Genomic DNA, 144,179 nt, shown 5'->3' on the forward strand with positions numbered 1-144,179 from the left:
TGCCTTTCTAAGGTCTTTGAAAGCCAAGTTAACAAACAGATCACCGACAATTTAGAATCCAACCGTACCTTCTCCGCTATGCAATCTGGTTTCCGAGCTGGTCATGGGTGCACCTCAGCCACGCTCAAGGTCCTAAACAATATCATAACCGCCATCAATAAGAGACAATACTGTGCAGCTGTATTCATCGATCTGGCCAAGGCTTTCGACTCAATCACCATATTCTTATTGGCAGACTCAACAGCCTTGGTTTCTCAAATGACTGCCTCGCCTGGTTCACCAACTACTTACCAGAGTTCAGTATGTCAAATCGGGGGGCCTGTTGTCCGGACCTCTGGCAGTCTCTATGGGGGTGCCACAGGGTTCAATTCTCGGGCCGACTCTTTTCTCTGTATACATTCTCTGTATACATCAATGACGTTGCTCTTGCTGCTGGTGATTCTCTGATCCACCTCTACGCAGACGACACCATTCTGTATACTTCTGGCCCTTCTTTGGACACTGTGCTAACTAACGGTTCTGACTTAGAATATGTGGACAACTACAAATACCTAGGTGTCTGGTTAGACTGTAAACTCTCCTTCCAGACTCACATTAAGCATCTCCAATCCAAAATTAAATCTAGAATTGGCTTCCTATTTCGCAACAAAGCATCCTTCACTCATGCTGCCAAACATAACCTCGTAAAACTGACTATCCTGCCGATCCTCGACTTTGGCAATGTCATTTACAAAAAAGCCTCCAACACTCTACTCAGCAAATTGGATGCAGTCTATCACAGTGCCACCCGTTTTGTCACCAAAACCCCATATACTACCCACCACTGCGACCTGTATGCTGTCGTTGGTTGGCCCTCGCATCATATTCATCGCCAAACCCACCAGGTCATCTGTAAGTCTTTGCTAGGTAAAGCCCCACTTTATGGCCACACCTCATAGTCTGTGTCCTCTCTAGGTTTCTTCCTAGGTTTTGGCCTTTCTAGGGAGTTTTTCCTACCCACCGTGCTTCTTCATCTGCATTGCTTGCTGTTTGGGGTTTTAAGCTGGGTTTCTGTACAGCACTTTGAGATATCAGCTGATGTAAGAAGGGCTATATAAATACATTTGATTTAATTTGATTTATCTCAGCTCACTGGTCACCATAGCAGCACCCACCCGTAGCACACGCTCCAGCAGGTATATTTCACTGGTCACCCCCAAAGCCAATTCCTCCTTCGGCCACCTTTCCTTCCAGTTCTCTGCTGCCAATGACTGGAACGAACTGCAAAAATCCCTGAATCTGGAGACTCATATCTCCCTCACTAGCTTTAAGCACCAGCTGTCAGAGCAGCTCACAGATCACTGCACCTGTACATTGATCATCTGTAAATAGCCCATCCAACTACCTCATCCCCATACTGTTATTTTTTTTAATTTTGCTCCTTTGCACCCCAGTATCTCTACTTGCACACTCATCTTCTGCACATCTATCACTCCAGTGTTTAATTGCTATATTTGTAATTATTTCACCACTATAGCCTTACCTCCCTTTTCCTACCTCATTTGCACACATTGTATATTTACTTTTTTCTTCTATTGTATTTTTGACTGTATGTTTGTTTATTCCATGTGTAACTCTGTGTTGTTGTTTGTGTCGCACTGCTTTGCTTTATCTTGGCCAGGTCGCAGTTGTAAATGAGAACTTGTTCTCAACTAGCCTACCTGGTTAAATAAAGGTGAAATAAAAATAAAAAGACTGCATCAGAGAACAAGCACACATAAACACCACAACTGCTACCTGTTTTCTAAAAGGCAGAGGCTGTGGATCCAACTTTTCTGGACCCCGCTTCTCGGATTTGCAACTACCTATGAGAACTTTTTAAAATATCTACCACTTCTTTCTGAGTGGACCCTCTCCCATTCGTCATGAGTCAACGTAAACACCCTAATTGCCTCATCTGACTAAACACACTTCAGTGTATCCTTGCAAATGTTCAACCTCTCTAGTTACATGTTGTTCATCTGATTCAGTTTTTATAGAGATTGCGAATTCCTCATCTGATAAACCTCTACCACAACTTTCTGTCTCTAAGTGGTAGTATTCATTCCCAATATCTTGGGTGTCTGAGATTTGATTGGGCTGCACCACCGACACTCCATCATATGAACTCTTGGCTACATCAGGATGAAGATCAGAAGCAGGTTCTTTATCCTCAAAGCTTTGGAAGTTTATCAAATTAAGTTGGCAGTCTAAAGGTCTTCTCTGAGCAGTTGACATTCCCTCATTTAAACACTCCACAGGCAATAGGTTTTGTACCTGTGCCTCATTTACATTCTCTGTTTGTACCATTTTGTTTAATTTAACCATGTTGTCACTAGCAGTAGAATGTACTGTATCAATGTGTCAAAGTCCCCTTTAAGACTAAATCAGTTTTGCAATGGCTGTACTTGAACTCAACATAATTCCGCGTTGCATAGAAACGTAGCATATTCTACATCATTTTGACTATCTGGAGATAGGCCAATACAATCAAAGTGATAACATTTTGCACAGATATCACATGCTAGCATTGCTTGTTCAATGTTATTTGGTAATTTACAGAAACAAAACAGTGTTTCGGGTTTCTTAGGCTGTGTGACCCATTCCTCACCATTTATGTTTCACTGCATTTCCCCTACCCACTCTGTCTGTTGATGAATTTGTTTAAATTTGTTTATTGACTGTGTTGCACTGATTTAAGTTTGTGCTGTCATCCTCATCTCCTATCCCATTGCATATGGGTTAGGGGCTGGTCAACTCAACCTATTCCTAAAGCTGATTAACAAGACTTTGAATGTTATCTCTATTCTTGTCCCTCATATTCCTAAGATTCTGGACACTACGTTTAGTGACAATGGGTTTTCCAATTGGCCATTGCAAAGTTTTGGCAACTTCCTCCCAAAATTGGAAATAAAAATGTTCATTATGCTGCATAACGGAATGTATTGTCATTAAAATAGCATGATTATCCCCAACATTCCCGCCACTACCATCCAATTTATGTTTCAGATTTGGTTGTTCAGCAGCATTATTTTCATTTATCAGCAGTTGTGTCAAATTATTGTGATCTATGCATTTATTAGTAGGTCAACACCACAGTTAACTCTATCACCACAGACAACTCCTACCATAGCACTAGGTCCACCCTTTACAAGTTTCTCCACCAACACCAGACCTCTGTGACCAGCTCCCTTCCCTAATTGATTCTATTTTATTCCATTATATTGTTGTTAAATCATTATTATATAGGCTATAATGAAATAACACCATATATAGATTCTATAGACCGTAGTGAGTAATCCCAACCCCACTTTTACTTCGACACCTAGAATAGTTTTCTCTCTGTAAACCAATATGTACACTGAGTATACAAAACATTAAGAACACCTGCTCTTTCCATGACATTGCTACACGGACTGAGTTGACCTTGTATCTTTATTGACCTTTTATTTCAGTATTGCACTGTGTCTATGCACACTCACACACACACTGTCACTCCAACACACACACTCACTCCATAATTTGCTCACTCACACTGTCACGTCCTGACCAGTATAAGGGTTATTTGTTATTGTAGTTTGGTCAGGACGTGGCAGAGGGTATTTGTTTTATGTGGTTCGGGGTGGTGTTTTTGTAGAAGGGTATTTGATTTATGTATTCCGGGGTTTTTGGGCACTGTTCCTTGTTAACGGATTTCTATGTTTAGTCTAGTTAGTTGTAGTTCTATGTTTAGGTTAATGGGGGGTTGGACTCTCAATTGGAGGCAGGTGCTTTCTCGTTGCCTCTGATTGAGAGTCCTATATATGGGTATGTGTTTGGTTTAGTGTTTGTGGGAGATTGTCTCTTGTTTTGCCTGTGTGAGCCTTACAAGACTGTTTCGTTGTTCGTGAGTTCTTCGTCGTTTATTATTTTGGTGTTAATTTATAAATAAATATCAAGATGAGCATCCACATCCCTGCTGCGTTTTGGTCCTCCTTTCCCGACGACAACCATGACACACACATAATATGCACATACATTTACACTGACTCTACACACCCACGCACATGCAAGCTGCTGCTTATATCCTGTTGCCTAGTCACCTTACCCCTATACATATCTTCCTTCATTACTCCAGTATCCCTGCACATGTACAAATGGTATTGGAACTGAGTTTTTCCATATTTGCTGTATATAGTATGCTTACTTACTGTGTCACGTCCTGACCAGCAGAGGGAGTAATTGTATTAGTATTTGGTCAGGACGTGGCAGAAGGGTATTTGTTTTGTATGGTTTAGGTTGAGTGTGAATATTGTAGGGGTGTTTGATTTTATTTCCGGGTTTTGTATTTCTAGGTTAATTCTAGTTCTTTGTATTTCTATGTCTAGGTAATTGGGTGTTGGACTCTCAATTGGAGGCAGGTGTTTAGTTGCCTCTGAGTCCTATATATATGTAGTTTGTGGATAGTTGTATTTTGCACTGCTGTGAGTATTAGCCTGAAACTGTCGTTTTTTTTCTTGGTGTTCACATTTAAATAAAAAATGATGAACATGCAACCCACTGCGCCTTGGTCTCATCAATACGACAGGCGTTACATACTGTAAATACTTTATTTCTTATTCTTTTTTCCCTAGTTGTCACACTCTGACCTCGGAGAGCTGTGTTTTCTCTGTTTAGTTAGGTCGGGGTGTGATAGGTGGGTGGGCATTCTGTTTTTTGTGTCTGTTTAGTTCTTGTTTTTCTGTCTGAGTTTTGGGATGATCTCCAATTAGAGGCAGCTGGTTTGTGTTGTCTCTAATTGGAGATCATATTTAAGTTGGGGTTTGTCTATGGGGTTTTGTGGGTAGTTTTCTGTTTTGTTCCTTGTAACCTGATAAGTGTTGACGGTTGTTTTTGGTTTGATTTAGTGTTTTCATTAAAGTAATATAAGCACTTTACACGCCGTGCCTTGGTCCCCTTTGTACGACCCACGTTACACTAGTAATACATTGTTATTGATTATTGCATTGTTGGGCTTTGAGTTTGCAAGAAAGGCATTTCGCTGTGCATGTGACATGAATGGAAACGTTAAATACAGACTATCTAGGTGAAAAAACTATCCACTTCAATCAGTGTAGATGAAGGGGAGGAGACATGTTAAATAAGGACTTTTAAGCCTTGAGACATAGTTTGTGTGCCATTCAGAAGGTGAAAGGGCAAGTCAAAAGATTTAAGAGCCTTTGAACAGGGTATGGCACCGGTTTGTGTCAAGAACTCCAATGCTGCTGGGTTTTTCACGCTCAACAGTTTCCTGTGTGTATCAAGAATATGGCAAGTGCTTGGCATCAGACCGCAAGGTGCTACAGAGGGTAGTGCGTACGGCCCAGTACACGGTAAAGTCTACATTTGTTGTATTCAGTGCATGTCAAAATCAAATTTTATTAGTCACATGCGCCGAATACAACAGGTGTAGACCTTACAGTGAAATTCTTACTTACGAGCCCCTAATCGACAGTGCAGTTTCAAAAATTACGGATTAGAATAAGAGATAAAAGTAACAAGTAATTAAAGAGGGGCAGTAAAAAACAATATATACAGGGGGGTGCCGGTACAGAGTGTGCGGGGGCACCGGTTAGTTGAGGTAGTAAAATCAGCAAAAAAAGAAACGTCCTCTCCCTGTCAACTGCGTTTATTTTCAGCAAACTTAACGTGTAAATATTTGAACATAAGATTCAACAACTGAGACACAAACTGAACAAGTTCCACAGACATGTGACTAACAGAAATGGAATAATGTGTCCCTGAACAAAGGGGGTCAAAATCAAAAGTAACAGTCAGTATCTGGTGTGGCCACCAGCTGCATTAAGTACTGCAGTGCATCTCCTCCTCATGGACTGCACCAGATTTGCCAGTTCTTGCTGTGAGATTTTACTCTTCCACCAAGGCACCTGCAAGTTTCCGGACAGTTCTGGGGCCCTAGCCCTCACCCCCCGATCCAACAGGTCCCAGACGTGCTCAATGGGATTGAGATCCGGGCTCTTCGCTGGCCATGGCAGAATACTGACATTCCTGTCTTGCAGGAAATCACACACAGAACGAGCAATATGGCTGGTGGCATTGTCATGCTGGAGGGCCATGTCAGGATGAGCCTGCAGGAAGGGTACCACATGAGGGAGGAGGATGTCTTCCCTGTAATGCACAGTGTTGAGATTGCCTGCAATGGCAACAAGCTCAGTCTGATGATGCTGTGACACACCGCCCCAGACCATGACGGACCCTCCACCTCCAAATCGATCCCGCTCCAGAGTACAGCCATGGCCAGCCTTTCAAAGCACTTCATGGCTACAGACGTGAGTGCTACGGGTCGGTAGTCATTTAGGCAGGTTACCTTAGTGTTCTTGGGCACAGGCACTATGGTGGTCTGCTTAAAACATGTTGGAATTACAGACTCGGGCAGGGAGAGGTTAAAAATGTCAGTGAAGACACTTGCTAGTTTGTCAGAGAGTGCACACAGTACACGTCCTGGTAATCTGTCTGGCCCTGCGGCCTTGTGAATGTTGACCTGTCTCACCTGTCTCAAGGTCTTACATCGGCTGCGGAGAGCGTGATCACACAGTCTTCCGGTACAGCTGGTGCTCTCATGCATGTTTCCGTGTTATTTGCCTCGAAGCCAGCATAGAAGTCATTTAGCTAATTCGGTAGGCTCGTGTCACTGGGCAGCTCTCGGCTGTGCTTCCCTTTGTAGTCTGTAATGGTTTGTAGGCCCTGCCACATGTGACGAGCATCAGTGCCAGTGTAGTACAACTCGATCTTAGTCCTGAATTGACATTTTGCCTGTTTGATCGTTCGTCGGAGGGCATAGCAGGATTTCTTATAAGCTTGAGTCCCGCTCCTTGAAAGCGGAAGCTCTAGCCTTTAGCTCAGTGCGGATGCTGCCTGTAATCCATGGTTTTTGGTTGGGGTATGTTCGTACGTTCACTGTTAGGACGACGTCATCGATGCACTTATTGATGAAGCCAATGACAGATGTGGTGTACTCCTCAATGCCATTGGAAGAATCCCGGAACATATTCCAGTATGTGCTAGCAAAACAGTCCTGTAGCTTACCATCTACTTCATCTGACCACTTTTTTATTGATCCAGTCACTGGCGCTTCCTGCTTTCATTTTAGCTTGTAAGCAGGAATCAGGTTGATAGAATTATGGTCAGATTTGCCAAATGGAGGGCAAGGGAGAGCTTTGAATGTATCTCTGTGTGTGGAGTATAGGTGGTCCAGAGTTATTTTCCCTCTGGTTGCATATTTAACATGTTGATAGAAATTAGGTAAAACTGATTTAAGTTTCCCTGCATTAAGGTCCCCGGCTACTAGGAGTTTTTGTTTGCTTATGGTGGAATACAGCTCATTTAATGCTATCTTAGTGCCAGCCTCTGACTGTGGTGGTATGTAAACATCTACAACGAATATAGATGAAAACTCTCTCGGTAGGTAATGTGGTCTGCAGCTCATCATGAGAAACTCTACCTCAGGCGAGCAATAGCTCGAGACTTCCTTAGATATCGTTCACCAGCTGCTGTTCACAAAAATACGTAGACCACCGCCCCTTGTCTTACCAGACGCCACTGTTCTATCTTGACGGTACATCGTATAACCAGCCAGCTGTATGTTGATATTGTCGTCGTTCAGCCACAACTCCGTGAAGCATAAGATGTTACAGTTTTTATTGTCCCGTTGGTAGTTTAATCTTCCCAATAACTTGGCCATTTTATTGTCCAAAGATTGCATGTTTGCGAGCAGAATTGAGGGGAGTGGGGGTTTATTTGATCGCCTCCTACTCTCAGAAGGTAGCCTGCTCTCCGGCCTCTCTTTCTCTGCCTCCTCTTCACGCAGATCACTGGGGTCTGGGCCTGGGCCTGTTCCCGAGGGAGTCGTATATCCTCCACGACAGGCTCGTCAGAGTTGTGAAAGAAGAAAAAGGATTCTGCTAGTCCGTGGTGAATCAAATAAAATGTGATTTCAATGGTCCATCACCCCAAGGACATCCAACCAACTTGACACAGCTGTAGGAAGCATAGAGCAACTCAATATTATGAAGGTGTTCATAATGTTTGGTATATCCAGTGTTTTTCATATAGTGTATTGTATTGGGGGCATATATTTTACCTTGGAACATGTTTTAAAACCCACATTTAATGTAAATGTCAATTAAATATGAACAAATATGAATCATTGTTAATGTTTACACAATTTTCCATATCATGAATAAATACAGGTAATGACACTTCTACTATTAAGTGGGAAACCTTTATTTTTAACATTTTCGAAATCCGTGGTCTGTTTTAGTGTTGCTGACGAGACGATGGTTCAAAAAGCGCGACAGCTATTTCATTCCGGGAGGTTGGCCCCGTTTTCGATCCAGTTCTAGAAAGCTACCCAAGCTCACTGCACAGTAGAGGTAAGCGTGCTATTTAGAACAGTTATTTTGCACATGGTGGGTTTGAATAAAAACGGCTTTACTAACTTGCACTTTCTGCTTTTAAAGTATCTTGTGTAGGCTCTACAAGCTAGCTATCTAGCATTTCGTCACTCACAGCTAGCCTCACCATCCCCCTGCTAACTAGCAAGCTACTTGCATCGTTTTCTTAGAAGATGCAAGCCGAACAACATAACTGTCAGGGCACCGTCATCTCCTCCCCGGTTGAAAACAAGCTTGCTTATCGTATTGAGCCAAAATCTTATTATTGGAGGAGTCTAGTTAACTAGCTACGTTAGCTGAGCCATAAACCATCTCTGGCTATGTCAACAAGCTTCTTTGCGCTGACTTTGACAGCGTGAGATCACACAACCACCCATTCAATAGCAAAATGTGCAGCTATTAAATCTTTATAAATCAATGGCCCATTTTAATACATGGTAGTATATTCTGTCGACGTCGGCCATAGCCGAAGGACCCGCCCGGCATCACGGCAATATGATAGTGGAATCACAGACAGAACTGGTAAGAAGGGTTAGTTATTGAATCAATAAGGCCCCCCGAGGGGGTGAATATGGCCAATAAACCACGGCTAAGGGCTTTTCTTAGGCATGAGGCAACGGTGAGTATATTGGCCATTTACCCCTCCCAGGTCCCGTATTGATATTATAAACTGGATACCAACTTAATTAGAGCAGTAAAAATACATGTTTTGTCATACCGTGATATACCACAACTGTCAGCCAATCAGCATTCAGGGCTTGAACCACCATTATAAACTGGGAGGGTCGAGCCCTGAATGCTGATTGGCTGCCAGCTGTGGTATATCAGACCATATACCATGGGTATGCCAATATCAGACCATATATGGTTTGCCTTCAAAATAAAAGTCCCCATTGAAACTGATGCTAATGGAAAACTGAAAACGTGCCACAATTGGACTAGATAATGTTTAGGGCTGACTCCATTTAGTCAACTGGTCGATTGTTTGGTCGATAGGCTGTTGGTCGGCCAAGTTTTTTTTAGTCGAGCAGCCGTATTTATTCATTTTTCATGGTGTACAAGACACCTGTCTGTTTCGCGACAGTCTCACTGGACTAATCCATTGCGTAGGCCACGGGGATGGCACAGTCCACATGTGATACTGAAATTGTATATGGTTATATTATGGGAAAATAATTGTGCAACACTAATAAATCGAATATTATTTTATAACAAATGCGCTTTCTCCCGCGTTGGATATGGTTGCTATCCATGGTTTTGAAACAATCTTCGGTGCCCTGTAGAATTGGCGCCTTTCCCTATGTTGCAATGTGCATAATAGCAAAATTAACCAGCATATTGGGATTGAGAACAATGCGGCGGATGTAGTGGCAGCAAGGACAAGGAAAAGGGTCGTCGGATAATGCACAAAACACCATCTGTAATTTTAGTCCCGTCCGAATCAGCCATGTCAGTAATTTGTACGTGGCAGGAGAGTAACAATTCCAGCCAGAGTAACCTACTGTATTTTTGCGAACTCCAAGGTCCTCTGATAATACTAGCCCCGTGTGAATCGACATCCTTGTGTTTTCAGAGAAATGTCTGAGTTTGACAGGTGTTGCTCACGGTTTGAGCAAGAGAACAATAACTGATTTGATAAATTGAACGAAGTGCTGCGCATAGCTTATATATGGAGGGCCTACATGTATTAACTTACAGTGAATGCTTTTGTTCATATGTTTTGTGTGTATGAATTGAATATTGCCAAATGCATCAGTAAAAAATATTATGGCTATTTAATGTAACCCTTGCTGTTAATAGATTGGAAAGCAGCATCCAACAGACATAAACATTTGGAAATGACACATCCAAAGCCTACAAATGCAGTGCAAGTACACTGTTTAGCTCACACCTGAAGGCTGCGGGGCATTTAGGACGTCTACTGCAGATCGCTAAAATATCCTAAAGATTATGATCACACATTTTCAATTTAAATATTATGGCGACACTATACAAAAAGATGGATTAGAAACTTGGGAACCAAGCTAGAGGTCGACCGATTATGATTTTTCAACGCCGATACCGATTATTGGAGGACCCAAAAAAAGCAGATACCGATTAATTTGCCAATTTATTATAATAATTTTTTAAAATATATATATATATATATATATATATATACACACTGCTCAAAAAAATAAAGGGAACACTTAAACAACACAATGTAACTCCAAGTCAATCACACTTCTGTGATATCAAACTGTCCACTTAGGAAGCAACACTGATTGACAATACATTTCACATGCTGTTGTGCAAATGGAATAGACAACAGGTGGAAATTAGGCAATTAGCAAGACACCCCAATAAAGCAGTGGTTCTGCAGGTGGTGACCACAGACCACTTCTCAGTTCCTATGCTTCCTGGCTGATGTTTTGGTCACTTTTGAATGCTGGCGGTGCTTTCACTCTAGTGGTAGCATGAGATGGAGTCTACAACCCACACAAGTGGCTCAGGTAGTGCAGCTCATCCAGGATGGCACATCAATGCGAGCTGTGGTAAGGTTTGCTGTGTCTGTCAGCATAGTGTCCAGAGCATGGAGGCGCTACCAGGAGACAGGCCAGTACATCAGGAGACGTGGAGGAGGCCGTAGGAGGGCAACAACCCAGCAGCAGGACCGCTACCTCCGCCTTTGTGCAAGGAGGAGCAGGAGGAGCACTGCCAGAGCCCTGCAAAATGACCTCCAGCAGGCCACAAATGTGCATGTGTCTGCTCAAACGGTCAGAAACAGACTCCATGAGGGTGGTATGAGGGCCCGACGTCCACAGGTGGGGGTTGTGCTTACAGCCCAACACCGTGCAGGACGTTTGGCATTTGCCAGAGAACACCAAGATTGGCAAATTCGCCACTGGCGCCCTGTGCTCTTCACAAATGAAAGCAGGTTCACACTGAGCACATGTGACAGACGTGACAGAGTCTGGAGACGCCGTGGAGAACGTTCTGCTGCCTGCAACATCCTCCAGCATGACCGGTTTGGCGGTGGGTCAGTCATGGTGTGTGGTGGCATTTCTTTGGGGGGCCGCACAGCCCTCCATGTGCTCGCCAGAGGTAGCCTGACTGCCATTAGGTACCGAGATGAGATCCTCAGACCCCTTGTGAGACCATATGCTGGTGCGGTTGGCCCTGGGTTCCTCCTAATGCAAGACAATACTAGACCTCATGTGGCTGGAGTGTTTCAGCCATTCCTGCAAGTGGAAGGCATTGATGCTATGGACTGGCCCGCCCGTTCCCCAGACCTGAATCCAATTGAGCATATCTGGGACATCATGTCTCGCTCCATCCACCAACGCCACGTTGCACCACAGACTGTCCAGGAGTTGACGGATGCTTTAGTTCAGGTCTGGGAGGAGATCCCTCAGGAGACCATCCGCCACCTCACCAGGAGCATGCCCAGGCATTGTAGGGAGGTCATACAGGCACGTGGAGGCCACACACACTACTGAGCCTCATTTTGACTTGTTTTAAGGACATTACATCAAAGTTGGATTAGCCTGTAGTGTGGTTTTCCACTTTAATTTTGAGTGTGACTCCAAATCCAGACCTCCATGGGTTGATAAATTGGATTTCCATTGATTATTTTTGTGTGATTTTGTTGTCAGCACATTCGACTATGTAAAGAAAAAAGTATTTAAGATTATTTCATTCATTCAGATCTAGGATGTGTTATTTTGGTGTTCCCTTTATTTTTTTGAGCAGTGTGTGTGTGTGTATATATATTTGTAGTAATGACAATTACAATGAACACTTTTAACTAAATATAATACATAAATAGAATCTATTTAGTCTTAAATAAATAATGACACATGTTCAATTTGGTTTAAATAATGCAAAAACACAGTGTTGGAGAAGAAAGTAATAGTGCAATATGTGCCATGTAAAAAAGCCAAATTTAACCTCTCTAGGGTAGGAGGCAGTATTTGCACGGCCGAATAAAAAAACGTACCCGATTTAATCTGGTTATTACTACTGCCCAGAAACTAGAATATGCATATAATTGTTTGATTTGGATAGAAAACACCCTAAAGTTTCTAAAACTGTTTGAATGGTGTCTGTGAGTATAACAGAACTCATATGGCAGGCCGAAACCTGAGAAGATTCCAAACAGGAAGTGCCCTCTCTGACCATTTCTTGGCCTTCTATACCCTCTTGTCTAGCCCGGCTGATTTGTAGGGGGTCCAGATTTTGCAGCTCTTTCAAAACATCAGCTGAATGGATTTGGGAGAAGGAGAAATGGGGAAGGCTTGGGCGAGTAGCTATGGGGGGTGCAGTGCTGTTGACTGCAGTAGGGGTAGCCAGGTGGAAAGCATGGCCAGCTGTAGAAAAATGCTTATTGAAATTCTCAATTATAGTGGGTTTATCGGTGGTGACAGAGTTTCCTATCCTCAGTGCAGTTGGGAGGAGGCGTTCTTATTCTCCATGGACTTTACAATGTCCCAGAACTTTTTGGGATTTGTGTTGCAGGAAGCAAATTTCTGCTTGAAAAAGCTAGCCTTAGCTTTTCTAACTGCCTGTGTATATTGGTTTCTAACTTCCCTGAAAAGTTGCATATCTCGGGGGCTGTTTGATGCTAATGCAGAACGCCATAGGATGTTTTGTGTTGGATAAGGGCAGTCAGGTCTGGGGAGAACCAAGGGCTATATCTGTTCCTGGTTCAAAATTTCTTGAATGGGGCATGCTTATTTAAGATGGTGAGGAAGGCATTTAAAAAAAATAACCAGGCATCCTCTACTGACGGGATGAGGTCAATATCCTTCCAGGATACCAGGGCCAGGTCGATTAGAAAGGCTTGCTCGCTGAAATGTTTCAGGGAGCGTTTGACAGTGATGAGTGGGGGTCGTTTGACCGCTGACCCATTACGGATGCAGGCAATGAGGCAGAGATTGCTGAGATCTTGGTTGAAAACAGCAGAGGTGTATTTAGAGGGCAAATTGGTTAGGATGATATCTATGAGGGTGCCAGTGTTTACGGCTTTGGGGTGGTACCTGGTGGATTCATTAATAATTTGTGTGAGATTGAGTGCGTCAAGCTTGGATGTAGGATGGCTGGGGTGTTAAGCATGTCCCAGTTTAGGTCACCTAGTAGCACGAGCTCTGAAGATAGAATGGGGGGGCAATCAGTTCACATATGGTGTCCAGAGCACAGCTGGGGGCCGAGGGTGGTCTATAGCAGGCGGCAACGGTGAGAAACTTGTTTTTAGAGAGATGGATTTTTAAAAGTAGAAGTTCAAATTGTTTGGGTACAGACCTGGATAGTAGCCTGCAGAGTTCTGTCCTATCTCTGCAGTAGATTGCAACACCGCCCCCTTTGGCCGTTCTATCTTGTCTGAAAACGTTGTAGTTAGGGATGAAGATTTCATTGTTTTTGGTGGACTTCCTAAGCCAGGATTCAGACACGGCTAGGACATCCGGGTTGGCAGAGTGTGCTAAAGCAGTGAATAAAACAAACTTAGGGAGGAGGCTTCTAACGTTAACATGCATGAAACCAAGACTATTACGGTTACAGAAGTCATCAAAAGAGAGCTAGGTAGGCACTGCAGGGCCTGGATTCACCTCTACATCACCAGAGGAACAGAGAAGTATGAGGATAAGGGTACGGCTAAAAGCTATAAGAATTGGTCATCTGTGACGTCCGGAATAGAGAGAAAAAGGAGCAGGTTTCTGGGGGCGATAAAATAGCTTCATGGTATAATGTACAGACAAAGGTATGGTAGGATGTAAATACAGTGGAGGTAAACCTAGGCATTTAGTGATGATGAGAGAGATATTGTCTCTAGAAACATCATTGAAACCAGAAGATGTCATAGGATGTGTGGGTGGAGTAACTGGGAGGTTGGATAAGGCTAGAGCAAGGCTAGAGGCTCTACAGTGAAATAAGCCAATAGTCACTAACCAGAACAGCAATGGACAAGGTATATTGACATTAAGGAGAGTCATGCTTAGCCGAGTGATCAAAGGGTCCAGTGAGAGTTAGATAGCTAGCCGGGCCATGGGTAGCAAGATGGAGGGAGGTCTGTTTTTAGCCACCTCGTGCGATTCCATTTGTAGATTAGTGGGGTTCCATGTGGTAGGGGGGACCAGTCCAATTGGCAAAATAGTTAGTTATAGTGGCCCAAGAAAATTGTCCGATAGACCTATTCAGATAGCAGCCGATGAGACAGCTAACGATTAGCGGGCCGCAGATGGGCATTCGGGTTAAGTCGCGACGGAGGTGCCAGTTGGATAACTCCCTCGGGCAGATAACGTCGGTGGTCCAGTCGTGAAGGCCCGATGGGGCTCCGCATCGGCAGTAAAATGGGTCCGGATAGGTGATTGTAGCCCAGGAGAGGCTGATGGAACTCTTCAGCTGGCTAGCTCCGGAATAGCCCAGGAGTGGCTATATGAAAGTTGGTGGTTCAATATCCCCAGTTCTTCAATATTCCCAGTTAAGAAGTTTAAGGTTGTAGTTATTATAGGACTATTTCTCTCTATACCATTTGCATTTCATATACCTTTGACTATTGGATGTTCTTATACGCACTTTAGTATTGCCAGCCTAATCTCGGGAGTTGATAGGCTTGAAGTCATAAACAGAGCTGTGCTTCAAGAGCTGCTGGCAAACGCAGTAAAGTGCTGTTTGAATGAATGCTTACGAGCCTGCTGCTGCCTACCACCGCTCAGTCAGACTGCTCTATCAAATCAAAGACTTAATTATAATATAATAAACACAGAAATACGAGTCTTTGGTCATTAATATGGTCAAATCTGGAAACTATAATTTCGAAAACAGACCATTTATTCTTTCAGTGAAATACGGAACCGTTCCCTTTTTCATTGAACGTGTGGCAACCCTAAGTCTAAATATTGCTGTTACATTGCACAACCTTCAATGTTATGTCATAATTATATAAAATTCAGGCAAATTAGTTCAGTTCGCAACGAGCCAGGCGGCCCAAACTGACTCTGCTTGCACTGAACGCAAGAGAAGTGACACAATTACCCTAGTTAATATTGCCTGCTATCATGAATTTCTTTTAACTAAATATGCAGCTTTAAAAAATATATACTTCTGTGTATTGAATTTAAGAAAGGCATTAATGGTTAGGTACATTTGTGCAAAGATTGTGCTTTTTTTCGGCGATGCGCTTTTGTTAAATCATCACCCGTTTGGCAAAGTTGAAGTAGGATGTGATTCGATGATAAGCAAAATTGTCAATTTGTCACATCCCTTACTGTATAGCCTAACCTATGGATTGTGCACCCATGAAATGGGGTATCAGCCTACTCAGTGACACTCACAGAACACAACTGAATAGTTTACACGAATATTAGTGTCTTATAATGTGTACACAGAATCCATAGGTTAGGCTGTACATTGCAATATGAATGTTCAATACACAGGTTGACTGGTGAGCTTAATGTTGCAACTCTTTGCTTTATGAATGTGCAATAACCATAAAACACAATTTATATAAGGAATTGGCAACTCGTTCTCATTCTGAGAAATAAGCTAGTCCACTTGATTTCAACATGTGGACAGGCTAGCATGTTGTTCAAACAGTTGGAGACTAGAGTTAGGCGGTATCCAGATTTTCAGATAATCATCCTGGGATTTACAGTATTACCTGCTTAGTACACAAGGGGTCGCCAAAAATGCAAAAAAGCCCATTGGGCATCTAGTACAGGAATGCGAACAAAGTCAGCACAAGTAATAGTGAATTTCCATGGAGGCTGCTAGGTAAATACGATAACGAGCGCAAACGAAAATAAAGAAATTGCAAAGACAGGCAATTCAGCTCATAAAATTATACATATATAGGTAGAAGCTCCCGAATGTCATTTTTGATGAGTTTGGACAGTCACAAGCGAATGTGAATCAGACACGTTCAAATGAACAAAGTTTTGTCACATTCTTCTGAAGGAAGAACAGTACAGGCTCTGAAGCACGCCGTGTCTGTGGAGTCTGGAGGGTTCTCCAACCTTTTCTAGCATGAGAGATACTTTTTTTTTAATTAAACATGTCGTGAGCTACTCATTTTTTCCCTAGCTTTCAAATAGGCACATTCTTTTCTTCTCCTGCAACTCTTCCCCTGGTCCTTCGTGCACTAATTTCTCTTTTACACAATGTTTCTGCCAATATACCTGGTAAAATAATGCTTAATAAACAACTCTAAGGGGAGCCTTATAAAATCAGATTTTTTTCTCTCCAAAATTACATGTGTTTTTCAGTTAACATTTTCCTGGTTTTAGATTATTAAAAAAATTAAAAATTAAAAAAAATTACTATTGTTCATAGAGAAACAACGGCATTAGATGTTCTGAGTCCATGTCAATGCTTAAATTACATCAGAATAATTACTTTTTTGGGGTCTAGAAGAAAACTAACACATCTGGATTTTTGAGTTTAATTGCACATCTAGCAAGTGAGGAATGTGCCATCTAATGTGCCGGTCTAGCGTTCTGTACTGCTGCTGCTCATTTCATGGCAAAGTTTGCAAATAATACATACTCATGACATACTTCTGCCAGGTAAGTCTACTTTGCAGTTAACATTTTAATTGATAAGCTTTTGGGGAAAGTATTTCTGTCAACAACACAAAAAGGTTATCACATGAACTGGCTACACACAGAGCGATAGACAAATGCACTCACCACAGAGACAGACTGGCAATATTGCTAGAAATTAATTGGCAGATATTGTGTTAAATTTGGATTTTAAAGCCAGTAGTGGCTAACCAGGGGTGGGATAATGTGAATGTTGTGTTGATTAGATAGTAGCTCGGAGCGTCTGATACTTGTGAGATTTGTTAATGACAGTTTGTGGATCACGTGAAATGTTGGCGAGCTACTCGTACGTGGGCTTGCGATCGACCTGTTGGAGACCCCTGCGTTAGGGCAACGGGCCTGCCTACTGTGCTTGGAGAAGAGGGGGAGGGGGGGTGTTCTCGGCCTGGAGCAGAGGTCTTGGTAAAACATTTTTACGAAAAGGGCATTTTCATAGACAAAAAACAAGATCAGTGATTGTTGCAAAAAAGCAAATTTAAACTATTTTGATCAAATAATCACATTATTAGTGGGTCTTATGGTTGTGGAAGGCTTATATGTAGCTAATGTCAGGGCTGGGCAATATGGCCAAAATGTGTCACAGTATGCAACAAAAAAAAGTTATTTGACGGTATTTTATGTTTTTGAATAATAAATGTTGTAAATTTGCTTTATCCATTCTGTTTTATACTGTTCTATTCAACTTCAATGGGCAAACAATCTAGGCCTTATTTTTAACTAAATGTTGCAATTGCGATTTTGACTTGCGATTTAGAGCAAAACACTTGTGTGAATTGTTGGAATCATGGAAATGGAATGATTATTCAAATTCTATAGTTAGAATATGATAGTGGGCACTTTGAATACAGTGTTTGACATGACAACGAATTAAAAATGTCAGGGAGGAGTTATTGTGAGAGGGTAGGAAACGAGGCCACATTAGCGGCTAATAAGATTTAGGACCAACTTGCTAATAAAATACCAACTAGCTGTTTGCAGATGTAAGAAACACAAACTAATAGTTTAATTATAGAACGCTAGTGGATTTATATTAAGAAGCAAAGTGAAAATCAACATTGTTGCATGTGCATTGTTGCATTTGGGCTCCTGAGTGGCGCAGTGGTCTAAGGCACTGCATCTCAGTGCTAGAGGCATCACTACAGACCCTATGCACAGATCTGAAAGGATTGTAGAAGAGCAACATGGCGGAAGGAAGCTCCACATATCGGTGGAGCAATCCCAATGCTTCTGTCTGTCCCTATCCCTTCAATCATGTAGTCACTGGACAGATAGCTATTGGAAGGGGTCAGGAAGGAACCAAAATTAACTCATTTCATTAGCACCTTGTGCATATGTCAAGGTAGTTCATCCACCATCCTTAGTGGAGTCTGACCCATATGGGATTTTTGGATCCGATTTTAGAGTGGAAATATTCACCAATAACCAATATTTGCTGATCATTTTGTATTATTGTAGCTGGAATAAAACATTTAAAAAATGTATTGGTATTTAGCTATTTTTGCATCGATTGTAGGACTGTAGCCACTGAATTCTGATAGTTGTCACTTGAAAGGAAAACCATAAAAATGTTTTGCTGCTGCCTCTCGCCCGAAGCGTTGTCTCAGTTAACGGCTTTTACATTTTAAATGGTGAGGGTTAAGGTTTGGGTTAGGTTAAGGTTAGCTAGCTAGCACTCGTGATGGAAATGAGGGTGGCAAAATGTGAATTTCGACCAGTCACTGACTAGTGACAAGCCATACATCAAAATTGTTGGGCTCCAGAGTGGTGCAGCAGTCTAAGGCACTGCATCTCAGTGCTAGAGGTGTCACTACAGACCCTGGTTCGATCCCGGGCTGTATCACAACTGGCCGTGATTGGGAGTCCCATAGGGCGGTGCACAATTGCGCCAGTGTCGTCCGGGTTAGGGTTTGGCCGGGGTAGGCTGTCATTGTAAAATAAGAATTTGTTCTTAACTGACTTGCATAGTTAAATTAAGGTTAAATAAATGAATGAAAACGTAGCTACGAAGCGCTACTTTGTAACCTATCTTTTTTTATTTATTGAGGAATAGACTTCGCAAAGAGCAAATTTAACACACCATATTTCGCGGGCTTCACTAAAGGGCTGTAACGTTAACGTAACCACAGAGTTGAATGGCACTTGCTTTACATTTGGGCATAGCATCCAAGCTTTTATCTACTCAGCACTCCCCGTAGAAGCAGTAACAGTTTAGTTCACAGTAGTTTTCTCCTCTCCGACTGGTGTAGTTGCATTGGGTGATCGTGTCCAGTCTTGCTATAGCGCCAAGGCAAAATAGGCTAATAGCCATGTTTAGAGCGCCCTCTTCAGACAAATAATGAAATGCAAAAAAAAGTCTAACTCATTGAACACATTTTTTTCAGAGCGTTTTCCCCGCATCATATATCAGTCCTTTTTGGTGGATTACATTTATGAAGCAAATACATCCGTAAAAGGCTAATATCGGGCGATTTAAAAAATAAAAAATAAAATAAAATAAAAAAATAAAAAAAAAATTATAATAATAATAAAAAAATCTTGTATTTCTTTTTTAAATTATTTTTATATTTTATTTTTTTAAATGATTTTTAAATCTATTTTTTTATTATATATATATTTTTCATTATTTTTATATTTTTAAAATCGGTTGGGCTTTAATGCACAGAAATTGGTATTTTCTAAGCCCATCGACCCACCACCACCCACTTCCCTCCATATCTGATGCACATTGTGTTTACTGAAGGTTGACAGGTTGGGTGTGGCTCAACATCAAACTGTTCCAACCATAAGACTTTTAAACACTGAAGTTCCTCCTGGCATGTATGTGTTTTACATTCTTGGTGTGTGTATTTTAGTTTTGCATTCTTGATGGAATCAAAAACAAGGTTGAGGTCATCACTGGTGTCACCAGAGGGACGGCTGTTGCGGTGACTGTATTACCACCACACCGGCAGTCATGAGTCATGACCGCAGTAAAACTTCACGTGACCGTTGAGTCATGGTAATCTCCTTTTATGCACTCTGGACATGCTTTGGTAGGACCCAACTTGCTAATGACCATCAGACCCTAATGGCCTGGTACTCAGGGCTCTATTGTCCCTCTAACTACTCTAACATCAATGCAAATGAAATCAATAATTACATGAAACAATTATCATCAAAACGGTATCCTGCTTTTAAAACTCACCTCAATGTGATGATCAATTTGAAGAAAGAAGTTCAACAGCAGGTTGAAACTGATTGTAAAACATGGTCGTTGTGGATGTTTCAAAGCCTAACACAATGGACAGCGATTTCTAAGGTGGTGATTCATTCAAAACACCATACACATATTAGAGCTAATGCATACACATAGGCTCATGAGCCCAAGCCTGGGGGGGAAAAATACGTAATTATGACTATACTTTGTACAATACAGTCGTGGCCAAAAGTTTTGAGAATGACACAAATATTAATATTAAAGTTTGCTGTTTCAGTGTCTTTAGATATTCTTGTCAGATGTTACTATGGAATACTGAAGTATAATTACAAGCATTTCATACGTGTCAAAGGCTTTTATTTACAATTACTTGAAGTTGATGCAAAGAGTCATTATTTGCAGTGTTGACCCTTCTTTTTCAAGACCTCTGCAATCCGCCCTGGCATGCTGTCAATTAACTTCTGGGCCACATCCTGACTGATGGTAGCCCATTCTTGCATAATCAATGCTTGGAGTTTGTCAGAATTTGTGGGTTTTTGTTTGTCCACCCGCCTCTTGAGGATTGACCACAAGTTCTCAATGGGATTAAGGTCTGGGGAGTTTCCTGGCCATGGACCCAAAATATTGATGTTTTGTTTCCCGAGCCACTTAGTTATCACTTTCGCCTTATGGCAAGGTGCTCCATCATGCTGGAAAAGGCATTGTTCGTCACCAAACTGTTCCAGGATGGTTGGGAGAAGTTGCTCTCGGAGGATGTGTTGGTACCATTCTTTATTCATGGCTGTGTTCTTAGGCAAAATTGTGAGTGAGCCCACTCCCTTGGCTGAGAAGCAACCCCACACATGAATGCTCTCAGGATCCTTTACTGTTGGCATGACACAGGACTGATGGTAGCGCTCACCTTGTCTTCTCCGGACAAGCTTTTTTCCAGATGCCCCAAACAATCGGAAAGGGGATTCATCAGAGAAAATAACTTTACCCCAGTCCTCAGCAGTCCAATTCCTGTACCTTTTGCAGAATATCAGTCTGTCCTTCTTGACACCACGCCATCCTCCAAAAGTCTTCGCCTCACTGTGCGTGTAGATGCACTCACACCTGCCTGCTGCCATTCCTGAGCAAGCTCTGTACTGGTAGTGCCCCGATCCCGCAGCTGAATCAACTTTAGGAGACGGTCCTGGCGCTTGCTGGACTTTCTTGGGTGCCCTGAAGCCTTCTTCACAACAATTGAACCGCTCTCCTTGAAGTTCTTGATGAACTGATAAATGGTTGATTTAGGTGCAATCTTACTGGCAGCAATATCCTTGCCTGTGAAGCCCTTTTTGTGCAAGGCAATGATGACGGCACGTGTTTCCTTGCAGGTAACCATGATTGACAGAGGAAGAACAATGATTCCAAGCACCACCCTCCTTTTGAAGCTTCCAGTCTGTTATTCGAACTCAATCAGCATGACAGATTGATCTCCATCCTTGTCCTCGTCAACACTTACACCTGTGTTAACGAGAGAATCACTGACACGATGTCAGCTGGTCCTTTTGTGGCAGGGCTGAAATGCAGTGGAAATGTTTTTTGGGGATTCAGTTAATTTGCATGGCAAAGAGGGACTTTGCAATTAATTGCAATTCATCTGATCACTCTTCATAACATTCTGGAGTATATGCAAAATGCCATCATGCAAACTGAGACAGCAGACTTCGTGAAAATTAATATTTGTGTCATTCTCTAAACTTTTGGCCACAACTGTACATAGCCTATCGCATATTACGCATGGCAGAAAAACATGAAACTGATTTTCGATGTCTTTGGTACATAATTGGTCTAGCCTATAATCAAAAATGTTTACAAATTTGAGTAAACTCCCTTTTCAGTGTGGACTGTATTGTTATGCATACTGGATGGGCTGGTTACCTTATGCTATGCTCCAAAATGTATATCTGGGAGAGAACCTATTGCCCTAGGTGATGCTGTTGGTTCATTGATTGTGAAGGGAGGCTTATAGGTAGCGTAGCCTACAATTATAGTAAATTTGATTTTGAGTAGCGTAGTAATAGGGATTGAAAAAACATATTTTCATAATTAGGTGGCAATTTACCTTTAGCTAACCAGAATATCTCACCACCATGTGTTTCCATCTCCTCCTCTCTCTCCTTTATTGCTTTCTCGATCATGCAGAGGGGGTCAATAGTTTAGTGAAATGTTTCATTGCAAAAACATGTTACTATTGATGTTCCCGAACAGATTTCACTTGGTTTCCAAAATTAACCACTGGGTAGCTGCAGGAACATGGTTGGAGGGCTCATGGCATATGGAGTTAGGGCGGAATATCACCTGTCATGCAGTGAGAGCATGCTCCTCAAACAGTGGTTGATGCGTGGAGTGAAATAAGTGTATTCATATTTTAGTTCTCAGGTGGTCATATTAAGCACAGCTCCGCTATAAAACCAAAGTATCCTACCAGGCATCATTAAAAAAACGGATCGTCGGGAAAGCGTACAGCAACCATTCGCTATTCGAGTGCATACAGATGCCGTGTATTTTTTCACTGCCGCTCTTCCTGACCATTTGATAATGGGCCATTCTAAATTTAAACAAATTTGACATATTAGTAAAGACGAGATTAAATTGAGAATAGTCTGATGTGTGAAAATAGGATCACTTGATGAGAGAACAGCTGTGAGGCCTGAGGCGAGCTTTTTCTGCGACTTTCTCAACTCCTCAATAGCCTATAGTCACATCATTTAGCCCATATGTTTTGATTTCTAAGGTTTGTATCATTCACAACTAAAGTTGCCAAATAACTGTTAAATATAGTATATGGGACCTGTTTCAAATGATACATTTTATGCTCAGCATAGCCACTTCATATGCACACTCACTCCGGAATGGTAAAAATATCCTTTCTATTTCATTCAGCAAAATTCAGTTATATTCTTCTTACTGTGAAATGTATATCAAATAATGGCACAGGACTTATAAGCATATCTTGTCTGCTAAATGAACAAGCCTACAGCCTATGGCATGGAACATGGCCTACCGTATGTTATCTGGCTAACACATTCTGTTATTCGGAAATACATTTTCTTCATATCATGTTTCTTTAGACCTGACTAAAATAAATAATGGGTGTATTGTGATGTATATTAAATTTATTTATTAGACTTTGATAAATGTAGATGTTCCAAAGGAGCGCATCAGTGCTTGTATGCATGGAGGCCTGGAGATGTTAATTAACGGTCAATTACCATGAGACCGGCAGTCTTTTGCTTGACAGTGAATTCCACTCTTACTTAGTTATACTGTCAGCAGTCTATATGTTCTGTTCAGTTTGTCAATTTTGTGTAGCCGAATGCCATATGAACTGGTTTCAGGTTGCCTTCCCTTTTAATCCTATTAATTATCCCCCCCATACTCGACACACTGAGGAGTCTCCCTTTTCTGGTTGTCATGACAATGCTGTTACCCTGGCCTCTGTCCTGTCAGGCTGCTGGCTGACTGTCCTAACTCACCTTACACTTAGGGCATGCACACTCAACACAAAGCAAATAACGGACACTTTGTCATGTGACTGAATTCATATTCTTCTAATGCATCACAGTTGTCTTCATCATAATGTCAAGTTATGTTAATTGAATGATCTATTTTTGAATGATTGAAAATAACCCATTGATCTGACATGAAACTGTGGCGTATGCTCACTGTTGTTGACTTTAGCCAGCACAGACACCTGTCATCATGACCCAGTTTATTAAAACAAAACTGAAGTTAACGTGTGTCACTACTATGTGTGTTTGCGTGGTGTGTGCATGTTTGTTTTCCTATCAAAAGGGTGTGCTGGGGTGTTCATCGAAGTTTCTAGAATGCTGAGAGTAGTCAGTGGGACTGTTTGAGAGAAAGGAGGCCATGAGGAGAGAGGGCGGGAGGGAGAGGGAAAGACGCAAGGGCTGGGCGTTATCTTGGCTTGCTCCCGACACGGCCGAGCCACTGCAGGGGCAATGCGTCTGTCTGCTCTGCAGAGAGCGGAAGAGTGAGAGAGAGGAGAGAGAGAGAAAAAGAGGCGTTCAGTTTCTCATTCTTCCTTTATCAGTTGAGATTTGTATCTGGAGCCTAGACTGGAGTGACTGCTGCTGGCTTCATGGCCACCATGGAAATCCAAGACCTAGGGCAACAGCGGGAGACAACCCGTCTGCCTAGGGAGACTATGGCCACCACCTCTCCTCAGGTACTGATAGGACATAGCAAAGACGGTTGGACAGAACAAGGCTCTGGATAAGGAGCCTAGAATATCTTGACTCACTGATTATAACTAACGTTGGGTTTCAGTTTGCTGGTTAGCCTATATCCTCTCATTTTGAGAATTTCAATTGAGTAGCTGGATATGGTGGACTGTTAATCTAACTCTGGTCAGTTGATTGGTTTTAGTTTATTTTCATGGTAATTAGTCACTGAATTCCGGCATGCGTTTACTGCATGCGTTGTTTGTGTGTAAGAAAACGTTTATTTTTTTGTGTGGACAGGACTGGGTTAATTTGGTAATTTGATTGGTTTTAACTGGACTCCATGGTAATTGAATCACTGGATTCAGGCCTGTGTACTGCATGCGTTGTGCGGCATGGTAAACCTCCACAGATGTCAATTTTTTTGACACAGTCTTTCCAATGCGTCATTGACTGGATGACAGCCATTTTGATTTAGCCTAATCCAGACATGATTGTTTTGGTAATGTTCCAGAGTAGGCTTTGGGACTTGTATGACTGTTTTGGTAATGTTCCAGAGTAGGCTTTGGGACTTGTATGACGGTTTTGGTAATGTTCCAGAGTAGGCTTTGGGACTTGTATGACGGTTTTGGTAATGTTCCAGAGTAGGCTTTGGGACTTGTATGACTGTTTTGGTAATGTTCCAGAGTAGGCTTTGGGACTTGTATGACGGTTTTGGTAATGTTCCAGAGTAGGCTTTGGGACTTGTATGACTGTTTTGTGAAAAAAAGATTAACAATAGAGCTCAATATTTTGTCATGTAGCCTAATCTCAGTTTTGTAGATAGTTTTAACAGTGGATGGTTGGTTTGCGAATTAACTCAAATCCCCCCTTGGGCATGCTGTCGATCGGCCAGGACTCTGAGGGAGCTGTGAGAGGTTAAGGTTCACTCAAGAGGGAAGGGAACTGAAGCATTGTTGGGCCCATATCCTTTTCCTTTCTGCTGCGCTGCTTTTCCTCTTTGCACATGCATCTGGAATGTGTATCGTTCTATATGATATTAATCACTTTCTGACTGCACCCCTTTTGATTTGAATAACACCTTTCAGACATGTTTGCCCATGGTAAAAGTGGTCATGAAGTTACATTTCATGAAGCATTCAGGAGATAGAGGTGCTCAAAGTTGACCAATTTTGCGTACCCCACCCTTCCATGAGACTTCCAATGTGTTCATCACTGAAAAAGATCAACGGTTGAGTTTGATATCATTTCAAAGCTTACAAACATGGTTGTCAAAGTTTTAATGTCAATCAAAAAATTCAGGGTGTCATTTAAATCATAGAAATAGAATGGACTTAACCCTTCAGAACCCTGCAATGTAGCTGGTTACATAATTTTGACATTTACATTTAGTTGAATCTTCAACATACAATTACTACCAAAAATGGCCGCCGGTCCACCCACCGTCGAATGTCAACTTGACACAGTATTGACACAGCCGGATAAAAAACGTACCCGATTTAATCTGGTTACTACTCCTGCCCAGTAACTAGAATATGCATATAATTATTGGCTTTGGATAGAAAACACCCTAAAGTTTCTAAAACTATTTGAATGGTGTCTGTGAGTATAACAGAACTCATATGGCAGGCCAAAACCTGAGAAGATTCCATGCAGGAAGTGGCCTGTCTGAGAAGTAGTGTTTCATCTTGGCTCTTTTTATTGAAGACTGAGGATCTTTGCAATAACGTGACACTTCCTACGGCTCCCATAGGCTCTCAGAGCCCGGGAAAAAGCTGAACGATATCGAGGCAGGCTCTGGCTGAAACACTTTATCGCTTTTGGCAAGTGGCCGCTCAGAGTACTATGGGCTTAGGCGCGTACCCGAGTCGACCGAATGCTTTCTTTTCTTTTGTCTGTTTACCTAAACGCAGATTCCCGGTCGGAATATTATCGCTTTTTTTATGAGAAAAATTGCATAAAAATTGATTTTAAACAGCGGTTGACATGCTTCGAAGTACGGTAATGGAATATTTAGAATTTTTTTGTCACGAATTGCGCCATGCGCGTCACCCTTATTTACCCTTTCGGATAGTGTCTTGAACGCACGAACAAAACGCCGCTGTTTGGATATAATGATGGATTATTTTGGACCAAACCAACATTTGTTATTGAAGTAGAAGTCCTGGGAGTGCATTCTGATGAAGACAGCAAAGGTAATAACATTTTTCTTATAGTAAATCTGACTTTGATGAGTGCTAAACTTGCTGGGTGTCTAAATAGCTAGCCCTGTGATGCCGGGCTATCTACTGAGAATATTGCAAAATATGCTTTCACTGAAAAGCTATTTTAAAATCGGACATATCGAGTGCATAGAGGAGTTCTGTATCTATAATTCTTAAAATAATTCGTATGTTTTTTGTGAACGTTTATCGTGAGTAATTTAGGAAATTCACCGGCAGTGTTCGGTGGGAATGCTAGTCACATGCTAGTCACATGCTAATGTAAAAAGCTGGTTTTTGATATAAATATGAACTTGATTGAACAAAACATGCATGTCTTGTATAACATAATGTCCTAGGGTTGTCATCTGATGAAGATCATCAAAGGTTAGTGCTACATTTAGCTGTGGTTTGGGTTTATGTGACATTATATGCTAGCTTGAAAAATGGGTGTCTGATTATTTCTGGCTGGGTACTCTGCTGACATAATCTAATGTTTTGCTTTCGTTGTAAAGCCTTTTCGAAATCGGACAGTGTGGTTAGATTAACGAGAGTCTTGTCTTTAAAATGGTGTAAAATAGTCATATTTTAGAAAAATTGAAGGTTTTGCATTTCTAAGGTATTTGAATAACGCGCCACGGGATTACACTGGCTGTTGAGCCTAGCCCATAGAGGTTAAGAAAAAAATGCTTTTCCATGACCTGGTACTAAAGTTTTTCTCACTTGCCAGTGTAAATTTGAACATATAAGGTAGGGATGTCAAAGTGAAACTGTGAAAACAACTTTTTTCTTCTCCTCGGTAGAATCCTTATTTGTTCTCCATCAAATCTAAATTAATACATTTATGCCAGGAAGGCAGCGAGGACTTCGCAGCGCTCAAATGAATTATCTAGGTCGTGGTACTATGCGTGGCAGTAATTCTAATGGAGCAAATCGATACCCCTCGCCTCCCCTCCTTCTCATTCCCTCCCTCCCACCCACTTTTTGCATTCTCTCTCCGTAGAGCGATTTCTCTCTGCATACTTGGGCAGCGATGGGAGCCACACAGGGCTCTAAAAATATCTCTGGCCTCCTCGAATGGAATCTGTGGCATGTCTTTATGAGAAAGACCTGATTTTTAAAATGGTGAGAGGGTGGGAATAGATACGGTATTGTCAAAGCATTGCCGCCGTGGTGGGAATTTGAGACTCTATTTTTATTTTTTTTACCCCTTTTCTCCCCAATTTTGTGATATCCAATTAGTAGTTAGACTTGTCTCATCGCTGCAACTCTCGTACAGATTCGGGAGAGGCGAAGGTCGAGAGTCATGCATCATCCGAAACACTGCTTCTTGACACATTGCTCGCTTAACCCGGAAGCCAGCCGCACCAATGTCTCGGAGGAAACAACGTACATCTGGTGACCGAAGTCAGTGTGCATGCGCCCGACCCGCCACAAGGATTTGCTAGAGCGCGATGGGACAAGAACATCCCGGCCAGCCAAACCCTCCCCGGACCCGGACGATGCTGGGCCAATTGTGCGCCGCCTCATATTGTGCGCCGTCTCCTGGTCGCGGCCGGCTGCGACAAAGCCTGGGATCAAACCCGGGTCTGTAGTGACGCCTCTAGCACTGCAATGCAGTGCCTTAGACTGCTGCGCCACTCGAGAGGCCCAGACATCTCTATAATACAGAGATAATAGCCAAACCTCATTTGGAGACTTGCTCCTTCCATGTCTCCTGTCCTCCATTACTAGGAGAAAGATCATATCACTCTAGACCAGATATAGCTCATTCCACCATCTTGTCCTCACCCCAACCCCTTTTCAGCAAGCTGTTTAAGCCTGCCCGATCATATCTTTTATATAATATGCCTTCATAACATTAGCTATGTCTGAAAAGGTAGTGTGTGTGGTGGTTACTTCAGTGACGAAGAGCTATGGCAAACAGTAACTATGTGAAAATATTTGCTTTTGAGTTAATATTATCAGGAATAGCAAAACAATAGGCTATTCGTTTAGGATAATGCTGATTCCCTTCATTCAGGCACCGGAGTGAATGGCTGCCGTTTTCACGGGCTCCTAACCAATTGTGCTATTTTTATATATTTTTTTCCGTATTCTTTAACTTATTTTGTGTTTCTGGTACCGTCTCTTATGACTGAAAATAGCTTCTGGATATCAGAACAGTGATTACTCACCTCGAACTGGACAAAGATTTCTTTCTTTAATGAGTCTGACGTGAAGGATATGCTGTTGCTCCCGGACCAGGCCCAAATCACCGTCATTTGCATTAAGAAAAGACAGAGATACAGGGGCTGCAACGTGCAATCACTGGAGAATAAACTGGATGAGCTCTGTTCGAGACTATCCTACCAACGGGACATTAAAAACTGTGTTTCACCGAGTCGTGGCTGAAGGACGACACGGATAATATGCAGCAAGACAGAACGGCGACTTCTGGTAAAACTTATTCCACACACACAGACGCGAACAAAGCTCTCCCTCACCCTCCATTTGGCATATCTGACCATAATTCTATCCTCGTGATTCATACTTACAAGCAAAAACTAAAGCAGGAAGTACCAGTGACTCGCTCAATACGGAAGTGGTCAGATGACGCGGATGCTACGCTACAGAACTGTTTTGCTTGCACAGACTGGAGTATGTTCCGGGATTCATCCAATTGCATTGAGGAGTATACCACCTCAGTCACCGGCTTCATCAAGAAGTACATTGACGATGTCGTCCCCACGGTGACCATATGTACACATCCCAACCAGAAGCCATGGATTACAGGCAACATCCGCACTGAGCTAAAGGCTAGAGCTGCCTCTTTCAAGGAGTGGGAGACTAATCCGGACACTTATAAGAAATCCCGCTATGCCCTCAAATGAACCACCAAACAGGCAAAGTGTCAATACACGACTTAGATTGAATCCTACTACACCGGCTCTGATGCTCGTCGGATGTGGCAGGGCTTGCAAACTATTACTGACTACAAAGGGAAACCCAGCTGCGAGATGCCCAGTGACACGAGCCTACCAGAGAGGGTAAATGCCTTTTTTTTTAATGCTCGCTTCCAGGCAAGCAACACTAAAGCATGCATGAGAGCACCAGCTGTTCCGGACGACTGTGTGATCATGCCCTCCGTAGCCGATGTGAGCAAGACCTTTAAACAGGTCAACATTCACAAGGCAGCGGGGCCAGACGGATTACCAGGACGTGTACTCAGAGCATGCACGGACCAACTGGCAAGTGTCTTCACTGACTTTTTCAACCTTTACCTGAGCAAGTCTGTAATACCTACATGTTTCAAGCAGACCACCAAAGTCCCTGTTCCCAAGAACGCCTAACCTGCCTAAATGACTACTGCCCCGAAGCACTCAGGTCGGTAGCCATGAAGGCTGTTCATGGCTCACATCAACACCATAATGCCGGAAACCCTAGACCCACTCTAATTCGCATACTGCACCAACAGATCCACAGATGACTCAATTTCAATCGTACTCCACACTGCCCTTTCCCACCTGGATAAAAGGAACACCTACGTGAGAATGCTGTTCATTGACTACAGCTCAGTGTTCAACACCATAGTGCCCACAAAGCTCATCACTAAGCTAAGGACCCTGGGACTAAAAAACCTCCCTCTGCAACTGGATCCTGGACTTTCTGACGGGCTGCCCCCAGGTGGTAAGGGTAGGCAACAACACATCTGCCACGCTGATCCTCAAAATGGGGGCCCCTCAGGGGTGCGTGCTTAGTCCCCTCCTGTACTCACTGTTCACCCATGACTGCGTGACCAAGCACGACTACAACACCGTCAAGTTTGCTGACAACACAACGGTGGTAGGCCTGATCGATAAGACGGCCTATAGGGAGGAGGTCAGAGACCTGGCAGTGTGGTGTCAGGACAACAACCTCTCCCTCAACGTGAGCAAGACGAAGGAGTTGACCGTGAACTACAGGAAAAGGAGGGCCGAACACGCCCCCATTCACATTGACGGGGCTGTAGTGGAGCAGGTTGAGTTTCAAGTTCCATGGTCATGGTCCAAACACACCAAGACAGTCGTTTAGAGGGCACGAGGAGACGGAAAAGATTTGGCGTGGGTCCCAAGATCCTCAAAGTGCAGCTGCACCATCGAGAGCATTCTGACTGGTTGCATCACCGCTTGGAATGGCAACTGTTTGGCATCCGACCGTAAGGCGCTACATAGGGTATTGCGTACAGCCCAGTACATCACTGGGGCTAAGCTTCCTCCCAGTAAGATCTCTATACTAGGAGGTGTCAATGGAAGGCCAAAAAAATTGTCAGACTACAGTCACCCAAGTCAGACTATTCTCTCTGCTACCGCTCGGCAAGCGGTACCGGAGCGCCAAGTCTAGGTCCAAAAGGCTCCTTAACAGCTTCTACCAGCCCAAGTCATAAGACTGCTGAACAATTAATCAAATTGCCATCTGAAGTATTTGCATTGTTTTTACACTGCTGCTTCTCACTGTTAATATCTATGCATAGTCACTTTACCCCTACCTAAATGTACAAATTACCTCGACTAATCTGTACCCCTGCACATTTACTCGGTACCAGTAAGCCCTGTATATAGCCTCGTTATTGTTATTTCATTGTAACTTTTTTTAATTTTTTTAATTTTTTACTTTAGTTAATTTAGTAAATATTTTCTTAACTCTATTTTCTTAACTGCATTGTTGGTTAAGGGCTTGTAAGAATTTCACTGTAAGGTCTACCTACACCTGTTGTATTCGGCGCATGTGACAAATTAAATTTGATTTGCATTGAAAAACACAAGTTGAATGCACCTCTGCTAAATGACTGAAGGGGAGGACTGAGGGAACGAAGAGGCTTCTAGAGAACCTTGAAACAGCTAAGATTACATAACGCTTCAAGTGTGCCGGCCTGTGCTTGAGTACTGACATAATGTCTTTGTTTTTCAGAAGATGTCTTATGAACTTGGTACTGAAGTGGCAATTTAGCCTAGCTACCAGTGTCAGTATTTAACCCATACTTCTCTCCTGGTATCTAGGCCTATAGTTAGCAAGACGATCCGTCCTTCATGTGGTCTAGTACAATGTGTTTAGTGGCCTCACCACAACAGGATGTGGGTCCACCACCTCAATAAACAGCCTCTGTATGTGTACAGTAGGCCAGTCCTAAACACTGTTAGGTAGAAGTCTTAACCACCATGGAGCGTTTAAAACAAAAAAAAATAATAATTGCTGCTTGCACGGTTTAGAAATCAGGTGGTTGGACTTTGACTAACCTATTGCCATGCGGATGGAGATTGTGCATGGTGTTTCTCAGTCTCCTCCTCTTAACACTAAAATGTTATGTGCTTGTTGGAGAGAGGGCAAGGATTACATAAACAGTGAGCTTCTAGGAAGTCTTCCGCTCTGCTGTTTAGTAGTGGTGTGTGTGTGTGTGTGTGTGTGTGTGTGTGTGTGTGAGGTGGTTGAGGGAGTGAAGGAGGGAAAGTGTCAGAGAGAGGGAGGTGGTAGATGCAGGTGGTTGGAGTTGGTGTTATCTACCATTCACACCATTCGGAGTTGAGTGCTATCTGCTATTGCAGAAGCACTGTGCTAGAGGGCCTTCTGGCGGTCGAAGATAGATACAACCTCCTCCCTCCACAAGTTAATTCATGTAATTTGATAAATACTACCAAATGTATTTTGGTCTGTAATGTAACCATTTACTTGTCACCTGGAACTGCACACAGATTCAATTGGATTTTAAGCCACTCGTCAAGAGGCCAAACTCTGCAGTTTGTGTGATTTCAAGTTTACAACAAAGCAGCGAATTTTACAGATATTGTTGCGTCACTCCTTCTACAATAACTTTGGCGCATTGTGTCAAAGAGCAGCACAGTCTCTCCCAGGAGAGGCCGGTGCCCCAAAGACATGTTCGAAAGGCTGTTTTCTCAATGGTCCAGAGGGCTGTCCCTCAGCACAGTTAGCATACTATTCAAGAAGTGTGTGCATTTATACTCACAGGCAGATATCAGAGCAGAACGGGTCGGGGTCAGCTAAATTCTGGGATGATTTAAGCCGTCAGTGAATTGGGACTGGTGTTAGGGGATGTGGGGGGTATCAACTAGTCGGTTGCTTTTTACAGAAAATGGGCCAATGTAGAGAGGCTAGTAATCAGCTTAGTCAGACAGCCTGACCCTTGTTGTTTTTCACAATCTAGTCAGTTATTTCTGCCATTTCTATGTAGCTGTATTTGTTTCGATGGCAGTGGCCATGTACTCCCAAGAGCTATTCAGAACAATCACCACTTGATTGGTCCCTAAGTTTCCTATGTTAGCGCTGGTGGTGTCTCCTCCGTGGGTTAGCTTAATGGTGTGATGGATGGATAGAGGTTGTTTTGGGAGAAATGGAATCAGGCAACAAACTGGTCTGTTGCGTGTTGAGGAGAGCCAGCCAGCCCAGAAGCCCCTTTGTGGACCAGACCAGGCAGCTTTTCCTGGATCTGCTGAATGGAAAGCCACCATACTGCTGACACCACTAATCCTACTGTTAGATATGGACCATTTCACTCTTTCTCCTTCCATCTATTTCTCATCCCTCTTTTTCTCAGTCTGAATGGGAGCTGTGCTGGCTGTGCTCTAACAGTGGGCCTCTCATCTGGTCTAGCAGTCGTCCCCGTCCCCATTTGACTGATTGACTGTCAGTGATATTTTATCTCTGTCTCTCTGTGTGTGTTTTCCTTTGCTCATGGTGTTCACTGACAGATCAATGTTCTGTCCCTCCTTACTGAAAGTAATTAGGATTCATGTTTCACTGAATTCTGTTCATTTTCATCATATCACATTGTCTTATCCATGTCTGTTGTGAGACAACATATCTGTATCTTTAATTATGGAAGCACTTGAGAACAAGCTGGAAGTAAAATGGTTACGACAATTTATTTAGAGAATGTCTTAAGCCAGTGTATGAAAGCGGTATGAGATGGTCTATTGGAACTGGGTGAGAGACTCATGCTCACACAGTCCTGACCTGAGATGAAGGGGGCTGTGAGTTTTCTAGCTATGGTGTTCAGCTGGACTGGCCTCCTTCCACCATGGCCTGGTCAGGGTGTATCAGAGGTCACAGTGACCTGATAAGCCACAGTGTAGGTAACGCCGCCCTGAGAAAGACTCCAGGTTTAGGGCTGGGGCGACATAGAATTCATTTGAATTTACACTACCAGTCAAAAGTTTTAGAGACACCTACTCATTGAAGGGTTTTTCTTAAATAGTAAAAACCCTTAACTTTCTGAACTTTCGAGTTGTGTAGTCCACTTGTGTAGCTAGCAGGACTGACTTTGTGTTAGCTAGCCAACGTTTAATTACTTCTGCGTTATGAAAGGAACTAGACACGGACACGAATGATCCATTGGTAGTTTGTTGTAACCAAGTATTGGTCTTAACCGTGTGTTATTGGATGCTAGCATGCCAGTTAGCTACGGCGTCATAGGATACGGGTTGTAGGGTTTCACGGAAGCGGCGCAGGTCCTAATCCAGGCACTTGTCATCTCCCGTCTGGATTACTGCAACTCGCTGTTGGCGGGGCTCCCTGCCTGTGCCATTAAACCCCTACAACTCATCCAGAACGCCGCAGCCCGTCTGGTGTTCAACCTTCCCAAGTTCTCTCACGTCACCCTGCTCCTCCGCACACTCCACTGGCTTCCAGTTGAAGCTCGCATCTGCTACAAGACCATGGTGCTTGCCTACGGAGCTGTGAGGGGAACGGCATCTCCGTACCTTCAGGCTCTGATCAGTCCCTACACCCAAAGAAGGGCACTGCGTTCATCCACCTCTGGCCTGCTCGCCTCCCTACCTCTGCGGAAGCACAGTTCCCGCTCAGCCCAGTCAAAACTGTTCGCTGCTCTGGCACCCCAATGGTGGAACAAGCTCCCTCATGACGCCAGGACAGCGGAGTCAATCACCACCTTCCGGAGACACCTGAAACCCCACCTCTTTAAGGAATACCTGGGATAGGATTAAGTAATCCTTCTAACCCTCCCCCCCTACCCTCCCCCCCCCAAAAATATATAGATGTACTATTCTAAAGTGGTTGTTCCACTGGATATCATAAGGTGAATGCACCAATTTGTAAGTTGCTCTGGATAAGAATGTCTGCTAAATGATGGGTAAATGTACATTTTACATTGTAGAATAATAGTGATGACGTAAAAAAAATATGAAATAACAAAAAAGTTAACAAAAAAATCTAAATATACACTGCTCAAAAGAATAAAGGGAACACTAAAATAACACATCCTAGATCTGAATGAATGAAATAATCTTAGTAAATACTTTTTTCTTTACATAATTGAATGTGCTGACAACAAAATCACACAAATATAATCAATGGAAATCCAATTTATCAACCCATGGAGGTCTGGATTTGGGGTCGCACTCAAAATTAAAGTGGAAAACCACACTACAGGCTGATCCAACTTTGATGTAATGTCCTTTAAAACAAGTCAAAATGAGGCTCAGTAGTGTGTGTGGCCTCCACGTGCCTGTATGACCTCCCTACAACGCCTGGGCATGCTCCTGATAAGGTGGCGGATGGTCTCCTGAGGGATCTCCTCCCAGACCTGGACTAAAGCATCCGCCAACTCCTGGACAGTCTGTGGTGCAACGTGGCGTTGGTGGATGGAGCGAGACATGATGTCCCAGATGTGCTCAATTGGATTCAGGTCTGGGGAACGGGCGGGCCAGTACATAGCATCAATGCCTTCCTCTTGCAGGAACTGCTGACACACTCCAGCCACATGAGGTCTAGCATTGTCTTACATTAGGAGGAACCCAGGGCCAACCGCACCAGCATATGGTCTCACAAGGGGTCTGAGGATCTCATCTCGGTACCTAATGGCAGTCAGGCTACCTCTGGCGAGCACATGGAGGGCTGTGCGGCCCCCCAAAGAAATGCCACCCCACACCATGACTGACCCACCGCCAAACCGGTCATGCTGGAGGATGTTGCAGGCAGCAGAACGTTCTCCACGGCGTCTCAAGACTCTGTCACGTCTGTCACGTGCTCAGTGTGAACCTGCTTTCATCTGTGAAGAGCACAGGGCGCCAGTGGCGAATTTTCCAATCTTGGTGTTCTCTGGCAAATGCCAAACGTCCTGCACGGTGTTGGGCTGAAAGCACAACCCCCACCTGTGGACGTCGGGCCCTCATACCACCCTCATGGAGTCTGTTTCTGACCGTTTGAGCAGACACATGCACATTTGTGGCCTGCTGGAGGTCATTTTGCAGGGCTCTGGCCTCCTACTCCTCCTTGCACAAAGGCGGAGGTAGCGGTCCTGCTGCTGGGTTGTTGCCCTCCTACGGCCTCCTCCACGTCTCCTGATGTACTAGCCTGTCTCCTGGTAGCGCCTCCATGCTCTGGGCACTACGCTGACAGACACAGCAAACCTTCTTGCCACAGCTCGCATTGATGTGCCATCCTGGATGAGCTGCACTACCTGAGCCACTTGTGTGGGTTGTAGACTCCGTCTCATGCTACCACTAGAGTGAAAGCACCGCCAGCATTCAAAAGTGACCAAAACATCAGCCAGGAAGCATAGGAACTGAGAAGTGGTCTGTGGTCCCCACCTGCAGAACCACTCCTTTATTGGGGGTGTCTTGCTAATTGCCTATCATTTCCACCTGTTGTCTATTCCATTTGCACAACAGCATGTGAAATTTATTGTCACTCAGTGTTGCTTCCTAAGTGGACAGTTAATTTCACAGAAGTGTGATTGACTTGGAGTTACATTGTGTTGTTTAAGTGTTCCCTTTATTTTTTTGAGCAGTATATTTGAGATTCTTCAAAGTAGCCACTCTTTGCCTTGATGACAGCTTTGTACACTCTTGGCATTCTCTCAACCAGCTTCATGACATAGTCACCTGAAATGCATTTAAATTAACAGGTGTGCCTTCTTAAAAGTTCATTTGTGTTTTTTTCCCTTCTTAATGCGTTTGAGCCAATCAGTTGTGTTGTGACAAGATAGGGCTATCTTCTGTATACCAACCCTATTTGGTAAAAGACCAAGTCCATATTATGCAAAAAAGGCAGAAACGACTGTCCATCATTACTTTAAGACGTGAAGGTCAGACAATCCAGAAAATGTCAAGAACTTTGAAAGTTTCTTCAAGTGCAGTCGCAAAAAGCATCAAGCGCTATGATGAAATTGGCTCTCATGAGGACTGCCACAGGAAAGGAAGACCCAGAGTTACCTCTGCTGCAGAGGATAAGTTCATTAGAGTTGCCAGCCTCAGAAATTGCAGCCCAAATAAATGTTTCGCAGAGTTCAAGTAACAGACACATCTCAACGTCAACTGTTCAGAGGAGAATCAGGCCTTCATGGTTGAATTACTGCAAAGAAACCACTACTAAAGGACATCAATAAGAAGAGACTTGCTTGAGCCAAGAAACACGAGCAATGGACATTAGACCAGTGGAAATCTGTCCTTTGGTCCAAATGTAAGATTTTAGGTTCCAACCGCCGTGTCTTTGTTAGACACAGAGAAGGTGAATGGATAATCTCCGCATGTGTGGTTCCCACTGTGAAGCATGGAGGAGGAGGTGTGGGGGTGCTTTGCTGGTGACACTGTCAGTGATTTATTTAGAATTCAAGGCACACTTAACCAGCATGGCTACCACCACATTCTGCAGCAATACGCCATCCCGTCTGCTTTGGGCTTAGTGGGACTATCATTTATTTTTCACAAGACAATGACCCAACACACCTCCAGGCTGTGTAAGGGCTATTTGACCAAGAAGGAGAGTGATGTAGTGCTGCATCAGATGGCATGGCATCCACAATCACCTGACTTCAACCCAATTGAGATGGGTTGAATGAGTTGAACCGCAGAGTGAAGGAATAACAGATGCAAATGCTCAGCATATGTGGGAACTTCTTCAAGACTGTTGGAAAAGCCTTCCAGGTGACTGTCATGAAGCTGGTTGAGAGAATGCCAAGAGTGTGCAAAGCTGTCAAGGCAAAGGGTGGCTACTTAAAATAACTTTTTTGTTGTTTATTACATGATTCCATGTGTTATTTCATAGTTTTGATGTCTTCGCTATTATTCTACAATGTAGAAAAATGGTTTAAAAAAAAAAAAAAAAAAGACCTTGAATGAGAAGGTGTGTCTAAACTTTTGACTGGTACTCTATATTTTTGGGTGAAAATCCTACAGTCGTTCTCATGGTTGGAGGCCTCACGTGCTAAAACAAAATGTTGTCTATTTAAAATATTCAGTGATGGAAAATGGTCCAACTTGCCATTTTGAATGCAATGTAGCTGATACAGTTCACTGTTACATCAGCCTCAAAGGCCTAAATCGTTGGATGGTAATTCAGGAATTTGTGGTGTTACACACACTCCTTAAATAGCACCACATGTGTAGCCCACGCCCCACATTCCCATTAATGTGTGAGAGGAAGCACTTGGGGTATGCCTGCCTTGCAGTGACTGAGTAACAGCCACCCAGAGTGTGGTCCTCTAACAGCTATCCAGGCTGGGGGACAAGAATACAGGGTGGGTGACACTGACCCTGTCTGTTGACCTCACCCTACTCATCTCCCTACAGGCCTCCACCCTCCCCTGGTGTATGGTTGGATGGGTGGGGTTTGAGGGGGGTGAGGGCCACTGTGTGGGCTGACAGACGCAGTCCTATTGTGCATGGGGGCCTGGTTACTGTTTGTTCAGAGCTGTGTGGAATTTCTGCCTATTTCCCCTCCCCCCATGACATTCTTGTCATCTTAGCTGCTTGACTGGAGAGGAGCTGGCTACTTCACTGGGGAGTTTTTGTCAATTCATAGCATAGAACCTTGTCTGGTTCTCTTCCACAAAGTTACGTGGCATTTCCTCTAGATCCGTTCTTGTGTGGTGAGTAGCGATCCATAAAGTGCTGCACTGTGTTCAAATGCCCCCAGGGAAAGAGAAAAGAATGAACTGCACTGTGTGATATTTGGAACTGCTTTTGGAAGTCCTCCACAGGTATTGTATTTCTACGAGCTCTTGTGTTTTTAAAAGCCTAAACATGAGAGAAATCGGATGACGGGAAAGTAGAAATACTCAATGTGGGCCTCCTGAGTGAGATCCTGGTACGGGTCCAGGCTCTGTTGCAGCCGGCCGCGACCGGGAGACCCATGGGGCGGCGTACAATTGTCCCAGCGTCGTCCGGATTAGGGGAGGGTTTGGCTGGCAGGGATGTTCTTGTCCCATCGCGCTCTAGTGACTCCTGTGGCGGGCCGGGCATAGTGCATGCTGACACGGTCGCCAGTGTTTCCTCCGACACATTGGTGCGGCTGGCTTCCGGGTTAAGCGGGCGTTGTGTCAAGAAGCAGGCTGGGTTGAGTTTCTGAGGGCGCACGGCTCTCGACCTTCGCCTCTCCTGAGTCCGTATGAGAGTTGCAGAGATGGGACAAGACTGTAACTACCACTTGGATACCACAAAATTGGGGAGAAAAAGGGGTAAATAAAATAAGTAATACTCAATGTGATCATGCTAGCGTAACCATGGCAGGCTCAGTTGGACCATTTTATTTTTGTTCTATTCAAAGGGATGGACAAATGGTAGCAGCCATCTTGTTCATACACTCATGCATTTGCCAGCAGCCATCTTAACATTCTCATCCACTCATCCCAATTGTAGGAACTATTAATGTTGACAACTAGAAAACATAAGTTGCAGCTGAAACACTGTTGCAAATGAAAGTAGTATTAATGATTAGCCTACAACGGAAATATAATTACTACAACAGGCATAGCCAATCAGTAATTCTATTTTCTATGGGAACATTGGGCTACTCCTGTAATATTATAAAAAGTTCTAAATCCTAATTTCCCCCTGTATTTTTGTGTTATCAGAGAATGGATACCAGTGGGGTGAAAGTGCTGGAGTCTGCCGATGACATCCAGGAGCGCCGGCAGCAGGTGTTGGACCGCTACCGGCGCTTCAAGGAGCTGTCGGGTGTGCGCCGGCAGAAGCTGGAGGACTCGTACCGTTTCCAGTTCTTTCGCCGCGATGCCGATGAGCTGGAGAAGTGGATCCAGGAGAAGCTGCAGATCGCCTCCGATGAGAACTACAAGGACCCTACCAACCTCCAGGTCAGTGCAGACGGATAGGAAGCCAGTTGAGGCTAATAAAATAAATTATGACTTGGGTGGAGCTGTAAGCTGGGCATAGAAAAAAAGGGAATACTGAAGTAAAGATCCTGATTTCATTGACCTTTTATGATGCACAAGCCACTTGTTGTGAATTTACTGGCTTTAAGGCTTGCCAGTAGCCATTCAAAATGAAACAGCGTGGCCATAAAACCACACACACAGAATTATCAGTACGTCATAAAACCCTCTTTGCTGTGACCCTTGGCCAGGTATGTCTGTCCTGTCCACTAGTCTTTGTGCCACGCTAACATGCCTCCTCCCCCACAGGGCAAGCTCCAGAAACACCAGGCCTTCGAGGCAGAGGTGCAGGCCAACGCTGGGGCCATCATCAAGCTTGACGAGACTGGCAACCTCATGATCTACGAGGGTCACTTTGCCTCTGAAACCATCCGTGTAAGACACACATACACACAGTCCGCTGAGCTATATGCTTAACCAAGATGGAACTACACAATCTACCCTTTTTAACCCCGATCATGTCTGGTTCAGTCCTTCACGCCCTACCGGACTTTCTAGAGACCCATAGTCTCAAGTTTCAATATGGCGGAGTATATAAAAGTAGGTGCTTGAGTGCTGTCGACCTCCTGGCTCTTCTGTTTCTCTCACTTTTAGGTTCCACCCCACTTCTGTCAGATCCAGTGTTCTGTTTGTTGTGTGGTTATGCGATAGTTAAGAATACTTCATGAAAAGTGCATGATTTGTGTGACTAAAAGGAACATTTTGTTCCGTTGATAAGCATTTATCTTGGTCTCAAACTACAACCTCAGCAAGTACTGGGCCCATATTCATAAAGCGTCTCAAGAGTAGGAGTGCTGATTTAGGATCAGTTTGAACTTTTGGATCATATTGAACAAGATCACATGGACATGGCGGCCTGATCCTAGGTCAGCACTCCTTCCGTGAGATGCGTTATGAATACAGGCCCTGATTTCCCATAATGAATAAGGTTATATTGACAGAGGGGACCTGATCCTAGATCAGCACGCCTACTCTGAGAGGCTGATTATTGGTCTTGGATCAGCTTCCATTCGTGGTGCAAATTGTCTCCCTTTCTGCCCAACAGACTCGTCTGGAGGAGCTGCACCGTCTTTGGGACCTGCTGCTGCAGAAGACCAAGGAGAAAGGTGTTCATCTGCTGCAGGCCCAGAAGCTGGTGCAGTACCTGCGCGAGTGTGAGGATGCCCTGGACTGGATTAGTGACAAGGTCAGTGTCTCAACCTGTAGTCACACACACACACGCACACACGCGCGCGCGCGCGCACACACACACACACACACACACACACACACACACACATACACACACACACATATCTACTGGAGGCCATGGCCTTAACCATGTCTACAGGACCCTAATAGACAACATGGCCTTACCCTAAATCATGTCCAACAGGAGACCATTGCCATAGGACCCTAAAGACAACCTATCCTAAACATTAGCATCCCTAAACCATGTGTACAGGATCCTACTAGATAACCTATCCTAATCCAAAGCCGTGTTTAACAGGAGGCCATGGCCACCTCAGAGGAGCTGGGCCAGGACTTGGAGCATGTGGAGGTGCTCCAGAAGAAGTTTGAGGAGTTTCAGACGGACCTGGCAGCTCACGAGGAGCGTGTGAACGAAGTGAACCAGCTAGCGGGCAAGCTGATCCAGGAGTCTCACCCCGAGGCGGAGCTCATCGTCCGTAAGCAGGAGGAGGTGAACGCTGCCTGGCAGAGGCTCAAGGGCCTGGCGCAGCAGAGGCAGGGCAGGCTGTTTGGAGCCGCCGAGGTGCAGCGCTTCAACAGGTATGTCCAGGACGGACTGTTTTGGAGTGTGGGTGGCTGTGATAGAGAAGCCACAAAAGACCTGAGAGAATCAAGAAATTTAGACTTCTGACTGGGTGTATATGTTATGTGGCCTCCAGGGATGTGGACGAGACCATCAGCTGGATCAAGGAGAAGGAGCAGCTCATGGCGTCCGATGACTTTGGCCGGGACCTGGCCAGCGTTCAGGCCCTGCTGCGCAAGCACGAGGGCCTGGAGAGAGACCTGGCTGCCCTGGAGGACAAGGTCAACACTTTGGGGGGAGAGGCTGAACGTCTGCAGCAGACCCACCCCCAGAACGCTTCCCAGATCCACCTGAAGAGGGACGAGCTCATCACCAACTGGGAGCAGATCCGCACGCTGGCCGCTGAGCGTCACGCCCACCTCAACGACTCCTACAGGTTGTTACCACGCTGGCTGCCCTAACAGCGAACACTGTAGCTTTACTGTGTCAACACCGTAATGTTACTATGTCACTACCATACCGTTATTGTAACACCACTGTACTCAACACAGCGACCACCCAACAATAGCATGGTCAAACAACTCCTATACCAGCCATTTGGGCCCTGTTTAGTTGAAAGTATGTAGAACCCTCTCTGACTGTCTGTGTGTTTGGCCCCCTGCAGGCTGCAGCGCTACACTGCAGACTTCCGTGACCTGACCAGCTGGGTGACGGAGATGAAGGCCCTGATCAACGCTGACGAGCTGGCCAACGACGTGGCCGGAGCCGAGGCTCTCCTCGACCGCCACCAGGAGCACAAGGTACAGAAACACACTGAAATTAATTAACTTTATTTTAGCAGTTGAAAAGTACATTTTCTCAGATCTTCAATCGGTGATGCTCGTTTTTCCTCCAATGTTGCTGATGTTTACTGTGTGTGTGTGTGTGTGTGGTCCTTAGGGTGAGATTGATGCCCATGAGGACAGCTTCAAAGCCACGGACGAAGCCGGTCAGGCCCTGCTCAACACCGGACACTACGCGTTAGAGGAGGTCAAGGAGAAGGTAGGACTGGTCTTTCTTTCTCCCGTTGTTTCTGTCCTTGGTTTTGGCTTCATAACTTTTAACATGGATTTCCACACAGATTCATTGATCCTCCTTTTACCTTGTTTATTTTTATGTGTAGCTGGGTGTCCTGACTGAAGAGAAGGAGTCTCTGCTGGAGCTGTGGGAGGTGCGTAGGCAGCAGTACGAGCAGTGCATGGACCTGCAGCTCTTCTACAGGGACACAGAGCAGGTCGACAACTGGATGAGCAAGCAAGAGGTATATCCATCCACACACAATAATAATAAACAATATACTCACCCAAAAATTATTCTCCAAAATGGTGGGGTGTGTGATCCTAATAAGTAAGTATGCTTTTTTGTGTATGTCCAGGCTTTCCTTCTGAACGAGGACCTTGGTGACTCTCTTGACAGCGTGGAGGCCTTGCTTAAGAAACACGAGGACTTTGAGAAGTCCCTCAGCGCTCAGGAGGAGAAGATCACTGTGAGTACCTGTCCTAGCCATAACCATAGATCTAGAATTCGCTTTCATTCCTCAAATCTTAAACTTAACCACTGACCTCTTTCTCTTTAGGCCCTGGATGAATTTGCCACCAAACTGATCCAGAACAACCACTATGCCAAGGAGGATGTTGCTACTCGTAGAGATGCTGTAAGTACAGAGAGGAAACATTCTGCACATACACATGAATACGATAAGGACCGGAATGTGTCCTATGTTTGCAGCACTTTGAACTCTATCTGTTTATATAATATTCTGGGTGTTGTGTATAAAATGTCATCCCTATCTGTGTTTCCTCCTGTAGCTGCTGAGCCGCCGCAACGCCCTGCACGAGCGTGCTCAGTCACGCCGCGCCGCTCTGGAGGACTCCTTCCACCTGCAGCAGTTCTTCCGTGACTCGGACGAACTCAAGAGCTGGATCAATGAGAAGATGAAGACGGCCACCGACGAAGCCTACAAGGTACGGTTGGAACCAGTGTTTCTTAGCTAGCTACTTTAGCTATCTACTTTATAGTGGTATACTTTAGCTAGTTAGCTAGCTACTTTATAATGGGGTTTCAATGCTCAACATGGCTTTCTCCTAGACTGCTACGAGATCCCATTAGGATGCAGTACCACAGTGAACCACACAGATTCTTATTCACAGTACTCTGGCCTAATAGCAACACGTTCCTTACACCATCTCTCTGCTCTCTCTGTTGTCCCCAGGACCCGTCAAACCTGCAGGGCAAGGTCCAGAAGCACCAGGCCTTCGAGGCGGAGCTGTCAGCCAACCAGAGCCGCATCGATGCTCTGCAGAAGTCTGGCCAGGAGCTCCTAGATGGGAAGCACTACGCCGCCGACGAGGTGTCTGTACGCATGGACGAGGTCAGCTCCCAGTGGAAGAAGCTGCTGGAGGCCACCGAACTCAAAGGTGAGACAACGAGAGTGGAGGAGAGATGAAATTCGGATGAAGTGTGTGGCTATTATTATAGCGATCGCCATTTTGTGTTTCCCTCAAGTGGATGTAGTACAAAATGGCGGCAATGCTAGTGAATAGATGTGGTAAAAAGGTCAATGGAACGCAGATCGTGGAGGATATATGAAGGACGCCAGATTGGTGCACATTCAACAAGTCTGATCTAACAAAGTGGTTATTCGTCAAATCCATCGTAATTGATGCCTTGTAACTCGCCCACAATGTGGTTACTAAAATCAGGTTTGGATATATTTGGCTGGTTTTTCTGCGTAACATTTTAGAAGTAGTCACTTTTCAGGTTTAGAAGAAGTGACTGCTAAATGCTAACACTCGTTCGTATAAGCTGGTAGCATAGGTAGCTAAGCTCTTAAGAGTGTTCGGCCAGTAACCGAAAGTTTGCTGGTTCGAATCCCCGAGCTGGCAAGGTGGAAAAATCTGCCATTCTTCCCTTGAGCAAGGCAGTTAACCTCCATTAACAACTGCTCCCCGGGTGCCGGTGACGTGGATGTTGATTAAGGCAGCCCCCCGCACCTCTCTGTTTCAGAGCGGTTGGGTTAAATGCAGAAGACCCATTTTTGGTTGAATGCATTCAGTTGTGCGACTGACTAGGTATCCCTCTTTCCCATAGCTAGCTTAGAGAAATCGGTGGTGGTAAGTCGCTTTTAACTAATGCAGTTGATTGGTGACGATGGCATGAACATGTATTGGGGTTGACATCCATACAAGCATATTACTCCAATTGTTACCTCATAGTGTGAAATACACATATTAACAATAGCCTATATGTAGGCAACATTTTCTGGGGGGCAATGAGGAGATTTGGGATCTTTCCCACACGCATTTACATTATTTTGGACGAGTTTCATTGAATTGTACCGCATCTATTGGAGAGTAACGTTTCAAAGTGAAGGGGCTTTTGTTATCTTGTAATGTGACTAGCTGTTAGTTACTAGACAAGGTCATTTTGGCGCCCCAAGATTTGAAACTGAACCTTTTTTTAAGGAGGAAGGGTATTTCTATCTTAATTTCAACCACTCCTAAACCTCTCCTCACCATGCTCTCCTCTCCCCCAGGCATCAAGCTGCGCGAGGCCAACCAGCAGCAGCAGTTCAACAGAAACGTGGAGGACATTGAGCTGTGGCTGTATGAGGTCGAGGGCCACCTGGCTTCAGATGACTACGGCAAGGATCTGACCAGCGTCCAGAACCTGCAGAAGAAGCATGCCCTGCTGGAGGCTGACGTGGCTGCCCACCAGGTAAAGGGCTTGTTTGACATTGCAGTCGACAGTGCAGGCAACTGCTGACTGATCTACAAGTCGCCTTGCATCATATATAACTACTTATTATCATTTGTAGGTCAGTAAGTCACCATTTACCCACAATGCACCACGGTTTTGATCTGCTCGAATGCGCTCAGTGACTTCCATATCACTACAAGATAACTGACTGACAGCTACCATGTAACTGAAGAACAACATCACCAGTAGCCTCCAGGTCAGATGTTTTCAGACCCAAAAAGTTAACTACTTAGACACTGTTGCATTTACCTCTGGGACCAGCTGCTAGACAGTGTATCTCCTCATAAGAATCCCATCCATGCCTGGTGTTTTCAAGCGACAGCTGATCTGTGTGTCTTTGATTGACACGCACAAATAAACTCAGATTCTATGCATGGGAGCTGCCACTCCAAGTAGCCTCCATAGCCTGGTTGCAGTGACATCATTATGGTCTATAATATTCAGGCATTCAAATAGTTGTGTTGACTTATGCGGTCTGGCTGCGCACAAGGTAAGACTGGCTGACTGACTTAAGGCGTTGGCATGATTTGGTTCAGCTGACACCTAGCCAAACTCGGCTAGGCGGACTGAACTAGTGTGCTCGCAAACTCCCTTAAAATTACCTTCCCTTTAAAAACAAGAAAAGGTGTCAATAGTACTGTTTCTTCGTCTTGAGACGCCGCAGCGTCTCATTCATTGACGTGTTTGGAGAGGAGATCTTTCTCACAATTTTACAGCTATGATGGTGTAGTATTTCTCAATTGAAAACATTTGCATGAGAACGATTAGTCTATCGTTGAATGTCAACACACTTCATTGAAGTATCCCTACTGTTAACCAATCACCGACGAAGGGATGTAGACTTCTGCTACATACTTCGGCATCCCTCAAGAAAAAAATGTAGTGTGCAAGAACAGCCGAGAAAACCCTTGCCGAAGACCAAAACGAACAAAAAGGCCACAATGTGTCATAATATATGCATGAACTGTTTCAGATCGGAAGCCTTTACTGCCACCAGGTAGTTAGTTGGCTGACTGACTGACTTTCCCTCTCTCTCCAGGACCGCATCGATGGCATCACCATTCAGGCGCGTCAGTTCCAGGAAGCCGGTCACTTTGACGGCGACAACATCAAGCGCAAGCAGGAGGCGCTGGTGGCGCGCTACGATGCCCTCCGCGACCCCATGGCCGCCCGCAAGCAGAAGCTGTCAGACTCCCTGCGGCTGCAGCAGCTCTTCAGGGACGTGGAGGACGAGGAGACCTGGGTCCGGGAGAAGGAGCCCATCGCCGCCTCTACCAACCGGGGAAAAGACCTGATCGGCGTCCAGAACTTGCTGAAGAAGCACCAGGCCCTGCAGGCGGAGATCGCCGGCCATGAGCCCCGCATCAAGGCCGTCACCCAGAAAGGAGAGGCTATGGTGGAGGAAGGTGAGTTGTTTCAAACAAACGTGCATAGGCCCTACTGTCACCTTTTTTCAACTGTTCACCTTTTCACGATCTAGCAGGTTTGGGTCAATTTCAATTCAGTTATTTATAGTTTACTTCCTGAATTGACTGAATTGAAATGAATTGTCCAAACCCTTTCACCATGATGCCAATGGTGACTTTAAAACAGTTAGCGTTTAATGGCTGTGATAGGAGAAAACAGGATGGTTCAACAACATTGTAGTTATTCCACAATACTAACCTAATTGACAGAGTGAAAAGAAGGAAGCCTGTCCAAAGAAATGTATCCTGTTTGCAACAAGGCACTAAAGTAATACAGCCAAACATTTGTTAGGTTTGGGGAAAATACAAAACATTACTGAGTACCACTGTTCATATTTGTAAGCATAGTGGTGGCAGTATAATGTTATGGGTATGCTTGTAATTGTTAAGGACTGAGGAGTTTTTCAGGATAAAAAAGAAACTGAACAGAACAAAGCACTGGCAAAATCCTGGAGGAGAACCTGGTTCAGTCTGCTTTCATGGAGACACTGGGAGATGAATTCGCCTTTTAGCAGGACAAAAACCTAAAACACAAGGGCAAATCTACACTGGAGTTGCTTACCCAGAAGACAGTGAATGTTCCTGAGTGACCGAGTTACAGTTTTGACTTAAATCTGCTTGAAAATCTATGGCAAGCAGTGGCGATTTTAGCATGTAAATCTTTTTTTTTTTAGATGCATGCCACTAAACAATACATTAATTGCACTATAACGGTGACATACGGTGCCCACAAAATGTTAAGGCCTACATGAAGCTGTCCCAACAGCAGAGCTTTCTTTTCAGCACCATGCAGTGAATCCTTACCACTGCTACACCTGGCTATCAGCGGAGCCTTTCATTCAACCTCATTTATTGCCTTTAAAAAAACATAGCTTATGCCTGACTTACTTAAACAAATGTGGTTTCTACTGACAATTGAGATGTACAAGCTATGGCATAAGAAGACAATGACTGGAAAAGAGGGAGTCCCTTATTTCGATTAAGACATTAATGAGCGTGCTAGGACAAACAGTCTATATAACTACAGTACTAGTCAAAAGTTTGGACACACCTACTCATTAATTTTATTTTTTCTATATATATATATATATATATATATATATATAGTGAAGACATCTAAACTATGAAATAATAACCAAAAAATTGTTAAACAAATCAAAATATATTTTAGATTCTTCAAATTAGCCACCCTTTGCATTGACGACAGCTTTGCTCACTCTTCGCATTTTCTCAACCAGCTTCATGAGGTAGTCACCTGGAATGCCTTTCAATTAGCAGTTGTGCCTTGTTAAGTTAATTTGTGATATTTCTTTCCTTCATGTGTTTGAGCCAATCAGTTGTGTTGTGACAAGGTAGGGGTGGTATACAGAAGATAGCCCTATTTGGTAAAAGACCAAGTCCATATAATGTCAAGAAAAGCTCAAAAAGGCAGAAACGACAGTCCATCAATACTTTAAGACATGAAGGTCAGTCAATCTGGAAAATGTCAAGAACTTTGAAGGTTTCTTCAAGTGCAGTCACAAAAAGCATCAAACGCTATGATGAAATTGGCTCTCATGAGGACTGCCACAGGAAAGGAAGACCCAGAGTTACCTCTGCTGCAGAGGACTCTAAGTTCAAAGTTCAACTCTAAGTTCATTAGAGTTGCCAGCCTCAGAAATTGCAGCCCAAAAAAATGCTTCAGAGTTCAAGTAACAGACACATCTCAACATCAACTGTTCAGAGGAGACTGCGTGAATCAGGCCTTCATGGTCGAATTGCTGCAAAGAAACCACTACTAAAGGACACCAACAAGACGAGACTTGCTTGGGCCAAGAAACACGATCAGTAGACATTAGACCAGTGGAAATCTGTCCTTTTGGTCTGATGAGAACAAATTTTGAGATTTTTGGTTCCAACCGCTGTGTCTTTGTGAGACGCAGAGAAGGTGAACGGATTATCTCCGCATGTGTGGTTCCCACCGTGAAGCATGGAGGAGGAGGAGGTGTGGGGGTGCTTTGCTGGTGACACTTACTTTTTTATTTAGAATTCTAGGCACACTTAACCAGCTCTGGCTACCACAGCATTTTTCAGCGACACGTCATCCCGTCTGATTTGGGCTTAGTCCCACTATCATTTGTTTTTCAACAGGACAATGACCCAACACACCTCCAGGCTGTGTAAGGGCTATTTGACCGAGAAGGAGAGTGATGGAGTGCTGCATCAGATGGCATGGCATCCACAATCACCTGACCTCAACCCAATTGAGATGGTTTGGGATGAGTTGGACCGCAGAGTGAAGGGAAAGTAGCCAACAAGTGCTCAGCATATGTGGTAACTCCTTCAAGACTGTTGGAAAAGCATTCCAGGTGAAGCTGGTTGAGAGAATGCCAAGAGTGTGCAAAGCTGTCAAGGCCAAGGGTGGCTACTTTGAAGAACCTATTTTGATTTATTTAACACTTTTTTTGGTTACTACATGATCCCATGTGTGTTATTTCATAGTGTTGATGTCTTCACTATTATTCTACAATGTAGGAAATAGTACAAATAAAGAAAAACCCTTGAATGAGTAGGTGTCCAAACTTTTGACTGGTACTGTATTTGTTGAGCACTTTTGAAATGTACAGCGACAGAATTCAGAACGTGCCGTTTTTACAGTATTCTCCCATACAACTGTAGGATAAATAAAGGGGCCATATAACCAGACAATGAAAGCTCTTACAATATTCAATGATTTCTCTAAAACAGGCTATAGGCTACATGTGCACCACCAAGTCAGAACAGAAGTCTAAGTTTTGAGGGGGAGAGGGACCAAACCCTAATAGGGAGGCACATGGGCAACTAACAGCTTACTACACAACATGCCGTTAGTATTACTTTCTTAGCTACAGTATACATATCTCCCTGGCATATTACATCATTTATGCAGCACCATACAATACATTTTTGGACTCCCCTTGTTGTGCTGTGCTCACTTGAACAGGAAGGTGGCGTGGTGGTCCTTCGTGGGCACATTTTGTCATCATGGTCTGGCATTCTCAGGATTTATGCTGCTTTCAAGACAACTGAGAACTCAGGGGAAAAAAACAAGGTTGAATCATGACGTCAGTGATCTTCAGGTCGGATCTATAGAAAGAGGCCCGGGTTTCCGAATTCTGAGTTGGATGAAACTTTTTTTTTTTTTTTCCCCAGTCGGAGTTCCGAGTTTCCAGTTGTTTTGAACACGGCAGAAGTCATGTTGGATTGACAGTATGGCCAATGTATTCAGCCGTTTCTGGCCCATGGTGTTGCATGTGAATGTTTATCCTTTTTAAGCTTGGAATAGATACCCAGAATTGGACCACAGACCCACTCCACTGAATAGCAGGCTAGTGATTGCTTTGCAATGCTTCCAGTTAGCCACTGATTCCTTCCAAACCACTCACTGTTGAATTTGCGATTTCCAACTTATTGTGTAATGTTAATGTATAATGGCTGATGAGCACCGATACGTTTTATGTAATATTTCTCTTCATATGACAGGGATTCAAAAGAATTTGCCAGAAGATTGCCGACTTGGTTCATGATGACTGCGTGTCTAGCTTGCTAGCTAAGATTTTGAAAGTATGATGTTAACATGATCAGTCCAATCAAAGCTACGGTAGATATAACATGATTTGATGTCCATTTGATCTGTGGCCAATGACCTTAAGCCTTCTTGGATGGGCACTTGTAATGTAAATCTATGGCAGGCAGCACCCAAGGGGCTTGAATTTTCAAGCTCTCCCAGTAGATTTTGTGGTGATGTTGTGTCCTCATGAGTGGCACAACTGCAGAACATTACCAATCCCTACACTCCGTGTTTTCCATTGGCTGCCCCACCACCACAGAAAGCATTGAGCTAGGCTGAAACACTTGCATTTTGGAGCTGCCTTATTCAAGAAAGCAAAAAAGAGACCATGTTTTGACTCAAAGATTTTTTTTAAAATTATTATTTGTTTGCTAAACAGGTGGAGCTCAAAACAGGTGGGTTGCCACCAATGGCAAGACCTGAAAAGGGTTGTCTAGCAATGATCAACAACCAATTGAACAGAGCTTGAAGAATTTAGAAAAGATTAATAGGCAAATGTTATACAACCCAGGTGTGAAAAGCTCTTTTTAGAAATTTACTCAAAGACTCAAAGCTGTAATCGCTGCCAAAGGTGATTCTGATTCTGTAATCGCTGCCAAAGGTATTGACTCAGGGCTGTGAATACTTATCTAATAAAGAGTATTTTGTGTAGTCGTTGACAAAAAATTACCAATCCATTTTAATCCCACTTTGTAACACAACAAAATGTGGAAAAAGTCTAGGGGTGTGAATACTTTCTTAAGGCACTGCAAATAAACAACCTCCCTCTCCCTGTGGTCCCCACCAGGCCACTTTGCTGGGGAGGAGGTTAAGGTGAAGCTGGGGGAGCTGAACGGCCGCTGGGACACCCTTAAAGGCAAGGCCGGCCAGCGCAGGCAGGACCTGGAGGACTCGCTGCAGGCACAGCAGTACTTCGCCGATGCTAACGAGGCAGAGTCCTGGATGAGGGAGAAAGAGCCCATTGTGGGCAGTCCCGACTATGGCAAGGATGAGGATTCGGCTGAGGCCCTGCTGAAGAAGCACGAAGCCCTGATGTCTGACCTGAGTGCTTATGGCAGCAGCATCCAGGCTTTGAAGGAGCAGGCCCAATCCTGCAGGGTAAGTCTGGAACCCACATTGCATCTTTAGTCTTATCGTGAAATGAATGTGCACCATTTTACAACTTTTATAACTGCCTAAACTAGCTAGCTAACATTCTATGAACAATTCAACTATTTTTCCGTCTTTGCAAACATCTGAGAACCAGAGTCCCAACAAATCAATAATTTCTTTACTACTCCTGGTCTATTATAGACACAAACGGATATTTTCATGTTGCTATTGTCTAGATTGCACCTTTAATACTTTTTTCCTTTGCACCTACAGCAACAAGTTGCGCCCACCGATGATGAGACTGGCAAGGAGCTGGTGCTGGCCCTCTATGACTACCAGGAGAAGAGCCCCCGTGAGGTCACCATGAAGAAGGGAGACATCCTCACCCTGCTCAACAGCACCAACAAGGTGTGTGTGTTCGCACACACACACAAATTGTATAATAAAAGAAAGTTACCATTTTAGCGAGATGAACAAAAGCCTTGCTCCAAGCAGGGCCAGGTCCACAAATAACTGCTGCTAGCCCATACCCATGATCAGGCACTTGATGAAGAACGGAAATAATTTGATAGGTATAAGCAAGATAGTATGAACTGAATGGGATGCATGTTCATCCTTTATGGGGGACAAAAATAACATTCTTGTCTTCTCTCCTGACCTCTCTCGCCTGCTGAAGGACTGGTGGAAGGTGGAGGTGAACGACCGCCAGGGCTTTGTGCCAGCGGCCTACGTCAAGAAGCTAGACCCCACCCAGTCCTCCTCCAGGGAGAACCTGCTGGACGAGCAGGGCAGCATCGGCCTCCGCCAGGACCAGATCGAGAACCAGTAAGGGCCTCCTTCTACCTAACCCACTTCCAAATTACCATCCCCTTCACACTGTAATTTCTGACTTCTGCTCTTACATGCCCAAGTACTCATCTTCAGTACACTCCTGTAGTTCTTTACCACCTTTTTACCTCTAACTTAACCTGTTGACCCGACTGGTTTAATTAACTGTTTTTAACAAATGTACGTTCCTATCTTATCCTAGCTAATTAACAATTAGCCTCTTTTCTCTCTCTAATTTTCAGTCTGTTTTTCTTAGTCTCTTCCTTATCATAACAGTCCAGTGAGCCAGTAGCACTTCAACTTTTCTGTCACTAACGGCCTTGCCTTTGTCTCCCTCTCTCTCTGTTTCCCTCCCTCTGTTTCCACCCCTAACTGCTAATGCCTGCCTGCGCATGTCATGTTTGTGACTGAGTAGGCCGGGCGCAAAGGAGGCGTGCAGTGTGTCTGTACGCATGAAGCAGGTGGAGGAACTGTGAGTAGGACCAGAGTGTCCCTCTAGGTGTCATGTTTGTGAAGTCACCACGCATTCCCACGAGCAACGCTGCCATTCCTGCCAGTCCCTCAATCAATACCCATTTCAATGTCGTGGTCCTTGTGACTGGTTCCAGTGCTCGCTCTCTCTCTCTCGCTCTACACAAAGGGGATTCTAAAATCTCCATCCTGTAATTTTAGGTACGGCACTCTCCTGGAGCTGGGCGAGAAACGCAAGGACATGCTAGAAAAGAGCTGCAAGAAGTTCATGCTGTTCCGCGAGGCTAACGAACTGCAGCAGTGGATCAACGAGAAGGAGGGAGCCCTCACCAACGAGGAGGTGGGCTCTGACCTGGAGCAGGTGGAGGTGCTGCAGAAGAAGTTTGACGACTTCCAGAAGGTACGCCGTACACAACGTGGCTGCCGGGAGTAGGAGAGGGCACTAGCTGACTTACTGTCCTTCATCCTTTTAGGCTTTAGTAGTGATGAGGGGAAAAATCAATACAGTAGAGTATCGCAGTAATATTTCTGACGATATATTCTAAGTATCGATTCTCTGCTAGATAGGTAATATCAGCTTGCGCTAGTCGGCTCTCAAAACTATGGTATTTCTGTGGCTTGGCCTCAATCTTGGTGAGCCAACATGTTTTCATTATGACTGATCAAAACTCGTTTTCTCATGGCTCTTTCTTTTCCCTCTGTAGCAGTATCGAAATCGCAATAAATGTAGAATTGTGATAAATCGTGACACATACAGAATCACAATACATATCGTATCGGTACCTACAGTTGAAGTCGGAAGTTTGGAAGAGTTTTCAACCACTCCACAGATTTCTTGTTAACAAACTATAGTTTTGGCAAGTCGGTTAGGACATCTACTTTGAGCATGACACAATTAATTTTTCCAACAATTCTTTACAGACAGATTATTTCACTTATAATTCACTGTATCACAATTCCGGTGGGTTTACTAAGTTGCCTGTTCCTTTTAAACAGCTGACAGGCTAATTGACATCATTTGAGTCAATTGGAGGTGTACCTGTGGATGTATTTCAAGGCCTACCTTCAAACTCAGTGCCTCTTTACTTGACATCATGGGAAAATCAAAAGAAATCAGCCAAGACCTCAGAAAAAACATTGTAGACCTCCACAAGTCTGGTTCATCCTTAGGAGCAATTTCCAAACGCCTGAAGGTACCACATTAATCTGTACAAACAATAGTACACAACACCATGGGACCACGCAGCCGTCATACCGCTCAGGAAGGAGACGCGTTCTGTCTCCTAGAGATGAACGTACTTTGGTGTGAAAAGTGCAAATCAATCCCAGAACAACAGCAAATGACCTTGTGAAGATGCTGGAGGAAACGGGTACAAAAGTATCTATATCCACAGTAAAACGAGTCCAATATCAAATGTATTTATATAGCCCTTAGATCAGCTGATATCTCAAAGTGCTGTACAGAAACCCAGCCTAAAACCCCAAACAGCAAGTAATGCAGGTGTAGAAGCACGGTGGCTAGGAAAAACTCCCTAGAAAGGCCAGAACCTAGGAAGAAACCTAGAGAGGAACCAGGCTATGAGGGGTGGCCAGTCCTCTTCTAGCTGTGCCGGGTAGAGATTATAACAGAACATGGCCAAGATGTTCAAATTTTCATAAATGACCAGCATGGTCAAATAATAATAATCACAGTAGTTGCTGAGGGTGCAACAGGTCAGCACCTCAGGAGTAAATGTCAGTTGGCTTTTCATAGCTCATCGTTGAGAGTATCTCTACCGCTCCTGCTGACTCTAGAGAGTTGAAAACAGCAGGTCTGGGACAGGTAGCAAGTCCGGTGAACAGGTCAGGGTTCCATAGCCGCATGCAGAACAGTTGAAACTGGAGCAACAGCATGGCCAGATGGACTGGGGACAGCAAGGAGTCATCATGCCAAGTAGTCCTGTGGCATGGTCCTTGGGCTCAGGTCCTCCGAGAGGGAGAAGGAGAGAATTAGAGAGAGCATACTTAAATTCACACAGAACACCGGATAAGACAGGAAGAATACTCCAGATATAACAGACTGACCCTAGCCCCCCGACACAAACTACTGCAGCATAAATACTGGAGGCTGAGACAGGAGGGGTCAGGAGACACTGTGGCCCCTCCGATGATACCCCCGGACAGGGCCAAACAGGCGGGATATAACCCTATCCACAGCCCCCACACCACTAGAGGGATATCTTTAACCACCAACTTACCATCCTCAGACAAGGCAGAGTATAGCCCACAAAGATCTCCGCCACGGCACAACCCAAGGGGTGGTGCTAACCCAGACAGAAAGACCACGTCAGTGACTCAACCAACTGAAGTGACACACCCCTCCGAGGGACGGCATGGAAGAGCAGTGACTCAGCCCCTGTAATTGGGTTAGAGGCAGAGAATCCCAGTGGAGAGAGGGGAACCGGCCAGGCAGAGACAGCAAGGGTGGTTCGGTTCTCCAGTGCCTTTTTGTTCACCTTCACACTTCTGGGCCAGACTACACTCAATCATAGGACCTACTGAAGAGATGAGTCTTCAATAAAGACTTAAAGGTTCAGACCGAGTCTGCGTCTCTCACATGGGTAGGCAGACCATTACATAAAAATGGAGCTCTATGGGAGAAAGCCCTGCCTCCAGCTGTTTGCTTAGAAATTCTAGGGACAATTAGGAGGCCTGTGTCTTGTGACCGTAGCGTACGTGTAGGTATGTACGGCAGGAAAGTAGAGCATTGCAGTAGTCTAACATAGAAGTAACAAAAGCATGGATTAATTGTTCTGCATCATTTTTGGACAGAAAATGTCAGCTTTTTGCAATGTTACGTAGATGGATCAAAGTTGTCCTTGAAAGTCTTGATATGTTCGTCAAAAGAGAGATCAGGGTCCAGAGTAACGCCGAGGTCCTTCAGTTTTATTTGAGACAACTGTACAACCATCAAGATTAATTGTCAGATTCAACAGAAGATCTCTTTGTTTCTTGGGACCTAGAACAAGCATCTCTGTTTTGTCTGAGTTTTTAAAAGTAGAACGTTTGCAGCCATCCACTTCCTTATGTCTGAAACACAGGCTTCCAGCGAGGGCAATTTTGGGGCTTCACCATGTTTCATTGAAATGTACAGCTGTGTGTCATCCGCATAGCAGTGAAATTTAACATTATGTTTTCGAATGACATCCCCAAGAGGTAAAATATATAGTGAAAACAATAGTGGTCCTAAAACGGAACCTTGAGGAACACCGAAATTTACAGTTGATTTGTCAGAGGACAAACCATCCACAGAGACAAACTGATATCTTTCCAACAGATAAGATCTAAACCAGGCAATTTGGGTTTTCAATCTCTCCAAAAGAATGTGGTGATCGATGGTATCAAAAGCAGCACTAAGGTCTAGGAGCATGAGGACAGATGCAGAGCCTCGGTCTGACGCCATTAAAAGCTAATTTACCACCTTCACAAGTGCAGTCTCAGTGCTATGATGGGGTCTAAAACCAGACTGAAGCATTTCGTATACGTTGTTTATCTTCGGGAAGGCAGCTTTTTCCCAAAAAATTGAGAGGAATGGGAGATTCGATATAGGCCGATAGGTTTTTATATTTTCTGGGTCAAGGTTTGGCTTTTTCAAGAGAGGCTTTATTACTGCCACTTTTAGTGAGTTTGGTACACATCCGGTGGATAGAGAGCCGTTTATTATGTTCAACATAGGAGGGCCACAGGAAGCAGCTCTTTCAGTAGTTTAGTTGGAATAGGGTCCAGTATGCAGCTTGAAGGTTTAGAGGCCATGATTATTTTCATCATTGTGTCAAGAGATATAGTACTAAAACACTTGAGTGTCTCCCTTGATCCTAGGTCCTGGCAGAGTTGTGCAGACTCAGGACAACGGAGCTTTGGAGGAATACGCAGATTTAAAGAGGAGTCCGTAATTTGCTTTCTAATGATCATGATCTTTTCCTCAAAGAAGTTCATTAATTTATTACTGCTGAAGTGAAAGCCATCCTCTCTTGGGGAATGCTGCTTTTTAGCAACTTTGCGACAGTTTCAAAAATACATTTTGCATTGTTCTTATTTTCCTCAATTAAGTTTGAAAAATAGGATAATCGAGCAGCAGTGAGGGCTCTTCGATACTGCACGGTACTGTCTTTCCAAGCTGTTCGGAAGACTTCCAGTTTGGTGGGGCGCCATTTCCGTTCCAATTTTCTGGAAGCTTGCTTCAGAGCTCGGGTATTTTTTGTATACCTGGGAGCTAGTTTCTTATGACAAATGTTTTTAGGAGTGCGACTGCATCTAGGGTATTGCGCAAGGATAAATTGAGTTCCTCAGTTGGGTGGTTAACTTATTTTTGTCCTCTGACGTCCTTGGGTAGGCAGAGGGAGTCTGGAAGGGCATCGAGGAACCTTTGGGTTGTCTGAGATTTTATAGCACGACTTTTGATGCTCCTTGGTTGGGGTCTGAGCAGATTATTTGTTGAGATTGCAAACGTAATAAAATGGTGGTCCGATAGTCCAGGATTATGAGGGAAAACATTAAGATCCACAACATTTATTTCATGGGACAAAACTAGGTCCAGATTATGACTGAGGCAGTGAGTATGTCCGGAGACATGTTGGACAAAACCCACTGAGTCAATGATTGCTCCGAAAGCCTTTTGGAATGGGTCTGTGGACTTTTCCATGTAGAATATTAAAGTCACCAAAAATTATTATACACTGCTCAAAAAAATAAAGGGAACACTTAAACAACACAATGTAACTCCAAGTCAATCACACTTCTGTGAAATCAAACTGTCCACTTAGGAAGCAACACTGATTGACAATAAATTTCACATGCTGTTGTGCAAATGGAATAGACAACAGGTGGAAATGATAGGCAATTAGCAAGACACCCCCAATAAAGGAGTGGTTCTGCAGGTGGTGACCACTTCTCAGTTCCTATGCTTCCTGGCTGATGTTTTGGTCACTTTTGAATGCTGGCGGTGCTTTCACTCTAGTGGTAGCATGAGACGGAGTCTACAACCCACACAAGTGGCTCAGGTAATGCAGCTCATCCAGGATGGCACATCAATGCGAGCTGTGGCAAGAAGGTTTGCTGTGTCTGTCGGCGTAGTGTCCAGAGCATGGAGGCGCTACCAGGAGACAGGCCAGTACATCAGGAGACGTGGAGGAGGCCGTAGGAGGGCAACAACCCAGCAGCAGGACCGCTACCTCCGCCTTTGTGCAAGGAGGAGCAGGAGGAGCACTGCCAGAGCCCTGCAAAATTACCTCCAGCGGGCCACAAATGTGCATGTGTCTGCTCAAACGGTCAGATAACAGACTCCATGAGGGTGGTATGAGGGCCCGACGTCCACAGGTGGGGGTTGTGCTTATAGCCCAACACCGTGCAGGACGTTTGGCATTTGCCAGAGAACACCAAGATTGGCAAATTCGCCACTGGCGCCCTGTGCTCTTCACAGATGAAAGCAGGTTCACACTGACCACATGTGACAGAGTCTGGAGACACCGTGGAGAACGTTCTGCTGCCTGCAACATCCTCCAGCATGACCGGTTTGGCGGTGGGTCAGTCATGGTGTGGGGTGGCATTTCTTTGGGGGGCCGCACAGCCTGCCATTAGGTACCGAGATGAGATCCTCAGACCCCTTGTGAGACCATATGCTGGTGCGGTTGGCCCTGGGTTCCTCCTAATGCAAGACAATGCTAGACCTCATGTGGCTGGAGTGTGTCAGCAGTTCCTGCAAGAGGAAGGCATTGATGCTATGGACTGGCCCGCCCGTTCCCCAGACCTGAATCCAATTGAGCACATCTGGGACATCATGTCTCGCTCCATCCACCAACGCCACGTTGCACCACAGACTGTCCAGGAGTTGGCGGATGCTTTAGTCCAGGTCTGGGAGGAGATCCCTCAGGAGACCATCCGCCACCTCATCAGGAGCATGCCCAGGCGTTGTAGGGAGGTCATACAGGCACGTGGAGGCCACACACACTACTGAGCCTCATTTTGACTTGTTTTAAGGACATTACATCAATGTTGGATCAGCCTGTAGTGTGGTTTTCCACTTTAATTTTGAGTGTGACTCCAAATCCAGACCTCCATGGGTTGATAAATTGGATTTCCATTGATTATTTTTGTGTAATTTTGTTGTCAGCACATTCAACTATGTAAAGAAAAAAGTATTTAATAAGATTATTTCATTCATTCAGATCTAGGATGTGTTATTTTAGTGTTCCCTTTATTTTTTTGAGCAGTGTATTATCTGCTATGACTACAAGTTCCGATAGGAACTCGGTGAGGAACGCTGTATATGGCCCAGGAGGCCTGTAAACAGTAGCTATAAAAAGTGATTGAGTAGGCTGCATAGATTTCATGACTAGAAGCTCAAAAGACAAAAACGTCTTCTTTTTTTAGTACATTGAAATTTGCTGTCGTAAATGTTAGCAACACCTCTATATCGACATAACCTGAAAGGCCGCTCAGCAAGGAAGAAGCCACTGCTCCAAAACCGCCATTAAAAAAGCCAGACTATGGTTTGCAACTGCAGATGGGGACAAAGATTGTACTTTTTGGAGAAATGTCCTCTGGTCTGATGAAACAAAAATAGAACTGTTTAGCCAAAATGACCATCGTTATGTTTGGAGGAAAAAGGGGGGAGGCTTGCAAGCCGAAGAACCATCTCACCATCTCTCCTGCTTTTCTGCAGGAAGGACTGGTGCGCTTAAAAAAATAGATGGCATCATGAGGGAGGAAAATGTTGTGGATATATTGAAGCAACATCTCAAGACATCAGTCAGGAAGTTAATGCTTGGTGGCAAATGGGTCTTCCAAATGGACAATGACCCTAAGCATACTTCCAAAGTTGAAGAAAATTTGTGGGCAGAACTGAATAAGCGTGTGCGAGCAAGGAGGCCTACAAACCTGACTCAGTTACACCAGCTCTGTCAGGAGGAATGGGCCAAAATTCACCCAGGTTATTGTGGGAAGCTTGTGTAAGGCTACCCGAAACATTTGACCCATGTTAAACAATTTAAAGGCGATGCTACCAAATGCTAATTGAGTGTATGTAAACTTCTGACCCACTGGGAATGTGGTGAAAGAAATAAAAGCTTAAATAAATAATTCTCTCAACTATTATTCTGACATTTCACATTCTCTTTAAATAAAGTGGTGACCCTAACTGACCTAAGACAGGGATTTTTTTTTTTAAATGTCAGGAATTGTGAAACTGAGTTTAAATGTATTTGGCTAAGGTGTATGTAAACTTATGACTTCAACTGTAAGTATTGTGATAATATCCTATCGTGGGGACCCTGGCAATTCCTAGCCCTAGGCTTTAGTGAACCAAAAAGCATTAAGAAAGCCTGTCAGTTGAACTCTGTTTAAGTGCACTCCACTTGTAAGAGACAAGTTAGTGGTTGTAGAATATACAGTGCATTTGGAAAGTATTTAGACACCTAGGCTTTTTCCACATTTTGTTATGTTACAGCCTTACTCTAAAATGTATTTAAATTGTTTTTTTTCCCCTTATCAATCTACACACAATACCCCATAATGACAAAGCAAAAACATTATTTTTTGCAAATGTATTACAATTAAAAAAAACTGATACGACATTTACATAAGTATTCAGACCCTTTACTCAGTACTTTGAAGCACCTTTGGAAGCGTTTACAGCCTTGAGTCGTCTTGGGTATTACGCTACAAGCTTGGCACACCTGTATTTGGGGAGTTTCTCCCATTCTTCTCTGCAGATCATCTCAGGTTGGATGGAGATCATCGCTGCACCGCTATTTTCAGGTCTCTCCAGAGATGTTCAATCGGGGTCCAGTCCGGGCTCTGGCTGGGCCACTCAAGGACATTCAGAGACTTGTCCCGAAGCCATTCATGCGTTGTCTTGGATGTGTGCTTAGGGTTGTTGTCCTGTTGGAAGGTGAACTTTCGCCCCCAGTCTGAGAACCTGCTCCAGAGTGCTCAGGACTTCATCAAGGATCTCTCTGTACTTTGCTTCATTCATCTTTCACTCGATCCTGACTAGTCTCCCAGTCCCTGCCTCTGAAAAACATCCCAACAGAATAAGGCTGTAACGTATCAAATTTGGAAAAAGTCAAGGGGTCTGAATACTTTCTGAATGCACTGTACTATATTTTAGACAGTATGAGGGTATTTTCTCATAAGAATCCCATCCATGCCTGGTAGTTCCTAGAGACCGTTAGACTGCTGATCTGTGGGTATTTGTGCCGGTCAATAAAAAAAAAAAAAAACATTTTATGTATGGGAGCTGAATGCCGCCTTAGGAAATGGCTGACTTTTTACGGGCTCCTAACCAATTGTGCTATTTGTGTTTTTTCACATTATTTGTAACTTATTTTGTGCATAATGTTTCTGCCACTGTCTCTTATGACCGAAAAGAGCTTCTGGATATCAGTACCGCGATTACTCACCTCGATCTGGACAAATATTTTTTCATTAACGAGTCGGACGCGGATATTTTACTTCAGACACCGGACAAGGCCCAAATCCCCATAATTGGCATGAAGAAGAGATATTGGGGATGTTGGTCAGGGTGCTTTGTAAGGATCAGATGGTGAGTGGGTAATCCGTCTCTACCATCAGTCCTATTAGCCAACGTGCAATCATTGAATATTAAAATGGATGCACTCCGATCAAGACTACCCAACCAACGGGACATTAAACTGTAATATCTTATGTTTCACCGAGTCGTGGCTGAACGACGACATGGATAACATACAGCTGGCTGAGTTTTCCGTGCATCGGCAAGATAGAACAGCTGCCTCCAGTAAGACAAGGGGTGGCGGTTTGTGTCTATTTGTAAATAACAGCTGGTGCACGAAGTCCAATATTAAACAGGTCAACATTCACAAGGCTGCAGGGCCAGACTGATTACCAGGACGTGTACTCCGAGCATGCGTTGATCAAGTGTCTTCACTGACATTTTCAACCTGTCCCTGACCGAGTCTGTAATACCAACATGTTTCAAGCAGACCACCATAGTCCCCGTGCCCAAGAACACCAAGGTAACCTGCCTAAATGACTACCGACCCGTAGCACTCACATCTGTAGCTATGAAGTGCTTTGAAAGGCTGGTCATGGCTCACTTCAACACCATTATCCCAGAAACCCTATATTCATTCTCTATTTCACTCCAAACTGTCCTTTCCCACCTTGTCAAAAGGAGCACCTACGTGAGAATGCTATTCATTGACTACAGCTCAGCGTTAAACACCATAGTTCCCTGAAAGCTCATCACTAAGCTAAGGACCCTGGGACTAAACACCTCCCTCTGCAACTGGATCCTGGACTTCCTGACCGGCCGCCTCCAGGTGGTAGGGGTAGGTAACAACACATCTGTCACGCTGTTTCTCAACACAGAGCCCCCTCGGGGGTGCGTGCTCAGTCTCCTCCTGTACTCCGTTCACCCATGGCCAAGCACGACTCCAACACCATCAAGTTTCTGACGACACAACAGTGGTAGGCCTGATCACCAACAACGATGAGACAGCCTGTAGTGAGGAGATCAGAGTCCTGGCACTATGGTGCCAGTATAACAACCTCCCCCTCAATGTGATTAAGACAAAGATGATCGTGTACTACAGGAAAAGGAGGGCTGAGCACGCCCCATTCTCATTGACGGGATTGTAGTGGAGCAGGTTGAGAGCATCAAGTTCCTTGGTGTCCACATCACTAACAAACTATCATGGCCCAAACACACCAAGACAATCTTGAAGAGGGCATGACTACGCCTATTCCCCCTCAGGAGACTGAAAAGATTTGGCATGGGTCCTCAGAGCCTCTAAGTTATACAGTTGCACCATCGAGAGCATCCTGACTGGTCGCATCACTGCCTGGCATGACAACTGCTCGACCTCCGACCGCAAGGCAGTACAGAGGGTAGTGTGTATGGCCCAGTTCATCACTAGGGCCAAACTTCCTACCATCCAGGACTTCTATACCAGGTGATGCCAGAGGGGGTACCAAAAATTGTCAGACTCCAGCCACCCTAGTCAGACTGTTCTTTCTGCTACCGCACAGCAAGTGGTACCGGAACGCCAAGTCTAGGTCCAAGATGCTTCTAAACAGCTTCTACTCCCAAGCCATAAGACTCCTGAACAGCTAATCAAATGGCTTCTCGGACTATTTGCATTATGCTGCTGCTACTCTGTGTTTTATTATCTATACATAGTCACTTTACCTACATGTACACTACCTTTCAAAAGTTTGGGGTCAATCTTCCCTGAGCCTGTTCACTGTTGACGTTGAGACTGGTGTTTTGCGGGTACTATTTAATGAAGCTGCCAGTTGAGAATTTGTGAGGCATCTGTTTCTCAAACTAGACACTAATGTATTTGTCCTCTTGCTCAGTTGTGCACTGAGGCCTCCCACTCTTTCTATTCTGGTTAGGGCCAGTTTGCGCTGTTCTGTGAAAGGAGTAGTACACAGCGTTGTACGAGATCTTCAGTTTCTTGGAATTTTCTCGCATGGAATAAGCCTTCATTTCTCAGAACAAGAATAGACTGACGAGTTTCAGAAAAAAGGTCTTTGTTTTTGGCCATTTTGAGCCTGTAGTCGAACCCACAAATGCTGATGCTCCAGATACTCAAATAGTCTGAGGAAGGCCAGTTTTTATTGCTTCTTTAATCAGGACAACAGTTTTCAGCTGTGCTAACATAATTGCAAAAGTGTTTTCTTATGATCAATTAGCCTTTTTAAAATGATACATTTGGATTAGCTGTTTCCAGCTACAATAGTCATTTACAACATTAACAATGTCTACACTGTATTTCTGATCAATTTTATGTTATTTTAATGGACAAAAAAGTAGCTTTTCTTTCAAAAACAAGGACATTTCTAAGTGATCCCAAACTTTTGAACGGTAGTGTACATATTAGCTAAATTACCTCGACTAACCGGTGCCCCCGCACATTGACTCTGTACCGGTACCCCCTGTATTGAGCCTCACTATTGTTATTTTATTGTTGCTCTTTAATTATTTGTTTTTATTTTTGGTTTATTTGAGTAAATACTTTCTTAACCAACAATGCAGTTTTAAGAAGAATAAGTGTTAAGGGCTTGCCGGTAAGCATTTCACTGTAAGGTCTACACCTGTTGTATTTGGCGCATGTGACTAATAAAATTTGATTTGACTCCAATTAGCTTCCATATTCCGGTTGCAGAGCCATTAATAATGTGTGCATACTAGAACACATGGAAATGTGACGTGCACTGCAGTCCTCCTTAGTATATACCATACCCATCTCGACCAGTACCTTGGTGAATAAAATGTGTGTGAGTTGTGTAGTGACGGTCTTTCTTCTCCTTGCGTGTCCACCAGGACCTGAAGGCCAACGAGTCTCGTCTGAGGGACATCAACAAGGTAGCATCTGAGCTGGAGTCTGAGGGCCTAATGGCAGAGGAGGCACACATGGTCCAAGCTCAGGTAATGTAGCCCGCTAATGCAGAGATATGTCATATTTCATTTGTCAAATATGAAAGCCTATGAAGCAATTGTTATTACGTGAGTATTTGTGTGAAAGTATTTTACATTGTTTGAAATATAGCAAAGGTATTCACTTTCCAGCTATACCAGTGTATAACATTTGTAACTTAACTTTTTTTTTTTTTTTACTCCAGGAACAAGTAATGGTGGGTTCCGTTCCTGGCAAGGTAAAGACGACTCCTGAGTTTCAATACATTTTGATTTCATTAACAGTATAATGTATCTAGAATGTTTATTTCTGTCATGTATGTAACCCAAATTCCCCTCTTTGTTCCAACAGGATGATACCGATTCCAAAAATGCTTCACCATGGAAGGTAAGAAAGTCTTGACCAATCAACATAGTCTCATGGATATCCAAACAAAGCATTTTGTCTCCCAAACTATATCCTTTTAGTCAGACCATGTCTTTTTTTTTCCTCCATAAAAGATTGGACAGCATGTAGCCTGTCAATCTGGACTTGTCGTCATTTGAACCTGAGCATGATTGAACTGCATTGGGGTTTTGACACTGTCAAAAATATTTGAATGAACCTGAATCTTGGATTCATGCCCACTAATTCAGCCTTGTTCATAGGACCTTGCATCAGTTAATGTAAGACATACTTGTTAACAAACAAGAGATAAACAAATGAATGGAAGACCTGGCACTTATCACTCACCATTCAATATATTATTATATACTACTCTATATTTAGAAGTACTCTACTGTTCACAAGCTACTCTAGTGAACCTGTTTACTTGTTTACTCTAGCTACCCGTTTATAAGGTATTAGTTTCATTGGGTAAACAAAAATGTGTAGGGTTATAAATAGGTCAAAATTACCTTTCTCATTACAGCTAAAACAGGTGAAAACACATAGCAGACACATGTTGACACACCCATAGATGGATTTAGCTAGAAGACGGTATTATATGCATCTTTGTTGACGCAGCCTACACATGAACCCAATATTAACTTTTGCCTTGAGCTGTAGTAACTTAGTCAGCGCTTAAGTTTCCGTCTCCACTGCATGTATGGTAATGGTGGTCCTTTGGTGGTTTGGGACCTGCTGGTCTTCTATCGCCATGTTGATGGTGCCGGCTGTCTTTTGGGCAACAGTGTAAAGACATGGTCTGTCTTTACCCCCTGCTGTGCTAATATGGTTCCTCTCTTGACTGGTGTGGTGTTTTTGTCCCAATCCCCCTCCCTTCCTCCCCCCTTTTCCTGTCCTCCTTTCTGCTCTGATTTTTTTTCACCTTTGATTGTAGAATGTACGCTTGGCTGTTCAAACGACGGCTAACTTTAATACTATCAAGGTAAGATTTTTGAAGACTAGCCCCCCACATCCCTCCTCCCTCGCATTTGTCATCCTGGCTTGTCTCATACCTGCATCGTGTTCGTTCTGGAGACTAACCCTTTCATCAACGTGGTCACCCTGTGGTTCCATTGTCTTGTCCATCATCGGTCTGGACTCTGTCCGTGTATACAGTCCTTACGTCGTATTTTTGTTCTCATCATGTCGCCGATGTTATTGAATGGCCTTGTTTTCATTTGTCTCATCCCCCTCTCCTTTAACCATTGTTATTTGTTTTCGAAATGAAGGATGGCTGGTACAAAAGGCATTGAAATATGCCTCAACACCATATTTTGTTACCCTAGCGTTTTGTAATTTCTTTCTCCATTGTTTCTCCATCCTGTGTATCGACATTCATCCATCTCCCAGTCTGACTTTCCATGTTCCTCGTTACCAACCCCTTTTATCCAACAGCCTCCTTTTACACCAGTCTGTCTATCAAACACACATGGAGCACAACCTGAATCAATGAGCACTTTACTGATTCACAATTTATATTCACAATTTATATTCACAACTGATACCAGTTTAAGACCCTCATTGCTCAACATTACCAGGATTGGGCTCCATTCCACTGGACTCCATTGTAACTCAGTCAATTCAGAGAAGTTCAAATTCATCTAATAAATTAAGTCATTTTGTTTTGATTCATTGAGTTGAAATGGAATGTATCCCAACCTGGAAGGATATGCAAACAAGAGTCTATATATCAAATAATATCCTGAAAATAAGTCATTTATCAATTCATTTAAACATTCACTCAATTTAAATCGGCTAAATTGGAGCACTGGGTTCAAGAAACCTTGGCAAAGGCCTCATGGGAGTTATTGGATCCTGGAGAAGCTCTGTCTACCTCTGTGATTGGATGATAATGGTGTCCGGGGGTGTGTTTGTAGGAGCTGAACAACCGCTGGAGGTCCCTACAGCAGCTGGCTGAGGAGAGAAGCAACATGCTGGGGAGTGCCCACGAGGTGCAGAGGTTCCACAGGTACACACAACACACATCCATATAACATCTATGCATGCACACGCATATATATGGTCGCACACATCCACAGAAGGCATATGAAGTGCACATACACACTATGTTCAAACAGATGCAGAAAAAACCTGCACATTAAAGTCTGCACACAGACATCTGTGTTTAAGGTGACACATGTATTAGCCCATGTAGGTTCCTGATGAAGACCAAGATCACCTCAAGGAGAAAGTTGGTGGACATTAATATTTAACACACTGAACAAAATGGCTGGTGTGAAATGAAAAACTAAATGGCTGCTTGTTTTCCTCAGGGATGCGGATGAGACCAAGGAGTGGATCGAGGAGAAGAACCAGGCCCTGAACACAGACAACTACGGCCACGACCTGGCTAGCGTTCAGGCTCTGCAGCGCAAACATGAGGGCTTTGAGAGAGACCTGGCCGCCTTGGGAGACAAGGTGAGCGGTAACACACACACACACACACACACACACACACTTTCAGTTGCCATTTAGATTAGCGGATGGTCAGTATTGATCAAAGTCTTGAAGATGAGGTGAGCAGAAACACACACACGCATGCATTGATCTACTGTGTCGATCGTCCTTCTTCAAGAAGATACTGCGTCTCAGTAAGAGCAGGACCATCCAAACACACAGGGACTAAAAAAAAGGTTGAAGAAAGTAATAACCCTAGGCGGATCTTTGCCTTCCTCTCCCCTGTTCCAGGTGAAGTCTCTGGGGGAGACGGCGGAGCGTCTGATCCAGTCCCATCCGGAGGCTGTGGACGACATCCAGGAGAAGTGCACAGAGCTCAACATGGCCTGGAGCAGCCTAGTGGCGCGTGCCGACCAGCGCAAGGACAAGCTGGGCAACTCCCACGACCTGCAGCGCTTCCTCTCCGACTTCAGGGACCTGATGTCCTGGATTAACGGCATCCGAAGCTTGGTCTCCTCAGAGGAACTGGCCAAAGATGTGACCGGGGCTGAGGCCCTGCTGGAGAGACACCAGGTACTGGTATATGAGCACACATAGATGCACACACAAGCACTTGTACCGTCCATCCCCTGTATCTTGTGGACACACCAGGTGAACCCGATTCCACATATGGACACACACAAACATCTAGTCCATCCTCTCTCTCTCTTTCCAGGAGCACCGTACTGAGATCGACGCCCGTGCGGGCACTTTCCAGGCCTTTGAGCAGTTTGGCCAGCAGCTGTTGGCACGAGGCCACTACGCCAGTCCGGAGATCCAGCAGAAGCTGGAGGCCCTGGACCACGAGAGGGCCGACCTGGAGAAGGCCTGGGTCCAGAGGCGCATGATGCTCGACCAGTGCCTGGAGCTCCAGGTTGGAGACACGCATGCGCAGACACAGACAGACACATTAATTCAATCATTAACACTGTAGAACAAACTATGAAACGGCGCTTGCCTCCATACAGGGACACAGCACACACACCAAGCTCGCAAATCGGCAATGTTTGACCATAAGTTAGTTAAATTAATTTAAGTAAATGAAATTACACAGCATAAAACCTCAATAAAAATATATTTTTTAAATGATGCAGTCTTAGAAACCCCCCTGTTGTTTACCTTCTGGGGCACGAAAGGGTGGCAGATCATTCCTTAAGCCTTGCAAAAACAAACACCTCGTCTCAGTGGCTTTTGGTTATTTAAACTTAAGGACATGTTGGTGTGTCTACGTTAGTTTAGGTTCATTTGCTCCAGACTTGACAGTGTGCCTTTGATGAACTAGGCCTAATCTAGTTTGTGTGCTGCCAACCAATGGAATAAAAATGTATTAATTATACTACACACAACCTCGAGACGACGTCAATTACTAGCCTAGCCAGTATACAACTTATCCTAGTGAGTAATCTCTCTCCACTCCTCCCTCAGCTGTTCAACCGTGACTGTGAGCAGGCTGAGAATTGGATGGCAGCGCGCGAGGCCTTCCTGGCCAGCGACGACAAGGGCGACTCCCTGGACAGCGTGGAGGCCCTCATCAAGAAACACGAGGACTTTGACAAGGCCATCAATGTGCAGGAGGAGAAGATCGCTGCCCTGCAGTCCTTTGCTGACCAGCTGGTTGGTGCTGACCACTACGCCAAGCCTGAGATCTTCAAACGTCGCAACGAAGTCCTGGACAGGTCACTCTAGCTTTCTCTTTAGATGACCATCTGTGCAACTTTGCATATGTGTATCTGTTAGCATTATTCCGTTACCATGGAATTGGCCACTGAGACTTTAAAATATATGGTTTGTTAACCTGTTGGGTCTAGGGGGCAGCATTTGCACGTCTGGATAAAAAAAATGTACCCGATTTAATCTGGTTACTAATCCTACCCAGTAACTAGAATATGCATATACTTATTATATATGGATAGAAAACACTCTAAAGTTTCCAAAACTGTTTGAATGGTGTCTGTGAGTATAACAGAACTCATTTGGCAGGCAAAACCCTGAGACATTTTCTGACAGGAAGTGGATACCTGATGTGTTGTATTGATTTTAAACCTATCCCATTGAAAAACACAGGGGTTTAGGAATATTTTGGCACTTCCTATTGCTTCCACTAGATGTCACCAGCCTTTACAAAGTGTTTTGAGTCTTCTGGAGGGAGACCTGACCGAACAAGAGCCATGGAACGGTGATGTCCCATTAGACACCTGGCGCGCTACTTCATGTTGGGTACCCTCGTTCCAATACGTTATAAAAGGCTATGCATTCGTCCACCTTGAATATTATTCATGTTCTGGTTAAAAAAGGCCCTAATGATTTATGCTATACAACGTTTGACATGTTTGAACGAACGGAAATATATTTTTTCCCCTCGTTCATGACGAGAAGTCCGGCTGGCTTACATCATGTGCTAACGAGACGGAGATTTTTGGACATAAATGATGAGCTTTTTTGAACAAAACTACATTCGTTATGGACCTGTGATACCTGGAAGTGACATCTGATGAAGAGAATCAAAGGTAATGGATTATTTACATAGTATTTTCGATTTTAGATCTCCCCAACATGACGTCTAGTCTGTATCGCAACGCGTATTTTTCTGGGCACAGTGCTCAGATTATTGCAAAGTGTGATTTCCCAGTAAGGTTATTTTTAAATCTGGCAAGTTGATTGCGTTCAAAAGATGTAAATCTATAATTCTTTAAATGACAATATAATATTTTACCAATGTTTTCTAATTTTAATTATTTAATTTGTGACGCTGACTTGACTGCCGGTTATTGGAGGGAAACGATTTCCTCAACATCAATGCCATAGTAAAACGCTGTTTTTGTATATAAATATGAACTTGATAGAACTAAAAATGCATGCATTGTCTAACATAATGTCCTAGGAGTGTCATCTGATGGAGATTGTAAAAGGTTAGTGTATCATTTTAGCTGGTTTTATGGTTTTGGTGACCCTGTCTTTGACTTGACAAAACATTACACACAACTCTTGTAAATGTACTGTCCTAACATACTCTAAATTTATGCTTTCGCCGTAAAACCTTTTTGAAATCGTAAAACGTGGTTAGATTAAGGAGATGTTTATCTTTCAAATGGTGTAACATAGTTGTATTTTTGAAAAATTTGAATTTTGACATTTATTTGGATTCAAATTTGCCGCTCTTGAAATGCACCTGCTGTTGATGGAGTGCACCACAGGTGGCACGCTAGCGTCCCACCTAGCCCCAAGAGGTTAAACTTTGAAATCAATGGTTTTTGTTTGGCATACTTTTTAAAGTCTCAGCGTAATTCCATTACCATGGAATTGCCCTAGTGTAACTGTGCCTGCCTGCGTTTGTCCTCCCGGTCTGTAGGTGGCGCCGTCTGAAGGCCCAGATGATTGAGAAGCGTTCCAAGCTGGGCGAGTCCCAGACCCTGCAGCAGTTCAGCCGTGATGTGGATGAGATTGAGGCCTGGATCAGCGAGAAGCTGCAGACGGCCACCGACGAGTCCTACAAGGACCCCACCAACATCCAGGTACAGGATTGGCTAAGAATATCACAATGACAGGCTCCATCCTTGGCGTTTCAAGGCTGAACCATAGAGATGGATTGTGGGCACACTTGCCACAAAAGACAGATAGCAATCGGTAGCGCCATGGAGGGCTTTCAGCATGGGACGTACACCCTCTAACCATCTCTATAGGCTTCCCCTAAGCCCCCTAACCACTGATCTAGGGTCAGTTTACCCTACCCCATAACCATTAGTAGGATAACAAATATCTGATTCTCTGTCAGTGGTTAGGGGCAGCTTTTTTTTATTCTTGTCAGATGAAATACTTTGACTTGATCAAAAGATCATGATCAAATAATGACTTGAAACACCCTTTTTTCAGAATTTCTGCTGAACCCACCCCAAATCTAACGGTTTAACCTTAAAATTGATAAATGTCGATTTTTACATCAACAAATAACCTTGAATTCATATTAAAACCCATAAATACATTTACTCTAACATTTTTTTTTTCAAATCATCTTTGTCAAGCATTTGTATGTTGCCATAATTCTATACTGTATTTTTTTTTAGACATGTATTTATTTAAAAATGTTGGCAACCCCACTGTAATTCCTCCACAACCTGAACTACAAGGCATTTTATTTTGGTTTCAAAAGATGGTAAACCGATTTTGGGGGAGGGTGGGCGAGTGTTTTGTTAATATAAGTTAATTTACATCTAACTTGTCAGTGGTTTCAATACTGCAGTTTTAATACTGTGTAAATGTATTGTTGCTCCCTGTTAATGACTACAATGCCCCCTTACCTGTACCTACTGAACCAACCCCCATGTGTGTCTATATGGGACTGAATCTCTCCTCTGTTTTTGTCTCGTTTATAGTTGTCCAAGCTGCTGGTAAGTTGAGTAGTGTGTCTGCTAAACTAACATCCAAAGTAGGTTTTCTGTCGCCTTGTCTGTTGTAGACACGTGTGTAGAATGCCATCCCGTATTTTACGTGTTCATCTGCACTCGCAAGTGCCTGCTTTTTTTTTTTTTTGTATGGGTTTCATACATGTCTTCATTTTCCCCCATCTTGTGCCATCATTGCACATGTTTGTATATGACTGCAGTCGTTTCCATGTTAGCAAATGTCACTTCTTTTTGTTGCTGGTTGTGGCTTCTATATTATAATTTTTTTGTCTGCAGTTAGGTCATCTTCAAACTTGCTCCACATATTGTTGCTTTTTTTGTAAAAAAAATAGTCCTATAAATCTTGCCAAATGTATTTAAACATGAGAGAGAGAGATTAATGTGCCTTGCCTTTTTTTAAGCTAGCCGCATTCATGGTTGTAACCAAAAACCACACTTTAGCAGCAAACACAGTAACATCAAGGATAGCTCCGACACCTCGCATAAGTGGTTTTTGTCTGCTCTCTACCTCTCTCAATCTCTGGTTATGTAAAAACAAAGTGTGGAATTAGTTTTTAAAAGACCCTCTCATCTTGTAGGTATCTTCAAAAATATATTTTGTCGCGGCCCCGTTGTGGGTCCGTTCCATCTCCATTTTGTTTGTCACCTTGAAGGTGTCTTGTCCTGTAGAAGTCAGTCCGACACATTGTCTGTCCTCATTTGGTGGTGTTTGAACTTTTTTTTTACCTTGTCAGAATTACATGGCCAGTATTGAATAGAGGAGAATCATAGCCAATTTTGAGTCCTCGAGAGACTTTTTACAACTGGAAAATGTAGCATTGGTTTCATCAACTGCATACATGTATCAACTGCGTTTTGGCCATTTGCCGGTGGAAATTTACTTTAGGACATCAGACATGACAATGACATTAATGCATGCTAATAGTTAACTAACGAGATAACCAGCCAAAACTACACTGTTTTTTGAATTGGCTATCTAGTTAGTCTGTTTTACCTGCTGAGCGATTTACTCTCTAGCGCGCTTTCTCTCCTGTGGCAACGGCCCACTGGCACACACCATTACTCTTTCATGATTTTCATTGCTGACCAAAAATCTAGAACTGGGCAAATAACTCACTAGCTATTATTATCAACAAATGTGCAAACGCAGCTAAGCTCGCTTTGATCTCAAAAACACTGTCAATGCAGGCCTACAATAATTATACTCCAATGCGATCTGCAGAGATTGGGAGGACAGTGAGCAAAACATTGCATCCAGTTATGATCGGAGTAGCCTAAATGTTTGATATTGTGAATAATTTATTTTTATTTTTTATACTTGTTCAAACTGAAATCTATAATCTGCTAGTCCAACATTTTATTTTACTTGCCCCAGGCAAGCGGACAACCGTTAATGTCGAGCCCTGCATAATCAATAGCCCCAAATAGGAGATATTCACTCTCTACGCACAAACATAAACATGTGTGAAAAAGGACTGACACTTATGAAGCGTATTTTAAAAAGTGCCATTCTAATATATACAGTGCCTTCGGAAAGTATTCAGACCCCTTGACTTTTTCCACATTATTACTTTACAGCCTTTATTATAAAATGGATTTAAAAAAGAATAATCCTCAGCAATCTACACACACTACCCCATAATGATGAAGCGAAATAGGTTTTTAGAAATGTGTGCAAATTTATTACAAATAAAATAAAACAGGCCCTGTATTCAGACCCTCTGCTATGAGACTCAAAATTTAACTCAGGTGCATGCATCCTTGATGTTTCTGCAACTTGATTGGAGTCCACCTGTGGTAAATTCAATTGATTGGACATGATTTGGAAAGGCACACACCTGTTTATATAAGGTCCCACAGTTGTCAGAGCAAAAACCAATTCAAAGGAATTGTCCGTAGAGCTCTGAGACAGGATTGTGTCGAGGCACAGATCTGGGGAAGGGTACCGAAGCATTGAGAGGATCTGCAGAGAAGAATGGGAGAAAATCCCTAAATACAGGTGTGCCAAGCTTGTGGTGTCATACCCAAGAAGACTCAAGGTTGTAATTGCTGCCAAAGGTGCTTCATCAAAGTACTGAGTAAAGGGTCTGAATACTAATGTGAATGTTTTTTTTTTTTATGTAAAAAAAATGTCTAAACAATTTTTGCTTTGTCATTATGGGGTGTTGTGTGTAGATTGATGAGTGGGGGGGGGGGGAACAATTGAATCCATTGTAGAATAAGGCTGTAACGTAACAAAGTGGGGAAAGTCAAGGTGTCTGAATACTTTCCAAAATCACTGTATACTTTGCCTCCTTATTTGAATGCACTTATTCTATAGAAGAGCATCTGCTAAATGACTAAATTACCTTTTCAATTGTACATCAACCCTTACCAACACGTATCTAAGTAGCCTACCGGATTGTGCTTTCACACAATCCAAGGGAAGATGTCACCCATCCAGCACCAACCCACTGGCTCTCTATACTCCATGGTTCTCACTCCCTCTCTCTCCCCCATCTCTTCCCTCCTTCCCCTGCCTGCGCTCACAGAGTAAGCACCAGAAGCACCAGGCCTTCGAGGCGGAGCTGCACGCCAACGCAGAACGCATCCGTGGGGTCATCGACACAGGAAACGCCCTCATCCAGAGAGGGGCCTGCGCCGGCAGTGAGGACGCAGTTCAGGTACACACACAGTTTCTAAACATCTTACTTGTCCTGTACACACACCTTATAAATATGTTCTTTACATACAAATACAAAGCCACTTCAAGGACAAAAGCCTTTGAGAAAAACATGGTGATCACATTGCAGACAAATGTTAAATACATTCTCTTTCTATGCCATTCAAGCAACGTGAACTGATTATTGCCTTGTTCAACATCTACTGTTTTTGTCAGTAGTCCAAAACTGTGCATGTGTTCTTTAGTCGCGTCTCGGTGCCCTGGATGAGCAGTGGCAGTTCCTGGTGAACAAGTCAGCAGAGAAGAGCCAGAAGCTCAAGGAAGCCAACAAGCAGCAGAACTTCAACACTGGCATCAAGGACTTTGACTTCTGGCTATCTGAGGTAAAAACAAATGACAAAATAATAAAAACATCTAGATGTAAAAATTAGATAACTTTCATGAAAGGTTCCCATCCACCACACAATTCTCAGAAGTTAAAGATGCTGATATTTGGTTTATCATGAAAGCATGTACTCAGTACTGAAAACCCTGATGTTTAATAGGATTTATCTGAGACCTGCACAGATAGTCAGTAAGATTAGAAAAGGAGAGGTTTGATTTGCTGAACAGACACCCAAAAAGACATCACCTCTGAGTTTGTTTCCAGCCATTTAGTTAATGTTAGACGGATTTTAAATGGGCTTAAAATAGTTGGATTTGACGCGTTAACTCGTTCACCTACCTGTGCTATAGTAAAAATAAAAGATGCTGAGAAATAATTTTGGGGAAAATGCTCTCTGAAAACAAAGATGATGAGGAACTACCGTTCACTAAATTATTTTTGTTTCCTCTCTCTTGTTTTTCTCTGCAGGTCGAGGCCCTTCTTGCCTCTGAGGACTATGGCAAAGACCTGGCCTCAGTCAACAACCTGCTGAAGAAACACCAGCTTCTGGAAGCCGACATCTCTGCTCATGAGGTAATGTATCCTACGTCCACATATCTCACTGTTAAACTACAGCCACCACCATCATGGGACTGAGCTTCTTCAGTTGGACCAGGGGAAGGCCTCGTCTGAAAATGGCTGAATGATAGTCTGGCCTCAGCTGGGGTCCTTGATGTACTTAATGTTAGAAATGCTATATGTGAAATCCGTTATCTGTACACTTCCGTGTTAAATGATGACTGGCTGAAAGGTGACACTGCCTCAGTTTGGTTCGACATTGAAACCTCTGGTCAAGCGTCGGATATTGAACTTATCATTCTTACATAACGTCTGTCTTTTAACGTTTTTCGTACAAATCACTAAAGATCTCCACCAGTACGGGCTTGAGCTTTGCGTTGAATGTCTTCCGTCTGTCTACAGGATCGCCTGAAGGACCTGAATGGCCAGGCCGACAGCCTGACGGCCAGCACAGCCTTCGACCCCACCCAGGTCAAGGACAAGCGCAACGCCGTCAACGGACGCTTCGCCAAGATCAAGAGCATGGCTGCCGGCCGCCGCGCCAAGCTCAACGAGTCTCACCGCCTGCACCAGTTCTTCAGGGACCTGGACGATGAGGAGTCTTGGATAAAGTAAGAGCACCCCCTGGAGTTGTGGAGGAATGGATGCAAGATAATGTCTTGGAGGGTTGTTGGAGACATTGAGGTCAATTACTAACACACTCGCTCTCTTTTTTTCTTTCTCTCTTCGTCTCTTTAATCTCCATTCAGAGAAAAGAAATTGCTAGTGAGTTCGGAGGACTATGGACGTGATTTGACAGGAGTGCAGAATCTGAGGAAGAAACACAAGAGGCTGGAGGCTGAGCTGGGGGCCCACGAGCCAGCCATCCAGTCTGTGCAGGACACTGGGAAGAAGCTGTCTGATGACAACACCATCGGCCAGGAGGAGATTGAGCAGAGGCTGGGCCAGTTTGAGGAGCACTGGACGGAGCTGAAGGACCTGGCTGCAGCAAGGTGAGAGGACACACACACGCACACACAGGTACATTTTGATACACATACACTAACACACACAAATTCTGACTAACGCGCACACATTCTGACACACATATTCTGATACTATCGCAATACTGGTATCGTCCCAGCCCAATCTGATACAAGCACAAATGAACATGCTCACCACACACAGGTGAAACACCATTATCTTAGGAATTCGTTGATAATGTTGTTTTTTTGTGTATGTGTGATCAGGGGACAGAGGCTGGAGGAGTCGCTGGAATACCAGCAGTTTGTTGCGAATGTTGAAGAGGAGGAAGCCTGGATTAACGAGAAGCTGAATCTGGTGGGAAGCGAAGACTACGGGGATACCCTGGCCGCAGTGCAGGGCCTGTTGAAGAAGCATGAGGCGTTTGAGACTGACTTCACCGTGCACAGGGACAGAGTGAATGATGTGTGTTCCAACGGAGACGAGCTCATCAACAAGGTACGTCTCAGCCAAACACTGACCGTACAAATTCTATGTTATGACTAAGAGACCAGGTACCAACTGAACATGTTGACACTTTATTTTTATTTTTTCACAATTTACACTTTCACTAGACTGGCTGTTATCCCAGACTAATTTTAAATGCATATTGTGTGTGTCTGTGTCCCTGTCCCTTAATTAGAACAACCACCACGTGGACAGCATCTCAGCCAAGATGACGTCCCTGCGGGGCAAGGTGTCTGAGCTGGAGAGGGCCGCTGCCATGAGGAAAGCCAAGCTGGACGAGAACTCTGCCTTCCTGCAGTTCAACTGGAAGGCCGACGTGGTGGAGTCCTGGATCGGTACGTGAGAGGGGGTTCTCAATAATACTGTTACTGTTGTGTTCAGTCTTTAAACTCATCAGTTTCTTGAGGGTGAATTAACTTGAAGTTTTCACAAAAGATGAAAGGATGTGTATTTGAGTGCATTATTCAATCTGTACGGTCTGGTTGTTTGTGCAGGTGAGAAGGAGAACAGCCTGAAGACTGATGACTACGGACGAGATCTCTCCTCTGTGCAGACGTTGCTCACTAAGCAGGTACGGTGTAGCAATGTGTATCTCCCAAATAAATGAGTGATGCCACGGCCGCCATTTTCTGCCAGAAAGCTCACCACACATCAGCTAGACACATTCTCCCATGCCTCATGTTCCTTCTTCCCTCCTCGGGTCTACAGGAGACGTTTGACGCTGGTCTTCAGGCCTTCCAGCAGGAGGGCATAACCAACATCACGGCCCTCAAGGACCAGCTGCTGGCGGCCAAGCACGTCCAGTCCAAGGCCATTGAGGCCCGCCACGCCGCCCTCATGAAGCGCTGGAACCAGCTGCTAGACAACTCACAGGCTCGCAAGAAGAAGCTGCTGGAGGCCCAGGATCACTTCAGGAAGGTAGGATATCTTAATGACTACAATTGGTGTTCATATTATGGTCCGTCAAACCTCACTGAATCGAGCCCTCCCCCCCCAGGTGGAAGACCTGTTCCTGACCTTTGCCAAGAAGGCATCGGCCTTCAATAGCTGGTTTGAGAATGCAGAGGAGGACCTGACGGACCCGGTGCGCTGCAACTCGCTGGAGGAGATCCGGGCTCTGCGCGATGCCCACGAGGCCTTCCGCTCGTCGCTGAGCTCGGCGCAGGCTGACTTCAACCAGCTGGCTGAGCTGGACCGGCAGATTAAGAGTTACCAGGTGGTGTCCAACCCCTATACCTGGTTCACCATGGAGGCCCTGGAGGAGACCTGGAGAAACCTGCAGAAGATCATCAAGGTGAAGAGGGGTGGGAGGTAGCCTGGTCCCAGATGATCTGTTTGTGCTGTATCTCCAACAGGGTGGGAAATTAACACTTGCCACATTTGGGTAGATTTTCAGTAGCCACGTTGGCGGGTGATCACACAGAGCATTTGGGAAACATTTATTTTAATACAGAGGGGAATCTGCATTTTGTCTGGGAAGCACTTCATTCATTCATTCATTCATCTATATAGGAACGAGAGCTAGAGTTGCAGAAGGAGCAGAGGAGGCAGGAGGAGAACGACAAGCTGCGGCAGGAGTTTGCGCAGCATGCCAACGCATTCCACCAGTGGCTGCAGGAGACCAGGTAGGGTCTGGATCTGTTGTGCTAGGAAGGCAGTGCACTCGCTATTTGATATATTTGTATATTCTAGGAATAGGATGGGAGAATGTTAATATAATTCCATTTTAAAATCCAAATAAATGTACATGCATCACCTTACCCAATAAGAAATCAATGGAGCTACCTGGACTTTAAATGTGCATGCTACTCAGAAATGTATGTCCTGTCTTTCTCTGCCACTTTGTTGTTCTCTGGCCATAGAGAACATGGTGCTATTCATCGACGAGTGAACAGGTTGCAGATAGATTTGTATGAAACTGACATGGTGCTCTATTCCACCAGAAACAGTTTTGTCTATTGTACACAACACACTTCTGTCTGCAATGCTCTGAATGTTTTTCCTCACTGAATAGGCCACAGGCAAAGCATGATTTGTGTATTTTGGGTTGTGGGTGGATGGATGGGGAGTACTGTTACAACTTCTACACAACCACACAAGTGATCTGTGAATGTTTCATACTGAAAACGGATCATACTGCAGATGTACCTGTGCTCACACTGTATTTCTGTGTTTGTTAGAGGGCAATCACGCAATGACCATTGTGCCCCTGCCTAGTGTTTCTAACCATTGTCTCTTTCTCTCTCTTCCCCCCCCCCCCCACACCCCTTTCCCACTTTTTCCCTCTCTTGCTGCTACCTCGCTGATGCTTGGGAATCACTTTGCTTATCAGGACGTATCTTCTGGATGGGTTAATATCACATTTTACTGTCTTGTGTGTTTGTGTGTCTGACTGTGTGAGTTGGGTCAAATCAATATAATGCGAAGATGATGAAATCAAGGTCTGTGATCTGAAAGATGTGTAGATTGGATTGATGGCACTTTCCACAAATCAGGTTTGTTGATGAGCCACTGCAGGTTTGGTATCAAGTCGTGGAAAATTGTTGCATCATACATGTTGTTTACATAGAACCACCAGGTAACTGTCACCACGTGAAGAAATTGAAGGTAAAACTGGACCACTTTCACTTTAAGGAATCTATATATTGTGTACGCCCTTTATTTCTGTATGCCTTGTCCTTTTTTGTAAAATGTTTTCATCTTTGTATAATTTCCTTGTGTATGCTGCTCCCTTTTCTTATCTATTATTATTTACTCTCTTTTTAAATCCTCCTTCTCTGAATAGCATAGCTTATCGACGGGTTGTCCGTGTCTTTCAGTATGAAGTCAGTGATGATCTTTCCGGAAGGTCTTTTCCTTTCTCCTTTTTCTCCTATCATTACTTCCATCATGCCCTCTGGGTTGCGTGTCTTCATGCTCTTTTAAAACCCACCATTTGGGCTCGGTATGCTCAGTTTCATCTACTAACTTTACTGCAATGTAGCTCGCTGAAACTAAGATCAACCTCATGATTGGTCTGCATACTCTTTTCAAGTCTGACTACATTGAGCACTGTTTTAAAGGAATGACTTTTGGGGAAAAAAAATTATTTCACCAAATTCAGGGGTGGAAACTTCAAAACGCGGACACTGCACTTGAAACATTGTAATTTCTTTCTGAGCTGAATTTGTTACTTCATTCGCAACAGATTCAAAGTAAAATGTAGTTTCCAGCCCTGTGCACTGTAGCCCTAACCTCCATGGTATAGATTACCACAGCTATCAGTTGGCTTCTTTGGCATGGATTGATTGGCTTTTTGCGAAGGCCAGTGTATTTGGGATTTCTTGTAGTTTTTCTTCGTACTTTTTGAGTCATTTTTCTACCATTTGAGGTAAGTCCAGTGACATTTCTTGGGAAATGGATGGCTTTGAACATTTTGAGTGTAAGGAAACAGTTGTTCTTTTTACTACTGTTTTGTACTTCTGTTTCCCTACTTTTTTTAATTTACCAAATGTTTCCAGCCTTATGTTCTCTGAAATTTGAAGATGGTTTCATAAAAACATTTACTTTGCTTCTTTACAAAAATCATTGGTTATTTGTAAATTACAAGATTTGTTTGGAATCTCTTGAAACGCCACTGGTATATTCAAATGTATGAATTTGATCTTATTATCAAAATGAGAATGAATCATAGAGTAGGAATGAAGTTGGATCTGTGGTTAAGAATCCAAGGGTTCCTACCAGTGCTGGAAAAAGTACTCAATAGTTGAGTAAAGGTAAAGATACCCTTTTTATAGAAAATGACTCAAGTGAAAGTCACCCAGTAAAATACGACTTGAGTAAAAGTCTAAAAGTGTTGAGTTTTAAATATACTTAAGTATCAGAAGTAAATGTAATTGCTAAATATACTTAAGTATCAAAAGTAAAAGTATAAACCATTTCAGATTCCTTAGATTAAGCAATCCAGATGACACAAATGTCTTTTTGACGAATATGCAGGGGCACACTCCAACACTCAGACATAATTTACAAACCAAGCATTTGTGTTTAGTGAGTCCGCCAGATCAGAGGCAGTAGGGATGACCAGGGATGTTCTCTTGTGAATCGGACCATTTTCCTGTCAAAATGTAACAAGTACTTTTGGGTGTCAGGGAAAAAGTACATTCTTTTTTACTTTGGAATGTAGTAAAGTAAAAGTTTTCAAAAATATAAAAAGTAAAGTACAGATACCCAAAATAACTGCTTAAGTAGTACTTTATTTTTACTTAAGTACTTTACACCACTGGTTCCTACTACCAAATTGGTGCGTGTGCAGACTGTGTGTATTTGTCTGAGACTGCGCGTATGTGACTGACTGGCTCACCTGATCTTGATGGCTATGGCATGTTGTTTATCCCAATATTTCATCAGCATAGAATTCTCCTCTCCCCTGACACTTGTGTATATACATCTAGGTCCTGTATGGTAGAAGAGTCCGGAACCTTGGAATCACAGCTTGAGGCAACCAAGGTAAGAAAGAAACCCTTGTCATTTATGCTGTAGACAACCATTTTGGCTATTTCATTGCATGGCCTCACCTGTGTCACTCGCACTCTGTAGCGTAAGCACCAGGAGATCCGGGCCATGCGCAGCCAGCTGAAGAAGATAGAGGACTTGGGAGCGGCCATGGAGGAAGCCCTGATCCTGGACAACAAGTACACAGAACACAGCACGGTGGGCCTGGCCCAGCAGTGGGACCAGCTAGACCAACTAGGCATGAGGATGCAGCACAACCTGGAGCAGCAGATCCAGGCCAGGTCAGAGAGAGGGAGACGCACACGCAAGCATACACACACACACGTAATGTATAAACACAAAAACATTCTTACACACTAAAAACTCCCATGTTGATAGCCCTTATAGATGTTCAAGCAGTAAACCTATTTTGGCCAAAGCGTTCCTTCATCCCTAATCTGGTCATATCTGTCTACTGCAGGAACACCACTGGAGTGACAGAGGATGCCCTGAAGGAGTTCAGCATGATGTTCAAGTGAGTGGTGGCCATTTTCACTGTACCTTTTGGTCATACCAAGTAGCTTAGGTGAAGGAACCAGGACAGTGTAGGGGGGAGAAAGGAGCTTGCAAGGCTGAAATGCAAAGAAGCTCTCCCTTTGTGCTTAGTTAGGTGAAGGAACTTAATAACCTCAACCATTTTCTCTTTCCCTTTGCTCCCCAGGCATTTTGACAAAGAGAAGTCTGGCCGTTTAAACCATCAGGAGTTCAAGTCGTGTCTGCGCTCGCTGGGTTACGACCTGCCAATGGTGGAGGAGGGAGAACCAGACCCCGAGTTTGAGTCCATCCTCGACACGGTCGATCCCAACAGGTCAGGAACCCGAGCTCTATTCAGATTCAGTCAACTTTACTTGGGGGTTTTCATCAGGCCAATCACTTGTTGGAATACTATTTGAAAAACAATTAAACCTTCCCAAGAATGTTACTTTATCATTACTCAGAATGGGTGTGTTAGTGGTTTGCCTCGTATTTTGATGTTTATATTTTTTTGATTCTTTGGGTTATGGCTTCCTTTCTTCAGCTGCTTTATTATGGCTAACTGGTTTTGTGTGTGTGTTCCAGGGATGGCAACGTGTCCTTGCAGGAGTACATGGCTTTCATGATCAGCCGCGAAACAGAGAACGTAAAGTCCAGCGAGGAGATTGAGAGCGCCTTCCGAGCCCTCAGCGTCGATGCCAAGCCCTACGTCACCAAGGAGGAGCTCTACCAGGTACTTATACGCCGACCTTCCTTACACCACATTCTGACTCCAGGCTGTTTTTCAGTCACAGTGGCTATGGAAAAGATTGAATAGATTGAATAGGACCAGAATATTAATTATGAAAATGAGCTGCAGCCATAAAAGTTGTGCATTTATAAATGGCTCTTAAATAACTTATCAAAACTTAAAAGTGCATAAAACCTCTGAAGAAATACCTGCCCATCTCCTACAATCTCTTCTTGTTTCTCCCCTTTTTTTAGAACCTGAGCAAGGAACAGGCAGACTACTGCATCTCGCACATGAAGCCCTACCTAGACAGCAAGGGCCGGGAAATGCCCTCTGCCTTCGACTTTGTTGAATTCACCCGCTCGCTTTTCGTCAACTGATCCCTTGCCTGCCAGTAACCGATCGGGATGCGTTTGGCGCACACAAATACACGTCTGAAACGGCATGATTCTGACACTAGAATACTCCATAGTTATCTGTACCTATATCTCTCACTCTTTGTGCTTAGCTGCCTAGTGAATCTGTCTCCATTTGAATGTTTTAGTGCTTTCACTGGATTTAATAACCCATAGAGACGGTCTGCTATAACATCACAATAAGGACTGTTGTGTGCTTAATAAACACTACTGGTTAGAACTGGAAACGTCTTCTCTGTACCTTTTATTACAACATGAATCCACTTTTGTTTTAGTTCAGTATAAAAAGTAACAAGCAATGGAGATCTGAATAACCAGTCTTCAGTACCTATGGAGTAATAAATAAATACACATTTGATGTTTCAACATCTCAAAAGCATTTTAACTCGTTTTTATTTATTTAACCAGGATAAGCCCATTGAGAGCCAGAGTCTCTTTTTCAAGGGAGACCTGGCCAAGAAGGCAGAAACAATCAATACATTACAGAATTAAAACATAGAACAATACAATTCAACAACATGATCCAGCCTAAAAAAAAACCATTTACACTCTTAACAGCCTTCCATCAAAAAAATGTATTCATTCAGTGGCACTAACATATCTAGTTGTAGCATGGATTGTAGACTATTCCATGCCTCTGGTGCACATGACGAGAACGCAGTCTTGCCTAATACTGTAAATGTCCTGGGGAATATAAGCAACCAGCTAGCAGACCGGGTATGGTAACTGCTGGTGGTGAAGGAGACCAGACCACCGAGGGAGTTTACCCAAAAGGGTTTTGTAGATGAACATGTACAAATGTAGCTTTCTGCGCATATAAAGTGAAGTCCAACCCACCATTTGGTACAAGGGTGGGTGAGTGACTTGGCATTTGTAAAAAGTGGCCCGAACAAGCTTCCTAGTCATAAGTGGAAAGCAAGCCTTATTACGAAAATAAAAACCCAATCTCAATTTAAGCTTCCTCACAAGATTATCCATATGAACTTTAAAGGACAACTTGTCATCCAACCATATACCTAGGTATTTATAGGATGACACTTTTTCAATGGATAAGCCACCAGATGTGACAATGCTAACGTTCTTTGGCAGAGTTCTAGCTCTGGTAAAGGTCATGAATTTGTTTTTTACATTCAAGACCAGTTTGAAACCATAAAGGGAGGCCTGCAGTGACTGAAAAGCAGTCTGGAGCTCTTTAACAGCCTGAACCAGAGAAGGAGAATATGAATATAGATGCAACTTCGACAGTTGTATCCCATTTCCCAGATCCGTAATAAAAATTGAGAACAACGCAGGAGCTAAAATGGAACCCTGGGGCACACCTCTACTAATCTCAAGAATGCTAGACTTATGATTGTCAGCATATACACATTGTGTTCTGTCAGAAAGAGATCTCCTAAACCAATTTACTGACCCTTCACTGAGACCAATGTTACTGAGTCTAGCTAGCAACCATTCATGGTCAATTGAATCAAAATCATTTGATAAATCAACAAATAGAGCAGCACAATGCTGCTTTTAATCAAGTGCATTTAAGATGCCATTTGCCTCCTAATCTCCTAAATGAATGAATTCAGAGTAATTTAGCTTGTGCAGGACATCAGTGAGTTAAGTGCATCTCCCGAAGCCGAGTCCGGTCTTTAGCAGCCGACTACAGGGACGTCCTTATATACTGTGGTAAACCGTGGGGTTGAGCGTGCAGAGATTGACACAGAGACAGGGAGGTTTTAGTCTGCAAAAACAACTTTACTAAGACAGAAAATAAACATAAAGAAAATCACTTAGGTTTAGCTCGGTCCTTCTTCTCTGCTGTGGCTTGGTGTCGGTCTCTCCCGCTTAGGCCAATAAACTGTAGCCATTTATAAATGGAAATAAATGGCTACAGTTTACACTTCTTTTGTTATTTCAAGAAATGTTTTTAGAAAACGGCCTTTTTTTAAAGTACCGCGGTACAAGCCATAGAAAGTTGGTTGCAATTTCACCTGAAAAGACAGAACAAATAATACAACAAATATTGTGGTTAAACTCAAATATACTAATTGATAAACCTTTCATTTTTATACAAAAATTTTAAGTATAGTCTTTGTAAATGATATCAGAAATAGGACTGGTGGAGTTATGTCACACATGCAGCTAACAACACAGACATATGTAAACGTCTGCTCTACCCAAAATTACAACCAACTAATGCAGCATTACCACAAAAGTGGAAGGGAGAGAAAGTAAGGAACTTGTCTGTCGGCCCTGCATTAAAGACCAAAATTGGTTAAACAAAATTGTGATAAATAAAAATATATATCAGTTTCATTTAAGGACCAAAAAATTTACAGCTGTGTCATATAAATTGCAAAATAGTTGGGAAGAGATTTTCAATGTACCGATTCTATTGCACATGGTTTATTTAAGAATTGACACGCAAAACAACGCCGGATTCAAAACTTCACATTTTTCAATTTAAATTATTATACATAATTCTTGCAACCAATAGAATGTTACATATATGGGGGGTACAATCTTCCCAGCTCTGCAGATTCTGCTGTGAGGAGGCAGAGTCATTAGATCCATTTATTTTGGTACTGTCCATATGTAGCTCGTTTTTGGTCACAGGTTCAGGAATGGCTGAAGAATTGCAACATTTACCTAGAGCTAACGCTGCAGATAGCACTACTGAGCGATTTGAAAAGCCATAGTCAATCAATCAATAATCTAATAATTATTTTAGAAAATATGTTTATCTTTAATTTACAATCTGTAGAAACTATGAGAATAGAAAGGTTCAGTGCTTTTGTGAAGCATCACAGCACAGTTGAAAAATATATGGCAAATAGAAATCCAATATAGATGGTGTTAAGAGATAGATGGGAGGGGTTGAATGGAGCTGAAGGGTGGGACTAGTAACAAGATAACAAATGTAAAACATACGGGTCTGTAAAATGTATATAGGTTCAGAGATTTTTTGAAATAGCTCAGTTACAAATAAATGGTAAATAGAACTGGATGGACATCAAAAATAGAGGAAGGCCAGGACTAAAAACCAAAATATAACTATAGTAAAATAGATTGGGTCTGTAAAATGCATATAGTATGTATAAGCTGGAAGTAGAAACCTAAGTGTGGTTGTTAATTAGTTTACTCCAATTGGGGGAGGGGTGGTAGGGTTTGTGGGGAATAATAAAGGAAAATATATTCTAAAAAGGTGTATAAAAGTCGTTGAAAAACAAGTTTTAATGACTCCAACCTAAGTGTATGTAAACTTCTGACTTCAGCTGTATATAACAAAGGGGCAGGCAAAAGGCAGGTCGAGGGCAGGCCTGGAAACAGGCAACAAAGGGCTGTGAGACAGAGGTTTCATCCTAGACACATGAAAAGTGGGATGTATACGGAGGGGCAGATCCCGAGTAGAAAGCCATACCCTCTGCCCAAGACGATAGCGCGGAGCAGGGGTCCAGTGGCGGTCCGTTCCTGTCGCCGATACCTGGAGGTGGTCTTGAAAATAGTGGACCGGGCTCTCTTCCAGGTACAGCAACAACGGCGGACGAACATCTGGGCAGAGGGTATGCTGACTTCTTCCTCTTACTCGGGGGTAGAGCGGGGGCTGATATCCCAAGGAACACTTGAAGGGCGAGAGAACCGTGGCCGAGCAGGGAAGGGTAATTCCACCCACGCAAGTTGCTGGCTCCAGGTGGTGGGTTTGGTGGAGACGAAGCAACGAAAAGCCGTCTCCAGGTCCTGATTAGCATGCTTCAACTGGCCGTTAGACCCGGAGGACAGGATGTCCGACCCAATGAGGGTGCAGAACGCCTTCCAGAACCGGGACGAGAACTGAGGACCGCGATTGGAGACCATGTTGTCCAGAAGTCCATGGATCTGGAAGATGTGTTGCACCATGAACTGGGCCGTCTCCTTGGCAGAGGGTAACTTGGGAAGGGGAATGAAATGGGCGGCTTTGGAAAACCTATCCACCACCGTAAGGATAGCGGTGTTGCCATCTTATAGAGGGTGACCAGTGACGAAGTCCAGGAATATATGAAACCAGGGGCGGTGAGGATCAGGGAGTGGTTGAAGGAGGCTAGTCGGAGCTTGTCGTGGAGTCTTATTCTGTGTACACACAGTGCAGGCGGCGACAAATGCAGAGACGTCAGGAACCATGGTGGGCCACCAAAAACTTTGTTGAATGAAAGCCTGGGTCCGATGGGAGCCAGAATGGCAGGTCAGTCTAGAGGAGTGTGCCAATTCCAGGACCGGGGAACGGGCAGAGTCCAGGAGTCCAGGGCAGAGTCCAGCCGGAGCTTGTCGTGGAGTCTTATTCTGTGTACACACAGTGCAGGTGGCGACAAATGCAGAGATGTCAGGAACCAGACTGAGGCAAACGGTGGATTGTTGCTCCCACACCGCAGTAGCCCAGGCAAGTGCCCTCCCGGACATCAGCGTTATCAGGTACGCTATCTTTGAGCGATCTGAGGGAAACGAAGAGGGCTACAGCTCGAAGATGAGGGAGCACTGGGAGAGAAACGCCCGGCAGGTTCCTGGATCTCCAGCGTAGCACTCTGGAGGAGGTAAGCGGGGACCTCGTGAAGCCGGGGTAGGCTGGGGAGAAGCGCCACTTCTCCCCAGCCTAGTGGGGTTACTAAGAATCTGGCGGGTTACCGTAGTGGCTTGCTGCCTAGTAGATATCCGCGTAATTGTTCCAGCAATGCATTGAAAGAGTGATCCTGATGTTCCGCCAAGGTCTGGAGTCCTTTCATAAATCAGCTCATAATCCAGTGCCTTTATCACAGTCAAATCACCTATTTTAGCTTGAATTATCTTTAAAAAATGCAACATTCTTTTTCTCTCATGGCAAATGTGTAGAATAGCATGAAATTAGCTTTGAACTGCACATTTTCCTCTCTACCCCATGGCAAAATGTGTAGAATTGCAGGAAATTTGCTTTTAAACAGCAACATTTTCTCTCAGCCTCATGGCCAAATGTGTAGAATAGTATGAAATTACTATTTTACTAACTTTGCCCCATGGCAAACTGTGCAGAATTGCAGGAATCAGAGAGTTGGGGAGTAACGGATTACATGTAATTACATGTAAGGGATTACAAAAAAGGTAACTGTGATCCGTTACGTCACCAGCTAAAATATTGTAATCAGATTACAGATACTTTTGAAAAACTAGATGATTACTTTTAAATTCAGAAAGGGATTTTTTGACGTTCAAATCAGCATAGAATTTTTTTCCACCTGAGCGAGTCTGACCACAAGTCAGAGACAGCTATGATGACACACCAAATGTGTTTGATGGATCACATTTGTGTCTTCTTCTAAGGCCTCTTAAGGGGAAAGTAATCTAAAAGTAACTAAATGTAATCAGATTACATTACTGAGTTTGGGTAATCCAAAAGTTACGTTACACAAAATAATCTTTGGCTATATCATATCATATTATCTGTAGCTAGTCAAATCAAATCATATCAAATTGTATTTGTCACGTGCCGAATACAACAGGTGTAGACCTTACAGTGAAATGCTTACTTACAAACCCTTGGGCACAGGGACTATGGTGGTCTGCTTGAAGCATGTTGGTATTACAGACTCAGTCACGGACAGGTTGAAAATGTCAGTCAAGATGATACTCTGAATTTTCCATTGCACAAATGTTTGACTGCAGTTAACCCAAGGGTCTCAGTATGTTTTGAAATGTGTCGGGCTTCATAACAATGCTGAAAGACACTTTGAATAATAGTGGTCAGCCCATAGAGATCCTATACAATTATTACAATTCTTAATTCTATTGGTCAGTCCATCTCCAACAATGGGCACGGTGCTACAGAATGTGCAGGCTGTTGGCCCAGACCATCATGCTAGCTATCTAAAAGCACTGATGAGCAGATTAAGGAGTTTTAGCAATATACCCGCTGGTGGTGTTCATGCATGTGTCTGATCTTTCCAGGGCCTAACGTTAGCCTTGTCATATAGCTAGGTAGGTAAACATACAATAAATACATAGCTAGCTAGCTATAACAAGCATTTACATTTACATTTTAGTCATTTACCAGACACTCTTATCCAGAGTGACATACAGTTAGTGCATTCATCTTAAGATAGCTAGGTGGGACAACTACATATCATAGGCATAGAAAGTCAATTCTTTCTCAATAAAGTAGTCAGAGCTAGGGGGGGGACAAGTGGGGGGGGGGGGGGGCAAGTGGGGGGGGGGGGGGGGTCAAGTGCAAGTGGTGAGGAGGATTATTTAAGATACTGTTTGAAGAGGTATGGTTTCAGATGTTGTTTTCAGAGATGGGCAGGGACTCTGCTCTACTAGCTTCAGGGGGAAGCTGGTTCCACCATTGGGGTGCCAGGACAGAGAAGAGCTTGTTTGGGCTGAGCGGGAGCTGTCCTCCCGTAGGGGTGGGAGGGCCAAGAGACCTGAGGTGGCAGAACAGAGTGTTCAGGTTGGGGTGTAGGGTTTGAGGATTGCCTGAATGTAGGGAGAGGCAGTTCCTCTTGCTGTTCTGTAGGTAAGCACCACAGTCTTGTAGTGGATGCGAGCATCAACTGAAAGCCAGTGGAGTGTGCAGAGGAGTGGGGGGACATGAGAGAACTTGGGAAGGTTGAAAACCAGGTGGGCTGCAGCGTTCTGGATAAGCTGGGAGCCCATCCAACAGCAAGTTGCAGTAGTCCAGACAGGAGAGGACAAGTGCCTGGATCAGGACCTGCACCATTTCCAGTGTGAGGTAGGGTCGTACGCTATGGATGTTGTTGAGCATGAACCTGCATGGAGCAAGTCACTGCTTTGATGTTTGCAGAGAATGACAGGGTGTTGTCCCGGGTCAAGACAAGGTTTTTTGCACTCTGGGATGGAGACACTATGGAATTGTCAACTGTGATGTAGAGGTCTTTGAGTGGATAGGCCTTCCCGGGGAGAAAGAGCAGCTCTGTCTTGTCAAGGTTGAGTTTGCGGTGGTGGGACCCACATCCAAGTTGAGATATCTGCCAGGCACGCATAATTGCGTGTCGCCACCTGGGTGTCAGAAGGGGGAAGGAGAAAAGTAGTTGAGTGTCATCCGCATAGCAATGACAGGAAAGACCATATGAGGTTATGACGGAGCCGAATGGTTAGAGTCAAGAAGATCGTTCTGAGAGAGATAACAACAAAGTTGATCGCAGACAGCACACTCAAGTGTTTTGGAAAGAAAAGAAAGAAGGGATACAGGTCTATAGTTTTTGACGTCAGATGAGTCAAGTGTTGGTTTCTTGAGGAGGGGAGCGACTTGGGCCATTTTGAAGTCAGAAGGGACGCAGCCAGTGGTCAGGGGTGAGTTGATGAGGGAAGTGAGGAATGGGAGAAGGTCTCCAGAGATGGTTTGGAGATGGGGTCGAGTGGGCAGGTTGTCGGCGGCCAGACTTCTCTAGTCACAGGATTTCATCTGGAGAGAGAGGGAATAAAGGGGTCAAGGCATAGGGTAGTTCTATGTGAGTGAGACCAGTGGACTCAATAGGCTGAGTGAATGATTACTGGATGTCGTCAACCTTCTTTTCAAAGTGGCTGACAAAGTCGTCCACAGACAGGAGGGAGGGACGGGGAGGATTAAGGAGGGAGGGGAAGGTGGAAAAGAGTTTCCTAGGGTTAGAGGCAGAATCCTGAAATTTAGAGTGGTAGAAAGTGGCTTTAGCAGCAGATACAGATGAGGTAGAGAGGGAGTGAAAGGATGATAGGTCCTCCAGAAGTTTAATTTCCTCCATTTTTGCTCAGCTGCCCGCAGCCCTGTTCTGTAAGCTCGCAATGAGTCACTCAACCATGGAGCAGGAGGGGAGGGCCGAGCCAGCCGGGAAGAAAGTGGATTGTGCGAGTCATAGGATGCGGAAAGGGAGGAGAGTACGGTTGAAGATGCAGAATCAGGAGACAGGAGGGAGAAGGACTTAGCAAACGGGGGAGATAATAGGATAGAAGAGGAAAGAGTAGTGGGAGAGAGAGTGAAGATTGTGATGACGCATGACCATCTGGATAGGGGCTGAGTGGTTAGGGTTGGAGGAAAGGGAGACCGAAAAGGAAACAAAGTAGTGATCAGAGACCGGGGGTTGCAGTGAGATTAGTAGGCAAAGAGCCTGTAGTAAAGATGAGATCAAGCAAATTGCCTGCCTTGTGAGTTGGATTAGGGATTAGGGATTAGGAAAAGGTGAGGTCAAAAAAGGCAAGGCTGGGAAAGAGAGAGTTGGAAATAAATTAATCGAAGGCGGACATCGGGAGGTGGAAGTTACCAAGTACAAAGAGCAGTGAGCCATCGTCAGGAAATTAGCTTATTAAGGTGTCAATCTCATTGAGGAACTCTCCGAGGGCACCTGGTGGGCGATAGATGACAATAATGTTAAGCTTGAGTGTGCAAGTGACAGTGAAAGCATGGAATTCAAATGAGGAGATATTACAACTGAGGAAGAAAATAGAAAATCTCTACTTAGGACAAATGAGTAGATGTGTTCCACCACCGCGACGTTCAGATGCTCTGGGGCAATGAAAGAAAACGTAGTCAGATGAAGAAAGAGCAGCTGGATTAGCAGTGTTCACTGGGGTGATCCATGTCACCGTCAGGGCAAAAAAGTCAAGGGACTGAAGGGCAGCATAGGCTGAGATGAACTTGACATTCTTGACTGCCAGAGATCCGGAATTCCACATAGGTTGTGCACGCAGGGTACACTAAATTAGAAGGGTTGCAGCCAAAAGGTGCAATCTACTAAAAAGCCACAGCAAAACCTTTAGCTCGGTTGTTAACATTGACTCCTGTGCCAACTGTTGCGATTTCCTCCACAGCGACTCAATGGCTACGGTATCTAGGGTTTGATCAGTGAACATGTTTACTTTATCTTATTGACATAGTTATCTAGATAGGAGCACACCAATAATCTCCGCTACAACATTAGCTAAATATCAATGACCTTAATAATATTTCTTCAACACAGACAGCCATGTTCTTCTTCTACTTTAAAGTTTTATGGCAAACTACAGCCATGTGTGTTTTGCCGCCACGTACTGTACGGGTTATTGAAACCAAAAATATTTATGAGGACTGAGCATTCATCGAGAGGATTCCTTGTAATGCCTCTGCAGAAAAATCTCCTTGTCCTAAAAAACGCTCAGGCGCTCTCACAACGATGCCTATTTTGTCAGATTTCCTCTCCGTTTGCGCTGTGCAGTTGATAACCAAAGTAATAAACGCTACAAAGTCCACCTTCTTGACATGCAACAGGATCAGGATCCCTCTGTTGAAAAGGTTTTTGGTGTCTCTACTCCTACTGCCATTACTTCTTTAACTTCACTCCTTTCTTCCACTCTTCTCAACGCCTCCAGATAGGAAACGTTCTGGACAGCCCTTATTCTTACCACCTCCGTCTTTTTCACCCTAACAGGACACTTTAGAAATTCGGGTGCATGTTCACCACCACAATTGCAGCATTTAGATTCAGCTGGCATATAATACTCCTCCCGTCTACATACACTTGACACATGACCAAATAATGTACATTTATCACACTACATGGGTTTGGGCATGAAGGCTCTCACAGAGAATCGCATATAACCCAAATACACATGAAAAGGGAAAGACTCTTCATCAAAAAACAATAGAATGGATGGAGTGGGCTTCGGCACTCCACCTACTATTCAGATCAATCGTTTTTCACCAACTGCTTGATCCAATTCTTCACGTATATCCTTTGCATTTACTTCTAGCGCCACCCCAGAGATAACAACCTTGATAGGCGCACTTCTTCGAAGATCTTCTTGAGGCACAGAGCACGCTCCTTCTGTTCCATAGAAACACAAAAAAACGAAATAAGCCCACTTCTCATTATTCTCATCGACGCCACCTCAATTTCAACAGAGATTTCAAACTGATCTCCCAGGTAACCTAATCGATCTAAAACCCATATTCCAAACAAAAAAGAATCAGAACTAGGTTTGGATTTACTAGTTTCCACTACCACTTTACTTCTCTTATTTCCTTTTGCATTCGCCACTGTAATCCAATTCTTCTCATCTCCACTCAACACTTCATCTGATTAAAACAGAACACCTGCTTCCGCCATTTTCCCCCAACATATTGACAGACAGCCATGTTTAGAGGTGGACTTCCGTTTATCACGGTATCGCACCAATGTGTAGTGAACAGTAGAGTGAGCAACAATAGTGGAATCAGCGGTTAACCTTCAAAATAAAAGTCCCCAATTGAAACTGATTCAAACTGATGAAAATAATCTGTTCCCTTCTAAGCGCCATGTGCATTACCCTTTCATTGGTCCAGAGTTGTCTTTTTGGCCCTGTTCGAATACTTTTACAATGCACCCTTCATTCTTCCCTTCCTTGAAGTAATCACTAATATGATTTGGTTGTATTGGTGAGAGCAATAGGGTGATACTCCAGTGTCCATGTTATGTTTATGAACTGTAAACATTAATATTGACACTAGAGTTAAAACCTTAGCTAATAGCCCATCCCGTGTGGCTCACTTGGTAGAGCATGGTGTTTGCAACGCCAGGGTTGTGGGTTAGATTCCAACGGGGGACCAGTACGGGGAAAAAAAATGTATGAAATGTATGCATTCACTACTGTAAGTCGCTCTGGATAAGAGTGTCTGCTAAATTACTAAAATGTAAATGTAGGCCGACAGATGGCGATATTGAAACGACTCAATATTGACATCTGCCGGTCATTGGGCTACTAAGCTAGCTGATCTGCCTGCGACATTCAGACCCTACCCAGGCCTGATTGCTTCTGCCAAATGTACAGTAGTGATGTGTTGTGATAATTGTGTTGTTTGCTCTATAACCTGTTAGTTCATATGCCTTGCGACCGTGATATATTGGCCTAAGGCCGAGACAATAAGAAGACACAGTGGCAGAATACATTCAACCACACCTTTGTTTATTCACAAAACCGGAGAGTAATCTCTGTCCGGTGAAGTCCACAAAGCATTTTGCATGTAACAAAGTTACACGACCTACAGCATGGTCAAGCAAGTTAATGTTTCCAACATTTTCAGACCACTGAACAACTTTTAGAACCATAGAACGCAAGTCGCAAAAAGAAACGGTTGCTGCCTCCACTGTTCCAGCACTATTTCAACTTCAACATCATCAAATCACCTCTGCTTAGTCTAATACAGTGACAACTAAAAGATACCAAAAACAACTTAGTCCAATCAACGTAAGCTAAATATGATGTGGCTGTCCATGGTTTTGATTTATCTGTGTGTGTGCGTGCGCGTGTCTTCGTACGTTTCTCTAGGCTACCTGGCTAAAATGCTTGCTCGCTAGCCTAACGTTAACTAGTTTAACATTAGCCTTCTACATCTAACTACATATTGAATTTCCATCTTCTCAGACCAGGGGCCCAATGTATGAATGTATGGTTGGAATAGCATCGCCATTATAATCATTGGCTAGTACAGAGAATTGAGTAAAACCATAAGTCCAAATCCCAAATCTCCATCCATGGCTAATTTAGGACAGGGCCCATTTTAGCTAGCTAGCCACCGGAGGACAACAACACAACGGTCCCGTGTGGCTCAGTTGGTAGAGCATGGTGTTTGCAACGCCAGGGTTGTGAGTTCGATTCCCACGGGGGACCAGTACGGAGAAAAATATGTATAAAATGTATGCATTCACTACTGTAAGTCGCTCTGGGTAAGAGCATCGGCTAAATGACTAACATGTAAATGTGATGCAACAATTCAAGTTGTTTCTGTCAGTGACGTACTGCTTGATGTTATGTGATTGGAGTGAAGCCAAATCAAAACTGGCTTTTTTTTGGTGCGCCAGGACCATTTACAGTTGAACTCACTTAATTTAGCACAATGCTGATTAGAATTTTTTTTATCAAGGGAGGCCAAATGCTTGCTGGCTTCCCTTGCATTCAATGCTACTCTTTTGGACCAGACAGCATCAGATAGATGGCATACACATAGAGAGACAGAGGGGTGCTGTTTTGCTCTCTCGGATGCTTTCTCCGGTGAGATATAATCATCCTCTGGTGAATGTAAGGAAAATTATGAAACGCAGAGACGAAAGATTGGGGGAAGCCTGGATTCCCTTGGCATCCATGAATCCACACCCTGCCCCAAATCAGAAATAACTTAATTCATTGGTAAGTCCATTAGCTGCTCCTCTCTGTCTGTCACTCGTTTTCTGCTCATAGAGCCCCACAGTGGAGGTGTCATAATACCCGAAAACCTAGTGGTGAAACAGGGAAATTGTTCCAATTGTTTTTCCACCATTCATTTTTCCCATAGGGAATTTTAGAAACACTTAAATTAAGGAGTGTGTTTTGTGTAGGCTTACCCTGGTGTGACGTTTTGATAACCATGTAAATCTCTCTCGGAAAAGGTGACTTTTATCAATATATTCCTCTCTATTTACCCTCAGATTCGCAAACGCCAATTAGCATCAAAGTAGACATCATGCAAGACTACAAATCCCTGCAAGCTCCTGCACATCATCTCTAGCTGACACCTTTGCTAACAGGTATTGTGTCAATTTAAAACATGCACAAGACAGTTCACAAAATTGTCAATTTAAAGAAATGTAGCCAATTTATGAATTACTAAATTTAGCTAACTTTAGATAATACAGAAATTCTTACCTTTGCCTCGATTCGGCAGTCTCGTCCAGATCATCATGGCATTTGTAGTTTTTTTATGATAGTCACATTAGCAGCTAATTAGCATTTCATTTTGGGGAGTAAATACAGGTGAATATATTGATAAAAGTCTACTTTTTTCTAGAGAGATTTACACAATTATCAAAATGTCACGCCAGGGTAAGCCTACACAAAACACAGCCCTTAGTGTGTTTCTAAAATCCACTACGGGGAAAAATTTGGAGAATTGTGGAGAAACGATTGGAACCACTTCCTTGTTCGACCATTATGTTTTATGGGTATTATGACTCATGCTGCGGTACTCTATGGTGGCTCTGAGTTGGTGAGTATCCATCCATAGCAACAGCTCCGCTTGGGCTGCTCTGCTCAATGACAAGACATGAGAGAGTAGTGAGCTGTTAACTACTTTTCGTCACTCTAAACTCTGATAAAACTCAAGGAACATTATTTTCTGAAAATAATCGCTCACGTTTTATATTTGACGAGGTTGAAGCACTTCTGACAAAGTTATGATCTTAGTCAGATATGACTGTACTACGCAACAGAGCATGAGCAAATGCTCAGCTTCAAAATGTTAGTGATACATTTTGTGATACCCGAGCCCTACCGTACACTAGTTATTGATGAAAAAACAGGCTCTACCTAGCCCTATCCCGATGTACACTACCATTCAAAAGTTTGGGGTCACTTAGAAATGTCCTTGTTTTTGAAAGAAAAGCACATGTTTTGTCCATTAAAATAACATCAAATTGATCAGAAATACAGTGTAGACATTGTTAATGTTGTAAATGACTATTGTAGCTGGAAACAGCTGAAGGCCAGCCTAGAAGGCCATCATCCCGGAGTCGCCTCTTCACTCTTGACGTTGAGACTGGTGTTTTGCGGGTACTATTTAATGAAGCTGCCAGTTGAGGACTTGTGAGGCATCTGTTTCTCAAACTAGACACTAATGTACAGTCGTGGCCAAAAGTTTTGAGAATGACACAAATATTAATTTCCACAAAGTTTGCTGCTTCAGTGTCTTTAGATATTTTTGTCAGATGGAATACTGAAGTATAATTACAAGCATTTCATAAGTGTCAAAGGTTTTATTGACAATTACATGAAGTTGATGACCCTTCTTTTTCAAGACCTCTGCAATCCGCCCTGGCATGCTGTCAATTAACTTCTGGGCCACATCCTGACTGATGGTAGCCCATTCTTGCATAATCAATGCTTGGAGTTTGTCAGAATTTGTGGGTTTTGTTTGTCCACCCGCCTCTTGAGGATTGACCACAAGTTCTCAATGGGATTAAGGTCTGGGGAGTTTCCTGGCCATGGACCCAAAATATTGATGTTTTGTTCCCCGAGCCACTTACAGTGCCTTGCGAAAGTATTCGGCCCCCTTGAACTTTTCGACCTTTTGCCACATTTCAGGCTTCAAACATAAAGATATAAAACTGTAATTTTTTGTGAAGAATCAACAACAAGTGGGACACAATTATGAAGTGGAACGAAATTTATTGGATATTTCAAACTTTTTTAACAAATAAAAAACTGAAAAATTGGCCGTGCAAAATTATTCAGCCCCTTTACTTTCAGTGCAGCAAACTCTCTCCAGAAGTTCAGTGAGGATCTCTGAATGATCCAATGTTGACCTAAATGACTAATGATGATAAATAGAATCCACCTGTGTGTAATCAAGTCTCCGTATAAATGCACCTGCTCTGTGATAGTCTCAGAGGTCCGTTTAAAGCGCAGAGAGCATCATGAAGAACAAGGAACACACCAGGCAGGTCCGAGATACTGTTGTGGAGAAGTTTAAAGCAGGATTTGGATACAAAAAGATTTCCCAAGCTTTAAACATCCCAAGGAGCACTGTGCAAGCGATAATATTGAAATGGAAGGAGTATCAGACCACTGCAAATCTACGAAGACCCGGCCGTCCCTCTAAACTTTCAGCTCATACAAGGAGAAGACTGATCAGAGATGCAGCCAAGAGGCCCATGATCACTCTGGATGAACTGCAGAGATCTACAGCTGAGGTGGGAGACTCTGTCCATAGGACAACAATCAGTCGTATACTGCACAAATCTGGCCTTTATGGAAGAGTGGCAAGAAGAAAGCCATTTCTTAAAGATATCCATAAAAAGTGTCGTTTAAAGTTTGCCACTAGCCACCTGGGAGACACACCAAACATGTGGAAGAAGGTGCTCTGGTCAGATGAAACCAAAATCAAACTTTTTGGCAACAATGCAAAACGTTATGTTTGGCGTAAAAGCAACACAGCTCATCACCCTGAACACACCTTCCCCACTGTCAAACATGGTGGTGGCAGCATCATGGTTTGGGCCTGCTTTTCTTCAGCAGGGGCAGGGAAGATGGTTAAAATTGATGGGAAGATGGATGGAGCCAAATACAGGACCATTCTGGAAGAAAACCTGATGGAGTCTGTAAAAGACCTGAGACTGGGATGGAGATTTGTCTTCCAACAAGACAATGATCCAAAACATAAAGCAAAATCTACAATGGAATGGTTCACAAATAAACATATCCAGGTGTTAGAATGGCCAAGTCAAAGTCCAGACCTGAATCCAATCGAGAATCTGTGGAAAGAACTGAAAACTGCTGTTCACAAACACTCTCCATCCAACCTCACTGAGCTCGAGCTGTTTTGCAAGGAGGAATGGGCAAACATTTCAGTCTCTCGATGTGCAAAACTGATAGAGACATACCCCAAGCGACTTACAGCTGTAATCGCAGCAAAAGGTGGCACTACAAAGTATTAACTTAAGGGGGCTGAATAATTTTGCACGCACAATTTTTCAGTTTTTTATTTGTTAAAAAGGTTTGAAATATCCAATAAATTTCGTTCCACTTCATGATTGTGTCCCACTTGTTGTTGATTCTTCACAAAAAATTACAGTTTTATATCTTTATGTTTGAAGCCTGAAATGTGGCAAAAGGTCGAAAAGTTCAAGGGGGCCGAATACTTTCGCAAGGCACTGTAGTTATCACTTTTGCCTTATGGCAAGAAGGGCAGCAAAGAAGCTACTTCTCTCCAGGAAAAACATCAGGGACAGACTGATATTCTGCAAAAGGTACAGGGATTGGACTGCTGAGGACTGGGGTAAAGTCATTTTCTCTGATGAATCCCCTTTCCGATTGTTTGGGGCATCCGGAAAAAAGCTTGTCCGGAGAAGACAAGGTGAGCGCTACCATCAGTCCTGTGTCATGCCAACAGTAAAGCATCCTGAGACCATGTGTGGGGTTGCTTCTCAGCCAAGGGAGTGGGCTCATTCACAATTTTGCCTAAGAACACAGCCATGAATAAAGAATGGTGCCAACACATCCTTCGAGAGCAACTTCTCCCAACCATCCAGGAACAGTTTGGTGACGAACAATCCCTTTTCCAGCATGATGGAGCACCTTGCCACCAGGCCATCCTCCAAAAGTCTTCACCTCACTGTGCGTGCAGATTCACTCACACCTGCCTGCTGCCATTCCTAAGCAAGCTCTGTACTGGTGGTGCCCTGATCCCGCAGCTGAATCAACTTTAAGAGACGGTCCTGGTGCTTGCTGGACTTTCTTGGGTGCTGTTACGTGTTCCGTTTTTCTTGCTCCCCATTTTTCCCATGTTAGTGTGTTTGTGTCCTAGGCATTACAGGTGTACCTAGTTGCGGCTGACGATGGTGGGCGTGGCTGTAGCTGATTGAAGAGAGGATATCTGTTTGTCGTGTGAAAAGAGAGGAGAGAGGGGGAGAGAGAGGAGACACTTGTTTTTTTTGGCTATTTGATGATTTGTTGTTTTAATGTATCTTTGTTTGTTTTACAGCCTGTCCTCCTGATGTACTCCACCCTACCTAGGTCCTGGAGAAGGGAAAAGGTAGATCTGCCCATGGGTGTACATTCCCATGTAGATAACCCATTGTTTTATACACTAGGTTAGCCGGGCGGGTGTCACCCTTGTATTTTCTTGGAACCAGGTAGGACAGTGGGTTAGGGCTTAGAGTGTGTTAGGAAGGATTAGGTGTGTAGAAGAGGGACCTTTTCTTTATTTTCATTACTTGGACCCCGATCCCAAACATTCCCTTCTCTTACCTTCCCTGGTTGTGGTTGTTAGTTTTTGTTTTCTTACTGATTCTTTATGGGTGTTTTATATTATTTAATTAGTTTACTAAACATCCCCTGAGGGCTAAAATTGAGTTCTGGTTGTGGTCTGATTATTTTAGCTCATTACACCCCACATTTATTCCCCTTTCATCTGGTTTACCTGGTGTGTTTAGGCCCAGGCATTTACGTCTCCTCCTCAGACGAGCTACACCCGAGGGGAGAACGTAATAGGTGCCCTGAAGCCTTCTTCACAACAATTGAACCGCTCTCCTTGAAGTTCTTGATGATCAGATAAACAGTTGATTTAGGTGCAATCTTACTGGCAGCAATATCCTTGCCTGTGAAGTCCTTTTTGTGCAAAGCAATGATGACGGCACGTGTTTCCTTGCAGGTAACCATGGTTGACAGAGGAAGAACAATGATTCCAAGCACCACCCTCCTTTTGACGCTTCCAGTCTGTTATTCAAACTCAATCAGCATGACAGAGTGATCTCCAGCCTTGTCCTTATCAACACTCACACATGTGTTAACGAGAGAATCACTGACATGATGTCAGCTGGTCCTTTTGTGGCAGGGCTGAAATGCAGTGGAAATGTTTTGGGGGGTTTCAGTTCATTTGCATGGCCAAGAGGGACTTTGCAATTAATTGCAATTCATCTGATCACTCTTCATAACATTCTGAAGTATATGCAAATTGCCATCATAGAAACTGAGGCAGCAGACTTTGTGAAAATGTCATATTTGTGTCATTCTCAAAACTTTTGGCCATGACTGTACTTGTCCTCTTGCTCAGTTGTGCACCAGGGCCTCCCACTCCTCTTTCTATTCTGGTTAGAGCCAGTTTGCGCTGTTCTATGAAGGGAGTAGTACACAGGGTTGTACGAAATCTTCAGTTTCTTGGCAATTTCTCGCATGGAATAGCTTTCATTTCTCAGAACAAGAATAGACTGACAAGTTTCTGGCCATTTTGAGCCTGTACTCGAACCCACAAATGCTGATGCTCCAGATACTCAACTAGTACACTAAGTCTCTGGATGCTGGAGTGAGTGGTCGTGCTGCACCTCGCTCCGCGGGTAATATTACATTTCATTACATTACAACGATTTGATTAGTGTATTGTTAGCTAGCTACATAGTTGTATCTGCTGTCTTTGTATAAATGATAAAGGTGTAGCTCTGAGGAACTAACAAGGTTAGCTAGCCAGCTGTATTCGTTTGTTCGACTCCGTTTTCGAAATGGCGTCAACACCATAACATCACAGCCACTGCTAGCTAGCCAACTTTACCAACTAGCGGTACTGTAGAAACTAAATACATTACAACGGAACGATTTGATTAGTGTAATGTTAGCTAGCTACATAGTTGTCTTTGTATCAAAGATAAAGGTAAACGCAGCAACCGCTAGCTAGCCAACGCTACCAGCTAGCAGTACTGTATCATTTTTAGTCAATAAGATTTTTGCAACGTAAGCTTTCGAGTTGTGTAGTCCACTTGTGTAGCTAGCAGGACTGACTTTGTGTTAGCTAGCCAACGTTTAATTACTTCTGTGTTATGAAAGGAACTGGACACGAATGATTCATTGATAGTTTGTTGTAACCAAGTATTGGTGCTAACCGTGTGTTATTGGATGCTAGCATGCTAGTTAGCTACGGTGTCATAAGACATGGTGCACTGGGTGGGTTTCACGGAAGAATACTGTACGAAGTTATCTAGCTGAATAAACTAAGTTTGAGCCTATTGCTGGAAACATTGAACCACTGTAGTTTACATCAATTATAATTTCTAATTGGAAGTTGGAATAGTTATATTTGAGTGTTTCAGCGACTGGTTAGTGAGGGAGGCCCTGCTCTCTCGCTTCCCCAGTTGTTTAGTTAATTTTCTTTCCAATCTCCTTTGCATTAGCGTAGCCTCTCCTGTAGCCTGTCAACTATGTGTCTGTCTATCCCTGTTCTCTCCTCTCTGCACAGGCCATACAAACGCTTCACATCGCGTGGCCGCTGCCACTCTAACATGGTGGTCCCAGCGCGCACGACCCACGTGGAGTTCCATGTCTCCGGCAGCCTCTGGAACTGCCGGTCTGTGGCCAACAAGGCAGAGTTCATCTCAGCCTATGCTACCCTCCAGTCCCTCGACTTCTTGGCGCTGACGGAAACATGGATTACCACAGAAAACACTGCTACTCCTACTGCTCTCTCCTCGTCTGACCACGTGTTCTCGCACACCCCGAGAGTATCTGGTCAGCGGGGTGGTGGCACTGGAATCCTCATCTCTCCTAAGTGGACATTCTCTCTTTCTCCCCTGACCCATCTGTCTATCTCCTCCTTTGAATTCCATGCTGTCACAATCACTAGCCCATTCAAGCTTAACATCCTTACCATTTATCGCCCTCCAGGTTCCCTTGGAGAGGTCATCAATGAGCTTGACGCCTTGATAAGTTCCTTTCCTGAGGATGGCTCACCCCTCACAGTTCTGGGTGACTTTAAAACCTCCCCACGTCTACCTTTGACTCATTTCTCTCTGGCTCCTTCTTTCCACTCCTCTCCTCTTTTGACCTCACCCTCTCACCGTCTCCCCCTACTCACAAGGCAGGCAATACGCTTGACCTCATCTTTACTAGATGCTGTTCTTCTACTAATCTCACTGCAACTCCCCTCCAAGTCTCCGATCACTACCTTGTATCCTTTTCCCTCTCGCTCTCCTCCAACACTACTCACTCTGCCCCTACTCAGATGGTATTGCGCCGTCGCAACCTTCGCTCTCTCTCTCCTGCTACTCTTTCCTCTTCCATCCTATCATCTCTTCCCTCTGCTCAATCCTTCTCCAACCAGTCTCCTGATTCTGCCTCCTCAACCCTCGTCTCCTCCCTTTCTGCATCCTTTGACTCTCTATGTCCCCTATCCTCCCGACCGGCTCGGTCCTCCCCTCCTGCTCCGTGGCTTGACGACTCATTGCGAGCTCACAGAACAGGGCTTCGGGCAGCCGAGCGGAAATGGAGGAAAACTAGCCTCCCTGCGGACCTGGCATCTTTTCACTCCCTCCTCTCTACATTTTCCTCCTCTGTTTCTGCTGCTAATGCCACTTTCTACCACTCTAACTTCCAAGCATCTGCCTCTAACCCTAGGAAGCTCTTTGCCACCTTCTCCTCCCTCCTGAATCCTCCTCCCCCCCTCCTCCCTCTCTGCGGATGACTTCGTCAACCATTTTGATAAGAAGGTCGACGACATCCGATCCTCGTTTGTTAAGTCAAACAACACCGCTGGTCCTGCTCACATTGCCCTACCCTATGCTTTGACCTCTTTCTCCCCTCTCTCTCCAGATGAAATCTTGCGTCTTGTGATGGCCGGCCGCCCACCAACCTGCCCACTTGACCCTATCCCCTCCTCTCTTCTCCAGACCATTTCTGGAGACCTTCTCCCTTACCTCACCTTGCTCATCAACTCATCCTTGACCGCTGGCTACGTCCCTTCCGTCTTCAAGACAGCGAGAGTTGCACCCCTTCTCAAAAAACCTACACTCGATCCCTCCGATGTCAACAACTACAGACCAGTATCCCTTCTTTCTTTTCTCTCAAACTCTTGAACTATCTCTCTCAGAATGACCTTCTCGATCCAAATCAGTCAGGTTTCAAGGCTGGTCATTCAACTGAGACTACTCTTCTCTGTGTCACGGAGGCTCTCCGCACTGTTAAAGCTAACTCTCTCTCCTCTGCTCTCATCCTTCTAGACCTATCTGCTGCCTTTGATACTGTGAACCATCAGATCCTCCTCTCCACCCTCTCCGAGTTGGTTATCTCTGGCGCGGCTCACTCTTGGATTGCGTCCTACCTGACAGGTCGCTCCTACCAGGTGGCATGGCGAGAATCCGTCTCCGCACCACATGCTCTCACCACTGGTGTCCCCCAGGGCTCAGTTCTAGGCCCTCTCCTATTCTCGCTATACACCAAGTCACTTGGCTCTATCATATCCTCACATGGCCTCTCCTATCATTGCTACGCAGATGACACACAATGAATCTTCTCCTTTCCCCCTTCTGATAACTAGGTGGCGAATCGCATCTCTGCATGTCTGGCAGACATATCAGTGTGGATGACGGATCACCACCTCAAGCTGAACCTCTGCAAGACAGAGCTGCTCTTCCTCCCGGGGAAGGACTGCCCTTTCCATGATCTCGCCATCACGGTGGACAACTTCATTGTGTTCTCCTCCCAGAGTGCTAAGAGCCTCGGCGTGACCCTGGACAACACCCTGTCGTTCTCCACTAACATCAAGGCGGTGACCCGATCCTGTAGGTTCATGCTATACAACATTCGCAGAGTACGACCCTGCCTTACACAGGAAGCGGCGCAGGTCCTAATCCAGGCACTTGTCATCTCCCGTCTGGATTACAGCAACTCCCTGTTGGTGGGGATCCCTGCCTGTGCCATTAAACCCCTACAACTCATCCAGAACGCCACAGCTCGTCTGGTGTTCAACCTTCCCAAGTTCTCTCACGTCACCCCACTCCTCCGCACACTCCATAAGAGTGTCTCGATAAGAGTGTCTGCTAAATTACGTAAATGTAGTATAAAGATGGCCAATTTTATTGTTTCTTTAATCAGGACAACAGTTTTCAGCTGTGCTAACATAATTGCGAAAGGGTTTTCTAATGATCAATTAGCCTTTTTAAATGATCACTCGCATTAGCTAACACAACGTGCCATTGGAACACAGGAGTGATGGTTCCTGATAATGGGGCTCTGTACGCCTTTGTAGATATTCCATAAAAAATGTGTAGTTTCCAGCAACAATAGTCATTGACAACATTAACAATGTCTACACTGTATTTCTGATCAATTTCATGTTAGTTCAATGGACAAAAAATGTCTTTCAAAAACAAGTACATTTCTAAGTGAACCCAAACTTTACAATGGTAGTGTATGTCGTCATTCTCCCTTGCTTGAGGAATAATAGATAACAAAAGAGGAAAGCTCCGCTCCCCCCCCCCCCCCCCCCCCTTGTGCTATGTCATGACTTACCTGGACCGCCTATTGAGATGGGCCTTTTGTTATGTAAATCAGGTGTTAAAAAGGGTGAAAATGAGACTGGATTGCCACTTTAAGGTGTTTACATATCCTAATAATTCGAAAGATTGCTCAGAAAACCAGGTTTTTTAATCGCCGTATGCTTACTTAGATTATGACCGTACGCAGATTAAGATAAGCAGAGCAAGGTGTTTACATGACTAATGCCATACTTGGCCTACTGCCATAATCACTTTAATTATTAGTGTGCATGTAAATGTACTCACATGATTGTCATGACAAAAAATTGGCTTGACAAACGAGTGACAAGGAGACTGGCACGCAAGCTAGATCTGACCTAAAGAGGGTCACATTCTCTGGGCCGTGATCGAATACTATTACCTTCTCATATGTATTCAGTGGTAGAATTCTCAACTGCCACGAGCCAGCCATTGCTGCACTGTTTGAGAGATCTTGCAAGTAAGCATTTCATTGTACGGTGTGTATCCTGTGTTACTGTATCCTGTGTATATGTCAAATAAACTTCGATTTGACTACTTTGAAGAAATGCCAGATCTGGATGTTGAAAGCTGTGACAGAACTTGCTTAGGGACATATCGAAATGTACTGGGGGGAGGGGCTGGTCCAACTCAAGGTGTCATAAAAAAAAATGCATCCACTCCCCAAAGTTACAAATATTTTCACATGACTGTCCCCTTGTACTGTAAAATAAATTGAACACCCTACCCCCTCAGAATGAACTTAAAATAATGTTTAGGACCACAAATAACAATAACTGTAGTAACACTGTGTTTCTAAACGTGGATATCGACTTTGCCACTTCAGCATACTTTTGTGGCACAGTCGATGCCACGCAGGGCTACGGGCCAGAAGGTTGAGGATTCACCGACCACCCACAGACAAGCTCACTCTCCCTGAATGTTTCATTACACTACGATCAGAGCTGGCTGCAGACAATGATTAGCTAGGGGGAAGTCAGATTTTCAACATTTTGATGGGCTCCCGAGTGGTGCAGCGGTCTAAGGCACTGCACCTCAGTGCTAGAGGCGTCTCTACAGACATGCTGGTTTGATTCCATGCTGTATCACAACCGGCCGTGATTGGGAGTCCCATAGGGCGGCACACAATTGGCCCAGCATCGTCCGGGTTTGGCCAGTGTAGGCTGTTATTGTAAATAAGAATTTGTTCTTAACTGACTTGCTAGCACTGGAAAGTTTTAAGTTCCTGGGCGTACACATCACAGATAAACATAAATGGCCCACCCACACAGACAGTGTGGTGAAGAACCTCAGGAGGCTTAAGAAATTTGGCCTGTCACCCGAAACCCTCACAAACTTTTACAGATGCACAACCGAGAGCATCCTGTCGAGCTGTATCACAGCCTGGTACGGTAACTGCATCGTCCTCAACCGCAAGGCTCTCCAGAGAGTGGTGCGGTCTGCACAACGCATCTCCAGGGGCAAACTACCTGCCCTCCATGACACCTACAGCACCCGATGTCACAGGAAGGCCAAAAAGATCATCAAAGACAACAACCACCCGAGCCACTTCCTGTTCACAACGCTATCATCCAGAAGGCGAAGTCAGTACAGGTGCATCAAAGCTGGGAGCGAGAGACTGAAAAACTGCTTCTATCTCAAGGCCATCAGACTGTTAAACAGCCATCACTAACTCAGTGAGGCTGCTGCCAACATACAGACTCAAATCTCTGGCAACTTAAATAAATGGATAACTAGTCACTTTAAACAATGCCACTTTAAATAACGCCACCTTAATAATGTTTACATATCTTACATTACTCATATCACATGTATATACTGTATTTTATACCATCTACTGCAACTTGCCCATGCTGCTCGGCCATCGCTCATCCGTGTACATATTCTCATTCACCCCTTTAGATATGTGTCTATTAGGTAGTTGTTGGGGAATTGTTAGATTACTTGTTAGATATTACTGCACTGTTGGAACTAGAAGCACAAGCATTTCGCTACACTTGCATTAACATCTGCTAACCATGTGTAAGTGACCAATACAATTTGATTTTCCTAGTTAAATTAAGGTTACATTTCAAATAAATAAAGAAATGCATATTTATAATTATATAGAATATATGCAACAAATTTTCCACCAACATGTTTCTGTGGTAATGCACCACACAACCATAAACAAAGCATACCGACTTCGGGAACTTCAATATCATGGTTTGCGTTTTCAACACAGCAATGAATAGACTATGTAAATCTCAAACAAACAAAAAATACATTCCTCCCTACTTTGCAGGCTTACCCAGTATCGAAGGCTTGGCTTGACACCTGCCCAAACCCTCCCCTTTCCCGGACGACGCTGGGCCAATTGTGCGCTGCCCATATGGGACTCCCGATCACAGCCGGTTGTGAAACAGTCCGGGATCGAACCGGTCTGATGTTGGCCACTCGGAAGGCCCCAACGTTTTGGTGTTTTGTAACAGATGTGTCTTTCCATTCATCAATTGGCTACTGCACAGTTTGGATTGATTGATTTCATGTCAGTAAAAAAAAATATATATACAGAAATATATTTTTTAAAGTGACCGGCATTGCACAATAAAGTTGGGGACTTATTTCCATTGTGTTCCCTATTTATTTTTATTTTCTTTGAACGTATAGTCATATACAATTACATAGATACAGACACATTACAGAGCTAGAGATGAAACAAGGCTCAACCTCCAGATGAGTATGAGGGGGGAGTTTAAGTACAAGTCTTACAAGCTTGTTTGGCTGGTAGTGTCACAGGATCCAACGAAAGTGGCGCCCCTCCTCGGTCGGGCGGCGCTCGGCGGTCGTCGTCGCCGGCCTATTAGCTGCCACCGATCGTTGGTTCTGTGTCTTTTGGTTTCGTCTGTCTGTTCCGCACCTGTTTTGTGTCTGTCATTAGTGGGGCCTTATTTAGTGTGTGTTTTCAGTTGGGGTTTTGTGCGGGATTGGTGATTGTCCACTCAGGACGGTGGTCCGTGTTTTATTACGGGTTTGTTTCTGACAGTTTCACCAAGAGAGGATTTACCGGGCTGCGCCCCGTGCCTTTTTGTGCCGCTTATATATATATTTTGTTCGCAATATTGGGAATGTGTTTTTCCCAGGCAGTCTGTCTGTAGCGCCCTGTGCCTCGCGGTTTTTGTTTTGTGTGTCAAATTATTAAAAAGGACACTCACCTCCAGCACCTGCCTCCTGCATCTGATTCCGCCTTACACCAGTCCAAGTCAACTGTGACAGAGTCCCGCACCTGAACCTATGGAGTCAGCAGGAGCAGAAGCGCCATCCATGGCTGAGCAGGTCTCCCAACATGCCGGCCTCCTCCACCGCCTAGGCTCGGCCATGGATCAGGTGTTGGCCCGGTTGGAGAGCTGGGAGAGAGGTGCCTCCCCAGCCAGACCAGCTCCGGTCCCTCACCCTGCGCCCCTACCCACACCCACTGAAGCGGGTGCCGGCGGGATCCGGATTTCACCGCCCAGGGAGTTCGATGGGACGGCCGCTGGGTGCAAGGGGTTCTTGCTCCAACTGGAACTGTACCTGGCGACCGTCCGCCCCCCTCCCTCCGACGAAGAGAGGTTGAGCGTCCTCGTCTCGTGTCTCACGGGTAGAGCCCTGGAATGGGCCAATGCGGTCTGGGATGGTCCAGACTCGGCCCGGGGCGACTACCCTGAGTTCACCCGCCGCTTCCGGGCGGTTCTCGATCATCCCCCGGAGGGCAGGGCGGCGGGTGAGCGACTATTCCATTTGAGACAGGAGACGAGGAGCGCTCAGGATTTTGCATTAGAATTCCGGACTCTCGCCGCTGGATCGGGGTGGAACGAGCGGGCCCTGATAGACCACTATAGGTGCAGCCTTCGCGAGGACGTCCGCCGGGAGCTGGCTTGTAGGGACAACACCTCCACTCTGGACCAACTGGTGGATTTGTCCATTAGATTGGACAACCTGCTGGCTGCCCGGGGACGTTCCAGTCGGGGCCTGTTCGTTCCGCCTCCCAGTCCTCCCGCTCCACAGCCCATGGAGATAGGGGGGGCTGCATCGAGGAGGACCGGAGGGGGGGTCTCTCCTGCACCCGATGTGGGCGCAGAGGACACACTGTGGACCGGTGCTGGAGAGGTCCCTCCGGGAGTTCGGAGGGCAGGCGGAGCACTACTTCGACCCCCCAGGTGAGTCCGCACCAGCCACACCCAGAGCCCCCTGTCGATCACTTGTACACCTCCGTTTGTTTTCCTAAATTTTCCCCTCACTTCCAGTATAAGGCGCTAGTCGATTCAGGTGCAGCTGGGAGTTTTATGGACCGTGGGTTAGCTAATAGGTTAGGGATTCCCCTGGTTCAGCTGGACCACCCCTTCCCCGTGCACGCCCTAGATAGTCGACCGCTAGGGTCAGGCCAAGTAGGGGAGGTCACCGTGCCACTGGTGATGCAGACATGGGGGGGTCATGAGGAGCGTATCAGCCTGTTCCTCATTGACTCCCCAGCGTTTCCGGTGGTATTGGGAATCCCCTGGCTAGCCACACACAACCCCCAGATTTCGTGGAGGCAGAGGGCTCTTAAGGGGTGGTCGAGGGAGTGCTCAGGTAGGTGCATAGGAGTTTCCATCGGTGCGACTACGGTGGAGAGTCCAGACCAAGTCTCCACCGTGCACATTCCCTCAGAGTATGCCGATTTGGCTATCGCCTTCAGTAAGACGAAGGCGACTCTATTACCCCCACATCGACGAGGGGATTGTGCGATAAACCTCCAGGCCGACGCGGTTCTTCCTAGGAGTCACGTGTATCCTCTGTCTCAGGAGGAGACAGTGGCTATGGATACATACGTCGCTGAGTCCTTGAGACAGGGATACATTCGGCCCTCTAAGTCCAACGTCTCCTCGAGCTTCTTTTTCGTGAAGAAGAAGGAGGGAGGTCTGCGCCCGTGCATTGACTATAGAGGTCTAAATGCTATCACAGTGGGTTTCAGTTACCCGCTACCTCTCATTGCTACGGCAGTGGAGTCATTTCACGGGGCGCGCTTCTTCACGAAATTGGATCTCAGGAGTGCGTATAACCTGGTGCGTATCCGAGATGGAGACGAGTGGAAAACCGCATTTAGTACCACATCGGGCCATTATGAGTACCTCGTCATGCCGTATGGGTTAAAGAACACTCCCGCTGTCTTCCAATCCTTTGTGGACGAGGTCCTTAGGGACATGCTCGGGCAGGGTGTGGTGGTGTACATCGATGATATCCTGATCTGCTCCGCCACACGCGCCGAGCATGTGTCCCTGGTGCGTAAAGTGCTTGGGCGGCTGCTGGAGCATAACCTATACGTCAAGGCTGAGAAATGTGAGTTCTTCAAACGAGCCGTCTCATTTCTAGGATATCGCATTTCCACCTCGGGGGTGGAGGTGGAGTGTGACCGCGTGACGGCTGTGCGTAATTGGCCAACCCCAGCCACGGTGAAGGAGGTGCAGCGGTTCTTGGGGTTCGCTAATTATTATCGGAGGTTTATCCGGGGTTTTGGCCAAGTGGCAGCTCCCATTACCTCACTGATGAAGGGGGGGCCGGTGCGGCTACGATGGTCGGCAGAGGCGGACAGAGCCTTCCATCGTCTGAAGATTCTGTTTACCAATGCATCTGTCCTGGCGCATCCGGACCCCTCTTTGCCATTCATAGTGGAGGTGGACGCGTCCGAGGCTGGGGTAGGAGCTGTGCTGTCGCAGCGCTCGGGCGTTCCTCCGAAGCTCCGCCCATGTGCGTTCTTTTCTAAGAAGCTGAGCCCGGCGGAGCGCAACTATGATGTGGGGGACCGGGAGCTGTTAGCCGTGGTCAGGGCTTTGACGGTGTGGAGACATTGGCTTGAGGGGGCACGTCACCCTTTTCTCATCTGGACCGACCACCGTAACCTGGAGTATATTCGGGCAGCGAGGAGACTTAATCCCCGTCAGGCAAGGTGGGCCATGTTTTTTACGAGGTTTAACTTTACCCTCTCGTACATTCCAGGTTCCCGGAACCGGAAGGCTGACGCACTGTCGCGTCTCTACGACACCGAGGAGCGGACCATCGATCCTACTCCCATACTTCCAGCCTCCTGTCTGGTGGCACCGGTGGTATGGGAGGTGGATGCGGACATCGAGCGGGCGGGCCGGTCAGAACCCACTCCACCGCAGTGTCCCGTGGGCCGGAAATACGTTCCGCTTGGTGTTCGCGATCGCCTGATCCGATGGTCCCATACTCTACCCTCCTCGGGTCATCCTGGGGTGGAACGGACAGTGCGAGGCCTGAAGGGAAGGTACTGGTGGCCCACCTTGGCTGAGGATGTTCGGCGTTATGTCTCTTCCTGTTCGGTGTGCGCTCAGTGTAAGGCACCTACCTCGAGGGAAATTACAGCCCCTCCCCGTTCCACAACGGCCCTGGACTCACCTCTCGATGGATTTCCTTACGGATCTCCCGCCGTCTCAGGGGAACACGGCGATCCTGGTCATTGTGGACAGGTTCTCTTAGTCCTGCCGTCTGCTCCCTTTGCCCGGTCTTCCTACGGCCCTGCAGACCGCGGAGGCCCTGTTCACCCACGTCTTCCGGCACTACGGGGTGCCCGAGGACATTGTATCTGATCGGGGTCCCCAGTTTACGTCCAGGGTGTGGAGATCGTTTATGGAGAGGCTGGGGGTCTCGGTCAGCCTGACCTCGGGTTTCCACCCCGAGAGTAATGGGCAGGTAGAGCGCATTAACCAGGATGTGGGCAGGTTCCTGCGGTCGTATTGCCGGGGCCGGCCAGGGGAGTGGGCGCAGTTCGTGCCATGGGCCGAGATGGCCCAGAACTCTCAGCGCCACTCCTCCACTAACCTGTCACCCTTCCAGGTGGTGCTGGGGTATCAGCCGGTCCTGGTGCCATGGCAACAGAGCCAGACAGAGGCTCCTGTGGTGGAGGCATGGGTCAAGCGCTCTAAGGAGACCTGGAACGCGGTCCAGGAATGTTTAAAGAGGGCTAGCGAACGTCACAAGGAGAGTGCTGACCACCACCGCAGTGACGCCCCCGTGTACAATCCGGGGGATAGAGTCTGGCTCTCGACCCGGAACCTGCCTCTCCGCCTGCCCTGCCGGAAGCTGGGTCCGCGGTTTGTGGGGCCGTTCAAAGTCCTGAGGAGGATAAACGAGGTGTGTTACAGGTTACAACTCCCTGCGTATTACCGCATTAACCCCTCGTTTCATGTGTCTCTCCTCAGGCCGTTGGTAGCTGGTCCGCTGCAGGACAATGAGGTGCTGGAGGTCCCCCCGCCCCCCCTGGACATCGGGGGGGGGGGGGTCCCGGCGTACACAGTCCGAGCCATCCTGGACTCCCGACGTCGGGTAGGGGGCCTGCAGTACCTCGTGGACTGGGAGGGGTACGGTCCGGAGGAGAGGTGCTGGGTTCCAGCGCGGACGTTCTGGACCCCCCTATGCTGCTGGATTTCCACCGTCGTCGAACGGATCGGCCGGCGCCTCGCCATCCGGGCCGTCCCCGAGGCCGGTGTCGGCGCGCGGCTCAGGGGAGGGGTACTGTCACAGGAACCAACGAAAGTGGCGCCCCTCCTCGGTCGGGCTGCGCTCGGCGGTCGTCGTCGCCGGCCTATTAGCTGCCACCGATCGTTGGTTCTGTGTCTTTTGGTTTCGTCTGTCTGTTCCGCACCTGTTTTGTGTCTGTCATTAGTGGGGCCTTATTTAGTGTGTGTTTTCAGTTGGGGTTTTGTGCGGGATTGTTGATTGTCCACTCAGGATGGTGGTCCGTGTTTTATTACGGGTTTGTTTCTGACAGTTTCACGAAGAGAGGATTTACCGGGCTGCGCCCCGTGCCTTTTTGTGCCGCTTACATATATATTTTGTTCGCAATATTGGTAATGTGTTTTTCCCAGGCAGTCTGTCTGTAGCGCCCTGTGCCTCGCGGTTTTTGTTATTATTAAAAAGGACACTCACCTCCAGCACCTGCCTCCTGCATCTGATTCCGCCTTACACCAGTCCAAGTCAACTGTGACAGGTAGCTTATTCTTTAGATGTTTGTGGCTGCTGGTGATCCATGATGTGCAGGCATAATCAAAGTGACACTGGACTAGCGCACTTGCCAGAGTCTTTAGGGTGTCTATAGCTAGGTTTCCATCTAATTGGCGACAGATTTTCATGTGATTATTCTAAAATCTTCAATCTTCAAATCTAAAAACAATATGCCACTTCAAAATTTCCTTTAGGAAAATTTGGCACCGGACAACATGACAGGGAAGATTTTAATTTACCGGACATTTGAGAAATGTTATGGACATCCATATGCATTCAGATCCAACCTGGTGCAGCCAGCACCATCAATAAATGAGGGATGTTGGCCAAATGAGGCACATTTACGTGTCCTTAAAAACAGCCTCTAACAAATGACAAAAACACTATTCCTTGTGTTTCCATGTGTAGCATATGCAAAACATTATAGACAATTTTTATTTTTGGGTGGGGTTATGCTACTTTCCTAAAACAATAATTGTCCACCTCACGGTTCTGCTGTCAGACATTTAAGCACTAAATGTATCAGGGCATTGCATGCAAAGGCCTATTCATGGGTTGCATGTTTCGTCACAATATTGTTTTGAACTTTAGTTTGTACTGACGCCCAACTGAGCATTTTACTTAATGCATCATCAATGAGCGCTGATGGAAGATTTCATCAAAAGTGCATTACAGTGGCTTGGAGATACAATGCCATTCAAAAGGAGGCAAATCATTTGTAGGAAAACCTTTTTTCACCATATTGACTTTACAGTATAACGTTAGCTAGTTAGCTAAAATTGAGGGGAGGTCACCTGATTTTAACTAGCTAACGTTAGCATTGATATCTATTTTTTACAAACTTTGCTAGCTAATGACATTGCCAGCTGTCTAAAGTAAATTTGATGACATGATAATACTGTCAAAGTTGTTTCCTACTAAACATTTGACTACTTTAGCAATGTCATCGTATTTCCAAGCACTGTGACTTACACTAAACAGTCGTTAGCCTCTATAGCTTATTAGATGATTGTGCCACCAGTAGAGGGCGGCTTGAGAACGTTCATAACAATGGCATGACGCGACCGAGTGACAGAGGTGCAACCTATGAATAGGCGTTGGTGTCCACTGTATGATATTCATATTTTAATAAATATACTATATATATATATATACTGAACAAAAATATAAACGCAACATGTAAAGTGTTGGTCCCACGATTCTTGAGCTGAAAGAAAAGATACCAGAAATGTTCCATTTTGTGCACAAATTTGATTACATCCCTATTAGTGAGCATTTCTCCTGTCCACAAGAGCTGTTGCTACATAATTTAATGTTAATTTCTCTACCATAAGCTGCCTCTAACGTCGTTTTAGAGAATTTGGCAGTACGTCCAACCGGCCTCACAACCGCAGACCACGTGTAACCACGCCAGCCCAGGACCTCCACATCCGGCTTCTTCATCTGCGGGATCGTCTGAGACCAGCTAATGAAAATGAGGAGTATTTCTCTCTGTAATAAAGCCCTTTTGTGGGGAAGAACTCATTCTGATTTGCTGGACCTGGCTCCCAAGTGGGTGGGCCTATGCCCTCCCATGGCTGCGCCGCTGCCCAGTCATGTGAATTACATAGATTAGGGCCTGATGAATTCATGTCAATTGACTGATTTCTTTATAAACTCAGCAAAACGTCCCTTTTTCAGGAGCCTGTCTTTCAAAGACAATTCGTAAAAATCCAAATAACTTCACAGATCTTCATTGTAAAGGGTTTAAACACTTTCCCATGCTTGTTCAATGAACCATAAACAATTAATGAACTTCACACCTGCGGGATAGGTTCCTGACATGAACCTCCAGCACGGCAATAGCCATACTGCTTGTTCTGTGCGTAATTTCCTGCAAGACAGTTGGCGCACCGGGGCACAATGCCTTCATATCATAGGCTGCATTAGCTAAAGCTTAATAATAGCCACACCATACCCTCACAAACTTTTCTAAACTTTATTAGGGTAATATCAAAAGTCAAACCATTGTTTATAGGGAAAATACGAGCAGAAGAGCAAACGTAAACCAGGGAAAAAACAATACCCCCGTGTCCCCCCCCCCCCCCCCAAAGCTAAAAAATAAATAAGTTTGACAACCCTCCTCTATTCTGGACACCCCCAGTAAATATTTTTTTGTAGACAAAGATCCTATTGAAAATGAATGATCCCCCATTCAAAACCAGCATTCAAGGTACCCTTTAAAGTGGACAAACTGGCTGTCTTTTAACTATATAATAATGCTTGAAATTGCATCTTGATTGTTAGAAAGATCTTGAAAATATCTGATTATCAGTAGAAGATTCTGGACAGTCAGTCACATATTATAGAACACATTAGTTGAGACAAGCTGCCCCTGTATGGAGAATATGTTGTGGGGTTAAAGAAGTTCACCATGTTACAACTTAATGTTAGATGGTTCTTCACCCTGAAAATAGTCTGAGCCATGAAAAACTGTAATCCATAGTACAGTTCTTTAAAGAGCCATTACAAACCTTCGCTAACTTCAGCAGCCGCTAGCAAAAACAAAATCAGTGGAAGTGATGGGGGCATGTGAGCATGTTTATAATTTTTGGTTAAAATGGCCAGATGACCTTTAACAAACCAAATATGAAGGTGATTTAAACTTATTTTTTACATGTTCACATGCCCCACATCACCGCCATACATTTTTTTGCTAGTAGTAGCTAATGTTAGATGAAGTTTATAATGGCGTTTTAAAGAAAACTGGGTGAGGAACCATCCAACATCAAGTTGTAATAGTGAACTTCCCATTTAAGGACCTGGCTCAAGGGCCCAAACGGTAGGCGAATGTCCTAAGGGAACCTAGCAGCCCTTTATTTGCCAGATCAATTACGCCTGGCCTGGGATTCAAACCAGTCAACTTTAAGCCACAGGTCCAACGTTCTTAGCCGTTAGGCTACCTACCGCCCAATTCTTTCCCGATCAGCATAAAGTTGATATTTTACTCCTACACAAGACAAATTGTCGATACGCTCAGACACTACCCTACACATGAATGTATTATTTATTTATCGTTACAAAGCAACTGGTACATTTAATGTTAACATGAACAGTTTTCCAGTAGAAAAGGTGGAGAAGAACACCAGTGTAGATTCCATATGAGATTATACATGGTCTTTATTTTCTCTATAAATAACCTGTTAATTAGCCAAGCTCAAAATTACAAGAGGAAATTTTGTTTTGTTTTTATTAAAAATTTAATTTTTCAAACCTCATGGGTGTCTGTAAAACATTACAATGAAAAGTCAATCAACAAACCCAAATGTGTCAAATGCCCACTCGACCCACCAAACCCCATTTAACTGTCTACAATAACTGTGTCATACCAAGATATCGACCCCAAAACATTTACAACAGTTGACAGGAAGAAGCTGATGCTTTCCATTAGTACAACACATGACGAAGAAAAAAAGCCGTCAACTCCAGGAGGCCCCCCAAACGCTGCGTTAAAGAAAATGTATATATATATTTAAAAAGTGTCTAGAGATGCTATTATCACTGCACCATGACTCCTCTTTACTCAACTCACAACTTTAACAGAAACCTTATTATATATATATCATACATATATATAAATTGCTATTCGAAATTAATTTGTCTATATGACGACGTGCAGAATGCCAGTACTTTTATTTTATTGGTCTTCGGAGACACGTGTAGTAGTTTTATGACAGAGATTGCCACTGATGTGGGCATGGCCTGGAAATTAACGCATCTATAGACATGGTATGGACAGGCGGACACTTGTAGAACAGGAGAGAGCACAAAATACAAAAATAAAATGAAAACAAATATTCTTGCTCCCAAGGGTTGAAGGATGATTGAAAGGAAAGAACAGGGAAAGGTGTAGGTTGGAATGTTCCTTTCAACCTTAATCATCCTCGCCGTCATCCTGTAGAAGAGATACACATTTACCCGCATGCCTATAAAGACTAACGTGGCAGTCTTCCACTACATAAACATTTATAAAAAGGCAGGGACAGTTTTACAATAGTGAAAAAAATGTTTCACGGGAGTGAATGAAATCTACCATACCTCTCCATCCTCTTCGTCATCTTCTTCGCCTTCATCCTCATCTCCTTCCTCATCGATGTCTTCCAAGCCCTCTTCGTCGTCATCATCGTCATCACCTTCCCCTTCCTCATCATCCATGTCAGGGACCTGGTAGAGTTGAGAGATGATATATTATATTAATGAGTCCCAAACACAGCACAAACTAACACAACGATGTAGGCATGAGCTGATCTTCAGTTTGGAATTGAGGCATCCAGTTGAGATGTCTAGGTGGCTGGATATGGTTGTCAGTCATGTTCATTAGAACCCTATTGTATTATATACGGTCATTCTATACACTACATCTCTGAAATGACCCTCTGAACACCATTTAGAACATTTTTGCAGATTTCACCCATTACAGATCACCAGTTGGTCTAATTCCATAGCCCTAATGCAAATATATTTTGGATAACTAACAAACACAGTGAATACTTTACCTGGCCTACCAGAGCAAGACTAGGTTGACACCATGGGAGTCAACAAAGAACTATAGACAATAGCATGGAATCATACCAGGTAATACTGTAACGGGTTGGGCCAGATGTCATCCTTGACGACCTCTCCTAGTTCGTCTGCCCCTGCGTCGGAGTGATCTGTGAACCAGGTAAAGAAGCTCTCTGGTTCTTCGTGTTGCCTCTTCTTACCCGCTTTGTTTGGCGTTTGGCTGGCACGCTTTGTCAAGTCCTGAGATCAAAGGAAAATACAAAATAATCACAAACAGCAACACCATACATTTTGCTTTGATTTCCTGCAGCATGGCAGACAGCAATTGAAATTTACATTTTTTTTAATAGACCATTTACTTTTTAAGTTGCAGATGTGTAAACATACCTTTCCAGCCTTCCATTTGATTTCAGTTGACTTTGAAGATGGGTCCCCACTTTCATTCAAGTGAAACTCTTTGGAGAGAATTTTGTTCTCAAAGTACGGGTTCTCATCGAAGTACTGAGAAATAAACCAAGAATCTGGTTAATTAATGCACTGTTCTGTTTATATAACATGCACAATTCCTACAAAGATTAAAATACTCACAAAATCTATTCTGTAACCCGACTTGATGTCCTCAAACTCAGTCACCTCCACCCTGGTAAGGTAATGAAGTGCCTCCTCATCCTCCTCACCAAGAAGGGCTGAAACTGACAACACGAGTACAACCATAGAAAGTTTGTCAATGGACAGTAGCAGTTTGTATACCAACAGCTTAACCATCAGACTGTGATAATGATGGTTGGTGGGCAACAAAAATATGTGCAGAATCCCACCATGTACAATAAGTCTTCATTCATCAAGAACATGAAGTAGTAAATGAGCATAATATCTGCATTTACCTTGTGGATGGTTAACAAATGTTGTGACCCAGAAGTTGGGGATTTTTGCTATGAGTTCTGACCGCTTCTGGAAGAATGGCTGGCGTAATTTATTGTACTTCTGCTCTACTTTTAAAATCTCCTCACTGGCCTGTTCGTTCAATCTAAAGGGGAGAAAATCATGCAAAAAATACACTTAGATTATAGTCATAAGGCACAAGGGCAGACTTAAATGTGTGAGGATAATTAACTCACCTGTCAATTTCATTCTGTACTTCGTCAATGTGTTCAATAGCTTCCTGTTGCTCTTTTTCTGAAGAGAGATGAAATTCCGTCTTATTTTTGTTAAAAGACAATGACGAAATTGGATGTGCATTTCTATGCAAAAAAATATTGCTGGCTGTAAATAAACAGTGTAAACACGCAATCTGTCTGGTACATAAAAACTTCAGCATGAGGTACCCATGGGATAAATTGCTAAGCATTCCAACATATCTCGTAGTATCTTGAGCTATCATGAAGTTAGCTCGCTCGCTAAGGTAGCCAAAGCACTGATGCAGCTTCCTGCAGTTTCTCAAGGCCGCGTGGTTTGAATGAAGGGGGGGCAGCACGCTTGGGACTGTTTTCGCCCCTCTCCGACAGCCTGTTACATTCTGGCCGATGATACTAGTATCTTACTAACGCAATATTTAGCTGTTATCTTTAATTCCGTGCCAGTCCTAATACTGCAATTTCTTGATTTATTTCCATTCGTGTGTGCAAACCGCAATGGCGGAGCAACAATGAATGTTGGGCCTCACGAAAACAAATGTTATCTAGTTAGCGCATTTGTTAGTTTACTGGCTAGTTCGTAAACAATTAACGTTAGATAAAAAAAAACGTGTACAACAATGTAACATGTGCAATGTAGTTAACCTTAACAATTTAGTTACTTTAATTTGTAAGTAAACGCGAATCCCTCCCAAACATGCGTGGCACAATGAGCTTGTACAAGGCACAACATGGCCTCCAACGTTGTAACGTTAGCATAGCGGGCTAGTCAGTAAGCTAACGTTAGGTCGCAGATCCATTCTCACTAGTCCTGTGCGAACAATCAAAATGATTTGGCTAAAACCTTCATCAAGAAGCATTTCGTTTCAGGCTAACTAAACGAGTGATAACTAAAACAAATGAATACGCCATGGCTATTGCCAGATAAAAACAACTGAAAATGGCGTTGTAACATTACAGGAGGCCGCCATTTCTTACCGGAGGTCTCGTCCGCTCCATCATGATTCGAGTTTTCCTTTCTACCGACTTTCGCCGCCGAGGCTGACATGATTTTCGAACACCTTAGATGTTTGAGACAGAATATATATTCCCAGTTGTTCAGATGTCTCCTCGGGGAAGAGAAAAGTTAAGTTCCACCTTCAATGGTGGAGAGTGCGAATAACGCGCGTGTCGTGAACAAGAGAGGCTTTGCTCATGCACACACACACCCTTGCCTTCTCGCGCTCGCCAGAACGCGCCTTCCGAAAGTAGGGGGAAAAAACTCCGCCCCAGACAGAACGAGTAATCGCATAATTTCCACTCGAGGAAGTGTTTACCGGTTCCCACTAGTTACAACAGCCAAAATTGTCTAGATCATAAAAATGTATGAAAACAACAAAAATGTAGGGTTAGAAGTGAGGATAAGGTTAGACTACTAATAAGCTGGGTTTATTACTGTAATGACCGGACTAGATCATAAAGGAACAATTGTCCAGACAGAAGGTTGAGTTTACGAATTTACGGTTTATTAACCCAACTTTACACAGGCTACTGTTTGGTCGTAGCCCACGCCAAATAAATGAAAAATACCCCACAAACCAACCGTGACCTTATTTTGTGAAACCCAGACGTAAGAGGAAGAACAATGACTAAATCTGGTTTTAACTTCCAACGCTCCATCCCCCTGCCCAACCCCCCTCCACGCCACTCCGCAAACCACCAAGATGCCCGGCATCAGAACATTCCAGGCATTCCCGTGATTGGCAGATAGCAGGTTGATTGGCATGTCGGACTGGTAAGTACAACACAACCAACTAATAGCCTAACACATAACACACAGCTGTCTGTGCGGGTCGCTACATTACTTTGTTGCTGGGTGTCCAACTTGGTGTCTGCACTGCTGTAATTCAACTTGTGGACCTGACCAGAGTGGAAGTGTTGTTTAGAAATCTCAGATGGCGGGTTTCTTCAAAAAACGTCAACAAACTTTGAAATATCAAGATGAGGACATTGCTCTCAGATAAAGAGTATCCCACTTTTTACAAGCATGTGGAGGCCAGAGATAGCCAGACTAGTAAATTGGGCTAAGGAACAGAAGTTGGGTATTGGAGAAAGGCCATCAGTGCGTGTTCTGCAACCAATATAGCGGAAGAATGCGTGACAAGAGCGTGGTGAACGGATAGATGTGGTTATGGACAGTGTGGAAGAAGAAGAGCAGAGTGCAGAGGAAATATGTGTGCTGAGGAAAAATGGCGCCAAGTATGAACTGTACTCTGCTGTCTCTGATGGCTAAGAAATTGAACCCGACGAGAGTGATGATGAATTACCAGAGGTGGCGGTGAAGAGTCCGAGCCTCACCCCGATGGTCATGCAAAGGATGATTCTGGACCAGTGTGAGTGACATTTTTGGAGAAAGTGGATCCCTGCCTTTTGGCTGACCCACATGTAGTCTCTGGCTGGGGCGGCAGGTAGCCTAGTGGTTAGAGCGTTGGGCCAGTAACCGAAAGGTTGCTAGATTGAATCCCTGAGCTGACAAGGTAAAAATCTGTTGTTCTGCCCCTGAACAAGGCAGTTAACCCACTGTTCCTAGGCCGTCATTGTAAATAAGAATTTGTTCTTAACTGACTTGCCTAGTTAAATAATGGTAAAAATAAATAAAAAATGCTGGTACTGTTAAATAGGTGAAGGTAGCTTGAAGTGGACTTCTGAGGATTTTCTGTATTACTTCTGCCTAGAGGGAGGGGGTTGCTCGTCACGACAAGTCCTGTGACATGCTTTGCTCTATGGAGCAGGGCGCTTTCGAAAGGAGTGATTAATGGGGGGTCGTTGAGGTGATGTAAATGAAATTGAAGATTCCCTAAGACTCCCACTGTTTGGTGATACACAGACCCGGTGGCGAGCGTGGTAAAACTGAGCAGACACTGTCTGTACTTCTGAGTTTTCAAGCAGGGTCTTTATCTTCATCCCTAACTACAACATTTTCAGACAAGATAGAACGGCCAAAGGGGGCGTTGTTGCAATCTACTGCAGAGATAGCCTGCAGAGTTCTGTCCTACTATCCAGATCTGTACCCAAACAATTTGAACTTACTACTTTTAAAAATCCACCTCTCTAAAAACAAGTCTCTCACCGTTGCCGCCTGCTATAGACCACCCTCTGCCCCCAGCTGGACACCATATGTGAACTGATTGCCCCCATCTATCTTCAGAGCTCGTGCTGCTAGGTGACCTAAACTGGGACATGCTTAACACCCCAGCCATCCTACAATCAAAGCTTGATGCCATCAATCTCACACAAATTATCAATGAACCTACCAGGTAACACCACAAAGCCGTAAACACGGGCACCCTCATAGATATCATCTTAACCAACTTGCCCTCTAAATACACCTCTGCTGTCTTCAACCAAGATCTCAGCGATCACTGCCTCATTGCCTGCATCCGTAATGGGTCAGCGGTCAAACGACCCCCACTCATCACTGTCAAACGCTCCCTGAAACACTTCAGCGAGCAAGCCTTTCTAATCGACCTGGCCCGGGTATCCTGGAAGGATATTGACCTCATCCCGTCAGTAGAGGATGCCTGGTTATTTTTTTTAAATGCCTTCCTCACCATCTTAAATAAGCATGCCCCATTCAAGAAATTTAGAACCAGGAACAGATAAAGCCCTTGGTTCTCTCCAGACCTGACTGCCCTTAACCAACACAAAAACATCCTGTGGCGTTCTGCATTAGCATCGAACAGCCACCGTGATATGCAACTTTTCAGGGAAGTTAGAAACCAATACACACAGGCAGTTAGAAAAGCCAAGGCTAGCTTTTTCAAGGAGAAATTTGCTTCCTGAAACACAAACTCAAAAAAGTTCTGGGACACTGTAAAGTCCATGGAGAATAAGAACACCTCTTCCCAGCTGCCCACTGCACTGAGGATAGGAAACTCTGTCACCACCGATAAATCCACTATAATTGAGAATTTCAATAAGCATTTTTCTACGGCTGGCCATGCTTTCCACCTGGCTACCCCTACCGCGGTCAACAGCACTGCACCCCCCACAGCTATTCGCCAAAGCCTTCCCCATTTCTCCTTCTCCCAAATCCAGTCAGCTGATGTTCTGAAAGAACTGCAAAATCTGGACCCCTACAAATCAGCCGGGCTAGACAATCTGGACCCTTTCTTTCTAAAATTATCTGCCGAAATTGTTGCAACCCCTATTACTAGCCTGTTCAACCTCTCTTTTGTGTCGTCTGAGATTCCCAAAGATTGGAAAGCAGCTGCGGTCATCCCCCTCTTCAAAGGGGGGGACACTCTTGACCCAAACTGCTACAGACCTATATCTATCCTACCCTGCCTTTCTAAGGTCTTCGAAAGCCAAGTCAACAAACAGATTACCGACCATTTCGAATCCCACCGCACCTTCTCCGCTATGCAATCTGGTTTCAGAGCTGGTCATGGGTGCACCTCAGCCATGCTCAAGGTCCTAAACGATATCGTAACCGCCATCGATAAGAAACAATACTGTGCTGCCGTATTCATTGACCTGGCCAAGACTTTCGACTCTGTCAATCACCACATCCTCATCGGCAGACTCAACAGCCTTGGTTTCTCAAATGATTGCCTCGCCCGGTTCACCAACTACTTCTCTAATAGAGTTCAATGTGTCAAATCGGATGGCCTGTTGTCCGGGCCTCTGGCAGTCTCTATTGGGGTGCCACAGGGTTCAATTCTTGGGCCAACTCTTTTCTCTGTATACATCAATGATGTCGCTCTTGCTGCTGGTGAGTCTCTGATCCACCTCTACGCAGACGATACCATTCTGTATACTTCTGGCCCTTCTTTGGACACTGTGTTCACTACCCTCCAGACGAGCTTCAATGCCATACAACTCTCCTTCTGTGGCCTCCAACTGCTCTTAAATACAAGTAAAACTAAATGCATGCTCTTCAACCGATCGCTGCCCGCACCTGCCCGCCCCTCCAGCATCACTACTCTGAATGGTTCTGACTTAGAATATGTGGACAACTACAAATACCTAGGTGTATGGTTAGACTGTAAACTCTCCTTCCAGACTCACATCAAACATCTCCAATCCAAAGTTAAATCTAGAATTGGCTTCCTATTTCGCAACAAAGCATCCTTCACTCATGCTGCCAAACATACCCTCGTAAAACTGACCATCCTACCGATCCTCGACTTCGGCGAAGTCATTTACAAAATAGCCTCCAATACCCTATTCAATAAACTGGATGCAGTCTATCACAGTGCCATCCGTTTTGTCACCAAAGCTCCATATACTTCCCACCACTGCGACCTGTACGCTCTCGTTGGCTAGCCCTTGATCAATACTCGTCGCCAAACCCACTGGCTCCAGGTCATCTACAAGACCCTGCTAGGTAAAGTCCCCCCTTATCTCAGCTCACTGGTCACCATAGCAGCACCCACCTGTAGCACGCGCTCCAGCAGGTATATCTCTCTGGTCACCCCCAAAGCCAATTCCTCCTTTGGCCGTCTCTCCTTTCAGGTCTCTGCTGCCAATGACTGGAACGAACTACAAAAATCTCTGAAACTGGAAACACTTATCTCCCTCACTAGCTTTAAGCACCAGCTGTCAGAGCAGCTCACAGATCACTGCACCTGTACATAGCCCATCTATAATTTAGCCTAAACAACTACCTCTTCTCCTACTGTATTTATTTATTTTGCTCCTTTGCACCCCATTATTTCTATTTCTACTTTGCACTTTCTTCCACTACATATCTACCATTCCAGTGTTTTACTTGCTATATTGTATTTACTTTGCCACCATGGCCTTTTTTTGCCTTTAACTCCCTTATCTCACCTCATTTGCTCACATTGTATAGACTTATTTTTCTACTGTATTGTTGACTGTATGTTTGTTTTACTCCATGTGTAACTCTGTGTTGTTGTATGTGTCGAACTGCTTTTCTTTATCTTGGCCAGGTCGCAATTGTAAATGAGAACTTGTTCTCAACTTGCCTACCTGGTTAAATAAAGGTGAAAAAATAAAATAAAAATAAAAAAATCTGACAAAGTCATGTTGAGATACAGTGCATTCGGAAAGTATTCAGACCCCTTCAAGTTTTCCACATTTTGTTACGTTACAGCCTTATTCTAAAGTGGATTAAATTGTTTTTTCCACCTCACCAATCTACACATAATACGCATAATGACGAAGCAAAAACAGGTTTTTATAAATTTTTTGCAAATGTACTAAAATAAAAAATGCTAATATCACATTTACATAACTATTTAGACCCTTTACTCAGTACTTTGTTGAAGCACCTTTGGCAGCTATTACAGCCTCAAGTCTTCTTGGGTATAACACTATAACACAACACTATAACACTCCCTCGATTCTGTCTCCCAGTCCCTGCCGCTGAAAAACATCCCCACAGCCTGATGCAGCCACCACCATGCTTCACCGTAGGGATAGTGCCAGGTTTCCTCCAGTAACGCTTGGCATTCAGGCCAAAGAGTTCAATCTTGTTTTCATCAGACCAAATAATCTTGTTTCTCATGGTCTGAGAGTCCTTTAGGTGCCTTTTGGCAAACTCCAAGCAGGCTATCATGTGCCTTTTTACTGAGGAGTGGCTTCCGTCTGGCAACTCTACCATAAAGGCCCGATTGGTGGAGTGCTGCAGAAATGGTTGTACTTCTGGAAGGTTCTCCCATCTCCACAGAGGAACTCTGGAGCTCCGTCCATCAGGTTGCTGGTCACCTCCCTGACCAAGGCCCTTCTCCCCCAATTGCTCAGTTTGCCCTGGTGGCCAGCTTTGGGAAGAGTCTTGGTGGTTCCAAACTTCTTCCATTTAAGAATGATGGAGGCCACTGTATTTTTGGGGACCTTCAATGCTGCAGACATTTTTTGGTACCCTTCCCCAGATCTATGCCTCGACACAATCCTGTCTCGGAGGTCTACAGACAATTCCTTTGACCTCATGGCTTAGATTTTGCTCTGACATGCACTGTCAACTGTGGGAACTTATATAGACAGGTGTGTGCCTTTCCAAATCATGTCATATCAATTGAATTTACCACAGGTGGAACCAATCAAGTTTTAGAAACATCTCAAGGATGATCAATGGAAACAGGATGCACCTGAGCTCAATTTTGAGTCTCATATCAAAGGGTCTGAATACTTATGTAAATAAGGTATTTCTGTTTTTTATTTTGAATACATTTGCCAAAATTCTAAAAACCTGTTTTTGCTTTGTCATTATGGGGTATTGTGTGTAGATTGCTGAGGAAAACGTTTAGTTTAATCAATTTTATAATAAGGCTGTAATGTAACAAAATTTGGAAAAAGTTAATGGGTCTGAATACTTTCCAAAGGCACTGTAAATGGACAAATATTCCCATGAATCTAACAGGTAGAATAAACCTCTTCAGAATGACATGGCTCCCAAAGTTTTTCTACTTATTCTTGGTAATACCAATTACCCCACTGAAGACATTCTTCAGTGGGGTAAGTCATAAGACTTTATATGGGCAGATAAAACTCATATAATAAAAATGAAAGTTTTACATCTTCCTAAGTCTGAGGGTGGTTTACATCTTCCATACTTGGATTTGTATCAACTCGCCACCCAACGCTTTTACTTGCGACATATAGTTAAATGCACTAAAGAGGAACAATGCGTACATATTAAAGATGCGCATACTCAAGCCCAGAATCATTTCATGTTTACTTAATTAAAACTTCTTAGAGATCAAATCCCTTTAGCGGGATCGGTTTGACAACAGCCAGTGAAAGTGCAGGGCGCCAAATTCAAACAACAGAAATCTCATAATAAAAATTCCTCAAACATACAAGTATTATACACCATTTTAAAGATACATTTCTTGTTAATCCAACCACACTGTCCGATTTCAAAAAGGCTTTACGGCGAAAGCATACCTTGTGATTATGTTAGGTCAGCGACCTAGTCACAAAAAAACATAGCCATTTTCCAGCCAAATAGAGGAGTCACAAAAAGCAGAAATAGAGATAAAATTAATCACTAACCTTTGATGATCTTCATCAGATGGCAGTCATAGGAGTTCATGTTACACAATACATGTATGTTTTGTTCGATAAAGTTCATATTTATATCCAAAAATCTCAGTTTACATTGGCGCTTTATGTTCAGTAATGTTTTGCCTCCAAAATCCGGTGATTTTGCAGAGAGCCACATCAATTTACAGAAATACTCATCATAAACGATATAATATTGATATAAGATACAAGTGTTTTACATAGAATTAAAGATACACTTCTCCTTAATGCAACCGCTGTGTCAGATTTCAAAAAAGCTTTACGGCAAAAGCACACCATGAGATAATCTGAGTACAGCGTCCAGGCACCAAAACAAGCCATACAGATACCTGCCATGTTGTGCAGTCAACAGAAGTCAGAAATAGCATTATAAATATTCACTTACCTTTGATGATCTTCATCGGAATGCACTCCCAGGAATCCCAGTTCCACAATAAATGTTTGTTTTGTTCGATAATGTCCATAATTATGTCCAAATACCTCCCTTTTGTTCGCGCGTTCAGTCCAAATGCAAAAAATGCGCGAGCACTAAGTTGAGACGAAAAGTCAAAAAAGTTCAATTACAGTTCGTAGAAACATGTCAAACGATGTATAGAATCAATCTTTAGGATGTTTTTATCATAAATCTTCAATAATATTCCAACCGGACAATTCCTATGTCTTAAGAAATGAAAAGGAACTCAGCTCGCTCTCACGGCCGCGCGCATTACTGAGCTCATGGCAATTTTCCAGACACCTGATTCCAATAGCTCATATTCTCTCCCCATTCACAGTAGAAGCATGAAACAATGTTCTAAAGACTGTTGACATCTAGTGGAAGCCTTAGGAAGTGCAATATGATCCCATTTACACTGTATATTGGATAGGCAATCACTTGAAAAACTACAAACCTCAGATTCCCTGGTTGGATTTTTCTCAGGTTTTCGCCTGCCATATGAGTTCTGTTATACTCACAGACATCATTCAAACAGTTTTAGAAACTTAAGAGTGTTTTCTATCCAAATCTACTAATAATATGCATATCCTAGCTTTTGGGCCTGAGTAGCAGGCAGTTTACGCTGGGCATACTTTTCATCCGGATGTCAAAATACTGCCCCCTAGCCCAAAGAGGGGAAATCAAGCAATTGTCTGTCGTTATCACAATGGAAAAGTCAAATGCTTTATTATCAAAATGTTGAAAGTGCGTGTGCGATGGAGAGAAACAAAATGTTGCAGTTTGAGGCCATGCGGTGGAGAGTGATGCGGGCACTGGAGATGGGGGTATGAGCATGTGGGTCTGAGCAGGTGTGATGTATGCTGAACAAAAATATAAGCACAACATGTAAAGTGTTGGTCCCATGTTTCATGAGCTGAAATAAAAGATCTCAGAAATGTTACATAGGCTCAAAAAGCAACACGTCTCCAGTTTTGGGGGAGCGTGCAATTGGCATGCTGGCTGTAGGAATGTCCGCTCGAGTTGTTGCCAGAGAATTTAATGTTAATTTGTTTACCATAAGCCGCCTCCAATATCGTTTTAGAGAATTTGTCAGTACATCCAACCAGCGTCACAACCGCAGACTTTGTGTAACCGCGCCAGTCCAGGACCTCCAAATCTGTCTTCTACACCTGCAAAATCGTCTGAGACCAGCCACCCGGACAGCTGATGAAACTGTGGGTTTGCACAACCGAAGAATATCTGTCAGAAACCATCTCAGAGAAGCTCATCTGCGTGCTCGTCGTCCTCAACAGGGTCTTGACCTGACTGCAGTTCAGCGTCATAACCGACTTCAATGGGTAAATGCTCACCTTTTGATGGCCACTGGCATTATGCTGTGGGGATGTTTTTCAACGGCAGGGACTGGTAGACTAGTCAGGATCAAGGCAAAGATGAACGGAGCAAAGTACAGAGAGATCCTTGATGAAAACCTGCTCCAGAGCGCTCAGGACGTCAGACTGGGGTGAAGGTTCACCTTCCAACAGGACAATGACCCTAAGCACACAGCCAAGACAACGCAGGAGTGGCTTTGGGACAAGTCTCTGAATGTCCTTGAGTGGCCCAGCCAGAGCCTGGACTTGAACACGATCGAACATCTCTGGAGAGACCTGAAAATAGCTGTGCAGCGATGCTCCCCATCCAACCTGTCAGAGCTTGAGAGGATCTTCAGAGAAGAATGGGAGAAACTCCCCAAGTAGAGGTGTGCCAAGCTTGTAGCATCATACCCAAGAATACTCAAGGCTGTAATCGCTACCAAAGGTGCTTCAACAAATACTGATTAAAGGGTCTGAATAGTTATGTAAATGTGATATTTGCGTAATCTTTTTACTATAAATTAGCAACGATTTCTAAAAACCTGTTTCTGCTTTGTCTTTATGGGGTATTGTGTGAAAACAAAACGATTTAATCCATTTTAGAATAAGGCTGTAACCTAACAAAATGTGGAAAAAGTGAAGGGTTCTGAGTACTTTCCGAAGGCACTGTAGACACTAGTGCTATGTCAATAGGGTCTGTAGAATATTATGTTCTTTACATTCAACCATTTATCAATGTGCTCCACCTTATAATATGATTTATCTTATATAAAGTAGTAATTATCTTTGGGTTAGATTTTTTGTGACATTATTTTAACATTATGCATTATGGACAAAGCTGCAAAAATGATTGATTTCGTATCATACACATAGTGTTTTACCACATTTTGATGGTCAAATCTGAAAACCGGAAGTCTTGATGTTTCTGCCGAGACAGTAACATTGCTGCCATGACGTTAATATCTCACAAGCTGTGATTTGTTGGTTCCCACAGTTCCCACCTCAGGTTCCCACTTAGTAAATTCCTATTATCCTCTAGGCCAAATATTATGGATATACTGACAGGATACATGTCTCTACGCCCTAACAATGGGATATGTGTAACGCCCTGGCCATAGAGAGGGGTTTTTTGTTCTTTATTTTGGTTAGGCCAGGGTGTTACATTGGGTGGGCGTTCTATGTTCTGTTTCTATGTGTTTGTATTTCTTTGTTTTGGGCCGTGTGTGGCTCCCAAATCAGGCACGGCTGAAGTTCGTTGTTGTTGATTGGGAGTCACACATAAGTGCATGTTTTTCCATTGGGGTTTTGTGGGTAATTGTTTCTGTTAATGTTTGCACCTGACAGGACTGTTGGCTGTCGGTTTTCTCTTTTCTTGTTTTGTATAGTGTTCACGTCTTTCTTAATTAAATATTAAATGATGGACACTAACTCCGCTGCACCTTGGTCTTCTCTACATGACGACAGCCGTTACAATATGTTGTCCACAAAGCGGCACGGCGGGCTGTCTAGCTCTCACCTATCTTTTCTTTGGATTGGTGGATACATCTCATTATTGTAATCATTTTTTGAATATTTGATGAGGGTTGTTGACATCAACCGCCTGTATTCAATAGATAGAGATGCTATGCTACTAGCCTCATGCCATGAATATGCATCGCCATCTTGAGGCGAACCCGATATACACTATTTTTCTCAAAGTTGCCAGGATGTCACATGTCCTACTTATATCAGTGCACTCCTAACAACTTAATTAAGCATTACAAAACTTCTATTTGACCAAATAAACCTCACATAGCAGATAAGCCATCAATTTTTTTGTTGATCAAATTCGACACTCTCTCATTGACCTCCGTACAAAAACTCCTTGCTCGGCTAGGCTAGTGGCAAGGGACACACTCTTGTCACGGGCGGTGCCATGCGTCACGATGGGCGTAGATTTCAGAGTGTGTATGTGTGCACACAGCGTCGAGAAGGAGCCAAGCACTTGCTCAAGATTTTTATAACCAACCCATTAACTAGTTCATTGTTTATCTGTGGCCTAACTACAGTCATGGATGTTACCGTTTCATCAGGGAGCCACAAAGATGAAGTAATGTCGTCACTGAATTCACGTTATGTTTGCTATTTCATGCAGCCACAGAATAGATAGAAGCTAAACCAATGATTTTGTATTCAAATTTGACATTGTTTAAGAATTCTGAGATATCAATTCACGCAAAGTAATGACAATGGGTGTGTTTTGCAATGAAGGTCTACAGTATCCTCAACAGCACTTTGTAAGGTAGCACCATGGTTTAGCCGGAGGACAGCTAGTTTCCGTCCTCCTCTGGGTACCTTGACTTCAATACAATACCTATGAGGCTCGCGGTTCTCACCCCCTTCCATAGACTTACACAGTAATTATGACAACTTCTGGAGGACTTCCTCAAACTTATCAGAGCTCTTGCAGCATGAACTGACATGTTGTCCACCCAATCAAAGGATCAGAGAATGAATATTGTACTGAAAGCATAAGCTACAGCTAGCTAGCACTGCAGTGCATAAAATGTGGTGAGTAGCTGACTCAAAGAGAGAAAGACAATAGTTGAACTGTTTTGAACAAATACATTTCTTAAAAAATGAAGGAGAAGCAAGCGAGAGAGAGAGAGAGAGCTATATTTAGTTGTATTTTTTTCATTTTCACATTCTTAGCTAGCGAATGCAGACAGGTAGTTTAGCCTACTCAAACACCCGGCTCAACAGAGAGGGATTCTATGTTAGCTAGCTGGCTATGGCTATGGCTATCCAACACGGGAACTCTTCCTAGTCAAGGTAAGCTTTTGGTTTTATTAATTTATTGCCACCGGTGCCCGCCGGTGTAACTGCTAAACTGCTTGCTGTTGACTGTACACTATACAGCATGATTGTAGCGGGTTTCCTAATGCGTTAGTTCTAGTAGTATGTTGACCATGACATTAACATGGTGACAACGATGTAGGCTGTGTGTAGCCGTAAGTTGTTATGATATGATAGTTTGGCTTGGAAAGTTTTTTTTGCCTGGTCACAGACAGCTGATGTGTTGTGCACTGAAGTCCACAAGCTAATGGAAAAGGTGAGAGGAGGAGAGCGCGTAGATACGAGAAGTAATTATACAACAATCAAAGGGATCATGCTGTTAGTATGTGACTGTTATGAAAGTGAACTGTGTTTGTCAGGGGTGTATTCATTCCGCCGATTCTGTTGAAAACGTTTCTTAAACGGAAGCAAACGGAATGAAATGGGGATAAACATACCTGAATTTGTACAATAGAAACTCTTGTTTGCAACTGTTGGACTAATAATTACAGCCTAGATCAGCTAGATGCAGGTAAGAGTGTGCAAGAAGGTATTGAATGTTTCAATGTCTGTCACCATGATTACTCAAATTTCTCTCGGCCGGTGCACCTAAGTTGTAAACTTTCTTTCATAAGCTAGGTTGTATTAACCTCATAATGTGTTTCAGCCTAGCTCAGTGCTTTCTGCAGTGGTGGGGCAGCCAGTGGAATATACGGAGCATAAGGATTGGTAATGTACTTTAGGTGCGCCATGATTGGCTCAGTGTTTTGTCACTCATGGGGACACTAAGTCACCGCCAAATCTAAGGGTAGAGCAAAAAAATTCTGCCATAGAGTTACGTTAGAAGTGCCCATCCAAGAAGGCTCAAGGTCATTGGCCAGAGCAAAAATTATGTAGCAGTCATCATCATGAATCAAGTCGACAATATACTGGCAAATCCTTTTAATTCTTGGTCATATGAAGAGAAATAATGAAGAGAAATTATAGATGAAACGTATCAGTGCTCATCGGCCATTGACATAAACATTACACAACAAGTTGGAAATCGCAAATTCAACAGTGAGTGGTTTGGAAGGAGTCAGTGGCTAACTGCAAGCATTGCAAAGCAATCACTAGCCTGTTATTCAGTGGACTGGGTGTGTGGTTCCAAGTCTGGGTTTAAGGGTCTCTTTTCCAAGCTTTAAAGGATAAACATTCAACATTGGTCATGGTGTCAATCCAGCATGACTTCTGCCACGCTCAAAACAACTGGAAACTCAGAACTGGGAAATCTGATTTCAGTGAGTTCAAGAAAACTGGGAACTCGCGAAAAAATTAGCTCCGACTGGGAAAATACGTTTTGAACGGTCATCCAACTCGGAATTGCAAGTCGGGAACTCGGGATTCTTTCTAGAACTCTGACCTGAAGGTCACTGACGTCATTGTGATTCAAACTGTTTTTGTTGTTGTCTTGAAAGCACCATAAATACAGAGAATGCTAGACTTAGATGACAAAGTTTGATGACAAAATTTGCCCATGAAGGACAATTTCATATGATATGTTACAAATTATTATTCGTATATGTTACGAATTGCAATTCATACAATATGTTACGAAATGCAATTCGTACAATATGTTATGAATTTGCAAAACATACAATATGTTACGAATTCCAATGTGTGGCTAACGCTACAGTAGCTGGGTTGCTAGGAGGCTAATGCTAACGTTAGCTAGGTGGCTAATGTTAGTTAGGCTAATGTTTGGGTTCTAGTTAGGGGAAGAGTTAGCTAACATACTATGTAGTTGTAAAGTAGCTAAAAAGTACATATTGTGAAGTATAGGGAAAGAGATGTTCACACACATACAGCTTGTAGCTAGGTCTACTACTGTACAACTCACATATCATACCATATTAATGTATTTAGGCATGATCATTGTTGTATTGGTCTGCATTTTTTTGTAGTACAGTCAATGAAAAGGAGTGAGAAAGGGTAGGCTGGACTCGCTAGTTCATCTGATCTTGTTCATTTAAATGCAAATAATTGATCTCAGTGATAGACAGTATACAGGTATTTTGCATGCTGACTAACCAATGACATGGAAATGAGATTAAATCTAGTCATGATCATTTTCATATATTTCATTAAAGTAAACTTAGTAGTATTGGCCTGACAGAGGCATTGATGTTTGTGGCTGGCTAGTAAGCAAAACTTTACGTTACACATCAGTCACTGGGGAAAACTGGTCCAGCCGCTTGGTAGCTATCTATTGTTAGTTCAAATAAAGAAAAATGCTGTACAAATATGAATGTGCAGTTGTAAACTAACTACAGTGAACTAAAATATAAACGCAACTTGCAACAATTTCAAAGATTTTACTGAGTTACAGTTCATAAGGAAATCAGTCAATTACAATAAATTAAATAGGCCCTAATCTATCCATTTCACATGACTGGGAATATAGATATGCATCTGTTGGTCACAGGTACCTTAAAAAAAGGCATGCCAATTGCATGCTCCCTCAAAACTTGAGACATCTGGGGCATTGTGTTGTCTGACAAAACTGCACATTTTAGAGTGGCCTTTTATTGTCCCCAGCACAAGGTGCACATGTGTAATGATCATGCTGTTTAATCAGCTTCTTGATATGCCACACTTGTCAGGTGGATGGATGGTCTTGGCAAAGGAGAAATGCTCACTAACAGGGATGTAAACAAATTTGAGCACAACATTTGAGAGAAATAAGCTTTTTGTGAGTATGGAACATTTCTGGGATCTTTTATTTCAGCTCATGAAACATGGGACCAAACTTTACATGTTGCGTTCATATTTTTGTTCCGTGTATAAACCCACCACGTGGATGCACACCGGACAGTCCTTGCACTTTGAAACCCACGCTCATCGTGACGTATTTAATATTTTATTAGGATTACGAATCAGCTGCTGCAGAGGCAGCGGGTACTCCTCCTGGGGTCCAAACAGGAAACAATACAATAAATAAAATACATAATATATATAAATACACATACATACACTCGGGCTCCCGAGTGGCGCAGCGGTCTAAGGCACTGCATCTCAGTGCTAGAGGCATCACTACAGACCCTGGTTTGATTCCAGGCTGTATCACAACCGGCCGTGATTGGGAGTCCCATAGGGTGGCGCACAATTGATCCAGCGTTGTCCGGGTTAGGGCTTGGCCGTCATTGTAAACAAGAATTTGTTCTTAAGTGACTTGCCTAGTTAAATGAAGGTTCCACGTATCACATACATACTACAATGCAAAATGCACAAAAATATCTGTGCTTCTCTTCACTGTCTCCACTGGGTTGTAAGGTGTTATTTTATCTGGTTTTATTACTAGCTTGAGTTACCTAGGGTGGCAGAGAGTTCCATTAAGTCATGGCTCTATTTAATACTGTGTGTTTCCCAGCCTCTTTTCTGGATCTGGGGACTGTGTGATACCGATGAGTGTCAGTTTGGTACCTTCAACACCTCGCACAAAGACAAATAGTGATGCAGTCAATCTCTCCTTTGACTTTGGTAACTGCCAATCCATGATAAGACAGAGGAAGTTAATCCATAAAACCTATTTTTTTTCAGCAATATGTTATGATCAATGATATCAAAGGCTGTATTAAAGTCTAACAAAACAGCTCCCACAATCTTCTTATTAATCTATTTACATTTTAGTCATTTAGCAGACACTCTTATCCAGAGCGACTTATAGTTAGTGCATTCATCTTAATATAGCTAGGTGGGACAACCACATATCACAGTCATAGTAAGTACATTTTTCATCAATGATGTAGCTACCAGCAGGGTTTTAGATGTTTTCGATGTTTTCGGAGGATGGGCAGGGACTCTGCTGTCCTAGCTTCAGGGAGAAGTTGGTTCCACCATTGGGGTGCCAGAACAGAGAAGAGCTTGGGAGCTGCCCTCCCGTAGGGGTGGGAGGGCCAAGAGACCTGAGGTGGCAGAACAGAGTGCTCTGGTTGGGGTGTAGGGTTTGAGTACAGTCTGAAGGTAGGGAGGGGCAGTTCCTCTTGCTGCTCCGTAAGCAAGTACCATGGTCTTGTAGTGGGTGCGAGCTTCGACAAGAAGCCAGTGGAGTGTGCGGAGCAGCGTGGTGACATGGAAGAACTTGTGAAGGTTGAACACCAGGTGAGCTGCAGCGTTCTGGATAAATTGCAGGGGTTTGATGGCACAAGCTGGGAGCCCTGCCAACAGTGAGTTGCAGTAGTCCAGAAGGGAGATGACAAGTGCCTGGATTAGGACCTACGTCGTTTCCTGTGTGAGGTAGGGTCATACTCTACGGATGTTGAAGAGAATTAACCTGCAGGAGTGAGTCACTGCTTTGATGTTTGCAGAGAACGACAGGGTGTTTTCTAGGGTCACGCCAAGGTTCTTTGCACTCTGGTAGGGGCACACCGTGGCGTTGTCAACTGTGATGGAGAGGTCTTGGAGCGGGCAGGCCTTCCCCAGGAGGAAAAGTAGCTCCGTCTTTTCGAGGTTGAGCTTGAGGTGGTGAGCCTAGATCCAAGCTGAGATATCTGCCAGGGATGCAGAGATACATGTTGCCACCTGGGTGCCAGAACAGGGAAGGAGAAAAGTAGTTGAGTGTCATCCGCATAGCAATGATAGGAGAGACCATGCGAGGATATGACGGAGCCAAGTCACTTGGTGTATAGAGAGAAGAGGAGAGTGCCTAGAACCGAGCCCTGGGGGACACCAGTTGTGAGAGTACGTGGTGCAGACACAGTTCCTCTCCACGTCACCTGGTAGGAATGGCCTGCCAGGTAGGATGCAATACCAAGAGTGTGCACAGACTGAGACTCCCAACCCTGAGAGGGTAGTGGGGGGGGGATCTCTGAAGGTTCACGATGTCGAAGGCAGCAGATAGATCTAGGAGGATGAGATTTAGCTTTGGCAGTGCGGTGAGCCTCCGTGACACAGAGACGAGCCGTCTTGGTTGAGTGACATGTCTTGAAGCCTGACTTGTTGTTCTGAGAGTGATAGCGAGAGAGTTGGTCAGAGACAGCATGCTCAGTGTTTTGCAAAGAAAAGAAAGAAGGGATACCGGTCTGTTTTTTTTGATGTCAGAGGAGTCGAGTCATCAGTCAATCATCAGTCATTTGTGTCAGTGCCGAGCATGTTGAGTGCCCTTCCCTATAAGCATGCTGAAAGTCTGTTGTTGATTTGTTTTCTGTAAAATAACATCGTATTTGGTTCTAACACAATTTTTTCCAAAAGTTTACTAAGCACCAATAACAGGCTGATTGTTGGTCTGCTGTTTGAACCATTAAAGCAGGTGTGCCCAACCTTCTTTGACGTGAGATCTACTTTTTCATTTGCCAGCCTGTTGATTTCAGGCAACATCTCACTGAATCTCCCTAAAAATGTACCTCGGCTCAGCCACCGCATACCGTGTGCAGCAGCAGGTCTGTGTGCTCCGCTTCAGTCTCTTCTAAGTGAGCATGAAATAGCCTCCACTGTAGGCATCTTGCTCGAATAGATCACACAATCTTCATCGCAACATCCATCACCTCTTTCATGTTTAACGTCTTCCCACACAAAGCTTGCTGATAAATTACGCAGTGATGACTAAGAAAGTCTGGGAAAGAATCATCTTGATTGCACAATGCAACGAACCCACTAATGTGGCCTACCATAGCAGGTGCTCCATCGGTAGTAACGGAGACAAACTTACAAAAGGATAATTGGAATGTATCTTTGCCCCTTGTATGTCCTTTCAGTGGCAAAATGGCGAGTAGTTCCTCCATTGTACTCATGTTGTCAAATACCATTCTGATGAAAATGCATAACCGTGCCACATCTACCATATCTGTGGACTCGGCACACTGGAGGGAATAACACTTGCAGTTGTCAATATCCTTTTTCAGTTGATCCTCGAGGTTCTCCGCTATTCCCTCATATCTTCTTACCACCGTATTTCTGGACAACTGAATGTCATTGATGGCAGCCATAATTTTGGTCTTATTCTTAAACAGCGAGTGTTCAGCCTCAATAAATGCTTCCTTGATCATCTTCCCATCTTTGAACAACTTTTTATGCTTAGCAAGAATGTGACTCACACAATAAGATGCAATGGTTGCCACCTTCCCTTTGGTCACAGGCCTTGTGAAAATTGACTGCTGCGCTGCCAGTAGATTTTTTAGTTATTGTACCTTTCTTCTTTGTAATTCAGTCTTTGCTGGAAAATCTCTTTCCTGGGTTTTCTGTGTGGTTTTAAAATGTTGTTCTATGTTACTTTGGGATAGCGATGCTATTATGGCAGATGATGCACACACATTTTGAGTTTGACATGAAAAAAAATTATTTTCCCACCATTTCTTGCGGAAATTATATTTGTATCCTTCCCTTCACTCATTATTACAGCTATTGACTACACAACTTAAGAACAACTTAAGAACGAATCTGGCTTCAAAGTTAGCTAGCTAGCTACCTGCCTGGCATCACCGTGACTTTGACTTGGATTTGATAGGGTGGCATCTGACTGCACTAACTAGGCATACGTCAATAAGTGAGCAGGGACTGGTCATATTTGATGTAAATCACATGACTATCAATCAAATTTATTTATAAAGCCCTTCTTACATCAGCTGATGTCACAAAGTGCTGTACAGAAACCCAGCCTAAAACCCCAAACAGCAAGTAATGCAGGTGTAGAAGCACGGTGGCTAGGAAAAACTCCCTAGAAAAGCCGGAACCTAGGAAGAAACCTAGAGAGGAACCAGGCTATGAGGGGTGGCCAGTCCTCTTCTGGCTGTGCCGGGTGGAGATTATAACACAACATGGCCAAGATGTTCAAATGTTCATAGATGACCAGCAGGGTCAACTAATAATAATCACAAGTCAGCACCTCAGGAGTAAATGCCAGTTGGCTTTTCATAGCTGATCATTGAGAGTATCTCTACCGCTCATGCTGTCTCTAGAGAGTTGAAAAGAGCAGGTCTGGGACAGGTAGCACGTCCAGTGAACAGGTCAGGGTTCCATAGCCGCAGGCAGAACAGTTGAAACTGGAGCAGCAGCACGGCCAGGTGGACTGGGGACAGCAAGGAGTCATCAGGCCAGGTAGTCCTGAGGCATGGTCCTAGGGCTCAGATCCTCCGAGAGAGAGAAAGAAAGAAAGAGTGAAGGAGATAGAGAGAGCATACTTAAATTCACACAGAACACCGGATAAGACAGGAGAAATACTCCAGATATAACAGACTGACCCTAGCCCCCTGACACATAAACTACTGCAGCATAAATACTGGAGGCTGAGACAGGAGGGGTCGGGAGACAATGTGGCCCCATCCGACGATACCCTCGGACAGGGCCAAACAGGCAGGATATAACCCCACCCACTTTGCCAAAGCACAGCCCCCACACCACTAGAGGGAACGCTTCAACCACCAACTTACCATCCTAAGACAAGGCAGAGTATAGCCCACAAAGATCTCCGCCACGGCACAACCCAAGGGGGGGGACAGGAAGATCAGGAAGACCACGTCAGTGACTCAACCAACTCAAGTGACGCACCTAGGGATGGCATGGAAGAGCACCAGTAAGCCAGTGACTCAGCCCCTGTAATATGATTAGATGCAGAGAATCCCAGTGGAGAGAGGGGAACCGGCCAAGCAGAGACAGCAAGGGCGGTTCGTTGCTCCAGTGCCTTTCCGTTCACCTTCACACTCCTGGGCCAGACTACACTCAATCATAGGACCCACTGAAGAGATGAGTCTTCAGTAAAGACTTAAAGGTTGAGACAGAGTCTGCATCTCTCACATGGGTAGGCAGACCATTACATAAAAATGGAGCTCTATAGGAGAAAGCCCTGCCTCCAGCTGTTTGCTTAGAAATTCCAGGGACAATTAGGAGGCCTGCGTCTTGTGACCGTAGCGTACGTGTAGGTATGTACGGCAGGACCAAATCGGAAAGATAGGTAGGAGCAAGCCCATGTAATGCTTTTGTAGGTTAGCAGTAAGACCTTGAAATCAGCCCTTTCCTTAACTGGAAGCCAGTGTAGGGAGGCTAACACTGGAGTAATATGATCACATTTTTTTGGTTCTAGTCAGGATTGTAGCAGCCTTATTTAGCACTAACTGAAGTTTATTTAGTGCTTTATCAGGGTAGCTGGAAAGTAGAGCATTGCAGTAGTCCAACCTAGAAGTAACAAAAGCATGGATTCATTTTTCTGCATCGTTTGTGGACAGAAAGTTTCTGATTTTTGCAATGTTACGTAGATGGAAAAAAGCTGCCCTTGAAACAGTCTTGATATGTTCTTCAAAAGAGAGATCAGGGTCCAGAGTAACGCCGAGGTCCTTCACAGTTTTATTTGAGACGACTGTACAACCATCAAGATTAATTGTCAGATTTAACAGAAGATCTCTTTGTTTCTTGGGACCTAGAACAAGCATCTCTGTTTTGTCCGAGTTTAAAAGTAGAACATTTGCAGCCATCCACTTCCTTATGTCTGAAACACAGGCTTCTAGCGAGGGCAATTTTGGAGCTTCACCATGTTTCATTGAAATGTACAGCTGTGTGTCATCCGCATAGCAGTGAAATTTAACATTATGTTTTCGAATGACATCCCCAAGAGGTAAAATATATAGTGAAAAAAGTGGTCCTAAAACGGAACCTTGAGGAACACCGAAATGTACAGTTGATTTGTCAGAGGACAAACCATTCACAGAGACAAACAGATGTCTTTCCGACAGATAAGATCTAAACCAGGCCAGAACTTGTCCGTGTAGACCGATTTGGGTTTCCAATCTCTCCAAATGAATGTGGTGATCGATGGTATCAAAAGCAGCACTAAGATCTAGGAGCACGAGGACAGATGCAGAGCCTCGGTCTGACGCCATTAAAAGGTCATTTGCCACCTTCACAAGTCCAGTCTCAGTGCTATGATGGGGTCGAAAACCAGACTGAAGCGTTTCGTATACATTGTTTGTCTTCAGGAAGGCAGTGAGTTGCTGCGCAACAGCTTTTTCATTTTTTTTTTAGAGGAATGGAAGATTCGATATAGACCGATAGTTTTTTATATTTTCTGGGTCAAGGTTTGGCTTTTTCAAGAGAGGCTTTATTACTGCCACTTTTAGTGAGCTTGGTACACATCCGGTGGATAGAGAGCCGTTTATTATGTTCAACATAGGAGGGCCAAGCACAGGAAGCAGCTCTTTCAGTAGTTTAGTTGGAATAGGGTCCAGTATGCAGCTTGAAGGTTTAGAGGCCATGATTATTTTCATCATTGTGTCAAGAGATATAGTACTAAAACACTTGAGTGTCTCCCTTGATCCTAGGTCCTGGCAGAGTTTTGCAGACTCAGGACAACGGAGCTTTGGAGGAATACGCTGATTTAAAGAGGAGTCCGTAATTTGCTTTCTAATGATCATGATCTTTTCCTCAAAGAAGTTCATGAATTTACTACTGCTGAAGTGAAAGCCATCCTCTCTTGGGGAATGCTGCTTTTTAGTTAGCTTTGCGACACTATCAATTTTTTTCTTCGGATTGTTCTTATTTTCCTCAATTAAGTTGGAAAAATAGGATGATCGAGCAGCAGTGAGGGCTCTTCGATACTGCACGGTACTGTCTTTCCAAGCTAATCGGAAGACTTCCAGTTTGGTGTGGCGCCATTTCCGTTCCAATTTTCTGGAAGCTTGCTTCAGAGCTCGTGTATTTTCTGTATACCAGGGAGCTAGTTTCCTATGACAAATGTTTTTAGTTTTTAGGGGTGCAACTGCATCTAGGGTATTGCACAAAGTTAAATTGAGTTCCTCAGTTAGGTGGTTAACTGATTTTTTTTCCTCTGATGTCCTTGGGTAGGCAGAGGGAGTCTGGAAGGGCATCAAGGAATCTTTGGGTTGTCTGAGAATTTATAGCACAACTTTTGATGCTCCTTGGTTGGGGTCTGAGCAGATTATTTGTTGCGATTGCAAACGTAATAAAATGGTGGTCCGATAGTCCAGGATTATGAGGAAAAACATTAAGATCCACAACATTTATTCCACGGGACAAAACTAGGTCCAGAGTATGACTGTGGCAGTGAGTAGGTCCAGAGACATGTTGAACAAAACCCACTGAGTCGATGATGGCTCCGAAAGCCTTTTGGAGTGGGTCTGTGGACTTTTCCAGGTGAATATTAAAGTCACCAAAAATGTGAATATTATCTGCTGTGACTACAATGTCCGATAGGAGTTCAGGGAACTCAGTGAGGATCGCTGTATATGGCCCAGGAGGCCTGTAAACAGTAGCTATAAAAAGTGATTGAGTAGGCTGCATAGATTTCATGACTAGAAGCTCAAAAGACGAAAACGTCGTTGTTGTTTTTTTTTTTGTAAATTGAAATTTGCTATTGTAAATGTTAGCAACACCTCCGCCTTCGCGGGATGCACGGGGGATATGGTCGCTAGTGTAACCAGGAGATGAGGCCTCATTTAACACAGTAAATTCATCAGGCTTAAGCCATGTTTCAGTCAGGCCAATCACATCAAGATTATGATCAGTGATTAGTTAATTGACTATAACTGCCTTTGAAGTGAGGGATCTAACATTAAGTAGCCCTATTTTGAGATGTGAGGTATCACGATCTCTTTCAATAGTGGCAGGAATGGAGGAGGTCTTTATTCTAGTGAGATTGCTAAGGCGAACACCGCCATGTTTAGTTTTGCCCAACCTAGGTCGAGGCACAGACACGGTCTCAATGGGGATAGCTGAGCTGACTACACTGACTGTGCTAATGGCGGACTCCACTAAGCTGGCAGGCTGGCTAACAGCCTGCTGCCTGGCCTGCACCCTATTTCATTGTGGAGCTAGAGAAGTTAGAGCCCTGTCTATGTTCGTAGATAAGATGAGCAAAGAGAAATGACAGTTACTTTAAGACATGAAGGTCAGTCAATACAGAACATTTCAAGAACTTTGAAAGTTTCTTCAAGTACAGTCACAAACATCATCAAGCGCTATCATGAGGACCACCACAGGAAAGGAAGACCCAGAGTTACCTCTGCTGCAGTGGATAAGTTCGTTACAGTTACCAGCCTCAGAAATTGCAGCCCAAATAAATGCTTCACAGAGTTCAAGTAACAGACATCTCATCATCAACTGTTCAGAGGAGACTGCGTGAATCAAGTTTTCATGATTGAATTGCTGCAAAGAAACCACTACTAAAGGACACCAATAATAAGAAGAGGCTTGCTTGGGCAAAGAAACACGAGCAATGGACATTAGACCGGTGAAAATCTGTCCTTTGGTCTGATGAGTCCAAATTAGAGATTTTTGTTTCCAACCGCCGTGTCTTTGTGAGATGCAGAGAAGGTGAACGGATGATCTCTGCATGTGTGGTTCCCACCATGAAGCATGGAGGAGGAGGTGTGATGGTGTGGGGTGCTTTTCTGGTGACACAGTCAGTGATTTACAGCGATTCTGCAGTGATACGCCACCCATTCTGGTTTGTGCTTAGTGGGACTGTCACGTTATCCAAGATAGCAGGAAAGGGGTAAGTCAGGCGCAGGAGAGAGGCGCCACCTTCTGTGGACGTTGTGACAGTACCCCCCCCCCGACGCGCGGCTCCCGCAGTGCGCCGACGCCGGCCTCGGGGACGACCCGGAGGGTGAGGCGCAGGGCTATCCGGGCAGAGGCTGTGGAATCTCTGCAACAGGGCTGGATCCAGAATGTCCCCCACTGGGACCCAGCACCTCTCCTTTGGGCCATACCCCTCCCAGTCCACGAGGTACTGCAGGCCCCCTACCCGACGTCGGGAGTCCAAGATGGACTGGACTGTGTACGCCGGGGCTCCCCCGATGGGCGGAGGGACCTCCCGCACCTCAGCATCCTGCAGCGGACCAGCTACCACCGGCCTGAGAAGAGACACATGAAACGAGGGGTTAATACGGTAATATGAAGGAAGTTGTAACCTATAACACACCTCGTTTATTCTCCTCAGGACTTTGAATGGCCCCACAAATCGCGGACCCAGCTTCCGGCAGGGCAGGCGGAGGGACAGGTTTCGGGTCGAGAGCCAGACTCTGTCCCCCAGTTTGAACACGGGGGCCTCACTGCGGCGGCGGTCAGCGCTCTCCTTGTGCCATCCTACAGCTCGTTTAAGGCACTCCTGGACGGCACTCCAGGTCTCCTTCGAGCGCTGGACCCATTCCTCCACCGCAAGAGCCTCTGTCTGGCTCTGATGCCATGGCACCAGGACCGGCTGGTACCCTAACACCACCTGGAAGGGCGACAGGTTCTTGATTGGTTTTATTGCTTTACTGAGAGGCTTATCAGAGGTAAACAAGACAGCAATATTTATATTTGAGCTGATGAACTGCATATAGCACCACCCACCATGTGAAATGGTGTGAATAGGATGTGTCCCACAAAAACACACAACCATATTTTTCCATCTCTCTAATATCTCCCATATACTGTATAAAATGGATGGTTGTGTAAAAATATTTTACTGTAAAAGTGGTTAAATTTAAGATCATGTAACCCATAATTGCAAGCTCTGATATTCTTACAATTTGGAATAGGAATCTGCCCTACATACAGAAACAAGCAAAATTAGGATTAGCATTTAGGAAATATAGACCTGTAAACACACAGCTACAATAGGCATAAATATCAACTATGAATATTTATTATGAATGTTAATTTCACTTTTTGGTAGCTGTTCAATAGATAACTTTCCAAGACAATTTTGCTCTCATTCAGTGCTCTATGGTCCTGCTCGACAAAAATACTCACATTAAAAAATGTTTTATGTTGTGGCTATTGTAATCGGCTCTAAGGAAAACAAGGGATCCAAGGTTCCTTAAAGGAATTTGTATCTTTAGCCCCTAGTATTGCAATTAAGTCACATATTATCTTCATATTTTGCATCAAATCCAATATGGTGTCCAAAATCCAATATCGGTCCCATAATAACATTTGATGGAGGTTAAATCATGTGTAAATATGAATGGTTGCACTTTACTTGACACCTAGCGTCATAACACATTATGACATGGTCATAATTATGTCATAACAGCTGACATAACTTGTCATAACCTGTCATAATATGGTCATAACACTGTAATGACACATGTATTTAGACATGTGACAAATATTGCGTTATTTTATGGCTGGTTATGCCACCTACATAAGAGTGCCAGAACATTCCATTACACCATAACCTACTTGTCAACAGTATTTTTATGTTATATAACATTTTTGGAAATTGACCATATTGAATTATCATTGTAATTGCACACACATTGATGTCAGACATGCATGCACCTTCCTCAATGCTCTGTTGCTGATGACTGGGATGAATATAGGAGCATATTTCAGGAGCAGGACAAGACACCCTCTTTTTGACTGATGACTGGCATAAGGGCATGTACTGTACGTGATAGGCCTGTCTGGCT

The 144,179-nt window shown here is 44.1% G+C and overlaps 2 protein-coding genes across 7 annotated transcripts; one reads left to right on the forward strand and one right to left on the reverse strand.

Moving 5' to 3' along the window:
- Positions 1-8,303: 8,303 nt before the first annotated feature.
- Positions 8,304-82,951, forward strand: LOC106562832 (spectrin alpha chain, non-erythrocytic 1). 6 transcript variants are annotated; one of them, XM_014127867.3, is made up of 49 exons: positions 8,304-8,429; positions 39,479-39,718; positions 40,046-40,171; positions 40,842-40,982; positions 41,286-41,566; positions 41,686-41,985; positions 42,214-42,349; positions 42,489-42,590; positions 42,712-42,849; positions 42,964-43,074; positions 43,165-43,242; positions 43,397-43,552; positions 43,801-44,005; positions 45,124-45,305; positions 46,387-46,753; positions 51,190-51,500; positions 51,768-51,902; positions 52,171-52,319; positions 52,738-52,794; positions 52,995-53,193; positions 64,141-64,245; positions 64,440-64,472; positions 64,586-64,621; positions 65,556-65,603; positions 66,538-66,629; positions 66,934-67,078; positions 67,349-67,630; positions 67,773-67,970; positions 68,522-68,772; positions 70,446-70,608; positions 71,467-71,481; positions 74,028-74,159; positions 74,404-74,541; positions 75,012-75,116; positions 75,504-75,712; positions 75,851-76,093; positions 76,331-76,562; positions 76,747-76,906; positions 77,066-77,142; positions 77,280-77,489; positions 77,569-77,865; positions 78,084-78,196; positions 78,904-78,921; positions 81,005-81,059; positions 81,150-81,346; positions 81,526-81,579; positions 81,766-81,912; positions 82,164-82,311; positions 82,563-82,951. In XM_014127867.3, the coding sequence occupies exons 2-49, from the start codon at positions 39,482-39,484 to the stop codon at positions 82,686-82,688; spliced, it is 7,440 nt and encodes a 2,479-aa protein (XP_013983342.1). In that variant the 5' UTR covers positions 8,304-8,429; positions 39,479-39,481; the 3' UTR covers positions 82,689-82,951. The 6 variants fall into 6 exon arrangements, with proteins under 6 accessions (XP_013983342.1, XP_013983337.1, XP_013983339.1 ...); XM_014127862.3 differs by lacking the exon at positions 8,304-8,429 and adding an exon at positions 24,175-24,438; XM_014127864.3 differs by lacking the exons at positions 8,304-8,429; positions 71,467-71,481 and adding an exon at positions 24,175-24,438.
- Positions 82,952-115,722: 32,771 nt separating this feature from the next.
- On the reverse strand, positions 115,723-119,324 carry set (SET protein). Its single transcript, NM_001146407.1, is given in 8 exon segments — positions 115,723-116,423; positions 116,567-116,692; positions 117,101-117,271; positions 117,419-117,532; positions 117,620-117,723; positions 117,916-118,058; positions 118,150-118,207; positions 119,143-119,324. Coding segments are annotated over 8 exon segments (807 nt in total). The 5' UTR covers positions 119,213-119,324; the 3' UTR covers positions 115,723-116,402.
- Between the last annotated feature and the right edge of the window lie 24,855 nt (positions 119,325-144,179).

The sequence above is a fragment of the Salmo salar genome, chromosome 11 (genome assembly GCF_965601325.2).
Source record: "Salmo salar chromosome 11, fSalSal1, whole genome shotgun sequence".
Classification (NCBI taxonomy): Eukaryota; Metazoa; Chordata; class Actinopteri; order Salmoniformes; family Salmonidae; genus Salmo; species Salmo salar.

Excerpts from the sequence above, each read along its gene's own strand:
- LOC106562832 (XM_014127862.3), top strand. The coding sequence starts at position 24,352 with ATGGCCACCATGGAAATCCAAGACCTAGGGCAACAGCGGGAGACAACC. Across the intron at positions 53,194-64,140 it reads AGTTTGACGACTTCCAGAAG|GACCTGAAGGCCAACGAGTC; the intron begins GTACGCCGTACA and ends CGTGTCCACCAG. Across the intron at positions 82,312-82,562 it reads CCAAGGAGGAGCTCTACCAG|AACCTGAGCAAGGAACAGGC; the intron begins GTACTTATACGC and ends CCCTTTTTTTAG.